At 45.2% G+C, this 115,980-nt stretch overlaps 2 protein-coding genes and 1 non-coding gene across 3 annotated transcripts; all 3 read left to right on the top strand.

Moving 5' to 3' along the window:
• The first annotated feature begins 65,100 nt into the window (after positions 1–65,100).
• On the top strand, positions 65,101–89,245 carry CLMP (CXADR like cell adhesion molecule). The gene is made up of 7 exons (XM_024740755.1): positions 65,101–65,185; positions 70,596–70,753; positions 85,361–85,562; positions 86,251–86,418; positions 86,887–87,009; positions 87,564–87,705; positions 88,289–89,245. Exons 1-7 carry the CDS (start codon positions 65,101–65,103, stop codon positions 88,587–88,589), a joined length of 1,179 nt encoding a protein of 392 aa, XP_024596523.1. The 3' UTR covers positions 88,590–89,245.
• A 5,270-nt stretch (positions 89,246–94,515) lies between these two features.
• On the top strand, positions 94,516–99,247 carry HSPA8 (heat shock protein family A (Hsp70) member 8). The gene is made up of 10 exons (XM_024740733.1): positions 94,516–94,641; positions 95,355–95,564; positions 95,830–96,035; positions 96,233–96,385; positions 96,474–97,029; positions 97,245–97,447; positions 97,696–97,894; positions 98,236–98,468; positions 98,775–98,865; positions 98,914–99,247. The coding sequence occupies exons 2-10, from the start codon at positions 95,360–95,362 to the stop codon at positions 99,018–99,020; spliced, it is 1,953 nt and encodes a 650-aa protein (XP_024596501.1). The 5' UTR covers positions 94,516–94,641; positions 95,355–95,359; the 3' UTR covers positions 99,021–99,247.
• Positions 97,504–97,589, top strand: LOC112396884 (small nucleolar RNA SNORD14). The gene has a single exon (XR_003002667.1). It is a non-coding gene; the product is annotated as a small nucleolar RNA SNORD14 (small nucleolar RNA).
• Positions 99,248–115,980: the final 16,733 nt, after the last annotated feature.

Here is a 115,980-nt window from a genome sequence, read left to right as displayed (position 1 = left end):
GGCCCGACCCCCGCGGCTGCCCGGCCGGCGCCCTGCGCGCCCCGAGCGCTGGGAGGGAGGGAGCAGCGAGCGAGCGAGCAAGGGAGGGAGGGAGGGGCTGCCGGTGGGAGGCAACCATGTGGTTCCAGCTCACTCTATTTTTCCCCCCCTCTCTTTCTTCACTCCTTTTTCTTTCCAAACAGGGAAAAGTGTTCCACGAAGCGGTAGGGTCTTTCTGCCTCGCCTTTTCCTCGCTGACCCGGGTCCCCGCTCCCGTCCGAGTGCCAGCTGGCAGGGCGAGCGCTGGAAGCCCTTCTGCGCCCGTTGCGGGGATCCCGGAGCGGGGCGCGAGGCGTGGGGCCGCTCCCGCGCCGGCACATGGCTGCAGCCGCCCCGCGCACACCCCGAGGCGCCGCGCCCAGCTTGCCCGAGGTCCGTCGGCTGAGCCCGCCCGCCCCGGAGCCAAGCAGCGACTGAGCGGGGAGGAGCCCGCGCCCGGGCATCGGGATGATCCTCCTCGTCCTGCTCGGGCTAGGTGAGTGCCTGGGGAGGGCGGGTGGCCCCGGGCACACACTGTCCCGCACCCGGGCCGCGATACGGGCTCCGAACGGTTGTCCCCGCGGCCCCCGGAGTGAGCCGGACGCCAGTGTCCCTGCCTCCCGGCCAGGGAGGAACACATCTGGCAGCGGAGGGCCGCCCAGTCGGCCATCGAAAACGTCTCGCACATCTGGGCCCTGGAGCAGCCTTGGGCGTTGGGGTGTTTCCTGGTTGAGTTTGGCCGAGAACTGTCTGGTGTGGCGGGTGCTTTTGGGGGTGGTGTTTAGTTTCAGGCGTATCTGGGGAAACTGGAGAGTTGGGAGAGGGAAGGTATTATTCAGGAATTTTTGTGCCAGGTTCCTGAGGGTGGGGGGAGCTTTTTCGTTTCAAACAGGCGCCTGGAGGGCGCAGATTAGAAACAGATGTGTTGGAGGGTAAGCGAAAGGGAGTGGGAGAAGAGAGGGGGAGAGGAAAGCAGGAGAGGGGAAAGGGCAGAGCCCCAGGAGGACCAGGAAGGTGCAGACAGACTGGGAGGGACGAAGAGGGGAAGGGAAAGGGATGGGAGGGAGAGAGGAAAGACGAGAGATGTGAGGCAGAACAGCAAGCCTGAGAGAGACTGATCAAGACAGAGAAAAATGGAGCGGAGGAGAGAATAGAGGGAAACAGGCTCTGGGGCCAAGAGAAGTGCTGCCCCGCGTGTCCCTTCTGGGGACTCCTGAGGCCTCAGAGGCCCTAAGGCATAGGCTCACCCGGGCTAGAAGCAGGCAAGTTTACAGGACAGGGCAGGACAGTGCCCATCAAGGATGTGTGGGCAAGAGCTGACAGGAGGGAGATGCACCAGGGCAGGGAAGGCCGACTGGGGAGCTGAAGAAAAGTCATGATAGGCACCAGGGAAGCGTGGGCTACACCTAGAGCCAGGACCAAATGTGAGCCTGAGTTCAGAAAACCAAAGAGCCAGCAGGTGTGGTAAAGTGAGCGCTGCCCTGGAGACGAGGCCAGGTGAGAACTGGTCCCGGTTTCGAACTGACTCGCTGGGTGACCTTGGACCACTTACCCACTACCAGGCCTTCAGCTCCCTTCGCTCCCAAACAAGCAAATGAGATGGTTCCTAAGTCCCTTCTGGCTCTGACAGCCTTAAACACCAGGAGTTTGTCAGGGACCTAATGGATGGAAAAGCCCCCAAACAAAAGTGAAGAGGCACTAAAAACTCCCTCTGAATTAGATGTCTAGAGCTCTCTGTCTCTCTTTTTGAAACCTTACAAACCAACTAGGCTATATGCATGCCTGCCTAGGCCAGCCTCAGGCCAACAATAACTCTTCACCCAGGTTAGAGGAATAAAAGAGGTGGATTAACCTAAACTATTGCTGAAGTAGGGCAGGTGAGGTGCCACGATTTTCTAAGCTCTTGTAAATACCAACCAAGTATTGCAGTGCCGCTCCTGAGCACAGCTGGCATATCTGGATGGCACCTCTGCTGGCCTCTACCCCTAAGCCACCAACCACCCGATGTCAGTAGGCTCAAACGTCAGAGCAGCCTTATTAAAAGCAGCTGGAACTCATTGAGTACTTATTATGCTGAGCATGTTATATGGGTTATCTTGTTGACTCATTTATTCTTCACGCCAACCCTATTGGCCACCCGCTATTATTACCCCGATTTTACAGGTGAAGAAAACAAGATGTAAAGAGGTCAGGTAACTTGCTCAAAGCTGTAGGCTCCTAGTTGGCAGAGATAGGATTTGAATGCAGGTTGTTTGCTTGCTAAACCGCCATGTTATAGTCTTCCGGTACCACAAAAGGACTCTTAAAGATGTTCTCTGCATTGAGATCCAGTTCAGTCCTATTCATGGAGCAGGAGATGTCAGCAAGATCCTGCCCCATGGGAGGAGCCTGGGAAAGGGAAACAAAGCTAAGAGTGTTTGAGCACCTGCTCTACACCAGCCCCATTTGGGCACAGTTTCTGGTGGAAAGTGACTTTGGCCCGCATGGTCAGTTGAAATCAGCTGGCTTTGATGATGGTCAACATCTTAGTTCATGAGAAAGAGGAACAGACCAAGACATGGATCAAAAGATGTCATTGGTTCCTTAGCCATTTTTTATTGAGTGCCTACTATGTGTATCATTCCTCTGGTGAGAATATCATCTGTTGGGTTGATGTCTTTCTCATAGAAGTTGTCTCTCATGATATCTTTTTGGGGAGGGTTCTGTCTTTATAAAATTGTTACAAACCAAATGCCATGTAGAAGAGAAAAAGTGGACCACTGACTTTGAAATTCTCCATAACTGGATGTTCATCTACTATTCACCTAATAATAGGATGTTCACCTACTATTAAGCTTTTGCCACATCAATGCCCTTGTCATGACATATGACATCCCGGCTCTGAATTGAATAAACTGTTCAAGTAAGGAGTCACAGAGGAGATGAAGGGTCAGGACAAGGGACAGGGCAGAAAACCTGAGATGAGGTTGGAGAGCCAGAGACCAGCATTTGAGGGGAGCTACACTGAAGGAACTGAAATCCCTGCATGGGTCAGCAGCCCCTGGGGAACCACTCCTGTGGGCTGGATTAGCCTTATTTGCAAAGTGGTTTTGAGCCCTGGGATGCCTGGACGGGCACTCTTTAGGAAAGCCAGAAAGAAAGCCCTCAGTGTTGCCTGAATCCTAAAATCATCTCCTGCTCCCTGAAAGGAACAGATCCCGCGTGGCTTCTGGCCACTGCTAGCGTGATTTCTGGCCTCTTTTTTCTAGAGAAAGCACAGTATTGAAGGGGAATCAGGAGGGCTAAGAGTTCATAGTCTGAACAAGGATGAGCCAGTTGACTCCTTGCTTTCTGGACCCGCCAGTGAGTGAAATCAAATGTCCTGCCTTTTTGATGTGAATGAAAAGGAATGCTCTGAGCCCCGCGGAGGAGAAACACGGGGGACTTCATGGGTTCCCCCAGCCCCTCCTCTGACCACCACCTCTCCCCTTCCCCTGTTGCTCAGGTCTCATTATCCTACCTGAACTTCTTCCTGGACTTCTGTAATAGCTGCCACGTGGTCTCCTGCCCAAGCTCTCTCTTCCCTTCCTACATACTGCTACCCGAGTAACCTCGTGAAACAGCTGGTATAAGGCAAAGAATTTGGATTAGGAATCTGGCAAGCTCTCTGGGTTCCTTGACTGCAGAATGGGGGTGGAGGGATTTTGAATTCGCATTCTCTCTGATTCCATGATCTTACTCTGCTCTTCCATAAACTTTTAGTAGTCTCCATTGCCTATAATGTCAAGTATAAACACTTCATTCTCATATTAAAGATTTTACACAATATCATTCACAACTCACCCCCCAACAACTCTCCAAGAAACCTGGATTACTTCCTGTACTCAAACCATGCCCCATGCTTCTTTCTGGCTCTATGCTTTTGTTTATGATAATCCCTCCACCAAAAATGCCCTCTTACTCTCCACCCTTACGGATTGTTGACCCTCCAGATCAAAATCATGTTCACTCTCCAAGTCTCACCTCAAATACCACTTCCTCCATACACCTGTCCATGATTTCACCAACGGAATATACTTTTTTCCTTCCTTTGAATCCCAGTAGCCGTTCTATTATGCTACTTTGTATTACAGCGATCTGAATACTTACCCAACACTCCAGTTAGAGTGTAAGGTCCATGCCTCGTTCATCTGGGTACCACTTTTAGTACCTAGCAGAAACTAAAAGCTTGTGAAGTATCTGTTAAAATAATTGGATATTGGAAACATTTGGAACATTTAAGGTCAAGAGAGGTGAAAGATCTGGAGTATTATTACTCTTTGACTGTGGAACAACACAATTGCGAGGAGCCCAGTTTTAACTGTTTGCTTTTGTGCTGCCTTGTCCATTCATGCAAACAATGAGTACTGTTTTTAAAAAAATTATACATAGAACATTACATGGACAAAGACCAGATAATACCTTTGTTATACAAACTTAATGTATCAAGTACGTTAGTACCAGACATTAACAATAGAATTCATGGAAACTTTTGCCAGGATGGGGAAGGAGCTTTGTTTCCAAAAAAATGGGTTTGAGGAGTGCTTGAATGCTTGGTCCACTGGCCTGTAGTTTAATGACGGGTCTCAGCAGGACTCCACGTCCTTCCCTCGTCTTCCCACATTAATGGTGATGGTTATAATATAGATACATTCCCGGTAGGCTCATATCTTGTCTCATTCCATTTTTATCTTTTGCTCAGCTGGGCAAAGTATGCATGAGTATATTTCATAAATGTACCTAATGATGATGAACTAGACAGACATTTTTAAAAGGTAGAATCAAAGATTAGCAGACATGGGGAAAAGCTAAGACACTATCTAAATCAGTGGTTCTTAAAATTTTGAATCCCAGACCCCTCTGAGAACCCAGTGAAAACCCTGAATCCACTTCTTAGAAAAAGACACATATACATCAGATTTTCCTATAGCTTCTAGGGGTTCATTGACCTCCTGATACCGTTCCTTGGAACCCAATTAAATCCTTGATCTAAACCTACCCCTTCTTTTATGATGAGGAAAGAACCAAATTTCAGGGAGATTTGGCTAAAGTTAAACAGGTAGCTTAGTAGAAGGGCCAAGACAAGACCCCCTAACTCCATAATCTGTCCTATCACACATTCTCGAAGTGGAAAATCTCTCTCCCTCCTTTTCAGCTCATGTAGTTCAGCTCTTCAGATGCTTCAGTTAAATGTAGTCAGTGCTGAATAATTGCCGTTGGTTTTATGTTGAGAAATTGTCTGAAAAATAGGGCCGATGTCATAACATTTCAGTTTAGCCGTCGTAACTAGAAATCCTGGAAACTTCTGCAGTGCCTTGTATAATGTCTGGTATATTCAGGAAAAAGGGATTATACCCAAAGTCCTAAAGATGTAGGTGTGCCTACAAGGAATAGAATGGGAAATCAATAGCTCTAGCTCCTTCATAATTTTGCTGGGTTATTCTGGGCAAGTCATTATTCTGAGCCTCAATTTCTTTCTCTGTGAAATGAGATTACTAGACTCAGGTTATCTCTTTGTTTCCTTATACCATTGACATTCTCTGGTTTTTTTTTTTTATAATTCTGAGAATTTTCCGGCTGGTCCTGATGTGGCTGTGATCAGAACACACGGGTGTTACCATGCTTATCTGATTTTTTTCAGGCACTGAGCCCTCATGGCAATAGGTAGCATATGATTATGAATCCAGAACGGCTGGCTGCCTAATGTGAAGAGAGCAGTAGTGACCCCATCCTGGGTCTGCACTGGGGCACTGTTAGCCAGGCAGCATCGTTCAAGGTCAGGGTAGATGGCCAGAGACCTCTGCCCTAGAAGTTTAGTACCTGAAATACTCACCAAAAGGACCTCATCCTGAGCAGAGTTACCTACAGAACAACCCCAAGCCTGGGCACCCAGGGTAGACTTCTGGGTAGAGGGTCTGTTGTATGAAACTGTTTGCAGGCGTTAGCATTTCCTTCAGTTATTCAAATTAAGGCATAATTTACATACAACAAAGTGCACCCACTAAGTGTGTAGCTTAATGATTTCCCTGCGTGGATTTGAACTTGTGGTTGGGTTTTGAAATGTGAATTGTGTATTATTAGCTCACTCGTAGTGCCTGAGAGAGAACTATGTGGGTAGGATTATTACGGCAGTAGAATTTATTGCTAACGTTTGTACAAAGTTTCACAGTTTACAAAATATATTAACATACCTTATCTCATTCTCAAATCACTCTTTGAGAGTAAATGTCATTATTATGCCACTTTACAGGTAAATAAACTGAGGCCTAGAGAAATAAAGTGAGTTTCCCAAGATTACCCTCTCAGTAAATAGCTGAGCCAGGACACCGACCCAACATTTTGGATTCCGAAAACTATTTGCTTTCCAATTATCAGGAGGCACATAGTTATTCTGAAATCAAGGCTTCTGTTACCAAGAAGAGAGGGTCAGGCTGAAGCAAGGCTTCGTTTACAGGATTCCAAGCGATAAATCCCACAGTGGAAAGTCCGGTTAGAACGTTTATCACTCCCTACCCCCCCCATTCAAATTGTTAAGAAATGGTTCGTTTGGGTTAATGTCTATTGTTTATAACCCAGAATTACTATGTATGTCGTACATGGGTTACTAGTTCCTTCTAACGAATCAGAAGACTGTCATAGTTGTGGAGACCTCGCCTTGCTTTGGGGTTGGTTGCGTGAACTCCTTACTAGTCCTGAGGCTATGGATGGTGAGTGTATTGGCTACAGCTCACCCTATATGTTGCCTTTTGTAGTTAAATTCCTCTTTTCAGCAGTTTTGACTTCTTCCCAAAGAAGAATGCTTTCGGTACCAAAAAAAAAATCTGGTTATCTGAGCTTCCTAACTGTCTAGAGTCTGGGAAAATAAGTTTATTTCCTTTGGCACCACATAGACCAGAATGGGGAAGAATGCTGAAGTCAGACAACCTTTATTTTGTTAGTGACAGTGGTTGGATCACTGTGTGTGGAGCCTCGGCCAGAGTCTGCTGGTGATAAGACTGAAGGCTACTTTGTTTCCACGGGACACAGGGGAGAAAGCCGCTGCCTTTGTGACCACACTGAGAAGGGAACATGGACAGCTGTCTTCCGAGGTCGGTGTGGAATATGGGAGGTTTTTCTGAAGCGAGGCAGCAAGGGGATCTGGAGAGTTGAGGTCACGAAAGGCGACAGGGGAGAAGAAAGAGGAGCGGGAGGAAGAGAGGAAGACACAGAAACAGAGAGCGAGGACGCAAAAGCGAAAAGCTCGGCCCTGCTGGCATTTACAGAGCAGCTTCTCTGAGCTCTTTCTATTTCACGGAGAGCGGCAGCAGCTTTCAGGAGCTTCCAGGGACTCTCATGTGTGTCCCATAACATTTTCGACGTCATTCATGCACCCTCACTCACAAAACAACTAGAGAAGGGGGGCTCCTTCTGTAGTTCAGGCCCTGTGCTAGGCTCTCAGGTGCCACTGATATGGAACACAGTTTCCACCATCTAAGAACTCAGGCCAGTGGGGCGACATAGTCATAAACAGGGAATTGCAGATATATGAGAGCGCTGTCATCAAGGAAAAGTACCAGGGCTTTTAGGAGTCCTGGGGAGGTAGCAGCTCACTTCTGTGCCGTCTTACGGAGATGGGCTGTGTCTTCCCATGTGCATCTTCAGGACGGTGGCTGATGTTCCCCCGTCATCCACACCACTTGCACATTAGTGGGGCTGGTGCTAAATAAACAGCCGGTGGCTTGATGGATCACCCCCATCATCATCAGAAGGGACGGATTCAGTGCTGTGTGTCCTTGGCATTCAGCCAGGTGCTTTCTGGAAGGATCGGACCTCCCTACATCCTTGCCTATTGAAAGTTATGGTTCGTTCTCCCCCACAACCTGCCAGTTACATAGCTGCCTCTGGTTCCTCGTCCCTCATGGGATGTTTAAAAAAAGAAAAGAAAAGAAAAAGAGGAAGAAATACATCAGTGAATTTGGATCTCTTAATTAAGAACGGTGGTCTGGTCACCTGAGGTTTTAGTAATATTTGTCCATGTGGAAAGTGAATAGGATCAAGCCGAAAAGGAATTTTTTGCTCCAGAAGAAATCTGGTGTATTGAACAGACTCAGCCCCTGACATAACCTTACTTCTTTTCTTGTTGGGAGGGTTGGGGGTGAGGGGGTGTCAAATCCTGGAGAGGGAAAGTGCTTTGCGACTTCACTGTTTAAATTTAGGCTTGGGTTTGTAGGGATCATTTTGACTTGGAGCAATAAGCCTTCCAACCCAGCCTCTGTCACTTCTCATTACTTCCAGTGACAGTTCCACTTATTTCCAATCACTCTTCAAGGGAAGAGTGGGGGAAGGCACATAGGCGGCCATGTGGATGTGCCGCGTAGCCGCTTCTGTAAGAGCTAAGCCCCGGGCTCCCGGCTGGGCCACTTTATAACCGTGTGACCTTGGGCACCTCACCTTCCTGACCTTAGTTTTCTCACCAGTACTCACATCTATTAACAATTCATAGGTTTGTTGTGAGAATTAAATGAGGCAATGCATACAAAGAATTTTAGCATCCTGCTTGGTACATAATAAGCTAATAAATGGCTGTCCCGATTCCCATGACTGTCCTTGCTGGGAGAGGCTCAGCCCAGAGGTATTTGGAGGGTCTGCTTGAAGCCAGCAGACACCAGGCCAGCAGGGCCAGCCTTCAGGGCTCCGGTCACCACTGCCCCTCCATCCTGCAGATGAGTTCCCAGATGTCCTTCGGGGAATGTCACCCTGCTCCAGGATCCCAAGAGGTGCATAAACCCTGTCTGTGCCCCAGTTGTCTGTAACTGCTCTAGGAGGGTAACTTTTTGTGTTATTCAGCTCCAGGCAAGAGGCGCCCTTCCTTATGCTGCCCTGCATACTGTCTGCAGGTTGCTGAAGCTGAATCACAGGGGGCCAGACTTATGTTCCCCACTCTGCCCTCTCCATCACACGCTCCCCAAGGCTTGTGCCCGCTTGGGCTGTCCAGCCTGGGCAAACACAGGCTGGTTAATTTCTGCTCTCGCTGTCAGGTAATGTTTTATTGAGCACCTATTATGTAGCAGGCATCATGCTAGGGACTTTCATACCAGAAATTTCTGGTATCCTCACAACAGTCTGTGAGGCCGGTATTATTTTTTTTTAATATTTATTTTATTTAATTTATGTATTTGGTTGCACTGGTCTTAGTTGCGGCTCTTTAGTTGTGGCTCGCCGGCTCCCCAGTTGTGGCATGCAAACTCTTAGTTGTGGCATGCATATGGGATCTAGTTACCTGACCAGGGATCGAACCCGGGCCCCCTGCATTGGGAACGCGGAGTCTTAACCACTGCGCCACCAGGGAAGTCCACTGCAAGGCCAGTATTATCGTCATCCCTATTTTGGGTCAGAAAAGTTAGACTGAAGAGGTCTGGTGTTCTGTCGTAGGCTGTACAGCTGTACAGACTGGAGCTGAGTTTGCTTTCTGCTTCAGTAATGATCTGGGGAAGCCAGGAGTGGAGAGACAGATGGATGACATACCTATGGGGACACATGGATGGGAGGCCACCATGTGGTCTTTGAGGATTTGGCCTAAGATGGAGCTGCAAGGCTCTGCATCCTCTACTTTTGTCCTGACCAAAATTAGATCCAGTGAGCCCAATACCCACATTCAAGACATGTTGAATTGTATTTCCTGTTTCAATATGGGAGGAAAGGCAAACCTCAAGGTGGGAAGAAAAATGTCTGATTTTTTCCACTGACCTGAACAACAAAGAGTGTGGGCTAAACTGGGTGTCCCAGATTTCCGCAGACCTAGAATTCCCACTTAGAATGGATTCCTGGCCCAGGCGGGTAGAGTCTGGGTTTCTAGCCGAGGCCTGGTCTCCATCTGCTTTCCTTGGCTGGAGGTCCATCCCCCATCCCTCCAGCCAATAGCAAAGTTCAGGCTCCCGCCTTGCAGCCTCTCCATCCTCAGAGGAGGAGAGCCGGAAATGGGGCCACCTCTCCGTAGCCACCGTCTCTGCTCCACTGCCTCTCCCTCCCTGTTCCCGGAGTCCTGTAGCTTCCCAAGCCCTGAGGAATCCAGGTGACCGTCCTCATATGCCTGGCACCTGAGCCTGACCTTCCCCTTGCTCTTCCCCTCTCTCTCTCTGGACCCAGTGTGGCTGCTCTCGGATCTGGTACTTAATGAGAGAGAGACAGAGAAGCAGAGAGAGAGAGAGAGAGAGAGATAAGAGAGCAAGACAGAGAGAGACAGAAAAAACAGAGAAAGAGACAGAAAGAGACAAAGAAAGACAGAGAAACAGACATGCACACACAGAGACAAAGACACACAGAGACAAAGACACACAGAGATAGAGACAGAGAGAGAAAAACAGAGAGAGAGGGACAGAGTGAGACAGACAGACACACACACACACACACACACACACGCAGCACAGGCAAGTGTGAACTCTGTACATCTCGTCTTTCCTGTGTTGCCCGGCACGTGGAGTCAAAGGTCCTCTTCCTCCCTCTTTCTCCTTTGTCTTGGTGGATTCACCCTGCACATCACTAACTCCACTAGGGTATCCGAGGTAGGGCAAACAGAGGAAACACAAGTCAATGATTACAGAAAGTGTTGGTGGGATTCAAAAAATATTATTTCCCAGCTCAGTGCTTATGTGTATGTTAGCGCATTTAATCTTCACGACAGCTTTGTGAGACAGGTATTGTCAGCCTCCATTTTATCGAAAAGGATCAGAGAGGTTAAGACATTTTCCTGGTGTTATACAGCTAATTAGTAGCAGAATCAAAAGGAGAAGTCAGGCCTTCTGGCTCCCAAACCATTGCTCATCCCCTTCCTCCACTGGACCATGAGCCTCCCTATGCATGGCAGCAACACCCCACAGCAGGACTCCTCACTGGCTCTCATCCTCCAGTGTCTCATTACCAGCTCATGGAGGGGGCAATGCATAAGCTTTGTCGCCAGATATGGCTGCCTTCAACTCTGGGAAGGCTTGAGATTTGTCTCGAGTGATCAACCGTTCTGATCTGCCCAGGACTGGGAGGTTTCTCAGGACGTGGAACTCAGGATTTTCAATGATAAAACAAGGACAGTCCTGAGAAAACCATCTGGTTGGTCACCCAAGTAGTAGACCACTCAAAGTGTGATCCTCAGACGAGCGGCAGGGGTAGCACAGGGAGCTTGCTAGAAATGTAGCATCTCAGGTCCCACCCAGACCCACTGAACCAGGATCTGCAAGCTCCCTGCAGAACATAAGAAACATCTGAGAAGCTCCAGAGCAGGACCTCGGGCACCTTTGGCAGGAGTTGGGGAAATGGAAGATGTGCACCTGAGTTCCCTGACCTGGCACCATCACCTGCTGTAACCTCAGGTGATGTCCATTGACACTCAAGACTTAGGCTTATAGGCTGAGAGGAAAAGAGTTGAAAGTCCCAGACTTGAGCACATGGGGGTGAGAAGGCTGGAGGGTGTCTTGGTGCTGTGTGGGCATGAGTGATGCGTGGTTAAGCTTTTCTGTCTGTCCTTGGAATGATGACGTTATAAAGGTTCTGAAGTTTCCTGGATTCTCCTTTCATTTTACTGGGGCGAGGCTGGAGCGGGCAGTGGCCGACAGCAAATTACCCAGGGTCTGCCTGGGGCCAGCAGCGGCCTATGCCCCTGGGGCCTGGAGACACGGGAAATGAGAGCACAGAGGGCAAAGCACCTAATTGAGCCATGCTCGCCGAAGAGCAGACTCTCCAATTAGTTATGGAAGGAATAGTAGGCTATTCAAGCAGCGCTCCACACCTACAGGGTTTCCTGTGCAACGCCTGGCTCCTCGTCGCAGGATCCTAACCTAGCTTTGCAAGCAAGCCGGCAGCGGCTACCTGGCCCTTCCTTCCCCATGGCGAGCACTTCACTGGGACGTAAATAGAAGTTATCACTGAACCTGTGCTCCAGCGAGGAGGTGGTTGGCCAACTCCTCACACGCTTCACGGGCTCCTCTAGGCCTTGGCTTATCTTAGAGTAAACCTGGGTCAAAGCAGGTGTTCCGTCCTTTGAGTGATGGTGGTGGTGTGTCATATTCTGTTAGTTTCTTTGCTCTCAAACCTGACTGTCACATGTGAAAACCACAGGTACCAGGCAAGGTAGGAAAAGACATTTGTAAGGCTGGGGTGGCGGAGCAGCCTCATACTAAATGAAGCATAACCCACATTGGTCCGCTTTCTCTCTGTTCTAAGTCACGTACTCAGTAGGGACTCTGAAAGAAGGGCAGCTCAAGGGCGGGGATGACAGGCAGGCCTGGAGATGGATGTGTCCATCTGCTCAGTTAGAGCCGTTTCAGACAAAGCCGATTTCTGCTGTGATTTTTTTTTTGTGTGTGGTACACGGGCCTCTCACCGCTGTGGCCTCTCCCGTTGCGGAGCACAGGCTCCGGACGCGCAGGCTCAGTGGCCATGGCTCACGGGCCCAGCCGCTCCATGGCATGTGGGATCCTCCCGGACCGGGGCACGAATCCGTGTGCCCTGCATCGGCAGGCGGGCTCTCAGCCACTGCGTCACCAGGGAAGCCCTCTGCTGTGATTTTAATCCCACCCTGACACCGAGAAATCAAACCATCGCTTTTCTCATAATAGGGAGAGATGCCTCTGACCTAGGTTGGTTTTGTAACAGTTTCGACTGTGCATGTTGTTTTCCCTGGGAGCTCCGAGGGCTTGGCTGTGGGTGGATTTTATCAGAAGATACAGATTTCCATTGTGAAGCAACTCCTGTGTGGTGTGCTGGATACTTGCTCATCCAAGTCCTATCAGGGGACCAGACTGACAGAGGAAAAAGGAAATGGTGAACGATGTCAGACGGAATGTAGTTAAGGACCAGCATGTTTGGTACAGACAGGAAGTGAAATGCGGGGTTTGGAAAAGGAGAGTCATTAAGGTGTAAGAGCTTCAGCAAACAGTGGAGCAAGAGTACGTGTCACGTGAGATGAAGATATTGTGTCAGGGGGTGGGTGAGGGTTCAGGAGCCTGGAGACGCGCAGCTGGGGGCATAGAGGGGGCAGGGAGGACACGGCGGGGGGTGGGAGTAGTTGTGAAACAGTTATTCAGCCTCACTCTGGAAATAACACACAGTCATAGTTTACAGGCCAGTTTGGGGACCTACCTCAGGCAGTGTGGAGAAGGACCTTGGGCAACTCCCTCTCTGGGTCTCAGTTGTCACCGTGAACCAGGAGAGATCAGAGGGGAGAATTTCTAGGTCCTTCCCACTCTGCAGCAGGAGGACTCAGCTGTACTCCTTAGCGGGAGGCTTCAGACCCCAACGATCCGTCACCATCCTCCCCGTGCAGGCATTGTGAGCTGATGCTTCACCTGTGCCCCCACCAGGTCTCCCTGCTCCCCCAGCTCCCTGGCTCTGCCCCCAGTGCTTTCCCTGGCACTAGAATAGACCCACATACAGTCTGACCTGCCCAGGCCTCTGCCTCTGAAAATGCTCACATCCCAGGGCTTTTGCACATCTGTCCCTCGCCTGGAGCGCTCTCTTCCTGGCCTTTGCAAGGCTGGCTCTTACCTTACAGGTTTCAGTGCAAATATTTCTTCCGTGAGACCCTCCCTGAGCTCCACTCAGCCTCCCCACTAACCAGAGCCTTGGCCTGATCACCTCACATTACCCTGCTCTATTTTGCCCCTAACATTTATCACGGTCTGAAGTCTTCTTCTTACCTCTGCTCATGCACTTGTCTCTTGTCTGTTTCTACAAGAGTCTGGACTTTGTATCACTGACTTTTGTATCCCCACAGTGCTTGACACAGAGATAGGTACTCAGTAAAGAGACGATAAATAAACATCTGCTTTTTTTCTCTATGGTGTGCATAGCAACCGAGACATTTTATAAATGAAAAAAGTTATTTAATGAGCCCTTCTTTGTGCAGAGCTCTTTGTATATGTTATCTCATTTAATCCTCTTAACAACTCTACCATGTAGATACTATTAGGATCCCCTTTTACAGAGGAGGTGAAGTCCTTGCCAAAGTTACACAGCTAGTGAGCTGTGAAGTCTGGGTTTGAACCCAGGCAGTCTGACTGCAGAGCTGGTGCCGTAAGTTCATGTGCTATTCAGGTCACCTAAGCCAGCGCTTCTCAGACTTTAAGGTGCTTATGAATCAGCTGGGGACCTTCTTAAAATGCGAGATCTGATTTAGTAGGTCTGGGGTGGAGCCTGAGATTCCATGTTTCCAACAAGTTTCCAGCTATGGCTGCTGGTCCATGGAAAATACCTCTCAGGAGGGAAGGGAGAGACGGAGGGAGAGAAACTGGCCTCAGACAGGCCAGGTGGCTTTCCTTAGATCATGTAGCTAGTTCATGGCCAGCCTGGTGTCCTGGCTCCTAGCCTAAAGCTCTTTCAATGGCTCAGCAACCCCAAGGATTTTAAAGCATGTACACATCTTCAAAGACCGTTTGCAGGAATACAGCCACCTGAATTAGAGATTGCAAAGGGGCCCAAGATGCTGGCCCGTGCCCCCTATTCATCATGACCAGGATACCTGGTTGCTGCTGGGCTTCTTTCCGTCCCCGAGGCAGAGGGCATGGGAGGGGGTACGCGGAGATCACACACCCTGGCGGCTGAGTGTGTGTGCTTGGAGGAGGTCTGGAAATTCTGGGGAACCATTCATGTCTCTCAAAGCAAAAACTGTCATGCCCAGGACAGAACGTGCCATTATCTCCAGTTTACCAAGCTCCCGCTGGCTGCTCTAAGGTTTGCGCATATGTCAATAGTATTTATTACAGGAAGCATCAGCTCATTTGAGCCGCCTCCACCCTTCCCCAGCCTTCCCAGTTCCTGCCTTCCTGACACAGAAGATTCAATTTATGAACACTTTTACACATTGGTCTGTTCCCCCTCCCACCCAGCAGAAGTCCCTCTGGAAGATGACTGTCCATCCTCCAGTGGAACACACCGCAGGGTACTCAGAAACTGCAGAGCCCCATCCGCTCCAGGACAGCTCTTACCCTGGGAGGGACTTTCCGCTCTCAGTTGGAGATGCTTGAAACTGCCACCTCCCAAGGCTACAAAGATTAGGACTGCCATAATCTTACAAGTAAAGGGCCCTCCAATTTGTAAAGTGATGTGTTAAGAGCATTTATCTGTGATGGGTACTGTGCTAGACATTTTCATATACACATCACCTCATGTAATACTACAAGCACACCCTGAAGTATGTAGTGATCAATCCCCCTTTGACATATGGACACTGAGGGAGGGATTCAGTGACTCGCCTCAAGACAGACGGCTGATGTCATTTCTACTGCATCATGGCTGCCCATCCTCCTTATAAATAGTTGAAGAACGTTCTTTCATGTTTGTCTCCTATCCTGCTCTCTCCTTTTACAAACTAAACACTCCTGTTTCCTTTAACCTTTCTCCCCAGTTATTACACCCATCATTAACTGAAGCCATGCTATGAACCAGGGACCCAGTATGTAGACTGAATCTATCTCCACAAGAACCTTAAGACATCTCCATTTTGTAGATGAGCAAAGTGCTGAAACTCAGAAAAGTAATTTGTCCAATGTCACTTAATTAATAAGTGACAGAAAGCGAGGATTTGATCCTGGGCCTCGTAGGCTGTGAAAATGAGAAGAATGTTGGGTGAAGGGATGGAATGAGGACAGTGGGATTCGGGTGAGAAATGATGCAAACTTGGACATTCTTCCATCATAACTGTCTTTATTGTGTTGGCAGGCATGGCCTCCCTTACAGAATAGCCATGTACTAAATTGGGCCTTCAGGGGAGCCGAATATGTGCAGGGTGAGAGTTATTGAGGGCTTTGTTATTGAGAAGGTTATTTCACAGCAATTCTAAGTACTTCAAAAAAAAACCCAACAGCTTTATTGAGATGTACAATAAACTGCATATATTTAAAGTATATAATTTGTCAGGTTTTGGCATATATATATATATACACCCATGAAACCATCACCACCATCAAGATATTTTAAATATACGTCATAAATCCAAAAGGATGGCATGCCTACTTATGAATTTGGGGGGTTCTGATCTTCATGGAGGGTCTAGTATAAGGACCCAGGAAGAACGCAAACCACCTCCAATCCCTGGAAAGCCTTGTGGAAGGTTTAAACCTGAGGTCAGCGGTAGTCCAGATCTGCAGGACCCTCCAGCTCCCTTTGCTTCTAGATGTTCATACTACTTTGCAGTTTTCTGACTTATTTTGACCTTGAGGCCAGAGCCCACATCTCCAGCCCTGTTTGGCTTCTCTGGATTCCCGTGAACCTTTCAGGAATAAGTTAACTATCAGGTTCTTGGGGTTGAAAAATTAAGTAAAATGGAACCCAATGGGGCTGGTCCTCCAGTTCAGGGGCCCGTCTTTTCAGGGTTCTGGATTCAGTAAGGATGAGATGGCCCATCCGAGTCTCCAGGAGATAGGAGGCACCGGGTCAATGTCCAATTCCTATCTCCCTGCTGCCCCTCTTACCTCACCCTTGCCTCCTGAAACCCTGTCCCCAAATACACACTGCATTAAAGGGAGCAAAGACACCCTAAGTCCTTCCAGGGAAGGACTCTGAATGCAAAGACAGAGGCTTGCTCTGGGATAGCTCAATGGCCTAAATACCCTCTTCGCTCTAAGACTGTCCTCATTTCCCTCAGTTGACGTAATCTTTGTCTGCTCTAAACTCCCAAAACTATCATTATGTCACCAATCACCTTCTACCCTTAGAAATATAATTATTCACTTTCTGGACTGTATACTTTCTTAGGCATGATCCTGGTTTGATCCATCTTTGCATCCCCGGCAGTGTCTAACACATAGTACACATGGTACTCGTTGAACAAATGAATGAATGACCCACCTTGTCCTAAACCTCAGGGGAGAGCCGTGTCGCTTTGCCTAGGCAGGACTCAGAGCTGAGCCTAGCATTATCCCAGTGTCTCGCACATCAGATGTCACACATGGAGTGGTGGTATATTACACCCAAAATGTGATTCTCACTCGGGTGATATAAATAGAGCCAGAAAGATGCATGCACCTTTGCACACAAAATGTGATTCTCACTTGGGTGACATAAATAGAGCCAGAAAGATGCATCCACCATCTTTGCACACACTGTTAATTCTCAGCAAAGGTGAGGCTTAGCTTGCTAGGCTTGGCTCACAGAAGGAAACGGGCTGCTGATAACTGGTCAGCCTGCCGCCGCTGGTGAGGCCATCGCCGAGGGAGACGTGGCTCCCGCCTCCAGTGCTTCCAGCTGGTACTGATGAGCCAGGGGAAGGCAGGTGGTTGAAGTGGGAGAGAGTAGTTCTGAGCAAGGCGGGGTGGGGGATTCAGCAACTAGGGTCCCATTTGGAAAGAAGTCTACAGCGTCCTGGTACCTGTGGGCTGCCAGTCCAATTCCCCGTCCAGAGACAGCCATTCCTTGTGGACAGACGGGGCAAGGCCCAAGTGATTAGATGCCTTAGGTCACTGGGAAAGGAATCCATTCATGTTTTAGACAAAATTTGATTCGAAGTATAGGTGCGCCTAGATTACCGTTTCTCAGACTTAGATTTCAGAGACCAGTGAAAGTTCAAAAATAAATTTGGATACGAAATCAGGTGCCCACTTTTTAAATATTGCTGACTATGGATGTTAGACAAAAATGTAAACTACCATCCTGTTACAATTATTCCTAAAGAGAAATGGCATTTCAGCAACAAAAATAATAATAGAAACAATAAATAATAATAGAATGGCATAGAATAATAATAGAATGGCATTTCAGCAACAATAAATAATAATAGAAAAATAATAATAGAAACAAATAATAGAAACAAAAAGGCAGTTGACGACCGTACACAGACAGCTGTCTGTCTCAGCTAACATTTACTGAGTGCTAACAGTATGCGAGGCGCCATTCTAAATATTTTACTTTTATCATCTTACTCCATACATATTATATCATCTACATTTTTCCTTCCCTGTGAAACCATGAAAATTTCATCATGGACCAATGGTACCAGTCTATACCCGAGAGTTAGGGAATCACTAGCTGAGAGAATTTTTAGAGGTAACTCACAGCCCTAGGAATCAAACTCCCATGAACCTTAAAGTTTCCGCCCGATGCAGAGGCCAGGACGTGACCCTTCAGGGTGAGTGCTTGATGCGGGATCCAGATGACAAAGATCTTCCTCTGAAGTTTTCTTTGAGATGTGGGACCCAACAAGTTCTGTTCCCAGTTGCAACGGAGACTCTCAAGCTTGCAGCTTTTATCTACAAATGCAATGATCCAAGTAAATCACAATCCAGCCAAAGATAAAATGCTTCCAACTACATTTTTGGGTCATGAGAGATGAAGGAAAAGCTACCACTTTTGCAACACAGAGCCTTTTTCCCCTTTCCTTGCCTGTACTTTGAAAAACTTAATATCCCGCTATCATGTTTCACAATGAATACAAACCAGATGGCTTAAGCCAAGGGAAAAAATGCTAGGTTGAGTAACAGGGTATGAATTAAATAACCCTTAAACAACCATGTAAAAAAAAATTCCTAAGTGTTTCCTAATTTCTGGATTAAGGAAATTCATGGAGGCCTGAAATAGAAAGAGAATACAAAGGCCCTTAAGATGCTGCCTCTAGACTTAAGGGCCTTCTTCAGAAGATGGGCAGGCCAGCAAGGTCATCCATTGCTAAGTCTCCCCAGAGACCAGACACATCTTCAAAAGGAGGAAGCAAGTGGGAGGCACTGTTATTTATTTTTCCAGTGCTTAACAAATCAGCTCAAGGAGACCCGGTGTCAGACCTAGATGTGAAATATTACATTTCCGGAGACAGTGCTTTAATATCCAGATGGAAAGGGAGCCAGATTCAGGATAGAAAGTGGTTTAAGTCCAGACGATCTTTGCTTGTTTCATCCCTTCCCCTTAACCATCTTGCTTCCCAATAAGAAAGAAAGACGCAGTTGGAACTTCCTATTATAGATAGAACGCAACAAAAAATTTTCAAGCTACTTCTTATTCCCGAAGAACTAGATTTGGAGGGAAACGTGAGGAAGCATAATGTAGTAGAAAGGACATTTAAGTAAGTGTAAGAAGAACTTAATCTGAAGGGCGAGTCCTAGCCTCCATGTCATGGAAGTTTAGACTCATAGGGCTGGAATTTTAAAAATCTGGTGGGAGCTGGGGATAGCCCTGGATAGTGATAGCTCCATTTTCTATCAGCTCTGTGACCTTAGGTAAGTCACTTACCCCTGAGCCTCAGTTTCCTTATCTGCAGAATGAGGATACGCATTCCCATCTCACAAAGGAGGAAGGTAGGTAAGGATCTTAGAGATTCATGAACTTGGCCAAAGTCACAGCCCGGTAGGTATCTTATTGCGAAACCTGTGCTCTTTTCCCTAACCACACCAAGATGATGAGATCATAGGCACTGAAATGTTTGCAATGAGCCAGGTACTGTGCAATCATCCCTGGTGGCTATTAGGCACAGACTTCCACCTGGCATGTGCAAACAGACGTGTCAGCCCACTTCTACGTGTGTCCACGAAGACATTCATGTCAGACTGTGCTTTACAAACGGAAGCAATTTTGTGCTCTGACCAGCATGAGTATGCTTTAAGAATAAATGGACAAACCCAGGGACTGTCCCCGAAATCCAGGCTTGGCGGTAGCTCCAGCCACAGGAAAAGCGATCCTGGGTCACAGACGATTGTTCATGCTCTAATGCCAGTTCTGGTCTTCCCAGCATGAGTGACACTCCCCTCGCTCCGGGATGAGCCTAGTCCCACCTCAGAAATGAGCTCTTTCTAAGAGGTTAAAGCAAACACCATATCTGCTCTGACCACTCTTCTGGGGAAGTCTGGGAAAAAGAGTGTGGACTTTGAGGAAATGCTAAGGAGGGAGTGAACTCCTGGTCTGCACCCAAGGGTGCAATGCTCATGCATAATTAGTGGGGTGCTAATAACACAAACCATTTTAAAAGTCTGCTTCAGGAATTTTAAAGCCATTCATAGCCTTGGACCAATACTTCCATTGTTAGGAACCTATGCTAAAGAGAGAATTGAATAGAATGTGCAAAAATTTATGTATTAAAATGTTTACTGCAGTAGAAACACTGGCACAAACTAAATGTCCCAGAATAGGAAAATGACTAAGTAAATTACAATTCATGAATCCATACAATTGAATATAATGCTGTTAGTGAAACAGGTAACAAAGAACTTTCATGACTTGTATGAATGTTCATGATATAAAAAGCAATAAGAAGACCTCAGAACTCTGTGTATAGTAAAATCTGTACTCTGTGTGTGTGTGTGTGTGTGTGTATGTATGTATATATGCATAGAAAAAAGACTGGAAGGAAATTTTACAGGTGTTTGTTATTTTCTGTGTTATTTTTGTCCCTGTTTTCCAATTTTTGTATAATAAGTACACATAACTTCTATTTTTTTTAATGTTATTTTTAGAATTGCTGAAATCTCTAAGTGCTGTCCTTAAGTGGCTTTCTCTTTTGCTTGAATAAGTATGGCAGCCTCCCAACCGCCACCCCTTCCTCCCATCCTACCCGCTTCCCAGCCCAGCCTGTACTGTCTCCAGGGTCGTCTTCTGTGACTCCAAGCTGATCAGGTTTAATACCGTTGGTCTAATACAGACTCTGACTACCTGTTGCCTTTAGACTAGAAGGCAGGGTTCAAACTCCTTTGTGTGATTTGCTGTTCAACCACACAGACCAGACTCTCAGATCTTCTGGCCTCATGCATGCTCTTCCCTCTGCTTAGAACACCCTTTTCCTTCCTTCTCCACCCGGGAAAGTCTTCCTTGCCACGAAGGCCAAGCTCAGAGGTGAGCCCCTCTACGAAATCTTACCCATCAGTCCCAAGCAGAGCTGGTTGCTATTGGCTCTGTCCCCAAAGACTTTGCCTATGCTCTGTGTTAGCAAATATAATTTATCATAATAAATGTATTTTAATATATCCTGCTCCCCCTCAACTTCCTCCCTATGTAAGACCATATGATTGTGAGGGTCAGTTTTGAGACTCATTCATCTTGCTGTGCCCGGTGACTGGCACAGAGTCCAGGGATGGATAGGTAAGAAAACCGGTGACTGAGCTGGACCAGAGGAGGCAGCAGGGGGTTCTAAAGCCAAGGAGGTCATCTGTGTAATATGGCGGTGAACTGACCTTCATTCCACTGCAGCCAAACAGATTTAAGTTAGCTAAAAAAGTTGCACAGTTTGCCATCACTGGAATAGATGAATGTTTGGGGTAAGGAGATGCCTTCAGAAGAGGGTAGAAACCTCCCCGTGTAAGAGGGGTTGTGATTGCAAGGTGGACAAGGGGACTTCAGCCAGACCCAGGCTTCAGCGAATTGTCCGAAGAAGCTGGGTGGGAGGCTCCCCGCTTCTCCCCAGCCCGCTGTGATTCTGCTCTAAGCCCCGGGCAGGTTTCCATGTCAGCTGTACTTCCAAACCCAGATCTGCAATTTGAACCTAAAGGCCCGCAGACAAAGAAGACTGCTAAGAGTGAAGCCAGTTGCTCACAGAGCCCAGCAGGGCCCTTGGCTCCACACCACTCATTAGCATCTTAAGTTCACATAAATATATATGAGGCCTGTGGATTCACCCAGGAGTCCCAGAGGCCCTCACAGCCAAAGTAACATCTCTCCCCCTTCGCACCTCCTCCTGGGCTTTCTGAGCCCAGTTGCCTCCGGGGAGCCCAGTGTTGTGCGGCTATTCCCTGGCCCAGGGGCCCAACAGCTCATTTTCGGGGTGCAAAAGTAGACACTTGGCCCTTTGGGAGACCAGCTCTGTTCTGCCCCACCCCCCCTTGTGGTGGTCCAAGGTCTCTGAAGACCAGGGGTTTCCCTGCTGTCCGTCTCACAGCCCGGATCCTGGACACTAGAAGGCAAAGTGAACCCACAGCGTGGATGCAGCACAGCCCCGGGCAGAGCCCTGACTTGGTGCTGTAAAATGCAGAGCTGAGGGAGTAAGGACACTCTGGGCTTTTTGTGCTTAAACAACCCCCAGTCTAATGGAATATACAAAACAGAGAAGGAAAATCAAAAAGTAGAAACCTGAGACATAGTACCAGCCGCAGGGAGATGTAAATGAGAAGGTAATCAGCAGTGTGTGAAGCCTGTAAATTCCCAGGAGGGGGCAGGGCAGGAAGGAAGTCTGGCTCCATCCAACCTCAGAGCTTCTTGGAGGAGGTGAATTTTGACAGGAAAAGGATGGAGTTGGGAAGGGTACTGACTACTGGGCAGGGACAGCTGATCAGCTGCCCTTCACCCACCCAGGGGTGCGGAAGGGCAATCGGAATGGCAGAGAGACAGCAGCTCCGGAGGTTCGCAGACTCCCCAAAACAGCCCCGTCTCATTCCAAAGTAACTAGCCCAACTACCTCAATTGTTTCCAAGTCTGGAAGGAAAGAAAAGCTTGCAGAGAAAAGCCATGAAATGAAGCCAGTGGAATCCCGATATGTATGGGAGAGCCCGGTGTGGGTGGCTGTGCCTCGGTGTTTTCTGGCCCCAGCTGTGGGATGTGGTGTCACAGCTCTGCCCTGGCCAGATACATGACTCTCCCTCTACAGCTTGCTCTGCAAAGAAAACACATGTATCCCTTAGAGGACTAGAAGAGGGCAGTGGATGAAGTGGAAGGAGGAAATTATGGTGGCAGATTTCCAACCTCTGACAGCATTTTTAGCTCAGATTCTTTGGACAAGGTTTCTCCAGTCCCACTTCCTTTGCTGACCTGGTGTCCCTCAGTGAGGCTAAGAACAAGCATCCTGCTTTCTGAAGCATCCTTCACCCTAGTTTTCTCTCCATCTTTCTTCCTTGGGCCTAAAAGAGCCCAGGCTCTGCATCTGCTTCTCATGGACCGCAGTCACCCTTCCCATCACTGCAGCCTCTCTTGGATGGGGAAGGAGACAGACTTCTCAGCTAGGGAGGAGTTCCCCTGCCCCTGAGATCTTCAACTTGAAGTCACAGCAGGTAACACGGGAAGGATCCTTAGGGGTCATTAATTTCAACTCATACGTCAAGCCCAGAGTGAGGAGGTGACTTCTTCAGAGCTGGAGTATAATACGTGGTCGTCTTGTCCCCACGGTGAGAAGTGACACAGAACAGAGGCTACAGTACCATGTCTGGCTTTACACCCTGACCTGAATGCGATGAAACCAGGAATAAGTTATTGAATGTCTCTGAGGGTCTGTTTCCTCAGCTGCCAAAAAACAAAAGAGAAAAAAAAGAAAAAAGGGTAATAATGAATAACAATATGTCTTTGTAGGATGATCTATAAGATTATTGATTATTGATAGTAAGAGCTCTCACTTACTGACTACTTACTGTATACCATATGTGCCGTGCTGAGCACTGGACAGGCATCACCACAGCCCCGCCCCACCCCGCCCCGAGCCCGGCGCCGTAATTGTTACCACACGCAGACCCCAGCCATCGGCACTGGTCACGGACATGCCTCACCTTTGATTCTGAGATGATGGAGTTCCTATGGTCTCCAGTTTATACGAGTCAGAGGACCTAAAGGCAGGAGAGCAGTTCGCCTTAAAGTCTGAGCCCTGACTCGCTGACCTGCCCTCTGGTGCTGGGGGAAGGTCCCTGGTCTTCTGGTCCAGACACAGCCTGCTCTCATCTTGTTTAAATAAAGCCAGGGAGGCAGGCAGGAGGCCTGTGGCTGGGGAGGAAGAAACAAGGGCTGTTTGGGATTCCATGTAGACTCTGGGCTATTGAAGCTGTCAGGCTGATACACAAGTTCTGTCAGGCTTGTAGCTCTTGGCATACCGGCCTCTTCCCCCTGATGACCATTTATAGTCAATCCCTCTGAAGCGAATGTAGCCCTGGGCTTGGGCGAAAATGATGAAGCTGGAGGAGAGGCACCTGGCCGTGGGGAGGCTGGGGGTCACTACAAACACCTCCCTGCCTCCACATGCTACACGTTTCCCAGAACCCGTGCTCTGCTGTTCCTTCTTCAGGCCTAAGATGTAAGAGCAGGCCAGTGCCGAAGGGAGGTCGGACGGTGGAAGGGATCGAAGGAGCGTGGCCACACGAGTTTTAATGCAGGACAAGCCCGTATGGTTTTGTGGCAGGGAATCCAGTCCGTGTGCCCCTTGAAGTTTTCTTTGATTTTTCCCTTAAATGTAATTCAAGACCCTTTTACTGGAAGTAGCACACCTTTAACGAAGCTTGGGAAAGGGAAAGACGGCTTGACAGCATCCACAGTTCAGTCTGGACAGTGAGCTGTGGCTGCTATTACTGTGATTTCCGTGGCATCAGCTTCGGGGACAGCACTAGATTACATGGGTCCTAGGTAGACCCTGCGCTCTCTTGGTGCCTGTGATGATGAAAGATTAAGAGGTGTGTTTAGAAACAGTCCTGCGGAGTCAGGGTTGGGTAAAAAGGACACTGTCCTCAAAGCCAGCTGGGTGAATTGCTAGCAAGACGGGAAACTCCAAGTAATGGTGATAAAAGGGGAAGGCTAACTGGGGGCTGAGGCCACAGGAAAACAGTACTTTGAGGTGGTCACCACGGGCCTGCGTGCATGTGTAGGAATGCAAAATAGTAATAATGTCCTTGTTCACCATGATAGGGATATGGGGGGAGCTGGGGTGAGGGATGGGCAGAGGCAGGGGATGGACAGGAGCATTGATATTATTGTCCTAGGTACCAGATACTGGGTAGGGCGCTTTACATACACTAACTGATTTTTTAATGTTCATTCTCTTGAGAGGTCAGTTTCAATCTGTTTTACAGATGAAGAAACTAAGTCTCATAGAGGCCAAGTAAATTGCTCAAGGTTTCAGACTTAGCCTGTGATGGAGCTGGGATTCCAACTTCTTTCTACTCTGTCAGGCCTTTTCAGCAGCTGAAGGTTAGTTACTTGTTCAGGACACTCCCATAGGGGGAGTGGGAGTTACACGTGCTCAGGAGGCCAGAGGACAGACCACAAGTTGCTGTAGTGGATACGAGGATCCTTCCATCAGGCTGAAGGAGCTGAGACACTGTCTCCAGTCTGAAGAGGTGTCTGTCTTTATCAGAACAGTCTGTCCCCTGCACAGTGTGGAAGGACACTGTCACAATCTCATTTTTCTGGTTCATTTTTCTAGAACTTTGTAAAGATCATGACCTTCCTCTGATGACATCCTTTCTTCCTTGGCTAAATGAAAACCTACTTGGTTATGCTACAGCATTCTTTGGTTAGTTTCAGATCCGAGGATTCTGAGGTCCTGTTTTTATTAACTTTAGGGGTTTGTTGTCACATGTTAAAAACCTTTTAGTGCCAACTACAAATTCACTCATTCGTCCAGATTTATCGAGTACTTGCTCTGTGCCTGACAGTGGTTCGATACTGGGTGCAGGAGAATGACTAAGTTTGTCTCTTCCTGTATGAGGCAGATGCATTATCAAACACAATGTAATGTGTGACTAAACGTCAAGGTGTTTAGAGCATCGTACACATAGCTAGTCTCACTCGACTGGTTTTTCATTCATTAAAAAACCCCAGTGAGTTCACTGTAAGGCACTATATTAAGTACTAGAAAAACTAAGAAGAGTTGAATGGGGGAGACAGACGAATAAATAGATAAATAGATAAATTATATGGTGCAAAGGAGGTAAAAATCTATAACAATCAAGGGCAACATTTGGTAGGCATATTACTGTTGATTTGCGTAGTAGTAAATGATTTAGTATTTTCCCTGGAACAGAGCAAGCACTTAATAAATGGTAGTATATGTTGCTGTTATTACCATCACTATTATTGTTGTCAGCAAATATTTGGCGAATTAATGTGGACCTTTTCCTACATAATTTATAGAAGCTGGACGATATTGTTATTTCTCCATTTTACAGAGAAAATTTTACAAAATATGATTCAGGTGGCTCCACCATACAGTGATTTGGAGTAAACAAATTAAGCAAATACTCTGGCTCCCGACACATGCCTCCAGCTACAGGCCCTTGAACCCACAAGCTGGTCAGTAGTCTGGTCCTCTCAGCCTCAAGTCAAACTTACTCTGACTCGACCCCCAACCCCTTATGGTCCAGTCCTCAAAACATCTGATGGGGCTTCCCTGGTGGCGCAGTGGTTGAGAGTCCGCCTGCCGATGCAGGGGACACGGGTTCGTGACCCGGTCCGGGAAGATCGCACGTGCCGTGGAGCGGCTGGGCCCGTGAGCCATGGCCGCTGAGCCTGCGCGTCCGGAGCCTGTGCTCCGCAACGGGAGAGGCCACAACAGTGAGAGGCCCGCGTACCGCACAAAAAAAAAAAGGAAAAAAAATCTGACGATATCTTCGAATCTTCTCCTTCCCCTACCTACTTCCTGCATTAAGAAACTTGCCTGGTCCTGGTAACCCTTGCTTCTCTAATATTGCTGTGCATACAGATCACCTGGGACTCTTGTTAAAATGCAAATTCTGACTCAGTAGAGGTTGGGCGAGGGGCCTAAGGTCGCATTTCTAACAAGCTCCCTGGTGATGCTGGTACTGCAAGTCCCAGGAGTAGCGAGCTGTCCATTATAACTCCAAAGCCTCTCTTTCAACGACCTGCCTTTCTCTTGCTGCTGCCACCCCCAGCTCAGGCCATCCTCCCTCCTCTAGGTTAGACCCAGCCTCCTCAGTGGTCTCCCCACCTATACATTCTACTTCCACTCCATCCTACATAAGTGCCCCCAGGTTGCTCCCCTCTAAAACGCCTTCCACGACTCCGCACTAACTAGGACACGGGACACAGATTTCTCCGGCTGCAGTTAAGACCTTCTCGAATTTAGCCTCAGCCTCTTCAGTGTGAGAAATCTCATGATTCCCATTGATTTACCCTATTCTTTCTCTCTGGCACTTCTTTGCCTCAGGGACTTTGTGGATTCTCTTCCTCCCACTGATGCCCCGTCCCGCTTCCAACTGTGGCCCTAATCTCAGCACCCAAATCCTCTCCCTCCTTCAAGGCACAGACACCCACTTCCCCAGCTCAGAATGATCTCGAAGGTGCCACAGCTCTTGGCTAAAATATGGTCATTTATGTGCACTTTCATCTTCCCTGGTGGGGTCCTTCATCTCTCTCAGCAAACCCCATAGCACCTCTCACAGGGCTTTGCTCCCAGCCAGCCCTCGATGAATACATCCTAGTGCCTGAAAGATCTGTTTCCCAGTTCCTTTTAATGGGACTCTGTTCCATTTGCATTTATTTATGTTCCTGTGTTAGATGTGTTTTAACATTGTAAACCACCTCAAATCCTGTTTGGAAATTGGCGAGCTAGGGATAGTAAATAATCAGCCGTAAGAGTAGACATTCAGGAAATGTTTGTAAAATGAATAAATGGATGCTTGCTTCAGGGCCGAGTAAAGAGCAGGTTGCTGTCCGCCCTTCCCACTCCTTCCTGCCTCTGGACCTTTTGCTCATCTGTCCCTCTAAAAGGTCCCCCTGCAGCTCTTTGGAATCCTGTTCAACTTTAAGGTGCAGGGTGAGCTCCAGCTCCTCCAGGAATTCCCCCCGACCCAAGGTGGAGCTGTTCCGTGGCCTCTAGTAGCATCTAGTTTAATACCGTCCACTGAACTGTGAGCTCCTTCACATCAGGGGCCGTGCTCTCAGCATCCCTGTGTCTCTCATATCACCAGCCCAGTGGTTCCCAATCCTGGCCTCACATCAGTATCTCTGTGCAGCTTTGGAAATATTCAGGAGCCCAGAGGCCCCCATCCCACACCAAGCCTATTGAATCAGATGGTTCTCAGATGTGCGTGTGTGTATGTGTGTGTGTCATAAGCACCTGGAGGGCTTGTTAAAACGTCGATGGCTGGGCCCTACCCTGGAGACTGTGGGATGGGACCAAGAATTTGCATTTGTAACAAGTCCCCAGATGACTGATGCTGCTCTGAAAATGACTCTTGGACCACTGCTCTGGGGGTGAGGCCCAGCCATTCTGTATCTAAAGAAAAGAAACCGCGGGGACTTCCCTGGCGGTCCAGAGGTTAAGATGCGCTTCCACTGCAGGGGGTGCGGGTTCGATCCCTGGTCAGGGAGCTAAGATCCTGCAAAAGAAAAAAAAAAAAGAAAGAAAGAAAAGAAGCCACAGAGCTTTTCATGGGCTGGCTGTGATGGGCTTACCACATGGTAGGGACTTCATAACTATTTAATGGATCAAATTCTTTGCTCCATCTACCTTAGTCCTACCTCCCCAAATTGATTATATAAGTAACTTGCAGTTAGAGACCAAGTCTTCAACTACTTCTCTTGCAAATTCCATCAGGCAGAGCCCAGGGCTAGGCCCCAAGTTTGCACTCAATACATACCTTTGAATGAATAGCAGCCTTTCCTGTTCCTTTTCAGTATTGCTGTCACAGGAAAGCCAAGGAAACCTCAAATTCCCCATTTCAATCAAGGAATAGGAGGAGGGCTAGTCCCTTGTCAACTTCTTTGAAGCACCCTTGCCTAAGATGTTTACAGGGGAGGAGGTTTCTAAACAAGAGAACTACAGCAGGCCCACGCATTCTATGCATCTGAGGAAATCAGCACATCAGAGGCATGTCTCTAACCCAAACCATCTCAACTAATTCAGCACGATTCAGCCCCTCTTCCAATGGTTGCGGTGCTGCATATCTGCTTTCTGATTTTCCTTAAAATAAACAGTGTTCATGTGAGCCAGCATTTAGGAAATCATTAAAACACGTAGAGAAGCCACTCAGGAAAACATGCTTCTAAGGACTGTCCTTCCTAAAATGTCAGTATTTATTTACCTCCTCAGGAAAAAAATTAAGTTCATGAGGGTATACCTGGATTGTTGAGACAAATTCTTATCACCAGGGTCTGTTTTGTGGTTCTCAGAACATGTAATAACTTGTTATAAAATCACCATCATCACCATTAGGCAGGAGGTGTTAATAACAAACAAACGTGGCAAATTTAAGCAAAAAATGGATGAATTCCTCATTTTTTCCCTTTAGGGCTAGAAATTTAAAATAATTTTTTAGAACAGCAATTCTTAATCCAGAGGATTTGCGGAGAACTATGGATACACCTCCTCGGAGACTCGGGGCAGGCATCCCAGCTGTCCTCTGGGGTCCGCACGCTGTGGCCCCCTACCTTGTGCCCCCAGCACAGCCCAGCCTCTTGCCACCATGATAGCACTTACCTCACTGCCTCGTCATGTCAGCTGACCAGCCCCTATTCTGTTATGCTTGAGACAGTTATCTCAAGATTGAAGCAGTAGAGAAGCTAATGTAAATTAAAATTGATGCAGCCCACAGATTTTCAGCATCTGTTTCAGCACCCAGCATGCTCCACGTTCTCATGTTCTCATCCAGATGCAACACACACTCAGGTGATCCCCATATCATCTGTTGCCTGCGGAGTGGGGACCCAAAGGAGACACCAGGGACACCATTTACCCGTCTCACCACTGGGTCTTGGTGTCGCCCTGCACCTCCCTCTCCTGCCCAGGCTCGCCCCATGGGGGGCCACGCGGCTCTGTTTGCACAGTGGCCCATGGGGAATCTGATAGGAGCACTTTCTGGAAGGTTCATAGCCTGATACGTATCTTCTCATTCAAAGCAGAGGTTAAATGGTTCCCTGGAGAGACTGGGTTTTTGCTGGGCTTTCCAGACACTGTTGGAATCATTTTTTTAAACAACACACACCCATCCATGTTTAAGCACATTCATTTTCTTAATGCTTTGACAGATCTTTGGGCTTTCCACATTTTCCAAATGTCTTAGAACCAGGCATGCAAGGCAACTACTTCATGAACTTCTTGAGGGAACGACTATCTTTTTGATTTGAATCCCCAGTGATTAGTATAATTCCTGGCACGTAAAGGAGCTCAGAGAATTAGACACAGAATAGCAAGAGTCATAGCTAATACTCACTGAGCATTTTCTCGGTGCTACACTGTGAAGACCTTTATGTGATGATCTTAGTGTGACCCTCACAACCACCTGGTGGGCTGTGGATTACTAGCCCCACACGTGGTAGAAGGAAACAGCATGGGGCTCAGAGAGGGGAAGTAACTTGCCCAAGTCCAACAGCCAGGAAGTGGTAAAGCCAATTTTGAATCCATGTCTGTCTATTTCCAAAGCCCGTGTGTTTGATACCGCACAACATGAGGACTAGAGTTGAACTGACTCTGATTTTAGGGACTGAAATATTCAACTACGCTACTGGTTTTGTGATTTATTGCAAAGCTAGAATCATATACGCGATGGCATAACATGTATGAGAAAATAATGAGCAGTGCCTTTTCAAGGGGGAGACGACAAGGCCCAGCTAGGTGCCTGGGTCCGTCCAAAGCAGGCAGGCTGAGGCAGCACTGTCCCTGGGTTCCCCGAGGCTGATTCCTAGCAGAGGAGACTGGCACTTGCAGCTTCCACAATGTCTGAATTCTCTACCTTTGTTCTCTCTCTTAGTCTTCTCCAGGAGAGAGGCATTTCATCGAGACTGCAGCATTCCATTATGTAGGCACGCTGAGAGCTAGCTAGCTCATTAAAAAGGATGGCTCTCTCTGATTGATGGAGCGGCGGGCTATAATTGGAAGGGCACTTCAAGGCTGAGAAGCAGTACGTGACTTGCCTAAGATTCCAGGGCCGATCTTTGGTGGCCGATCGATATTGGAGCCCCAGTCCCTCACCCTGCCGTCCGGGGCACGTTCCCTTCCCCCTACCTTCCTACCTGACAAAGGCTTGCTGGCTATCAGAGTGCTAGCAGAGCAGCAGAGGGCACTTTCAGGTAGGCTGAGTGATCTATATGCGGAAACCTGCGAGAGCAGACCTGGGGGGTTTGTGTAGAAGGGATCACGCAGGAAGGAGCAGGAAAAAAAATCATCTAATGAGGAAATAGCTGCAGGGAGGGAAGTGGTCAAGATCCCCCTTAGAAGAAGCAGTAGTTTGGCGCTCTCCTCCCAACCCTGCGACAGAGCAGCCTGCACTAAAATCCGAAGGCCAGAGCTCCAGGCTCTGCTCCATCATTTACACGCACATCACGTACGCTTGGGCAAGTGATTCAGCTGCTGGGCCTTCATTTCTCCTTTATCGTGAAATAGAGAGCTTATCTTGGGTGATTTTTAAGATATTTTAGCTCTGAAATTCTCAGATTCTCCTGAACTGGGATGATTTAAGGTTAGGCCTGATGTCCTAAACCTTCTCAGAATATTCCGCCACCGTGACCTCCTCTCCCAGTTCCTCTGAATTTTATTTTGGAATACAGAGCCAGCTGCTAATTTGTTCCCAGGTATTTACCATCCATGATTCCAACGTTCTCCTGGAAGTACTGTAACTGTATCCCTCAGTGTGTCTGCCCCTAAGACTCTTAAACATTAATCTGGTCATAAGCTTCAGCATTCAATAGAAATATTAACCGAAATAATTTGTTAGCAAAATAAAAGGCAGTGTCCAGGAAAGAGAGTGTCCGAGTAGTAACATTTGGGGAGATTTTCCCTGGCGCTGTATGCACTGCTGCTGGGGATGCTTAGCAAATATTTCTGAGAGGAAGGAAGCATCATTTGGGAGATGTTATTTGTGGGGTGGTGCATAGCTGGCCATCTCTCTCCCACACCTCTCCACCGCTTTGCATAGCTACAGGAGGAAGCATCGTCTGAGACTTTGCCTGTGGGACAAAGCATAGCTGGGCTCTGTCCCACAGGTAAAGTCTCACAAATGATGCTTCCTTCCTTGGCTATACAAAATGCCCTACGGGTACTGCCTTGCCATCAACAGCCCTCTCCCTCACTTTTGCGTCAGTTGTCTATTGCTGCATACAAAATTATCCCGCCCTCCAGTTAAGTGGCTTAAGACAAGAAACATTTATTATTTCACAGTTTCTGTGGGTTAGGAATTCCGAAGAGGCTTGGCCAGGTGGTTCTGGCTTGGGATCCTGAGTTTGCAGTCACGTTGGGGCTACAGTCATCTGAAGGCTTGGCTGAGACCGAAGGATCTGTTTCTTTGGTATTAGTGTACCCGGGCTAATGAGATAGCAAAGTGTCGCAGACTGGGGGTGGCTTAAGAAACAGACGTGTGTTTTTTCCGCAGTTCTGGAGGCTGGAAATTCATGATCAAGGTGCCAGCAAATTGGTTGCTTCTGAGGGCTCTCCTCCTGGCTTGCAGGTGGCACCTCCTTACTATGACCTCATGGCCTTTCTTTGGTACATGGGTACAGGGAGAGGGAGGGAGGGAGAGGGAGAGAGAGGGAGAGAGATGGTGTGAGTGCTCTGGTGCCTTTTCTATAAGGACACTGCTTGTGTCAGATCAGGGCCCTACCTGTATGACCTCACTTAACCTTAATTACTTCCTGAGAGGTTTCATCTCCAAGTATGGCCAGCAGACCTGGAGCCAAAGTCAAATCCCAGCTCCACCACCTGAGGGCTATGCTAACACTAAAGCTCTCTGAGCCTGTTTCTCCACCATCCTTTCCTCATAGGATGGTTGTCTTAAAGGAGAGAATAGATGTGCTGAGTCACAAACTGTGGTTATCAAGTAAATACTCTTTCCCTCCCCAACCTTCTCTTGTCTCTCACCACCTTGCTCTTCCCACTTCCAGCGCTTGCCCAGGCTTCACATACTTTTCCTGTACAATGGCAATACAGACAAGAATTCTAGATTGTCAGAGTTAGAAGGACTTCTGTATAGTCTAATAATCCCAACTTTTTTAACTGCCAAGGTTGTATTTTTTTTCTCCCAGTGAGACCCATAGTTTGAAATACTTTTGATCCCCAAATTACATTAACTACACATTTCATTTCCCATTAAATGCATCAAAGGCATGTATAACTGCCCATCAGAACTTCTGATCAGTGAGAGACCGTCAGTGTTTCCACACTGAGTTGTGATAATTTCAGTAAAAAGCAAAGCAATTATCATCTTAGAGGCCCAGAGAGATGAAAGGTCATTTGTATTAGTTAATGATATAACTAGGACTCAAACCTGGACCTCCTAATTCCAGACCAGTGATCGTCCCCTAATTCTAAGTTGTCACCTTATTTATTTGATGTGCTGTGCTATAGTTCATTATATCGGACATGATAAGAGATCTATGGTGTTTTTCAGTCTAACATAAAAATCCAGGATAAAAAAACCTTCTTGGGGCTCAGGTTGAATGAAGAGCACAAATGAACAAGACCTCCAAACCTACCATTGTGGGCCCGTAAATACCCCGGAACAGGCTCCTGCCTGTGTGGCCTCCATGGAAGGCGGCCTCACCAGCCAACATGCCTGTAAGTTCTCAGGCTCTTTAATCAGAGCTTTTGGATCGGGAGCTAGTTTTGTGTCTTCAAGTTTTCTGATACGCTCCAATCACAAAGAGAAGCTAGGTTCTCACTGACAAATAGAAGTCAAGTCAGGGAGACTCTCCTGGTGGTCCAATGGTAAAGAATCCTCCTTCCAGTGCAGAGGACGCGGGTTCGATTCCCTGGTCGGGGAACTAAGATCCCACATGCTGCGGGGCAACTAAGCCCGTGCCCCTCAACTAGAAAGCCTGCGTGCTGCAAGCTGTAGAGCCCACGTGTTCTGGAGCCCACGCACCACAACTAGAGAGAGAAAACCTGCACACCACAACTAGAGAGAAGCCCCCGCACCGCAGCGAAGAGCCCACACGCCGCAGCTAAGACCCCGCGCAGACAAATATAAATAAATAAAATATTTTTAAAAAAGAAGTCAAGTCAGGATGGGGCAATCACGTCATCCCTGACAATACCCGCATGGAGGAGGCAGTGGGAGGGCGCGGTTCTGCATGCCCCCTGTCTTGCTGTGGTGAATGAGAGCTGAGAAGTGGAGCGTTCTGCATTCATCTGGGGTGGGCCTGCGACCCACTACAACACCACGCGGCCTTCAGGATCTTAATTCCCCGACCAGGGATGGAACCCGGACCCTCGGCAGTGGAAGCGTGGAGTTGTAACCACTGGACCGCCAGGGAATTCCTGCGACCCACTTTTTGACCAGCAGGTCAGTATATGACAACTGTTTAATTCCAGTACCTTCTCTGAAAGGGAAAAGAAAAGAACCAAAGGAAGAAAAGCCAAAGAATTACAGAGGAATTTCCTCAGCCTAGAGGTGGAAAGAATAATGCCTATGAGCATGTTAAGTGGGCCAATTATTTAAAAACAAATACTTCATCAATGTTGTTATGCTCATATGTACACGTATGTTATTGCATGTATGTATTACATATAAACACATATGTTCACTCCCCTGTTAGTTCCCAGTAAAGTTCCTTTTGAATGTTCCTGCCTGCCTCCGCTTTATTAGTGGACATGAAGAGAGAAGATGTTCTATTTTCCACACTTGGGCCAAAATTTTAAGCGGGAGAGGTAAATCTCTGGGGACAGATGTGGTCATGGCAATAGGACTCAAAGGAGAAAAGCTGGCAGGAGAAAAAAGGAACTTCAGAGAAAAAGATCAGATAAAAGTTTTCAGTTGTGCCTTCCTCCATAAAGAGAAAATAGCTGAAGCTCTTATTTGCTCAAACCCTGGAGGCTGCTCTGTGCCTGGGGAGAGGAGAGGAGTTCAGTGTTCCAGACGATGGGCAAGCTTGAATGTCAGTGCTTCCTGCAACACGAGCCCTGAAACCTTGGGAGCCCCATCAACATCGGTCCAGGGAGATGCTTTAATGTCAATTACGGTTAATGTCATTGCTCTGGACTCTCTCAGCCAGATGCGTTTCAAGGCAAGAGATTTCGTTTCCTAGAGAAAACCTTTAGAAAAAAGAACAAATGTCCTCAATCAACTTCCTTTGAGGGCAGTCTGTATCAGCCCAGTGGTGAAATACTTTTAACATGCTTCCCCTTCAGGTATTTCTTACAAAACCTCTGTGCTCCAAGTCCCTTATTGGGCCTTACTGAGTATGTACAATAAAAGACATGGCCCCGAGCTTTCGGAATGTACAGTCTGGTTGGGACATATATGATATACAACATGCAAGGATACAGAGGGAAAGATGGAGTCAAAGGAAAATGACAAGGTACTTGGCAAATATTTCCCTAATTTGAGCTTTGGAGAAAAGCAAAAGTGGCTGCCCTTCAGGGGCTCCTTCATGGGAGTACTAGTGTGCTAGGGCTGTCGTAACAAAGTACCACAGACTGGGTGATGGAAACAACAGGAATTGATTTTCTCACAGTTCTGGATAACTAGAAGCCCAGGATTCAGGTGTCAGCAGGGTTGGTTTCTTCTGAAGCATCTCTCCTTAACTTATAGATGGCTGTCTTCTCCCTGTGTCCTCACATGGTCCTCCCTCTGTGCCTGTCTGGGTCCTAACCTCCTCTTCTTGTAAAGACTTCAGTCATATTGGATTAAGGCCCATCCTAATGACCTCGTTGTAACTCAGTTACCTCTGTAAAGACCCTCTCTCCAAATACCTTCACATTCTGAGGTACTGAGGGTTAGGGCCTCAACATATGAATTGGGTGGGACAGAATTCAGTCCATAACAAGGGATGTGTAGGTTAGAGGAGGAAACAACTCGTAACCATGTGAAAAGTTATGTTAATCTGTCAATTAGGTGGCGGTGCTACCTGCCAGGTGTGTGCTACTACGAAGGAGGTCGGGAGATGGAGGAATTGCCATGAGCCTGAGTGGTTTGAGGAGGTCTTTATTTTTATTTTTTTTAACTTTTTATTTTATATTGGAGCATAGGTGATTAACAATGTTGTATCAGTTTCAGGTGTACAGTAAAGTGATTCAGTTATACATATACATGTAGCTATTCTTTTTCAAATTCTTTTCCCATTTAGGTTGTTAAATAACATTGAGCAGAGTTCCCTGTGCTATACAGTAGGTCCTTGTTGGTTATCCATTTTAAACATTTAAACATAGCAGTGTGTGCATGTCAGTCCCAACCTCCCTAACCATCCCTCCCCCGAACCCGTCCCCCACCCCTGCCCCGGTAACCATAAGTTTGTTCTCTATGTGAGTCCGCTTCTGTTTTGTGAATAAGTTCATTTGTATCCTTTTTTTTAGATTCCTCATATAAGCAACATCATATGGTATTTAACTTCATTCAGTATGAGAGTCTCCAGGTCCATCCATGTTGCTGCAAATGGCATTATTTCATTCTTTTTAATGGCTGAGTAATATTCCATTGTGTGTGCGTGTGTGTGTGTGTGTGTGTATGCCACATCTTTTTTATCCATTCGTGTGTCGATGGGACTGAACTAGCTAGAGAGGAAAGTAAGGCTTGGATGAGAGTGGAGGAAGGGAGTTGGATGGAGGAGAGCGCATTCCAGGTGGAATAGCCTGGGAAGTGGTCTAGGTGGGGCTCTAAGAAGACGTGCTCAGAGGATGTTGACTACACTGGTCCTGTAAGATTGGAGCGTCCATTTTATAGGAAAGGAGAGGAGAAGAGCTTGAGGACATAAGCTGAAACTCAAGCGTGGAGGGCTAGGCTGCAGAGAGACTGTTTCCCACTGAGGGCTTTTAAACTGGTAGTAAAATGAGACCAATAATAACACATGTGAACAGCCTCTTACAATTATTAAGATTTTTCATATACATTATCCCATTTCCTCGCCACAGATATTTAACGAAATCAGCAGGGCACCATTACAACCATCCTATAAATGAGGAGATTGAGGTGGCGAGAGCTTAAGTTGCTTGACCAGCAGATGTAAGGGCTACGATCAGAACTGTGCTGTCGGCAGATTAATCTGACAGGCTGTGAAGAAGGCTTTGGGGTGCGAAGAGGCAGGGGCAGGGAGCTGTTAGAAATCAGAACAGGAGTCAAGTGATGAAAGCCTGAATTAGGGGAATTCTGGTACCAGAAGTGGGATAATTTAAACAGACATACTATGTTGGTTCTGATTAATAAACATGCTAAGAACGAAGCTGCTACGAGATTAGCAAAAATGCCCCTGGGAAGGGTAACGCATTTGGTTTTCATCAGGCTTCTGTTTCCCAGCATGAATTAGTTGATCAGATTCCTCCCTGACTGGTGAGCAGGGGCAGGGAGGACGCCAGTGCAGCTGTGCTCCTGTGTGTCTCTTACAGGCACTTAGTGTATTGCAGTGTAATTGTATCCATATGTCTGCTCCCTCACCGGCCCACGAGTTCCTCTAGGAAAGTGACAGTATTTTATTCATCTTTGCGTACCCAGTACCTAGTAAAACATTTCCGTAGTTAGAAGCTCGATGAACACTGTTTGAATGAATGAATGAGAGTGAGCGGGTGGACACCGACACAGAGGAGGGAAAGAGCATAAAAAGCAGAGGCAGAGGACCTTGAGGGCAAGTGTCAGTAACTTCACAAGGGTCCCCAGGACAGCCTCCTCTGCAGGCAGGTAATGGGCCTAACAGACATCTCTCTTAAGACCGAGAAACTTCAACGAAGTGGTTTTGCCCACCAGCTCACTGCAGGCAGCACACTTTTTCACATATGGACTTTATTGTACAGAATTGCTAGGGAGATGGCACCAATGATGTGAAATAACTTATTTCAAAGAACAGATTTATGGGCAGAAGCCAGTGGTTTCCTCTCTGTGGCCTCAGCCCGTCAGTGCTCCAGGGTCCTTCCCCGCAAGCTCCCGGCTGACCTCCTGTCCTCCCTGCTGCTGCCACCCCTGCTGCGTATCAGCGGGGGCCCCCAAAACACCTGCTGAATGAACGAGTCCACCTGTAAAAGAAAGGCGGTGAGAGGTACAAACCTTCAGTTACATACTAAATAAGCCACAGGGACGTAATATGCAGTGTAAGGGATAGGGTCAGTAATATTGTAATAACTTCGTGTGGGGACAGATGGTTACTAGACTTGTGATCATTTCATAAGGTATGCAAATGTCAAATCACTATGTAGCAACCTGACACTAATAATATCGTATGTCAACTACATTTCAGTAAAAAAAAAAAAAAAGAAGGATGAAAAACAAAAAGGTGGGGCGATAAGACGGAAGGAACCAAATACATCAGCGTGACTTTTTCTCCTTTCAACGTCTATCGAGAGGTCCCAGGTGGGTTGGAATCACATGACCTTCCTTCTTATATTCCCCTGGGGTATAACTTTAATCTAAATCAGGAGTGGAATTGCTAGATCATGTGGTAGTACTATTTTTAGTTTTTTGAGGAGCCTCCATACTGTTTTCCACAGTGGCTGCACCAGTTTCCATTCCTACCAGGTACATCGTCTTCATTTATTTCTTCAGCAGCCACTTCCTGAGTGCCACCTCTGTCCAGCTCTGCACAAGGTGTTGAAGATGCAGTGAGGAAGGATACAGCCCTGACCCTCCAGGCGCTGACAGTCCAGAGGGGGAGATGTCGTAACTCAGCGGGCTGGGTCAGAGGTGTGCAGACAGCACTAGGGGAACACAGGGGAGGAGCAATCAAGAGAGGAAGATGTGACCCCTAAGTCTCAAGGGACCAGTAGAAGGTAGACCACGAGGCCACAGGCAGGACAGAAAGGTAGGGAAGGCCCCCTAGATGGAGGAAGCAGTGACAAAGGTGTAACAAAGACCCAGGTATAACAGTTCACATGCAGAATAGGAAGCAGTCTGCTGTGGCTGGAACGTCGCATGGGGGTGGACCGGTTACAAGGGAGGACGTTGGAGAGCAAAGTCAGATCTCCAAGGGTTTTTTACCGTACTGAATTTGAGGTTGAACCTGAGAGAAAAAATAGCATTTCAGAAAACAATAATGAATGAATTGGAAAGTATAAAACTGCAAGCAAGGGGTTCATTTTGGAGGTAACTCAAATGAAGATCCTGGGCAGCTGCACTACAGCAGGGCAGCGAGGATGGAGAGGGGTCAGAGTCAAAGGCGTCAGGAGGCAGAATCCACAGGACGGGCGTGGGGTGAACGTCAAGTAAAGGAGGAGCGAGGGGTCAGCGTGACTCCCGGTTCTGGCTCTGGAAGTAAGGGGCCATTCAATCAAATAAGGAAAATGGGAGGCACAGCGCTGAGGAGTTTGGGACCCTCCCTCTGAGTTCAAGGAGCCTGTGAGACATGCAAGGAGAGCTCTTTTCCCTGCATCTGCAGGCCCTGGGGAAGAGGTCTGGGTGGTAGGGCTGGATAGGAAGTTAAGTCATCAGCACTTAGGTGCGTGGAAGCCCCGGAAGACCAGGGGAGTGCACAGGGAGAGACGAAAGAGAGCTGAAGGAGGGGCCTTGGGGCAGCGCCTGCATCCATGGGACATCCCCAAGAGGAAGACCCAATGATGGGACAAGGAAGGAGGAAACCCAGAGACGGCATGTCACACAAGCTAAAGGCAGAGTTCTAGAAATGAGGACACGTCACCCACGAGGGGTGGGCCGACTTCTTCTTATTTACACATCACCTACGCACCAAGGCTGTGACCTGAGAACAGGGTTGGGCCTGATTCATCTCTGTTTCCCCAAAATAGCAAGCACTTAATACAAGAGGAGTAAGGAAGTGAGAAGAGCCAGCACTTTGTGTGTACACATGTGCCAAGCACTAAACACTTTGCGTGGATAATCTGATTTAATCCTCACATCCGTGCTGTTAGGTACATGCTCTTCTCTCCCGCTCTCTCTCCCTCTCTCTCTCTCTCTCTCTCTCTCTCTTACTATGGGATATTATTCAGCCTTAAAAAGGAAGGAAATTCTGCAATGTGAGACAACATGGGCAAACCTTGAGGACATTATACTAAGTGAAATAAGCCAGTCACAGAAGGACAAACACTGCATGATTCCACTTCCATGAGGGTCTCAAATGGTCGGATTCATAGAATCCAAGAGTGCGACGGTGGTTGCCAGGATCTGGGGGTGGGGGAGATGGGAGTTGCTAATCGACAGTCATCATTTCAGTCATGCAAGATGAATAAATCCTGGTGACCTGCTGTATGACGTTGCACCAGTTGTTGAGGACCTTATTGTACGTTTTATTGTATTTTCATTGAAGCCTAGTTGATTTACAGCATTGTGTTAGTTTCTGGTGTACAGCAAAGTGACTCATTTATATATATGTATACATATATGTAACTGAATATATATATGTAACTGAATATATGTATATTCTTTTTCATTATGATCTGTTACAGGATAATGAATATCCTGTATACAGGTCCCTGAATTATACAGGGACCTGTATAGCACAGGTCCCTGTGCTATACAGTAGGACCTTGTTTTTTAACATTTTAAAATTTAAAAGGGTAGATCTCATGTTAAGTGTTCTTACCACAATAAAAAAAAAAGGTACATTACCTTCTTATCTGCATTTATAGGTGAGAAAAGTGAAGCACAGAGAAGTTAAGAAACATGTTCAAAGTCACACAGCTATTAAGCAGTGGGGCTTGATTTCAAGCCCAGGCAGTCTAACTCCAGTGTCCCTGCTTTTAACCACTATGTGATGCTGCCCATCGACAAAAGCTGAACCCATTACCCCTCCCAGGGAAAAAGAAATCTTTAAACCTTTAAGAATGGCTAGCATTATAAGCCTCACTATTAGAACTGAGAGGAAATAATGCTGGGGGTTTGCCCGAGAGCCTCCCCTAGGCGTGGTAAGCGTGCGTTTAAAGAGTGGGAGAAACTAAGGCAGCTGGGAGCTCCCTGCGCTTGGCCCAGAACCGGGCTTGCTGGGGCCGTGAATCTTCTCCCCCTGGGAGGGCTATAGGTGTGAGCTGACGGGCGGGAGGGGATATGCCAAGTAACGAGGGCGATGCAGTAGCTGCTGCTTCTCAGTGCATTCATCAGGCTCACTAGGGCTCGGAGGCGGAAACGCCGTGTCGTCCCTGCATTACCCGGTCGGGAGCACAGCTCACTCAGCACATTCACACCATTAGCGGAGCTGAACCCACTCCCAGAGCAGCGCGAGGTGCACAAGGGAAAGGGTGTCCTCTAACTTGGGTTTCCCTGGCCCAGACCTAAGACAGCCCTTACCTTGGGCAGCAGCTCTCCACCAGCCAGTCTAGATCAAAGCACAAAGTTAACCTTTAATGTTACCCTAGAGCAGCAGTACCCAACCTTTTTTGGCACCAGGGACCGGTTTCGCAGAAGACAGTTTTTCCACGGATGGGGCGGCAGTGGGGGGGGGTGGTTTCGGGATGATTCAAGCGCATTACATTTACTGTACACTTTATTTCTATTATTATTACATTGTAATATATACTGAAATCATTGTACAACTCACCATAATGCTGACGGGAGGCGGAGCTCAGGCGGTAACGGGAGGCTGTAAATACAGATGAAGCTTCCCACGCTGGCCCGCCTCTCACCTCCCGCTGTGCAGCCCAGTTCCTAACAGGCCATGGACCGCTTCTGGGCCGTGGCCCTGGGGTTGGGGACCCCTGCTCTAGAGCATCGCTGCCCAATAAAAAATTCAGAAATAAAACGCAAACCCACTTGTAATTTAACATTTTCTAGTAGTCAGGTCAAAAAGAAGCAATGAGAAATAGGTGAAATTAATTTTAATGATATATTCTATTTAGCCCTAAATATAGAGAATATGATTATTTCAGCTTGTAATCAATATACAAAATTACTAGCAAGATATTTCCCACTCTTTTTATTTGCACTAAGTTTTCAAAATCTGTGTGTATTCTATACAAAGGCGCCTCTCAATTCCAATTAGCCACATTTCAAGTGCCCAGTGTGGTTGGGTGGCTGGCACAGCTCTAGAGCCTTGTAAGTGTGAGGGGCTGGGACAGCAGAGACGGTCAGGGTCCCTCCAGGCTCCAGTCAGGCAGTGGAATGGGGACAGACCCCACACAGCCAGAGAGATGGGGTAGAGGGGGACCCACCAGCTGGTAACCTCAGGGCCATGTGCAGTCAGCCCGTAAATCTGCAAGGTGGAGGACTCCCTGCCCTGAAAAAAACTGTCTGTTGCTCTGTACGACTTCTTTTCTGTCGTGATGCTCACCTTGGTTTCCATTTTAATGTCATCATGCACAAATAGTTACTGCAAGTACAGTGTGCCTGAAACGTGCTAGATATTGGATCCAGTAAAGCCTTATGCACGTACAGTGCCCAGCAGATGACAAAGCTCTTCACACACAAACCCAAGGGAGAGGTATATTTATTATCTATTGCTATGTAACAAATTAGCATAAACTCAGCTGCTTACAGGAACACACATTTATTACCTCATAATTTCTGCAGGTCAGGAGGCCAGACACAGCTTAGCTGGACCCTCTGCTTAGTCTCTCAAGGCTGCAGTCAAGGTGTCAACCAGGGCTAGGTTTTCATCTGAAGGCTCACCTGGGGAAGGATGTATGTACCTGTTCCCATGGTTGTTGGCAGCATGCAGTTTATTGGTGGTTGGAGGACTGAGAGTTTCCATTTTTTACTGGCTGTGGGTCAGAGACAACCCCCAGGTCCCTATCATGGGCCGTTCTCCATAGGCAGCTTACGACATGGCAGCTTGTTCTTCAAGGCCAGCAGGAGTGCTTCTAACTCCAGTCCACTAGGAGGGAGTTCTTTGTAATTTAACATAATCATGAGTGACAGCCCATCATCACCTTGGCCATGTTTATTGGTTAGAAGAAAGTCACAGGTCTCACTTACACTCAAGGGCTGGTGATTACACAAAAACATGAACACCAGGAGGTGGGGGCATGCGGGCCACCTTCAGGTCTGTCACTACAGTGGTGTTATCCCCATTTCACAGAGGTGGGCAGTGAGGGTTGGGGAGAATGACTAGGTTGTAGGGAACTAAGGTCCACGTGTTGTGATTCCATGGCCAGTATCCCTTCTTCCACATAGGTACAGTGAGACATGGGTCCTGCCCTTTTGTTACTGGAAGGGGGATCCCTTCCAGGACCCCAGAGTGGGCTCTTGTCTAACACTCAGAAATGAATTGTCCGAGGAGACACATACTGACAAAGCAAAAGACTTTATTGGGAAGGGGTGCCCGGGGGGAGAACAGCAGGGTAAGGGAACCCAGGAGAACTCCTCAGCTGTGTGGCTCTCAGTCTCAGGCTTTATGGTAATGGGGTTAGCTTTCTGGGTTGTCTCTGGCCAGTCATCTTGCCTGTGCCCATATTTGGTCCGATTCCTGGTGGCGTGCGCATCTCTCAGTCAAGATGGTTTCCACTGTAAGGGTTTCTGGGAGGTTGGCAGGGCATATTATGGGCTGGCATCTCCTGCCTCCTTTTGGCCCCTCCCGAATTCTTCCGGCTTGTCAGGGACCTCCTGTTGTGAGATAACTTATGCAAGTCGTTACTATATTATCCTGCCTGGCCGTGGCAGGCAGTTTCCGTCAATGGTTCCCTAACATTTAGGCAGCTTGCAAAAATATTGGGGAGTAGGAGCTAGAAATAAGACCACCTAGAACTCAGCCGTGCTCCCACACAGGAAATAGGTTGCCAGGAGCCTCTACTGGCTTCTCGACATGCCCCTTCCTGGATCTATGGAGACCCCAAAGGTGAAATGTGGGACTTCAACCTGGAAAGAAGAAATCTAGAATATTCATAAAATTAGTAATATATATATATTTTTTGCCCGCGCCGCATGGCATGCAGGATCTTAGTTCCCCAACCAGGCCTCGAACCTGCTGTGCCCCATGCAGTGGAAGCATGGAGCCTTAACCACTGGACCGCCAGGGAATTCCCAAAGTAATAGCTTTTATGAATTACCTGGGGGAGAGGAGGAGAATTAAAAAGAATGGGTTGGGGGAAGCCTTGAAGTGTTTCCTTTTTTTTTTTTTTATAGTGAGACTACAGTTATGTATTAGTCTTAGAACTTCATAAAGTTTTAAACTTTAAAAATGTTATTGTGGGAGAGGCCACAACAGTGAGAGGCCCACACACCACAAAAAAAAAAAAAAAAAGGTTACTGTGTATCTTATGCTATTTTGATAAATATGCCTCACCACCCCCTCCCACATCATCAACAACAACAGAAACAAAAACCCACCCCTCCTTGCTGGTTTATGCGAGGGAATTGAGGTCTCCTGTAGGTAGGGAAATCTAGGAGAGTGCTTCGAGGCAGAGGCCCATGGGTCCCTGGGGGTTTCTAGTCATTTGGGGATGGGGAAGGGGGTGGAATTACATTACGTTCATTACATTTAAAAAAAAAAAAGAAAAAGAGGAAGCAACTTACTGCTCTTTCTGCTGCGATACTGGGGGTCTAGAGCCCTTAGAGCATCTGACTGTGGAAACAGAGAGAAGGAGGCCGCAGGCTCCCCGGCATTTGGGCCGGGGCGCGAAAACCTGCAGCCCACGTGGCTTCAATCACAGAGCAGAAGCCCGGCAGCTCCAGCTCCGTGCGCCCATCTGACTTCTTTGTTTGCTAGGAGCTGGACCCCGCGAGGGTGGCTGCCCTCAGAGCCGTCTTGGGGCTCGGCCTTCCCCCTTCTGTAAAATTCCGGAAATCGCAGGGCAGCCTCAAGCAACAGGCTGCAGGCTCAGGCAGCTGCTCAGGGAGCCGGGCTGCTAGGTTGGGGCCACTCGGGATCTCTGGGGACCACTAACCCTGAGACCTCTTGGCCGGCTCTGTCCAAAGCAAACAGCCAGCAGATGTCCCCAGCACAGCCTCTGGTGAAACAGTTTATTCTTAGGAGATGGCCATCTCCCCTCTGGGACCCTGCAGGCTCGGCCAGCCTTCCTCCTCTCTCACTTCCTCCCCCTCCCTCCCTCTGAGATGCTTTCCTCTGAATTTGATACCACTCGGTGAACTTTAAAACAGAGGACTGCAAGGAAAATTCAACATTCCAACATGGGAAGTTAATTTGGTTCTCTAGTAAAGAAGAGTTGCTGGAAACTTCTCTGGGGCTCAGGCAACTGAGCACCGGAGGTCTGCTTACCTGGAATGAGGATAAACCCTGTCAGTCTGTGTTGGCAGCCTGTAACACCTAAAACCAGAGGCTGTTAGCCAGCCAGCCCATAAGTAAGATTCCACTTATGGCAAGTTATTAAAGTTACATTTCGGGCCTACATTTCAGATGTATTGTTTGAAAGTAATAAGCTAGGTTCCAGCCATGAACTGTTACATTGGAAATGAAAACCTAGGTAATCATCTTGCTTCAAACAATTCAATACCCATCCCACATTCCTGAAAAATATCTATGACAGACACCTCATTCAGGTTTTTTGTTTTTTTTTTTTCACTGTTCTTCCCTCTTGGGACATTAACTTTCAGTCCTTAGCCTTGACCTTACATGCATGTAGTTTACAGATATTATAAGTCAGGATTGCCATTTTCATAGAAATACTTTACTTTGGAGAATGTCAGTACAAACATTACAAGGATGTTTGACAAGTTTCTCAGGTATTCTGTTGTCCTCAAGGCGAATAAGGAGAAAGGAAAATTTTCACAAGGTCAAAAGCTGTTAATTTATTTATTGCTGCTCATGGATTTATGGCACCCAGCCTCCATGAACCAAGCCCTCCCCTTGCAGGGTCCATTTGTCACACAGGTAAACAGAGTTCTCATGCTACAGTATAAATTTAGCATGAAACACTCCTGCTTAAAAACTCTTATGGCTTCCTATTACCTATGCATCAAGGATAATACTCCAGTCTTCTTAGTATGTCAGGCAACGTTTTCCTGGCCTGGCCCTATCCTGCTTTTGCAGCTCATATCCAGTCATTAGGTCCCGTCAACTGTATGCTGAAGTTCCTGGAAATTTCTCATCTTACCCTGAACATATTTCCAGGTCATCCCAACAACTCTGGAATTCCTTAGTCCGCAATTATAACCTGAGAGCCCACAGAGAAATAGGAAATATTGGAGAAGCTGTTATTTAGGAAATAGCCTTCTCCACAGCAACGCTCCAAAAAGCTTTCCCTATCCCACAAATAAGTGGGATCGTGATGTATTTGTCTTCGACAATTCCCCAGAGTAATCATTCCTTTGCTGAGTCCCTTAATAAGAGCTGCTGCCCACTCACCAGCCATGTGCCCTGGCATCAGAACAAATCAGCCCACAGAAAGATATAAATCGTCTTTCTGCCATTTGCTCAAAAAAGGTGCTGTTTGTCCTAGCAGAGGCCCTGCCTCAGTACCTAGGGTCAATTTTGCTCCTTCCTCAGAAGTTTCTTACATATATGTCCTCCCTCTCCCTAGAATGACTACTTTCTTTCCACTTTTGTACTATTTATAATAGCAGCGAAGACATATTTCATATTTCATATTTTAAAGCATTCATGTGCTTTAAAACAAGCGTTCCTTTGTTTAATCCTTACAAAAGCCCTGTGGAAAAGGGACTACTACTATATAAAAGCCCTGTGGAAAAGGGACTACTACTATATAATTTACAGATAATAAAATCAGGTCTAGACAAGTTTAAGGATCTTAAGGCCACATAGTGTTGGCCAGTGAAAGGCAGGATCAGGACTCAGCCTGACCCAAGCCCGCTTGGGTGACCACTCTCCACGCTGTGTTTAAAATTACTATTTTAAGACTTTGGAGGAAGTAAGTGGGGGCTTGTTTTATTGTTACTGTCCTTTGTTTGTTTTGTTTTGCTTCTAATCTTAAATACATAAAATTAAACTAAGAGGAGTTAAGAATTACCTCCAAGACTCAAAATATTCTTTTCCATATTTATTTTCTAACCTCTGTGGCTACCAGGAAATATTTCTTAATGCAACCGATGGGGCAATTGAAATTTCTATCCCTTTATGTTTTTTTTAAAATGATATTTTATTTATTTATTTTTGGCTGTGTTGGGTCTTCATTTCTTTGCGCGGACTTTTTCTAGTTGCGGCGAGCGGGGGCTTCTCTTGTTGCAGAGCATGGGGCTCTAGGCACGGGGGCTCAGTAGTTGTGGCTCGTGGGCTCTAGAGCGCAGACTCAGTAGTTGTGGCGCACGGACTCAGTTGCTCCACAGCGTGTGGGATCTTCCCAGACCAGGACTCGAACCCGTGTCCCCTGCATTAGCAGACGGATACTTAACCACTGCGCTACCAGGGAAGCCCCTATTCCTTTGCATTTGAGGAAGGAGAACAAGGAACAAAAACTAAATGATCAAACTATTTTGGGGGAAGGAAGAACAATCTCGTCCATCCATCCTACTTTGGAATGATGTACATTAGTTTTGAAATCCACCTGGGGAAGAATAACAAAGATTTTGCAGATCTTAGGCACACTTTTTCTGCTCCGAGTAAAGATCATATGCACATGTGTACCATGATGTGTTTAGAAACAACTTTCAACCAAGTTTTAGATTTGTGAATATTTTCTGACTCCTGAACTACTTTTTTTTTCTGCAACCATTTTCTTTTCTTTCTTTTTTTCAATATTAACAGCATTTAATATTAAAAAATCATACAATAAAGAAAATGTAATCAGAATTAATTGCATGGCTCAGTTGTGAGTAGTATTTGCACAGTCACAATAATATATATGCGAATACACATATTGAAATGTGATATAACTCCACTGTGATCATTGCTGGAGGGGAAGTGTGTATTTGAGAGGCAAGGAGTGGGAAGGAAACGAGAGTATAAACTTTCATCTTCCGTAGGAGAAAGTCAGCAGATAATATCTAACTTTTTTTTTTTTAATAAAGGGATATGACAGAGAAATAGCTAGAATAATTCAGAGTGATTGCCCCTGGGGAACAAAAATTGGGAAGTAAAGTGTGGAGGGGGAGATCACTGTTTTTATGAGCATTATAGATACACTATTATTTTGTTAAAAAATAAAAAGTATTTTAACAAAAGTAAAAATAAAATTCTGGATGAATTCGGTGGTTGTCTCTGGATGATATAAGAAATGGGTGGTTTTTACTTCCTTCGTTCTAATTTCCTCTATTTTGAAAATATGCTATAATTTGGAAACAAATCTGCAACCGTTTTCAACAGCTCAGTGCTCATCCTTCAAAATGCTTGCTCCACATTCCTCCATGTAGTGCGGGACACAGGAATGATGCTGCTCACGATGGGTGGCGCCAGACAGGGAAGGTGGGCTCCTTTCTGTCCGGATGAGAGCACCATTTAGGGAACTTCAGCCCATCTAAAAGGAAGGATGCTGACAATTGTTCTTCTCCCTCCTGACCTGTTTCAACACCATCCAGCCCATACCATTTCTCTTCTTAATTCACATTTCTTGAACTGCAAAGAAGTTTTCTTTCTTTTTATCTTTGCCAAACCTTTCCAGAGGGCAGAGCAAAGCTCCAGAGCCTTGATGCCCTTGGGACCACTTCCCAGCACCTCTCAGGTGGTTCTAAGGAGTCCTGGGGGCTGTGAGTAGGAAGATGGGAACTGATCTTTGTCACAGAAGGGCCAGTTTGAGGTCTCCTGGGGCACTTACACCGTCTGCATTCCTCTGTTCTTGGGGCGGGGGTGGGGGGCAGAGTTTCAAATCTCTGAGAGATGAAAACCATGAGCATTCTCTACCCTCACCCCTAACTTTCTTTACCTCCTTTTCCCTTTAATACATTTCCTTTCTCACCATCTGCATTCCTATGAAGGGAGGATTCCTCTCAATCCTGCTTTAAGTTGCTCTTTTCTGACCGTGGGCAGAGTCTTCTATGTGGCTTAGTGGTTTTGAATGCTAAACAAAGCAGGAGATGAAATGCAATTCTTGGCTCTCTAAATTATATTTATTTCTCTAGTATTTTGGGCCTGGAGCTTCCAAGGAGGAATAACGTGTGTTTTATTGAAAAGGAGGGAGTGGGAGGATTAGATGTGAAAGTAACACTTAGTGCCCCTGGAGTCAGAAGGCCTGGGTTCTAGTCCTAAATTTGCCAGTAACCTGCATCAGTGTGACCCAACACTCAGTTGCTTAGTTTATAAGGTAAAGTGGCTAAATGAGTACTGACCACGAATGCCAAATGACAGACCCATGGTTCAAATACTGGCTGTGCCATTTACTAGTTGCATTTCCTTAGGCACTTTATTTGATATCTCCAAGCCTCAGTTTCATCATCTGTAAAATGGGAATAAAAATTGAAACTATTTTATAGAGTGGTTTTAAGGATTAAATAAGATAATGTTCGTAGGGTTCTTAGGAAGTGATCAATAAAATGAGTTATTAGTGGGAACTCCCTGGGGGTCCAGTGGCTAGGACTCTGCGCTTTCACTACTGAGGGTTCAATCCCTGGTAGGGGAAATAAGATCCCACGTGGCGTAGTGCCATTAAAAAAAAAAAAAAAGAGCTATTAGCATAGAAGTTCCACAAGGTTCCTCTCACCTCTACATTTTATGACTTAATTTGCAAAAAAGGTCATTGAAGATTAAATTTTTAAGTAATGTTCACTTTTTTACTTGTAGTTCTATTTTTTAAAAAAACAACCGAAATTTATTTCTAACAATTCTGAAGGCTGAAAGTCTGATATCAGGGTGCCAGCATGGTCAGGTGAGGACCCTCTTTTGGGCTGCAGACTTCCCACTGTAGTTCTATTTTGTTTTTGTTTTTTTGTTAAGACGTTCCCTTTTTCCTGGTTAGCCAATAATTTTTTTCTTTTATCATAAGTGGGTGTTGAACTTGTTAAATTCTTTTTCTTCATCTACTGAAATGCCATTTCTTTTCTCCTCTTCTATAAATATGGGAGATTACTATGATTTTTTTTTTTTTTTCTTGCGTTACGTGGGCCTCTCACTGTTGTAGCCTCTCCCATTGCGGAGCACAGGCTCCGGACGCGCAGGCTCAGCGGGCATGGCTCACGGGCCTAGCCGCTCCGCAGCATGTGGGATCTTCCCGGACAGGGACATGAACCCGTGTCCCCTGCATCGACAGGCAAACTCTCAACCACTGTGCCACCAGGGAAGCCCACTATGATTGATTTTTTAATGTTAAATCAATCTTACATTCTGAGGATAAAACCCACTTGATCTGATGCATTATTCTCTGTATATATTGCATGATCTGATTTTGTTAAGAGCTGACTGCATCAATGTTCATGAGGGATATTGGTCTGATTTTCTTTTGCATGTGTATAATATCTTTATCTGGTTTTCCAGACCAGAGTAATACTGATAACATGTTTTGGGAAGTGTTCCCTCCTTCTCTGTTTTCTAAAGGAGTTTGTGTAGAATTACTATCACTCCTCCTCTCCAGGAAGGTTTAGCTCTGATTTTTAAATGTTCCTCTCAACCCTCCCCTTCCCTACACAAGAGTCTTATTTACCAAAATGGAAGAGAAGTCATTATCTCAAGGGGTAGAACAGTCTATAAATACAGTTCAAAAAGTGCTTGAACAAATTAAGGAAAGGTTTTAAAAGGAAGAAGAATTCTACTATAATCCAAACAATATAATTGTGTGGAATATTAAGAACTCAAAGTATATTTCAAAATGGAATTATAGGGTTTCCCTGGTGGTGCAGTGGTTGAGAGTCCGCCTGCTGATGTAGGGGACGCGGGTTGCTCCGCAACAGGAGAGGCCACAACGGTGAGAGGCCTGCGTACTGCAAAAAAAAAAAAAAGGAATTATATATGTTCATAGCTTCCTGTACTTTTCCTTTGAAACATTTTTTACTTTTACAGATTTTATTTAATTCTATTTAATTGATCACGTTTAATATAACTTAATACTTATGATTAAGTATTTTTCTTTTATTCCTGTGAGTCTTTATCACACAAATATAAGCTTCATGAGGGAAGAGACTAATTCTGTTTTCCTTACTATTATCGTCATAAACCTGGCTCAGTTGTAGAAAGCTGCAAGTATTTAATTAATGAACGGAGAGATGATGAATAAATTAATGCTTTCAGATGAGCTTCCCAGAGAACTTGCATGTCCCTCTGAAAAATTAGCTCCGTTTCACTGAAGGCCTGTTTTGTGGCAAGCACTGTGTAACCACAAAGATGGGCACAAAGCTGCCCCTGCCTGGGAAGCCTAATGTCTAGTGGGAGAAGAGACGGACAAATACTCAGGCACAACGAAATACAAAGACTCTAATAGGTGTCTGTTGAGTACTATGGGAAAGGGGATAAGAGAAAGCCATGTTGTTTAGGCAAAGCCACCTACCTGGGCTGTTTCCATGAGAGAGGGAGAGAGATTTTCCAGGCAGGGAAGGTGAGGCAATAGAGAGTGAGCAACTTCTTGTGGGTCATGGAAAGGGGTGGGTTTTGTCATGTTCAGACCCCCAGATATCCTAAAAACGATATGGGCAGATGCCTGCTAGGTTATTTCAGAGGCACGATCCAGAAAAGTGGGGATTGGACAGTTCAGGCCTCTGCTGCCAGATAGGCCTGTGGTGCTGAATGAAATATATCTAAATTCCTTTCTATCTCGATTTACTCACCTGTGACACTACAGCCCAGCAAAAGCCTGGAGATTTAAGAGGGGTTTGCGGGGTGGAGAGCGGGCAAAATTAAGTCTCCATCTGCTTCTGGATTAGAGAACAGTAAACCAGGTCAGGCGGGAAAACTGTTGCTAAAACCTGAGACTACTGTTAAACTAAAAACAATCAAAAGAAAAATTAGAGCTGTTCTCTGAGGGCCAGTTTAAGTAGTATTTCTCTAGAAGCTTCCGTATCCTGAATCTCGCCGCACATGACTTGTGCCCTCCTCTTGTCTTTCCCTTGCAACTCAACCTTGAGTGATCATGTCACTCCCACCCAAACAACCAGCACTACTCTACTCCCAACTGTCTACCTGGCAAAGTTCCCCTGTACCTGTCACCCGTCCTACCTACTGAAATGCTGCGATCCTTCAGACCACAGGGGTTACTTCCTCTACTGATTGTCACCATCCCTAGGTTACTCTTTCCTCTGAGCTCCTGAGACTTTACAGGATTTGCCCATTTGGGGGGTTTTGTTTGTTTCGTTTTTTGGTTTTTCTTTTTGGCCTCGCCGCACGGCTTGTGGGATCCTAGTTCCCCAACCAGGGATTGAACCTGGGCCCTCAGCAATGAGAATGTGGAGTCCTAACCACTGGACTGCCAGGGAATTCCCAGGATTTGCCGATTTTGTACTGTCTCATGGTATTCTGATTCTTGCACACCACTTACAACTATATTGGATGCTCCTTGAGAGCAGGAATCAGGAATCCTGTGTTAATCCTACTCTCGTATCTCTCATAAAATCCCCGTGCACAGTGGGGACGTCATACATGCTCTCGCTGTTGGTTCCCTGGTTGACACAGGAGCTAGTGGTCAAGGAAATCTGCTTGCATGTCCCAAGCAGCTCCTTGCAGGGCTCGCCACCAATTTCTCCTGAACAAAAATCTTCAGATCTCTGCTAGAGTTCTGTAGAGTTCATGCCCCTAGAAAGGTCACAGATGGAGACCAGTGTGATATGCCCAGAAAAGCTGATTCCGGGACTAAGAACCACAGTGGCTTTTAAAGACCACAGAGAAAATGAGAACTTTAAACAAATATTTTTCCTAGGAGGGCCTCGGCCTCTCATAGGGTTTCTAAGCTGCAAACGCAGCAAAAGAGGTGAGGGCGGAGGAAGGAGGGTGCTGGGCAGAACAGGGCTGCTTTTATGTTGGGCAGGATGGCTTTATCCCCAGGGTTTCTGTACTGCTTCAATGTGTTCTGAAAACCTTGATTCATTTTTCCCCACTCTGAACCAAAATAGTTGAAATACAACATGCCTGGTGAACAGGAAGGAGGGAAGGAAGGTAGGAAGGGAGGAAGAGAGGGAGGGAGGGAGGAGAGAAAAAACAAGATAAGACTTGCTTTCACATTGTTCTGGTACCCTGCTCTTCCGGCAAGGTCCAATGGAGAAGACAGAAGCGTCCTTTCTCCTTTCCTATCAGGCTGAACAAAGGAGGTTGCAGCAGAAATACTTTCCAGCAGGGGTGTGACCATCCTGTCGCCAACACCAACGTGAGCAGCCTGAGGAAAAGGACGCGCAGCTCTGTTCCCAAAGGACTGTCCCATCGGGCACAGGGTTAGATAGCAGTGTCACAGTCAAGGGACACACCCTGCAAAGATGACTATCTGTTGAACAGGAGAAGTGGGAGGATAAAAAGCCACAGGTGTTATCAAGTTGTTAGTTGGTCTCAAACATGGAGCAGAGAAAATGTCTAGGGCAAGACAATGCTTGCTCCCCGCCCCCAATCCCCTATTGGGTTAAACACAGGTGTTTTTCTCTGTTTCCTCCCCAAATCCCATTAAGATGAAAGTAAAGGAATAAAACGGCTGTAAATCCACCAAGGTCAAGAGAATAGGGGAGGAAATTGAGGGGAAAGAGAAATGTCGACAAACATTTGGATGAAGGGAAGAACTGACTCACCAGGTCCCCGTGGCCGAAACCTGCTGCTTGTAGAGGGCAGCCGGCTCGTGGAGCAAAAAGATGAGCTAAGGCATGTTCTTAACGCTGGGGGATCAGGTGACAGTCTGTTTAAAAAGATCTAAGTTTCTCCTTCCGCACCCTCCACAGAGAAGCCCCAACTCCTCCCCCACCCTACAGGAGAAGGGAGTTTGGAGAAACAGAGACATCAGACACAGCAAAGAGCAAAGGGCCAAACTGTAAACATGGGGCTTCCCAAAGTCAAGGTCTGGAGGCCTTTTCTCTGAGGCTGTTGGATTTGCATTCTGAACAGGACTATCCCTCCGACCCCCTGGCCACCCAGCTCAGAGATCACTGGCAGCCATTACTCACCTCCCACTGACAGATGGGTGACTTGAGAATTCTCTGGAGAAAGAGAACAGCTTCAAAGAAAAAGCCTCTGGATGCTGACATTTGGGAATCCCGCAGTGAAAAAGCCTACAGAGCAATCCGTGGCACAAAAAGCCCTGTTGGCTCACAGCACTTCCAAAGAGCTTTTTGATGTCTCTCTCCCTAACATGAGACATTTGAGAAAAGTAAGAGGAAAACGAATAGAAACAGAGACTGTGCAAGGAGCCCTATGATCAAAATCCTAAGGGACATAAGGGAAGAAATTGTAGAATGTTATGCAAAAGGAACAGATTAATAATAATAATGACAATATTTATTGAACATTTACTATGTACCAGGCATGTATTTAAACTAACGTAATCCTCATTACATGCTTTAATCCTCATTTTTTTAATTTAAAATTTAAAAAAATTTTTATACAATTTTAAAGGTTACTTTCCATTTACAGTTATTACAAAATAATGGCTATACTCCCCATGTGGTACAGTACATCCTTGAGCCTATCTTCTACCCAACAGTTTGTACCTCCCACTCCCCCACCTCTATAATGCCCTTCCCCCGCCACTGGTAACCACTGATTTGTTCTCCATATCTGTCAGTCTGCTTCTTTTATGTTATATTCACTAGTTTGTTGTATTTTTTAGATTCCATTTATGAGCAGTATCATATAGTATTTATCTTTCTCTGATTTATTTCACATAGCATAATGCTCTCCAAGTCCATCCATGTTGCTGCAGATGGCAAAATTTCATTCTTTTTTATGGTTTTTTTTTATAGTTAGGGAGTAGTATTCCATTGTGTATATATATATATATATACAATATCTTTTTTAAAAAAAATTTATTGGAGTATAGTTGATTTACAATGTTGTGTTACTTTCGGGTGTACAGCAAAGTGAATCAGTTATACATATACATATATCTATTCTTCTTAGATTCTTTTCCCATATAGGCCATTACAGAATATTGAGTGGAGTTCCCTGTGCTATACAGTAGGTTCTTATTAGTTATCTATCTTATATATAGTAGTGTGTATAAATCAACAATCCTCATTAAATGCCCATGAGTTGGGTACAATTATTTCCCCCATTTTATAGATGAGAAAACTGAGGCACAGAGAAGGTAAGGAACTTGTCAGGTTATATAACCAGAAAGGAGTATGTACTAAATGTATTTGAGTTGCTGATTTTAATGACCTCTAAGAGATCCTTTGAAAAGAACTCTCGGAACAACTCAAACAACATGAGAAAAAGGTAAGAAAATGAGGGGATCAACCCAGGAGGTCCAACATCTAACACATATGTATACAAAGAGGAAGAAGTGAAAATAGAAGGAATTATCTTTAAATAGTATAATAACATTGCCTTACATTTAAATGAGCTTTCAGATTACTAACAATAAATGAATGGGGAAAAAAAAAAAAGACGTACAATCCAAAACCCATCTTAGCAAAATTTGACAACTCCAAGGATGAAGATAAAACCCTAAAAACTTTCAGAGAGAAAAAAGAAGTCACTTATGAAAGATTGGAATTAAAACTGGCATCAGACTTCTTAACAGAGACTCTGGAAGCCAGAAGTGAATGGAGCAGTGCCTTTCAGAATTGAGAAAACTGTATCCAACCTGGAGCAATGCCTTTCGGAATTGAGAAAACTGTATCCAACCTAATATTCCATAGCAACCAAGCCAGGAGTCAAGTGTGAGACACTGAATGCACAGGAACTGGTAACAAGTGTTACCTGTAGGAGGGAAACTGAGGGCTAGGTGTGGGCAACAGACTTACCTTTCACTGTGGACCATTTTGTTCTGTTTGAATGTTTACCATATGCTTATCACATTATTCCAAAAAGTTTAGAATCAAGAAATCACTTTTAAGTGATGCCAATAGTTAATTAAATTTGGAAGCCACCAAAAGCCCTTGGATGATTACCGGGTCTCCACCCCTCTCTTGTAAGCATGGAGTAGGCAGGGAGAAAGGGAGGTCAGCCAGAACCTGTTTGCTGCACTGGTGAAAATGCAAAGATCCTCTGGAAGTCAATCCTCTGGCGAGCCAAAGCCAAGACTCATCATTAGGTCATTTGAATAAATACAGGAGTGAATGAAAGGATAAGTGAGCGTGAAGCAGCCATTTGAGTCATTTGGGTGTGGGTGAGTGAGAGGAAGGAAGTAAAGCTAGGGGAAATTGTTTGGCACTGTAAATCCTCCCTTGCTGAGACCTGACATTTTCTGCAGGGATGTATATTGGGTGTAGGGAGCCAGACTGCAACGCTAGGTCTCTTCTTGCCACCTCAACATGAGAAGTTGAAGTCTGGGTTAGCCGATTTAGCTGTATACCATCATTACGTAGCACACAGATCAAGGTCCAGATTTTTATTGCCATTCTCTGTCTCTGGGAGAAGAGAAGCTCTGAGATGTTTCTTGTGAAGCATGAGCTAAGCCTGATTGTAGTTCTGCTCACATACTTGATGTAGGAAGCATATGAAAGCTTATTGCAGTCCTTAAGAACTTATCTAATTCAGTAGTGATTTATAAGCCCTTTTAAAAGAGTCTGTGTTACACATATAGGGAATGGACTTGAGGACACGGGGAGGGGGAAGGGTAAGCTGGGACAAAGTGAGAGAGTGGCATGGACTTATATATACTACCAAATGTAAAATAGATAGCTAGTGGGAAGCAGCCGCATAGCACAGGGAGATCAGCTCGGTGCTTTGTGACCACCTAGAGGGGTGGGATAGGGAGGGTGGGAGGCAAACACAAGAGGGAGGAGATATGGGGATATATGTATATGTATAGCTGATTCACTTTGTTATAAAGCAGAAACTAACACACCATTGTAAAGCAATTATATGCCAATAAAGATGTTAAAAAAAAAACCACTAAGCCATGTAAGAAAAAAAATAAATAAGAATCTGTGTTAAATGGTAATGAATGGTCACCTTTTCATGAGCATATTAGTAAGAATATATTCCAGCACTTTAGCCAAATGATAATAGGTCAGTAGCATCAGCCTCTTGGAGAAAGACCATATCCTTTTTTTTTAAATTAATTAATTTTATTTTTGGCTGCGTTGGGTCTTTGTTGCTGCGCTCGGGTTTTTCTCTAGTTGTGGCGAGCAGAGGCTACTCTTTGTTGCGGTGCATGGGCTTCTCATTGTGGTGGCTTCTCTTGTTGTGAAGCACGGGCCTTAGGCGCGTGGGCTCAGTAGTTGTGGTGCATGGGCTCAGTAGATGTGACACACGGGTTTAGTTGCTCTGCAGCATGCAGGCTTTTCCCGGATCAGGGATCAAGCCCATGTCCCCTGCATTGGCAGGAGGATTATATTCTTGAATCTTGGATACAAATGCCATTTGGGGGAATTACTGTCTTCCACATTCTACCTGCCATAATCTTTGAAGATGATTTCTTTTTGCCCCCATGATATTAGGATGGCACAGCTTCTGTAAACATTTCCCCGTGACATATTCCAGGAAAATGTGTTACCGGAATGATGTGAAGAGTATAGTTTATATCATTTTGTAGAGCATGGGAGGTCTGAAGTCAGACTGAGTTGAAATTATTAACTTTGAGATCTTAGCAAATTACTTAACCTCTCTGAGTCTTAGGTTTTGCTCTGTAAGATGAGGTAAACCGTGCTTCATAGGGTTAAGTGATTAAATGAATTTATATATATATAATGTATATATATGTATGTATTCCTCAGCATACGGTAACTGGCATATAATAAGCACTCAATGAATGTTAGATATTGTTAATATTATAAAGCATTTTTATGATTGCAGAGTACTTTCAGATAAACTAACACTAAACTACAATTCCCACCTACTCTGCATAACAAAACTCAAAATATATATGGGAAAGAACTGTGAAATCTAAAAAGTGCTATGCAGACATAAAAGTGGTAATATCAAGCTTATCATTACATTTTTATAAAACAGAATGAAGAATTCATGTCATAACCTACTCCTAGGGCTGTTGTGGTTACCAGAAAACTTGTGAATAGTTAAAGCATTTTTAATTCTATGAGACGGTGATTATCATTGTCAATGGGGAGGTAGAGGAAGCTAATGCATAATTTTTTAAATATTTATGAAAGGATGTGGTAGGCAGCCTCTAAGATTGTCTCCAGAATTCCTCCCTCCTAGTATTCCTTCTGCCTGATTGTGGGCAGGAATAATGTAATCACTTATAACAAATATCAAAAGAATATGGCAACAGGTGTCTCCTCTGAGTTTCCATCTTCGACACTTTCTTGTGCTTTCTTTTGGGTCACTTACCCTGGGAGAAGCCAGCTGCCATGGGATGAGGCAGCCCTTTGGAGAGGCCCATGTAGTGAGGGATTGAGACCTTCCAACAGCCACGTGTGTAAGCTTAGAAATGGAGTCTCCCTACCTCAGTCAAACCTCCAGATGAGACCACAGCCCCAGCCAACAGTTTTACTGCACCTCATGGGAGACCCTAAGCCAAAGCTACCCAGCTGAGCTGTGCCCAGATTCCTGACCCACAGAAACTATGAAATATGTTTGTTGTTTTAAGCTGCTAAATTTTGGAATGAGTTTGAAACTCTTAACTGCCAAGTTTTGGAATAAGTTTGATTTATTATGTAGAAAGAGGTAAAATTAGTAAAGAAGTATAAGATACATACCTAAAATGCACAAACGAACACTCCCAAGTTAACAAGCACCCAAATCTAGAAATAGAACTTAGTCAGCCCCTTGGATGGCTCCCCATGTTCCCATCAACCCATTCCTCCTTCTTCAAAGGGTAACCACCATCTGGACTTCTAACAGAATAGATGAATTTTCTGTTCCTGTACCTTGTATAAACAGAAGCACGTAGCATGTACTCTTTTGTGTCTACCTTCTTTGGGTCAGCAGTACATTCCTCTTGTCTAGTTTTTAAAGGCCTGCTCTAAAATGCCATTGTTTAATTACAGTATTTAATCTATTCCAAATAGTAGTAAAGAAGAGTGTGAGTTGATATATATGTAAAAATGGGAGCATACTAGAGAAAGATTGAGAAGCATCTCTGTATATGACCAAGAGTAGAAAAGAAGATGATGAGAAGGTCTGCAGGAATTCACAAGAATCCCAGCAGAACTCTAGAGCAATAAAATGTTTGTTAAATATATATATACTGACAGGCAGTATAATACACCGTCAAGAGTATGGGTGTTACAGATAACATGCCTGGATTAGAATCATGGCTCTACTCCTTACTAACTGTGTGATCTGGGCAAATTAATCTCTCTGTGCCTCAGTATCTTTGTCTATAGAATGAGAATAATACTAGTGCTTACCTCACAGGATTGTTGAGAAGTTTAAAAATGGAAATAAATATAAACTGAGGGCTTCCCTGGTGGCGCAGTGGTTAAGAATCCGCCTGCCAATGTAGGGAACACGGGTTCAAGCCCTGGTCCAGGAAGATCCCACATGCCACGGAGCAACTAAGCCCATGCACCACAGCTACTGAGCCTGCACTCTAGAGCCCGTGAGCCACAACTACTGAGCCCACGTGCCACAACTACTGAGCCCACGTGCCACAACTACTGAAGCCCGTGCACCTAGAGCCTGTGCTCCACAACAAGGGAAGCCACCGCAATGAGAAGCCCGTGCCGTGCACTGCAATGAAGACTCAACGGAGCCAAAATTTTTTTTAAATTAAAAATAAATATAAATAGAGTAGTGCAATGCTTTGCACAAAATGAGCATTCAAAAATTGTTAGCTGTTATTGATAAATGTTCCATAGGGAGTTTTTTGGGTTTTTTGTTTGTTTGTTTTGCGGTACGCGGGCCTCTCACTGCTGTGGCCTCTCCCGTTGCGGAGCACAGGCTCCGGACGCGCAGGCTCAGCAGCCATGGCTCACGGGCCCAGCCGCTCCGCGGCACGTGGGATCCTCCCGGACCAGGGCACGAACCCGTGTACCCTGCATTGGCAGGTGGACTTTCAACCACTGTGCCACCAGGGAAGCCCTCCATCGGGAGTTTTTAGAAAATATATTGGGTGACCAATTTGTACTGTCATTTTGTTTCTTGGCTCTTCTGTCTGTCCCTAGAGTGGGTGATGGAGAGGGAAACAGATGAAGTTCAGACTGGGCATCTTCTCTTTGTAATTGGCTTTGATGGGAAGGTGGAGGAGGAAGGATAAAGTTAAAGGCTGAAATGAGGCTTTAACTTATCAATAGATTTTAATTATAAGCATAATCTCAAGTCTCCATTGCTGTGAATCCCTAAAAATTGACTACTGCTTTCTCAGTAGCCAGTCTGTGTCTATTTTTAATTTCCTCCCTCTGGTCAAATCTCTGCTGAAGGTAATAAAAGATTTAGATTTAGAAAGCGACTTAGCATTTGGAATGAGATAGAGGCTATAAATAGGCATGTCAATGAAACAGGTTAGCTCTTGGAATCTCAGCATCAAAGGCATACATTCTTGTCTGATCTGCATACTGACACGGGCATGCTTGTAGGGGTCTCTGGACAGGTGTGTGTGTGTGTGCGTGTGTGTGGTGCTGCACATGTGGACGTGAATACATGCTCGGGACATGTACAATTATACTCCTGAGAACAGAATTCTGAGGGGTAACTGGTATATTTTTTAGTAGCAGAGTGACCCCTGTAGACTAGATTGGTAGCCTTACCCTGACAATTAGTACTGGAGAAATCAGGGTACACCATTGCTCCCAGATGGCCAACCCCAAGGTGTAGGACAGTGGCAGGTAGAGCTTACATGCTGATTTTGTAATACTACAGACCAGTCTGTGAGACCTCACCAGGATCAGGGTCCACAGTGATGTTCTAATCTGCCAAACACCGAGGTCAGCTTGACAACTCGTTTCCTAAGCAGTCCTAAGCCGCCGTTCCCAGTCTTTGGGATGTCATCACCTATGAATTAGAGCTGCTACAAGTCCAACCTATTCTTCAGGCCCAGGTTAAATACTTCCTTTTGTATGAAGCCATCCCTGATCGCCTTGGTGATCTCCCTCTTGTAAATCCTAGAGCATGTTCTGACCCTCACATTCATATTTATCACACACGCTGCCTTGAACTGGATTTGTTGGGTGCCTCTTTTGTTTCTCTATTATTGGGACGTCTTCGTAGACAAAAGACAATGTCATTCACCTCTGTAGCCCGGCACCATCTAGGGTGGTAACAGGAGTGCTACTCACATTGCTTGAACAACTGTGCACTCCTGGTTACCCAGCTCTGGCTGCCAACTATTTTGTCAATGTTCCCGTTAGTTTGTGGCACCCAGAGTCTGAAGCATGGTGGATACGACGTTTAAGGAAATGCTATAGAAATCAGTATTCCTGAGTATCTTATGATATACAATAATAAACAATTTGATACTAACAGACCTGTCAAGAACTTATAAAAGTTTTCCCGTGATTTCAGATTCTCAGTGATAATGAGAGACTATGAACAACTTCATATGTTTTAGCAGATTAGTTTTAAATGCGAAATTGACCTGAAGGCAGGATAATGACCAAGATGACCTTCTGGGCCTTCCCAAGCTTGAGATTCTAGATTACAGAGAACCAGAGCATTCTAGGGTTTTGTAATTCAGTAAATTACCAACCTAAAACAAAGGCTAAACATCAAGATTTAAAGGACCCTGAGGGTTCTTCTGCTTATTTCTCCCCTCTAAGCCACCTGGGATGGATTTTTGTTCCTTCCCTCACCGCCTCTCTGAAGATGATACGTCACAGTACCCGAGTAATTGATTTGTTTCATAAAAGTTCTGCAGTGAAAGTAAGTTTTTTTGGTCTTAGACAAAGTAAACACCTATTTCAGTTGGAAAAAGTTAAACCAGTGACCTTAAGTTATTTTTTTAAAGTGTGTGTTTCTATTTCTTTAATGACGTTATTCTCAGATGCCTGATCGTATTTTCTAAGATTTCCGTTTTTTCCATGGCCCTCGGAAACTAAATGCCTACAGTGTGAAATTTAGCATATAACCACAAATGGCAACAAAGTGCTTTTCAAGCTTAAATCCAAGGTCGTCTATAATTCTTTGTCAATTTTAATCCTTTTTACTATTATAAAAACATAAGGTGAGGCTCGGCTAATCTCGCTAAGCAAATTCTGCCCCCTTGTGGATTAAAATATCCACAGCTAGGAAAGAAATGCTACAGTTGCATGGGGCCAGTTCCTTTTAGTTCTATCAAAGAGCCCGTCAGTGATCTTGAAAAGTAATGTTACAATGGAACAAAACTAGACTCTTTGTGTAAATTGTGTAAGAGCTGATAGGTGATGACAAAATACATTGACAGCTAATAGTATACATCTGTATCTCACACTTTGTATGCGAGGACCATGCCTTGACTATATCAAGCGTTGGAAAAATATTTCATAGAATGTTAGGAAGGACATGAGATATTGAGTTTAACATCCACACATAAGGATCCCTTTCACAGCCCCTGACATACCCACACTTGAGTGACTCCTGGAATGGAAAATTCACTAAATGATTCAGTGCATTCTCTGATCAGGCAGGGACTAACTGTTAGGAAGTCTATCGACATATTAAGCCCAGATGTGGATAAACGACAAGGTCCTACTGTATAGCACAGGGCACTGCATTCAATATCCTGTGATAAACCATAATGGAAAAGAATTTGAAAAAGAATATATATATGTATAACTGAGTCGCTTTGCTATACAGCAATAATTAACACAACATTGTAATTCAACTATAATTCAGTTAAAAAAGATATTAAGCCCAAATGGAATAGATCCTTTGTAAGAGAATCATATCATTTCAGAACTGGAAAGAGGTGTTGGAGATCTCCCAGTTTATCCTTTTATGATTGAACCTATTACACCATCTGGACCTAATTCTACTCTCTGGAACAACACTCAATAAGCCTATTACTTGTTTTGTAGGCTTTTAAATGTTGGAAAGGAACTACCATGTTGCCCCTTAGTCTTCCGTCTTGCTACCTTTTCACCAATAATTGTGTCAACTATTCCTCATATGATATGTTTTTAGATCCCATCATCTCCCAGTTACAACCCTGGATACCAACTTTTTTGTCAATGTCCCTCTCATGTGCAGCTTCTAGAACTGAACACAGATGTTCTGGGTGTGCTCATTTGTCTAGGATAGAGGACAATGAAGCAGTTATTCCTCAAAGCGGTTTTGCAACCCAAACTCCACGGGCTTTTTCAGCAGTTATATCATACTACTGGTCAGTGCAAATCTTGTAGCCCCCCAGGTCCTCCAGGTCTTTCCCACCCTGTACTTGTGCCTAGCTATAACTTCTAACAATTGTCTCTGTTAAATTTCATCTAGCCTTTGGCTCAGAATCCCAGCTAGCAAGATAATTATGTATCTTAAATGTGTTCACTCAGATTAGCTAAGCTACCTAGCTCTCTGCCACCCATATTTAATAAACATGACCTCCGTGTTTCCAACCAATTTCAAGGCAAAGGCAATGACCTCTGGTGTGGGAAAGAGATTAGCATAAACACTGGAGGTGGGCCCATGTCCCCGCAGTCCCAACCATCAGCCGTGTGGCCTCAGCTGTGAGGTCCTCTGTTTTCTCTTCTCTGAAACAGAGGTGATAACAGCTCATCGTGTGCTCATAGGGCCACGTGAGATGATGCATTTGAATAGGCTGAGTTAATTGTTAATTGCTAAATAAATGTATAGTATTATTAATCATTAGCTTTCAAATGGTCTGAGGAGGGAGGAGAAACTGTTATCTTATGTGTTCCCTTTATACCTGATAGGTGAAGAGCTCCGTACAATTTTTTAATGTGGATAAATACACACAAAGTACATATTGAGACAGTTTTTCACAGAGGGGAAGGAAGGTGAGTTGATAATTTTTTAAAATTAATTTATTTACTTGTGGCTGCATTAGGTCTTTGTTGCTGTACGCGGGCTTTCTCTAGCTGCGGTGAGCGGAGGCTACTCTTCCTTGCAGTGAGCCATCGACCAGAGATTGAACCCGCATCCCCTGCATTGGAAGATGGATTCTTAACCACTGGACCACCAGGGAAGTCCCGAGTTGATAATTTTTAATCAGCCTGTGTTTAGTCTGGAAACTTCTTCAACTATCTTCTATCAGCATAAGGCTCTCCCTTTTCCCCTCTCCTCTCCCCCCTACATCTAGCCCTGCTCCTTCCCTCCCTCCCTCCCTCCTCCTTTACTCCATCTTCCTCCCCACTTCCTTCTGCCTTCCTTCTCCTCCTCTGAAACCAACCCCCAGGCTGGGAAGCCAGAGGAAGCTCTATACACTCCCACCTCCCACCCCGCCACTGAAGCCCAAGGCTGCCATCTTGGTCCTTGCACCCACATTAATTTTAGGATTACAGGAACAAATGCTCACCTTCTGGGGGAAAAAAACAAGGCACCACACTGATTCCCAGATGCCTGAAATTCCACTGATAACAGCTGCGTTCCTTCAGCTCCAGGCTTTCTCTAAATATCAATTATACGTTTGTCTCTGAGAAGACATTGAGATGAATCTAGCAGCTCAGAGTGAATTGGTTTTCCTTTTCCGAACACCTCATAAAGGCAGCTGGCTGGAGAGATGCTGGGTTTGGACTGGGAAAGCAAAATAGAGAGAAGAGAAACTTGCCTGGTTCACAGCAAGGGCGCCTGAGAGGCTGACGAGAGGAGAGAGGCTGCCTCTGCTCAAACTGCTTCTCCACCAGGAATGTTCTCTGCCTTCCCTGGGGTCTGTGCAGGAAAAGCCTGTCGTCTCCAGAACCAGCTTAATCCCACTTACTCTTTGGCGTCTTCCTTAACCACTCTTGTCAGAAATGATTGATCTTCCATACAATATGATCACTTTTCCTAGGTGTAATCAAGATGTTGAAACATAGCAGCAAAAATATGCAGCAAAATATACATGTATACATACATATATGTATGTATATATACATATACACATGCAGACATATATATACAGATACATATATATATATATATGGAGAGAGAGAGCAAATATGGCCAAATATTAAGAGTTATCTAGCAAAATGACTTTCAGACTCCTCACAATTCTTCACTTCCTCAGCATGTTTTTCTGGTTTTCCTTGTCTTTCAAAGCATGGCGTGTACAACTATTAATAATAACAATGAACACATGTTGAGTATGTACTGTATACCACGTGCCAGTGCCAGACACTTTACATACGTCAAATGTAACCCTTAAAATCACCTTTCATGGTTGATGTTTTTATGCTCATTTTACAGAGAAGGAAAAAAGAGCAGTCAGGGAATTAATTGGTCTTAGAGCCAATTACGTCCACATCTGTCTGACTCCAAACTCATGCTCTTTCTATTGCATCCTGCCGTACCTTGAATTGTACACACTGTTCCATACAGTCTGGAAGGTACACGCCTTCACACACACACACACACACACACACACACACACACACACACACACACACACACACACACACACACCTACAGAATTTATATGTATATATAATATATATATATTAGTCTTAGAAATCAGGAGGAATTCGGGTGAGTCACTTCTCTCTAAGCCTCGATTTCTTGATCTATAAATTAAGAGAAGTCTATTTTTAAATTTCCAAAATCCTTTTAATTTTGCTAAATGACGTTCGATGATTTTGATTTTCTTGAGGCTTTCTCAAATATTCCATGTAAAGCAAAACACAAGAAAATTCTCCTCCTCTTCAGGTAAGAGAACAGGTCCATTGAAAAGAGTGTAATCACCGAGTGGAAGCGGGTGCTTGCACCCCTCCATAGCCTGTTAGCAGGTGCCCTGCTGTACACTAAATAGTGCGCATGACCTGTGTTGATGAGGGCAGCATAGAGGATCCATTCTTTGGAGAGAGTAGCAAGCAGACCCTGGGCAACTTGTACCCCGTAGGCATTCAGTAAGTATTTGAGAAGTAGAAAATTTCTCTGTTAGGGAAAAAAAAGAGAAATAGATATTTTATATGCAGCATCCTGGTTTCTATTAAAATTTACCCCTGGCCATTTGTCTTTTTGCATCCGTGAAAGCAAGATGGGTCACTGGCAGCCCTAGGGGAGCCATCTGAGAAAATTCAGCCAGGGTTCTCACTCCTGCCACATCTCTCGAACCCATACAGTCTGATCCAGAAATAGGGCCTCAGTATATGAGGGAAACAGTGTTTTTGTCAGGGCTTGAAGACTATAGGCTTCACTTACTTGGCCTAAGTGAGCTTCCTTGAAAGGGTTGTCCAAGGCGTCTACCTGACCACTGAAACAATGCCAGCTCTTCATATATAACATTTTTAGAAAGGCGATTTGAGAGTGAATGTTTTATGTGAGTAGAATAGTCAACTATGAGTGTTTTAATGTGAATAGTCAATTGGTTATAGAAATCGCCTTTTAAAAACTGACTCATCGGGCTTCCCTGGTGGCGCAGTGGTTGAGAGTCTGCCTGCTAATGCAGGGGACATGGGTTCGAGCCCTGGTCTGGGAGGATCCCACATGCCGCGGAGCAACTGGGCCCGTGAGCCACAAGTACTGAGCCTGCGCATCTGGAGCCTGTGCTCCCCAACAAGAGAGGCCGCGATAGTAAGAGGCCCGCGCACCGCGATGAAGACTAGCCCCCACTTGCCACTACTAGAGAAAGCCCTCGCACAGAAACGAAGACCCAACACAGCAAAAATAAATTAATTAATTAATAAAAATGGACTCATCTCCTCAGTTGGGTCCAGCCGCTCCACGGCATGTGAGATCTTCCCGGACCGGGGCACGAACCCGCGTCCCCTGCATCGGCAGGCAGACTCTCAACCACTGCGCCACCAGGGAAGCCCCTGCCCCTTCTCTTTGAAGGAGGTCTTGAAGGTTCAAACGAATCTTTAATAAATGTAAATGCCCTTTAGAGAATAAAACCTTAAACTAATCTTAACGAATGTAGGCAGCAGTCATCTGAGGAGAAGCTCCTTTCTGTACTAGAGAAGAACATTTTAGGGGGAGACCCCTGTGTGCCATCACCAGGTGCTTTACCTCAGCGTCTAGCTTAATTCCCATTTTGCAGATGAGAACACTAAGGCTCAGAGAGGGTAATTCTCCCAAGCTCACAGGGGTCCTTTGTTAAGTGCTGGAGCTGTAGGCAAAGGCTTCAGCTTAGGGAGCGGCCGCAGCATCCATGACTGCATTTGCACATGGAGGGGGTCCTTACCACTGCCGCCTTCCAGCACCTGTCCCCGCTGTCAAACGCCACAAGTCCCAGTCACACGATAGAGATAATTCCCTTACTTGCAGTTATGCCACCAACCAGCTTTGTGACTTGACGCTTCAGTTCTCCAAGCTGCAGTTAAATTTTGATGATCCCTAAGGTCTTTCTCAATGAAGACAAACCATTCAGTGTCCAGGGAACCCAAGGCTGGCCCCGGGGTGTTGGGATTGCTCCTTCCTGCTCACCGGCCAGGCGGCAGACGTGCTCGGCATCCCCCATGAGCACTGCCGAGCCTGGGGGTGGTAATCAGAGCCCAGGCCCCTGTCCGTGTAGACTGTAGAACATGAGTGTGGGTTAAAAAGCACAGAAGGACCTGAGAAATCTTCAGGGGGGTCCTGGGGAACTGAGGTTCAGGGAAAACTAAAGGTGCGTGCACCCTGATCTTGAGGCCCCCTGCCTTGGTAAAGCCGTTTGTATTCACTGAGTGGCCAGTCCCTGCACTGCTGTGTTTAATTCTGGGTGTGGTATAAATAGAACTTGGGGCTCTGGCAAAGCACACCGCCCACCACTACGTTCCTTTCCTTGTGGGACAGCAACCAAATCTGAGCCTTTGATTCCCTCTAGTGGCTAAAATCGGCAACTTACATAGCTGATTCTTTGCAACTTATTCAATGTATAGAGTGCCTGCTGTATGCACCAAATTGGTACCGGGTTCTCTAGCTTTGCCAGGAGTGCTTCACTTGAACGTGGCCGTGTCCAGTGGAATGATCAGGGGTGGAAGCCAGAGCTCCTTCTTACAGGCTTAGCTTAGCACAGTGCAAACCGCCTCTGCTTTATGGGGACTGAGGGAGCATGGGTTTTATATGGGTTATTTCTGCCACTAAATGAGTTGTCGTGTTGCAGGAAGGGGAACCCCTTCCAGGGCCCGAGAGTGGGCTGTTGTCTAACACTAGGAAATGAATTGGCTGAGGAGACACACGTGCTGACAAAGCAAGAGACTTTATGGGGAAGGGGTCCCCGGGTGGGGGGGAGCAGCAGGGTAAGGGAACCCAGAGAACGGCTCTGCCACGTGGCTCACAGTCTCAGGTTTTAGTTTCCGGGTTGTCTCTGGCCAATCATTCTGACTCAGGGTCCTTCCTGGTGACATGTGCATCGCTCAGCCAAGATGGATTCCAGCGAGAAGGATTCTGGGAGGTTGGTAGGACATACGGACTGGCATCTCCTCTCTCCTTTTGACCTTTCCTGAATTCTTCCGACTGGTGGTAGCTTGTCAGTTCCGAGTTCCTTACCAGGACCTCCTGTTGTAAGATAACTCATGCAAGTGGTTACTGTCGTGCCTGACCAGGAAGGGCACTTTTGGTCAGTGGTTCCCCTAACAGTAGGACCTTGGGCCGACTCCTTTATTCCCAGACCTCAGGTTGCTCATTGGTAAAATCATTGTGTGGGTTAGATTCAAATCCATCCAACACGTATTTATTGAGCACCTGCCGTGTGTGAGACCCAGGCTGAGTGCTCTGGGCATGCAGTGGTGAACAGAACTTGATCTCAAGGAGCTTAGAGGCTAACGAGAGAACCAGACATCCAGGAAGCCACATAAAACAAAGGGCACGAGATCACACTGTTACTACAACATGGCAGAGGTAACTGAGAAACCACAGGAGCCTAACTCGGATTCAGAGATCAGCTCCAGGACTATGAAAGTGAGAAGGTACGGAAGATAGTCGTGAAGGTAAGATCAACCCTTTGGCAGAGTGTGGAAAAATGTAAGAAAGGGAAGAAGTCAATGATACTAGTCTTCTACCACCAGCAGAATAAAAAAAAAAGAGTGAAAATCAGACAGAGGAGGATGAAGAAGCCCTGGAGAGTTCTTCCCCCAGTTCATCAAGTACTGCCCTGTGTCTGCCAGGTAACTGAGACCTTGCTGTCTCTGTCGTCTCTCCAGAAAAAGCACTGGAGAAATGGTCATTTGTGTAGAGATTAAACACAAATGGTCACCTGTGTAGAGACCCAATAAAGCACTCAGATGTTGATGATTAAAATACCAACAAGCTGTAAAAAAAAAACAAAAACAAAAAACAAAGGGCCCGTGCAGCATAGCATGGTTGTCAGTGTGGGCTTCGCAGTGAGACATCTGGGTGGAGCCCAGCACTGCCACACTGCACTAGCTGTATGACACTGGGCGAGTTGCTAACCCCCTCTTTACATTTCCTCAGTGATTCTGGATAATAACCCTTTCTTTATAGAGTGGCTGCTCAGTGTAGAGCCACACCATTGGAAGTGCTCACTACGTGGCAGCCACGCCCACTGCAGTGTCAAGTTCTAAACATAACAGAAAGCCTCTTGAGAATGTCAGTTAGACCCCGCAAGGGGCTTGTCTTTTGGTCCTGAGGCCCCTTCTCGTGCTCAGCAGATTTCTCTAGTCTCCTTTCTTGGCCATGGAGCTTGGGAATCCACCTGCTGCTTCTCTTGGGGTCTACCTCCGAGGGCCCCTGCATTTCAGCCCGTCAGCCCCCCGAGCGAGAACCACAGTCTCCTCTGCTCCCTTCTTCCTTGTTTCACTTCCCTGCAGGCAAGAAGACAGGCCCTTCTCCTTCCTACAGATTTGCTCCTAATCAGTTTGGGGAAATGAACGGGGAATAAGAGAGGTAGTTTATATGCTTCCGTTGGTCACGACTCTTGGTCTTCAGTGCTCAACACCCTTCTAAAGTGACAGAGTGAGTTCTCTGCCAGCGAGAGGGCTTCACACAAGCCCTGACACTTGGGGCTGTTCCATCTTAGAGGTTGTGTGATTCTGTTCCATTGTGAATGGCTTGAAAGGGATCATTTTTGACACTGAGCTTCTTTATCACTGTGTAAGGAGATAAAGGAGGATCAGAGCTAAAGCACACCTTGAATGCCAGACACATACCTAGAATCAGGTGAGGTTTCATCATATCAATTTATCGGTCATCAATACTGTAGATTTAATAGTCATGTCCTAAGAGACACTTCCCTGGAGGTCCAGCGGTTAAGACTCCGAGCTTCCACTGCAGGGGGGCACAGGTTCAATCCCTGGTTGGGGAACTAAGATCCCACATGCCATGTGGTGCAACCAAAAAGTAAAAAAAAAAAAGAAAAAGAAAAACTCAGGTACTAAGAGATGAATAGGAAGGAGAGAAGGTGAACTTGGGATGTAAAGTTGCTGACACCATAGCATTCCTGGAAAAAGATGACAGTTAAAGAAAGCAAAAGTGGAACTGAATTCCTGTTGGCCAAAGGAATATTGGATGGATGAAGGGACAGGATCCAAATGTGGTAACTTGGAATTCTGCTTTGGATAGAAAGTGCTGCTTGATATTTTGAAGCCATATGATACGAAACTACAGAGAAAATAAAAGGGTAGGGGACTAAGAGGTATAAACCATCATGTATAAAATAAACTACAAGGATATACTGTACAACGTGGGGAATATAGCCAATATTTTATAATAACTATAAATGAAGTATAACATTTAAAAACTGTGAACCACTATATTGAACACCTGTAACTTATATAGAATATTATATCAATTATAACTCAATTTAAAAAAAGAAAGAAACTACAGAGAATGAAAGAGAGAAGTTGGCGGGGGTGGCAAGGTAGGAGAATGTGTGTCCATGAAGGAAGCAGGGACTGCCTGTAAGAGCCCACTTGTTCCCAGAGGCAATGCTGCACTTACTCAGAGTTCTGTGAGGGCAGCCTGACTTTAAGAAGATTCTCAGGAGTGAACCAGTATCTGGAGCCTGTTCTGGGAGGAGGCCAACCCTGCCTTCCCTTTTAAGTTCCGTTCTTTTGGAGGCCTTTGCTAGTAGAGGAGAGAAAGGTCAAAAGACAAAGCTGTTGTTGACCTGAGTTATTTCATTGTTCCTAAAAACCCAGTAAGGTAGGAAAGGTGGGCATTAGTTGGACTGTAATTTGGGGGGTTAAGGAAGATATGATGAATTCAATTAATATGGAGGAGCCAGTGTGAGACCCGGGACTTCCATTACTTCTGGTCCAGGACTCGCCCCTTGCCCACAGAAACATCCAATAACTATTAGTTGTAATATTTGCTTCCTGCACGTTGCCATCCAGTTTCTGCGTGATTCATCAGAGGTTTTCCTCTTCCAGTTTCCTACTATGTTGGAACCTTGGGGACTCACACTGAGATCAAGAGAGTGGCAGAGGAAAAGGTCACTTTGCCCTGTCACCATCAACTGGGGCTCCCAGAAAAAGACACCCTGGATATCGAATGGCTGCTCACCGATCATGAAGGGAACCAAAAAGTGGTGAGTGTGCGCCGGCTAGAGCCCCGCCTCCTCTCCCCCATCCTCCCTGGCCTTTCTCCTTGTGTCAGAAAGGGCTAGAACTGCTTTTCTAACTAGAAAAAGGCTAGAGTCTTCCAGATGCAAAACTATAAACAAGAAAGCGTACTGGGTTGTGAGGATAAGAGATTCTATGTTTCCTGGGCAAGCAAGAACTACAAGAAAGCCATCTATCATTTGCCGAAGGAGGGAATCTGCCCTAGTTGGGTCTTTCCTAGGAAAGGGGCTAGGATGAAGTAGCTTGATTGCCTGGTCGATGGGCCAGAGCCACACCTGCACTGGGAATCTTGCTCCTCTTTCTCCGCTGAAACCGTCCCCACCTGCCGATGCTTAAGCTTTGCGCACTCATGCCTTCTGAACTCTAAGATTGTGTAATATGATAAACAATATAGGATACAGAGGAACAAGTACAGGACACAAATGGAAATGTTTAACACATGTATAACTGGTTAGCAAAAGAACTGATACTGGTTCTAGAGTTGGAAAACAAAGGAGCTGGCCCCGGGTCTGCAGTGCTCAGGTTCTGTAGGACCACCAGGGTGGTCCATTGGTTTCTACAAACTTCTGGCGGTGTGAACAGAACTTGTCACTCTCTGCTCCTGGTGACCCCCTGGTCTGGTCTTCATTAGAGAACGAGAAGTAGGTATCCCGTTGTTACCATCCTTTCTGCCTTGGCTGCACTCAGCCACTGTACCTTGCCTCAACCTAGGTTTTCTAGCATAACTATTCTTACTCCCTTTACCCATTGACTTATTTTCAAAAATCTTTTTGTTGAAAGTCTTGTGATTTTAAAAAAACAAACAGACAAACAAAAAACTATAACCTAGGAAGCTGACTTTAGACTTTGCTTCGTTTTCAGAACTTTACTTCTGTCCCTACAAAAATGCAAAGTTGTCCTTTCCTCTCCTCTGTCTATACTACTAATTTCATTAGGTGGTTTATGCAGGGAGAAGCAAAGGTTTTCACTGAAAATAAAATCCAGGATCACGGTTGGAGTTTAACTTGCTTACAGAGCTGCCTACATCACCTTGTTATTTTGATACTGCTTGTCATTTTGTTCTCACAGTACATCATCCCAAGACTCACTCTGTTCTCTCGAGAGCAAGGTCACCTTAACCTGTGCATGTTTATTCCAACAATTTCATAATCAACCCTAGACATGATACTCTCAGTTCTGAAGGAAGTAAATAAGAGGCCATGTTCCTCTAATAAAAATCCAAGGGCTTCCCTGGTGGTGCAGTGGTTGAGAGTCCGCCTGCTGATGCAGGGGACATGGGTTCGTGCCCCGGTCTAGGAAGATCCCACATGCCGCAGAGCGGCTGGGCCCATGAGCCATGGCCGCTGAGCCTGCGCGTCTGGAGACTGTGCTCCGCAGTGGAAGAGGCCACAACAGTGAGAGGCCCGTGTACCGCAAAAAAACAAAACAAACAAAAAAAATCCAAGAATGACGCCACTCATCTAACTTTCACCCAAGGGGTTTCATTTAAACTAAAGAAAAAAAGAGTTGCTTGGTTATGTAGCCAGGTGAACATAAGGGTTGATTAAAGAAGGCCACTGATACGGCTTCTGTTATCACTCTGATAAGCAGGCACAGTTCCCTACTTGTCTTCAGTGAATGCTCTGAAGTAAGGATTGCCATTTATTCAGTCATTCACATGGCATGAATTTATCTTGCACTTACTGTATGCTACGGTAGGCACTGGGGTACAATAGTGAAGAAGATAGCAGCATCCCTGCCTTGGAGCTTAAAGCGAAATGTCATTCAATAATTTAAAAAAATTTTTTTGAATTTTATTTTATTTTTTTATAGAGCAGGTTCTTACTGGTTATCTATTTTATACATGTTAGTGTATATATGTCAAGCCCAATCTCCCCCAAGAAATTTTTTTTAAAGACAGAGCAACAAATATTAGCTACGTGCCAGGCACAGATCTGTTTAGCACATATTATCTCACTTAACTTAATCCTCATAACCAGGATTATTGGTGCCATTTCACAAATGAGGAACTAAGGCACGTGCACATACACACACAAAGTGAGAAAATTGCTTAAAGTCACCCATTTTTGAAATTGGGCATGCTGACATCGGTACCTGGGCTATTAACCACTAGCTATGTCACCTTCATAAATAATTTGAAATTAGCAAATGTGCTGCTATATAGGAAATAAGGAGAATATGGGGAGAAAATTATTCCAGACAGAATTAATTATGCAGAGACTCTGTTGCTGGAAAAAGCTGAGCACTATTGGAAGTTCTGAAATATCAAAAATCAGTTTGGTTAAATATAATAAATATTGGATTCCCACTAAACACACATACCCTCTCTCAGAAAGGAGCTACTTGAAGAGATACATAATATGATGGAGCTAAGCAGAGTGTTCTAGAGGAAAACAAAGGAGGAGCCGCTGGCTGAGAGCCTTTGAAGGTGGGGAGAGGTCAAGGTGTGTTTCTCAAGGAGTGCAAGTGTGAGCCTGTGGGGTTGCAGGACCAGAAACTGAAAGGTCTTGCCTCTCATACCAGGGAGCTGAGAATTTTCCCTACAAGGTCATGGCGTTCTTGAAGGCTTGTAAGAGTGAAAAGGAAAAAAAAAAAAGAGTGAAAAGGGCATCTTTGCATTTTAGAGTATGCATTCTGGCTCTGTGAGGCTGATCTAAGCGGGACTCCAGTAGAAACAAGGTCAGTTGAACAGTTTCCAGCTATACGATAAGGGCTTAAACTACAGTCGTGGGGAGTTGGGATACCAAGCAGTGGGTGCCGTTGCCAGAGCTGGTTAATTGCCAGGGGGTTGGGAGTGAGAGTAAGGGGGACCGAGGAAGAAAATAAAATACAGGAAGGGTTGGAACAGACGCAGTGTTTCTTTTTCTTTTTTTTTTTTTGACCGCGCTGCATGGCTTGCAGGATCTTAGTTCCCCAACCAGGGATTGAACCGGTGCCCCCTGCAGTGGAAGTTCAGAGACCTAACCACTGGACCACCAGGGAATTCCCAGATGTGAGGCTAACCAATGACCTATATCCCAAGCTTAGCTTTGCCTTTCAACCTGAGCAGAAACACTTTCATCCCTCTTGTCTAGGATGCTCAGATATGCAGGGAACATTTAGGAATATTTGAATTTCAACCTAGAGAGCATGGCCACTAGAAATCTGGAGCTTTCCTCCTGGTTCTAGGATGGAAACACGGTAGAATTTCCAAAGTAAGAGTGCTCACCTCCCCCAAGGTCAGTCAGGAACTCACAACATTTCCCCTCTATTTTTCAGTTGGAGAAATCAGGACAGAAGTGTTCCAATTCCCAGGCCAACCCTCTTGGCCACTCTTTCACCCTTTCCCCTTTCTCTTTGGCTTTAAGCAAGAAAAATCCTGATCTAAAACATAGAGAGAGTGGCCTACGTCCATCTCCTCAAGGCAGTTTCACAACTGCTACGTAGGGACTGGCACAGCAGAGCAGCCGCCAGAAAGTTGTGCTGTTCCACTGGAGTCCTAACAAATTGTCCTGCCTTCTTTCCCTGAAAATGCATCCGGAGCAGGTCCACCAGGAATGTCATAAGACAAACAGCCCTACAACAGCTGCGATTCATATATTTAATTTGTTTGTTTGCAAAAGGATTAAATTTATTCACTGTTCCCCCATCACACCCCTATTGATCCATGGCTTAGTCTCAGCACTACATCCCCTAGAATTAAAAAACAAAATAAAACAGAGAGGCACACAAGCATCTGAGATTCAGTGTGTGTCTGAACAAAAAAAAAGAGTCAAATTGCAAGGCTGTAACTGAGCCCCAACCCATGTCAGAAGTGTTGTGAAATTCTCATATTAAATAAGGGTTATTTAATTATATTAAGATTATTTTTTTAATAAATTTATTTATTTTTGGCTGCGTTGGGTCTTCCTTGCTGCACGTGGGCTTTCTCTGGCTGCGGCGAGTGGGCGCTACGCTTCGTTGCGGTGCGTGGGCTTCTCATTGCTGTGGCTTCTCTTATTGCGGAGCACGGGCTCTAGGCACGCGGGCTTCCGTAGTTGTGGCACACGGGCTTGGCACACGGGCTTAGTAGTTGTGACTCGCGGGCTCTAGAACACAGGCTCAGTAGTTGTGGCTCATGGGTTTAGTTGCTCTGCTGCATGTGGGATCTTCCCGGACCAGGCAGGCATTGGCAGGCAGATTCTTAACCACTGAGCCACCGGGGAAGTCCCTATTAATATTATTTGGGGGGAATTCCCTGGCTGTGCAGTGGTTAGGACTCTGCGCTTTCACTGCTGAGGAAACGGTTCGATCCCAGATCTGGGAACTAAGATCCTGCAAGCTGGGTGGTGTGGCCAAAAAAAAAAATTATTTTGAAGTTGCATAATCTCTGCTTCCCAAAGATGTTAAATACTTACCTGTAGTTATCTCTTTTTTCTTCATTTAATATTAGGACAGGATTTGGGGGAAAGGGAGGGAAAAGCAATATACCGGGAAAGGCTGTATACATAGAAGGTGACCCTCAAGCTTGATCCTGAGACCTGTGTAGGTGTTTAGGTAAAAATAAAAGGAGAGGCATTTCAGAAGGAGAAGACTGTATGATTCAAGACAAAGACACAACAGAGGACGTTGTTCGGAATCAGGGGACTCAAGTTTGGGGACTAGGCTATTCAGAGATGTGAGGGCAGGGGTCAAAGCTGAGGTGTGGTCCAGGCTGCACTGGCCTTAGGGGCCACATTCTGAGGGTCAAACTGTAGACCACAGCATGCACAGGTGATGGGAAACAATGGAGGCTTTTAGCCAGGAGAGCTTCACTATAGAAATGAATGGAATGAATGGGCTGAACAGTTTGGAAACCTTAGGGGCTTCCTTGAACCCAGAATCTGCCTAATAAAAGTGATCATGAATGCTTACTATCTCATCCCACAAAAGTCCTATGAAGTAGCTTGTCCCTGTGTGACAGTTGAGGACCTTAAGGTTTAGAAAAGTTCATTAGTTGAGCCCAGGCACACAGCTGTAGGTGGAGGAACTCTCATTTGAATAGAGGACTACCGACTTCCCAGCCAGTAGCGTTTCTCAAAATCAGGACTCAGTAGTGGATCCCAAGCAACCAGACATTTTGTTTTGACATAGACTAGAAAGTATCAGGGCATGTGGCACATACACTGTTTCATGAAACTTATGTTTCAGTTATATATGTGTATGCTCTGTGTGTGCTGGGTCAGGAAGAAAAATGTACTTCTTAGTGTGCGCCTGTTCAAAACGTTACAAAGCTCCTACGGTAGTGAACTTCTGACAGTCCAAAGCAGTCAGATTCAACTCTGGACCACACCTCCTAAGGCTCTCCGAAGTCAAAAGTACCTTTTGAGACAAATGTATCTCCTGATATTAGTCCAGATACTAAAATGAACAAGGAAGAAATTCCCTAGACCACAAAGGGTCACCAACCTCCCACAGCCCACAAAACCCAAAAGTCCCTAAAAATCTCCCAGCTCTGTACTGATTTCTAGGTTTAGAGTCTCTTTGTTCTTCTTAGGAAGCACGTAGGTGACGTGCACCTACATAAATGTACACAAATATGAAAAAGTCAGAAAGAGAGAAAATAACATTGAGTGCCTAGTAAGTGTTCCACGCTTACTTGTTCTATCTCCAAACAGCAGCCCCCCTTACTCCCTCTTAGAGAGGAGGTGAGCTCTAAAGCTTCCAGTTTTTTCCTGTTGCTAATGTATTTCATCCTCTCCCCATTGTCCCACTGGTTTGGCATTTCTATGGCAGCTCCTCTACCCTGTAAGAAACCTATTCTTCCCATAGAGTGCAACAGGAGGTGGGGCAAGAAAACTCTGCAAACATTTAAAACGAACAAGTACCATATCGGGAGGATGTGGTCCTAGCTCCTCCTGGTCTGAGTCTAAAGCACAGGGCTCTAAGTTGAACACCAGGAACCCTAAGGAATTATCTGCAAAATAAGATGTCATGTACATTTTTCTGGGTCAGAGTTCGTAGGTTTTATCTGATTGGGAGAAAAACAAAAAGCAGTGAGGTGGGATGAAGAAATTATTCAGAAATGTTGCTAGCCACCTCCTGGCACATGAGGCTGGTTGCCTTTTAAGGGATAAGAATAGGATAGAAACCTCTCCCTGGTCCTAAGAACTCCTCCCTGGGATGCCCAGCCTCAGTGGGAAATGCAGTTATTAATTAGCAACTACAGGAGGGCCCAAAAGAACTACCCCATTCTAGCAGGATTCAACTGCAGGGCCCCAGTTTCAGGTTAAAGATATATGTACCCACCCCATGGAAGGCACACTACAGATATTTATTAAACAAAAGAAAGGCCTTAAATCTTAGCAGTGTACTGGAGAGCCTACTTCCTTAATCTCCTTCATCTTGTCTTAAGCTTTTCATTGTATGATGCTGCCTTTTTTTTTTTTCTTGAATGCAAGGAGTTAATATTTGTTAAGTGTTTAGAACAGTGCCCAGCACAAAATAAATACCACATACGTGTTTGTTAAATAAAAACAAAAAACCCTGAGTGGGTGTATCGTATTGTGTTGGTGGATTTTCATGTCTACATCTAATTCACATGCTTGATCCCAGAGCCAAGCACTGTGCTGGCAGAGGAGTTGCTAAATGGTTATCGAGGGAAGGAATTGTGCCCATTCTCAAACGTCGTCTCTTAAATTTTTTTTTTTTTTTTTTTTTTTTGTCCACACCACATGGCTTGTGGGATCTCAGTTCCCCGACTAGAGATTGAACCTGGGCCATGGCAGTGAAAGCCCAGAATCCTAACCACTCGGCTACCAGGGAGCTCCCATCTTAAATTTAATTCTTCCTATAAGCCTGTGAAGTCGGTAGGGTAAGGATTGTTACAGTAGTTTTCTTTTAATACGTGAGGAACATGAGACCTTACTTCATCTCCAGAAAACTTGGACTCTAAACCTTTCGGACTTGCAAACATGAAGGACTTGCCCCATAGATTTCAGGGCTCGGATCTGAACCCAAGATTCCTAGCGTTAAAGCCCTCTGCCCCTCCCCATGCATTTCCTGTACTTTCTGGAATGTTCCTCAGCTTGAAGACGGTGTTCAGGAGGCACCTCCCTAGAGGGTAAGTTGTGCAGGTGGCAGTTTTCAGGCTGGAGTAGGGAGAGAGCCTCTACTGGTATGACAGTGAGGAGAATTAGCTCTCCAGTTGGCTATTTCCCCGCCCCCATGCCTCCAAGGCCTCCTCCTGGTCTGTGGTCTCACTGAGACTTCACCAGTGACTCAGAGAGCCTCTAGGAAGAGAGGGTGGGAGGAAGACGAGCTGTCATCCAGAGGTGAGGCGGGACTTGTATATTAAGCAATCCAAGATGACAGTCATTTGTTTTACTCTGAGGTTGTTGGTATTTTACTGGAGTTCTCGTTCTTGTGTTTCCATATCCACTATATGAATAGCTTCATTCTCCCTTCTGTGTTCCTGGTCTCTTATTCATGCTTTCAGCGATCCTACCCAGTCTCCTGGCTTTAAACACCAACCACATGCTTGTAATTCCTAAATGCCTATTTCCAGTCCAGGCCTCACCCCGGCACAGAAGACTCACAAGTATGCAGTTGGCTTACTCCACGCCTCCTTTGGGTGTCCAGCAGGTACCTCAAATGGAGTAAGTCCAAAACTAAACTCCTGACCCCTCCCCACTCCTCATGCTCTGACCCCAAACCTGCTCTGTGCAGTCTTACCCCTCTTGGTCGAGGGCAGTTCTCTCCCTGCATGGACTCATGCCAAAAACCTGGGAGTAGCCCTGGACTCCTCTTTCTCTTGTCTTGTCGACGAAAAATGAATCAGTCAATCTAAGAAAGAATTGGAACATTTTATTTGAGCGCAGTTTGAGGATTGTAACCCGGGAAGAGCATCTCAGAAAGCTCCGAGAACTGTTCTGCCCTTTAGAAGTCAAGACACATTTTATAATGTTTTTTATGTATTTATTTATTTTATTTTTATTTATTTTTTGTCTGCGTTGGGTCTTCGTTGCTGCACACGGGCTTCCTCTAGTCGCGGCGAGCGGAGGCTACTCTTCCTTGCGGTGCACGGGCTTCTCGTTGCGGTGGCTTCTCTTGTTGCGGAGCACGGGCTCTAGGCACGTGGGCTTCAGTAGTTGTGGCACACGGGCTCAGTAGTTGTGGCTCGCGGGCTCTAGAGCACAGGCTCAGTAGTTGTGGCGCACGGGCTTAGTTGCTCCGCAGCATGTGGGATCCTCCCGGACCAGGGCTCGAACCAGCGTCCCCTGCATTGGCAGGCGGATTCTTAACCACTGTGCCACCAGGGAAGCCCTATATATGTTTTTTGAGCCAGAGGGCTGTACATTAAATGACATATGATCGACAGGTTACATAATTCAGATTTAAGCACCATCGTGGTGGGTCATGTGACCCTTTATAAGATCAAGAAGGAATATTATCTCTAAGGAGCGGTCTTGCTGAGGCTAGGAGAATTGCTCTTTACAGCTGAGCAGGCATTCCTGCTGACGGGGCTGTGGTCGATGCAAAATGCAGACACACGATGCGGAGCGCAGCTGGGTGTGGGGTGGGGGTAAAGGGCAAAGAAGAATCTTTATGTTTAAATCGTTCTTGTCTTGCCATAAATACGAATTTTAGTTCACACTCTCATGCCACAAACATTTCAATAAGTTGCTCAGTCAGTCTATTGGGAAATCTAGTAGGTTCTATCTCAAAGTCCATTCAGAATCTGATGACTTATCACTTCCATTGCTTCCCTTCCAGGCAGCGTATCTCTTGCCTGGATCTTCACTACAATAGCCTCCTGACTGGTTTTCCTGTATCCACCCTTGGCCTCCTACAGCCTATTCTCAAAACATTAATCGGTCTTGATACTCCTCTGCTCAGAGCCCTCTAGTGGCCCCCCATTTCCCTCAGAGTAAAAGCCATCTTTACAGTGGCCCATGAGGCCCTACATGACGAGGCCCCAGTGCCTGACTTCATCTACTGTCCTCCAGCTACCTGGCCTCCCTGCTGTTCCTCAAACATGCCAGGCGCCCTCCCACCTGAGGGCCTTTGCACTGGCTCTTTCCTCTGCCTAGACCTCTCTGCCCCGAGATAACTCCAAGGCTAAGTCTGTGTCTCCTTCAAGTGTGTGCTCTAATTTCACCTTCCAGTGAGGTCTACCTTGATGACCTTATTTAAATTGCAGTCTGTCTCCCTGGCCCACAACCCCCCTCCCCCGCTCTGTATTTTCATAGTATTTCACGCTGTCAGGTCTCCCATGTAATGTTCTTCTATGTCTGTTTTCCATCACTAGAATATATGCTTCTCAAGGGCTGGATTTTTACATGTTGAGTTCCCTGATATTTCCCCAGTGCCTAAAAAGGTGCTGGCACATAGTGGAGGCTCAAAATGTGTTGAATGAATGACTGTCATCTTGGATCTCTTCAGCTTAAGACTCAAGTCCTGCCTTTGGTCACATGTCCAGCCTTACCTATGGATGACTCTCCCTCCTACCCTCTCTTCGCTCTCCTAAATATTCTCTAACTGGACATGCTTGCCAACTTGTTTTATTTTTTTGGCCGTGCCACGTGGCACGTGGGATCTTAGTTCCCTGTCCAGGGATCAAACCCGTGCCCCCTGCAGTGAAGCACAGAGTCCTAACCACTGGACCACGTGGTTAGGGGACTCCCCCAATTTGCTTTAAGATGTCTTTGAAGAGTTCACCTTAGTCCTAGGGAGCAGCCTGATGGTGCTGTCCTAGCGAAGCTGCCCCAATTCCCCCTCCACCCTCATCCCAGTAAGAAGGAGACACCCCCATAGTGCTGTTCCCAGTAACCTTTCAGGTTCTCTAATGTAAAGACTCAGCGAGTTGAACCTGGAGACCACACCCTAAGGGAGGCGGGAACACACGGGAAACAGCCTTCAAGGGATCTAATTCCCCTCATTGTCATACCAAAGTGGCTTTCTCCATACCAGAGCCTGAAGACTTGGCCCTTCCCTGCAATACACCATAGGGAGGTGCCTCCTGAACATCAACTTTATGCTTAGAGTCCAAGTTTTCTGGAGATGAATTAGGGTCTAATTTTCCTCACGTATTAACTTCTGCAGAAATGGAAGTTAACTTGGGGAATGCTGATGGTGATGCCAAGCTTCCTATCCATAGGATGGAAATGGTTCCTGTCCATAGAGATGCAAATGAATTTTTGTCCAAAGGAGAATATAAACTCTTTAGTCCAATTCTCCTGTGAACCTGTTGTAACAGCTTTCTGGTTCCATCATTAATTAACGAGTTAAGTAAAATCTTTGATACGTGTTTATTTTCTACGTATATGAGAGTCGCGATTTCACCTTTTTTTTAAAAAAAAGTTGTTCTTTAAAACTGTAAGGGAGGAAAAAAATATATTTTTTCCTCTACCCTCCTAGGTGTTCAGGCTGGGGCACTGTCAGTTAGATTGACAAAAGACAGGTTAATAAGAAAAAAAGCAAACATTTTATTAACCCATGCGTTGTGTAAGTAACACCTGGGAGTACCCAGCAATGAGTAACTCAAAGAGGTGGTTAGAGTATACCTAATTTAGTGTGGGAAGGGAGGGGTGGAAAGGGCACCTATGGTAAAGCAGATGACCTTTTGGAAAGATAAACGGGCCCTTAGAAGGATAGATGGGAGATGTGGTAGTTTGTGACAATGTCTGGGTGTGATGCCCACCTCTGATCTCCCAGAAGGGAAGGTTAGAGTTGCCCTGGGAATGGGGATTTATGGACACAAATTCTTTGGGGAGGCTCTGCTTTTGGGCAGAGAAGGGATTTCAGGAGCTCAAGTGACTTCTGCTGAAACTTATCCTTATGCATATGCAAAGTGGCATGTTTGGGGGTGGCATGTCCTGGTCCCTGACAACACTTATAAAATTCGTTTCCCTGTATTGTTATCATCTCTAGAACAGTGCCAAGTGTAGAGTATGTTTTCAATTAGTGTTTATTAAATAAACGATTGCCAGGTTGCAAAATTGCCTAGCCAAAGACAGTTGATGGCAACAGACATACATAAAATCACAGTGGCCTGAAGGATCTCCCAGACAATGCCCAGAATTATAGAAAGAGGATCCAGCAACCTGTTTGCCCAATGTCTTGTCTTTCACACTTTCTTCTCACATAAAAATGCTGCCATGGGGGCTTCCCTGGTGGCGCAGTGGTTGAGAGTCCGCCTGCCGATGCAGGGGACGCGGGTTCGTGCCCCGGTCCGGGAGGATCCCACATGCCGCGGAGCGGCTGGGCCCCTGAGCCATGGCTGCTGGGACTGCGCATCCGGAGCCTGTGCTCCCAAAAAAAAAAAAAAAAAAAAATGTTGCCAAGACATGCTATGGATGACAGCATTCTTAGTCTGGGTGTCCTATCAGGGAAGCTTTCATAAGGAATTAACATTGATTTGGGGTTTAAAAGAATGAATAGGGATTCTTTATGTGGAGAGATGGAGAAAGGGGAGTTTCTAAGTGGAAAAATGCAGTGGGCAAAGGCATGTGAGCATAAAGAAAGCGCACCTCACATGAAAGCAAGGGAAATGTACCATGACTACACTCAAGAATGTGAGGGGGACTAAATAGGAAACGAGGTTGGGAAGGTAATGCAGAGATCATTTTGATGTCCCTGGTCTGAATCTGGTCATCATTCAGAGGTGGCACAGAGCCATGAAAGGCTTTTGATCTGGGAAAGAGCTAGCATGAGTTTTACATTAATATTAACTTACATTATTATGTAAGGTAGACTGGAGAAGACAGACATCTATAGGGGCCAGGTAGCTGGAAATATAAAACTGGAGCTCAAAAATATGTTGGCGATAGTGACAAAGATGTCAGAATTATCACAACTGTGGTGTTGGTTGAAGTGAGGGGACAAAATTGAATACTGAAAACGTTTTAAGTGTATTATCGATTACAGTGTTTACCTTAATTTTCTTACTTGCTGCTCCCCCATTTTTTTCCCCCACAAAACTGTGAGGCCCCAGGGTAGAAACTGTGTCTTATTCCTGCTTGTTTTCCAGTGCCCAGCAAAGCACCCGGCAGATGTGTTCAATAAACATTTGCTGAAGAAAAAGAACATGCAGAAAAAAGAGAAAGCACTTTTTTTCAGAGAGGTGGTAAGGGCAAAATGGATGATACTGAAAAGTTTTGATATAATGGTGAGAGCATTTATGGCCATTTTACTGGATGGCTTCATATCTTTTCAGGAAAGCATTTCCTGTGCTGCAGAGCATCACGTGATTGACAGTAGGGTTAAGGGCTTAACGTAGAGTGAAACAATTTGGAACAGCTGCAGCCAGAAATGTGCTTGGGGGATTCCCATATGCTTGCTGCCTTTTTTTAGTGCTGTTCTGTGTATCTGGCATGACCCCTCCAGCAAGCTTCTCCCTGCCTCTCTAATATCTTATTTAGTGTACTCATCTTTCAAAGCCTAACTCAAATGCCACCAACTCTTCTGGGATATTGTCTCTTGATACTCTTTCAAGTTAATCATTCCTTTTTCTATGTTTACATTTCTCTCCTTGTTAATCCTGCTAGATTATAAATTACTTGATGATAAGAAGGGGGTTTTACTTCATCTGTATAGCCTCCTCCGGACCTGATGGGGAGCAGTCATTCCATAAATGTTTGCTGATGTTTAAATCAAGTGATTTTAGGAATATGATTGCTAAGTGGTGGGGAGGACAGAACTGAAGTTATATGGCTTGAGGTCTTGGTAGACAAGATCAGCATGGATTTTGTGATTACCAGGAGGTGATGGACTAAGAGAACCAGGAAAAGGTTCAAGAACTAGAGGTGGTGTTGCAGGCAGATGAAAATCCAGTAAAAATCATGATTGTTTTTTCCTGTTGGGGAAATCTGAAGTTTGGTCTCCCTACCAGGGAAAACAAAGACATGAAGCTCACGTGTATTTTATGGAAGGAAAGGACACAATGTTTTCCCACCTAACTTACTACTTCACAGCGAAGCCAGACAAAGAAGGAAAGCCAACAATGAATCCCTCAGTATCAAACCTAGATTTTAACCATAAACTTCTACTCCTTAACTTCAGCTGGGCTCGAAACTTTTGTAAAAACACATTTTTTCATTTCACATTTTCTCCTTCATTTCCAAACTTTCTGGAACAGCAGTTTCTGAGCAGTGAAATGAGTGCAGGTGGGACAAGGAGAGGTAACTGTGGTAAGCAAAACAATGAACTGGATGGCTTTAGACTGCCGTGTTCAAATCCTTGTTCTGCTATGTGCCTGTGAAATGGGGATAGATAACGCCTACCTGGAAAAACTGTGAGAAATAAACTAGATGTAAAAGCACTTAACACAAGGAGTGTGTGTACTTTGACCAGATCATGTGCAAGTGGTAGGAAATGCAAAAGTGAGGAAGGTATGCAGGCGAAAGGTAAGTCTTCTCCCCTTCTTAGCCTCCATTCTCTCAATTCCCCTCAGAGTCAACTCTGGGGACCGTTCTGTGAATTTACTTCTTTCCTGGACTCAGCTGTGAGAACTTGAGTCTGTAACTCAAATTTAAAAGTCCTTATAACACAGGGAACTATACTCTATTTTGTAATAACCTATAAGGGAAGAGAATCTGAAAAAGATTATATATATATATGTATATATATATGTGTGTATATATGTGTATATGTGTGTATATGTATGTTCATATATGTATGTGTGTATATGTGTGCATGCATGTATATATCTATATGTGTATATGTGTGTATATGTGTATGTGTATATATATGTATGTATATATCTATATGTGTGTATATGTGTATATATGCGTATATGTATATATGTGCATATATGCGTATATGCATGTATTATGTATGTGTGTATATACGTATATATATGCATATGTGTATGTGTGTGTATATATGTGTGTATATGTATATACGTATATATATGCATATGTGTATGTGTGTGTATATATGTGTGTATGTGTATATATACACACATATGTATATATTGTGTATATATACACACATATGTATATATGCATATGTGTATGTGTGTGTATGTGTATATACACACACATATATGTATATATGTGTATATATGTGTGTATATATATACACATACACACACACATATATATACATATATATATCACTGAATTGCCGTGCTGTGCACCTGAAACTAACATGATATTCTAAATCAACTATACTTCAATAAAAAAATACACATATAAAAAATTTTTAAATAAAAATAAAATTTCTTACCTGTAAAATAGAAAAGTTCTGAGCATTTAATGTAACAATTACTACTTTATAGTTTAAATGCTACACAAATATGAGGTGTTCGTATTCTTAGAAAAAGGAAGGCCTAGACAAACATAGTGTATATAGGTTTGTTTAGAACAGAGATCTCTTGGACTCTTAGAATCACCCCCAGGCTCGACTGCTTTGTTGCATTTCCTTTCCTTTCCTCGTCTTTTTTTTTTTTTGGCCGCACCGCATGGCTGCATGCAGGATCTTAGTTCCCCAATGAACCTGCGCCCCCTGCAGTGGAAGCACAGAGCCCCAACCACTGGACCACCAGGAATTCCCATCCTTTCTTCATCTTGACCTCAGCTAGAGGGCAAGGCTGAGAGCCACACAACTTGAGTCTGCCTCCATCTGTCCCACAGGTGATCACTTACTCCAGTCGTCATGTTTACAATAACTTGACTGAGGAACAGAAGGGCCGAGTGGCCTTTGCTTCCAATTTCCTGGCAGGAGATGCTTCCCTGCAGATTGAGCCTCTGAAGCCCAGCGATGAGGGCCGGTACACCTGCAAGGTGAAGAATTCAGGGCGCTACGTGTGGAGCCACGTCATCTTAAAAGTCTTAGGTAAGACAGAGTGCCCTCGTAAATGCCTACATCTTATTAATAAGGTCTTGGTGAGGGATAGGCAAATGTGTCACACTGGTACAAAACTTCTTGTTCAATCCTTCGTATTATACAGACGTCACCTAGTCCAGTTCCCTGGGAAGAAGTGTGTATGTTTTGTATTTTAGTCGTAATGAAAGAAGAAAAAATAATCACAGTTTTCCACGGTAGCCCATTACAAAATTTAAATATCCTCTAATGTTTAAATAGTATCCTCATACTTAACAAATCTCTCAGATCTGCTTCAAGTCCATTTCTCTGTTTTGTGATAGCAAGAACTACTAAGTTCTTAATTGCTTACAAGTTAATGAACTTCTATCCCTGTTTCAGTATTAGTAAAATCACACTCAACTTTCCTAAAATTTCCAATTATAAACGTTTCTCTTCTTTGAGAAGTGATGAGAGAGTTTCTGAGGCAGCCTCTAAAAATTACAACAGCACCACTGGAAACAGCTGGAATTGGGTGTATATGTATGCAGGGGATGGAAATGGGTATATTTTGCAGAGTGGTGTAAAGCATGGCAAGGTAACAAAGTACTATTGAATCCACACTCAAAAGTTGACCATATGGGTGGAAAAACAAGTCAACAGGATGTAGTTCTTCCACTGAATCGGGTGTTTGGGGATCTTTTTTTTTTTTTTTTGCCAGTGAGACCATCAAAACCCAAGTGTGAATTGGAAGGAGAGCTGACAGAAGGAAGTGACCTGACTTTACAGTGTGAGTCGTCCTCTGGCACAAAGCCCATTGTGTATTACTGGCAGCGAATCCGGGAGAAGGAGGGAGAGGATGAACGTTTGCCTCCCAAATCTAGGATTGGTAAGTCATCTTTCTACTGGTCTGTTGAGATAGCAGGACAGTACTCTCTCCATGAATTCTAAATCTGGTTTTGTCAGCAACTCACAAGGTGACTTTGAACACACTGCTGGCCCTCTTTGAACTTCCATTTTTCATCCCTAAACAGGGACAGAAAAATCTGTCTTTTCTTTGCTCAAATGGCAAAAGTAAAAGTGGTAAGGAGATTAGGAATAAATGTACTCTATAAATTCATTCCAATTATTGTGTTTAGAGTCCCTTAAATGTTCAGAATCTTTTGTAACTTTTGAGGATGCACTGCAGTTTAAAGGAATGTTCACCTTTCTTCCCACATTCCAAAAAGGGATCGATTCTCTCACCTCATCCTTACCAAACCGTATTATATTGATAGAATCTTAGGTCAGTGACACAATAAACGATAAATACAGACCTTGTCACTAGGGGATTACAGTCATCTTTCTGCTTGTGTAGACTACAGCCACCCTGGACGCGTCCTGCTGCAGAATCTCACCATGGCCTCCTCTGGGCTCTACCAGTGCACAGCGGGCAATGAGGCCGGGAAGGAGAGCTGTGTGGTGCGAGTGACTGTTCAGTGTAAGTACGCAAAGGGTTGGTTTGGTTTTGTCTCTGCAGTGGTTCAGCGTAAAATGTTTTTAATCACAAGTAAGAGTAAGGTCAACATCTTTATCTACAGAAGAACATGGCTATCACTGAAATAAATGCAGTAGTTACCAAGGACTGTTCAACAGTTGTAGCTAATTCTGTATTTATAGTATGTGTGAATTTTCCAGCCCCCTAAAGAAATTTATTATATCCAGGAGGGGACCAAAACCAAATGGAGGTTTCCTTTATACCCTTACAAAGGGTAACTTCTACTCTGTTTTCAGAGCTTCTCTTGTGTCTGCTGTTTCTCAAAAATAATCAGCTAAAAATAATCCTAATGTCAACGAGGCATATTTTGGGGTGTCGTATTCTGCTCCCCTTCAATATCAAGAGGGACAGTCATACACCAAGAAAGGGTATATGGGGAACTCAGGAAGATAGATACAAAGATCTGGAAATACTCATCTTGTCCAGAGCTTATGTTTTTTAAGTCTGTGTGTTGCTTATGTTTGGTTTTACTTTTGCTTTTGTTTCTGAGAAAACAGATGTACAAAGCATCGGCATGATTGCAGGAGCGGTGACAGGTATGGTGGCTGGAGCCCTGCTGATTTTCCTCCTGGTGTGGCTGCTAATCCGACGGAAAGACAAAGAGAGATACGAGGAGGAAGAGAGACCGAATGAAATCCGGTAAACCTCCCGCAAAATCCCCTTCCTCACCTAGGCTGCCTTTCTACCGCCAGCTCCCCAGCTCCCTAGTGACAACAAAAATGTCCCATTTCCTCGTAACCTTAAATCTGTTAAAAGGATTATTCTGGTGGGTAAGGAGCTCCAGCCTAGGGGCAGGAGGACTGGTTTACCTTGACTTTCTTGTGAAACTATCCACAACAGGGACTTAATAGCTAAACTCTGCGTTCCTTCTCATTGCCTTCCACTTGTAAAGGCCATGCAATAGAGAATGGGCCTAGCCTACGGGCCATTAAAGGGCTTCTGCAGACAAACTCCCAGTCAAGGGGATTGCTGTCTAGACATCCAGTAGGGAGTGCCCATTCCCCCAGAGTAACAGGGTGGACCTCCCGGCCAAGGGGCCGCACACCCGCCCAAGCCCGCCGGAAGGGCTCAGGACGCTGGGGTAGTCCCTGTTTCCCTACGTGGTAGCTCGAGGTTTCCACCTTGAGGAGTTGATCGGGCAACCTCAGAAAGCAGCAGCCGCAGCGGAAGCTTTCACAGTCCTGTGGCCCTAAAATCTATCTTTGCTGTTTTTCCTCTTCAGAGAAGATGCCGAAGCCCCGAAAGCCCGCCTTGTGAAACCCAGCTCCTCCTCCTCGGGCTCTCGGAGCTCACGCTCGGGCTCCTCCTCCACGCGCTCCACGGCTAACAGCGGCTCCCGCAGCCAGCGGACACCGTCCTCGGAAGCGGCGCCCCGGCCAGGGCTGGCTACCCACACCTACGGTCCCATGGGGCCGGAGGCAAGAGGGTCTGAACCAAAGAAAGTCCACCACGCTACCCTGACCAAAGCAGAGAGCACTCCTGGCACGATCCCCAGCCAGAGCAGAGCCTTCCAAACTGTCTGAGTTTGGGTGGACTTGACTCCCATCCTTTCCCAGGAGTCAGGACTCTTCTCGTCATTGACGCCCAGTCACCAGCCACACAACCGCCTCGGACCAAACGAGAGGTCATTTAAGTTGCAGTGACCATTGCATGGGAGAGATTCAAATGAACACTTTCCTCGTATGACACCAAACAAGGAAAAGGATGTAAGCTGATGGTCTCCAAAAAGGCATCTCACTGTGCCATTAGACCAGAGTGGGGGCCAAATCTGTGCATTTGGGGACCAGGACCTCTGGTGAGAAAGGCTGGGGAGAGGGGAAGTGAACACACTTAGAATTCCTCACTTGGGCTGTTTTGTGTCAACACTTTGACTCACCACTGTTAAGAAATGAGGTGTTGTTCATAAATTTTCTATGCATTTCTGCAAACCTACTGGATTGCTATGATTATTCAGAGTCAAGCAGAACCCACAGCCTTATATCACACCTATCTGCACCATGAAAAACTCCAAAAAAGGAAACAAGTCTCTTCCATCCTGACCTGACTTTATTTACCAGAAAGTTTGGATATTAATTTCAAGAGGAGTTGAGAAATAGTGGGAGACGGAGAATGACTGAGATTTTCCCACTCTGTTCACTACTAATCTTCCTACTTATATTGAACTAAAAAAAAAGGGAGTCCAAAATGTGTAACAAGGGACTGTGAAAAGCTTTCCATCTTGATGTTCAGAGGGCCACTGACAAACATCAGAAATATAATGCTGGAGTAATTGTGGATTTTCCCTCAAATTGGATGTCTCTAAGGACTTCCCTGCTGGATATCTCTGGAGCAAGAAAACAATCTTTAGGTGTCATTTAACAATCTCCTTAGAAAGAAGTCTTCTAGAGAAAGAGATCTTTTCAGAATGCTGGAAGATCATCCAACCACAGTCTCTTCTTTCAGTGAACATATGAAATCAGGATTTCAAGACTGACTAGACTAAAAAGGGAGATTAGATCAGCTTTCTCTTAATATGTCAAGGAGTGGCATCAGGAATTCAGCATTGCACCAAACTTGGAGCTTCCTCCATTTCTTTCATTTTCAGAGAAAGATGTGAACCTGGGACTTTTGTTGATTCTAGGCCTTAAATTATCAAAAAGTTCAGGGACTGACAACCTTTCCTGATGGCACTGCATGGACATCAGACCATTCCCTCCTGAGAGGTTGAGACAGAGAGGAAGTCAGTATTTTCCCAGTTTAGCCTCTCAGGAAGCCTAGCTCTGGGCTGGAAGGATAGGACATTAACATTTAGGGAAGAGATGGTGAGGATAACTAGTGGATGGCAGGAGGGATCTAGGTTAGTGCCTGTTAAATACTGTTGGCATCTTAGAAAGAATTAGCAGAAATGATTTACCAGGATAGCTCTCAGAAGAGCTGACACATGGGAGAAGACAGGTGTCTGAGAAACAAAAAGAAAGCAGCCTCCAATACAACTTGCCTTTTTAATAGTTTTGATGACTCTGCTAGTCAAATTCATCCTATGGCAAGAATGCTAAACCTGAAATAGCCCTTCAAAGACTCTGAAGCAAGTGTCAACAGATCACCAGTGGTAGAGCAAAATATTTTTTATTATTAAAAGGACACGGAATTCCCTGGCAGGCCAGTGGTTAGGACTCTGCGCTTTCACTGCCGAGGGTGAGGGTTCAAGCCCTGGTCAGGGAACTAAGGCCCTGCAAAAGTAAAAATAAACAAATAAATAGATAAATAAAATAAAGTCTTAAAAAAAAAAGGCAGCAGGCTATAGGGAAGCAAAAGTAGTGCTGAGTGTGGTGCTGAAAGCCCTGTTCCTAAAATGGGAATCAGGCGCTTAAAGGGAAAAAGTTGATCTGGCATTTTGTCCTATTTCTGATTTTCATTTTTACATCTAATTCTCACATAGTACGAATGCATTTCCTTCCAAAGTCCTTTAAGAAATAGGGTTTTATCCTCGAGTGAAAGTTTCATCTTCAGTTTTGTCTTCCTCTAAAAAAAATTGGGGGTAATTCCCTGTTAGTCCAGTGGTTAGGACATCATGCTTTCACTGCTGAGGGCATGGGTTCAATCTCTGGTCAAGAAACTAAGATCCTGCAAGCCACGTGGCATGGCCCCCGGCCCCCCCCACCAAAAAAAAAAAAAAGTTGGGACATAAGAGACTTTGAGGAAGTAATGTAAAAAATGCCTGCCATTAGTTTAAGAGGGCTAGCACATTTGGAATGCTTCTTATACTAACACTGTCTCATTTTAAGACATAAACTCCTTACTCCACTTCCTTATTCTTCTGGTAGTGTGGTGTCCAGGCAACATAACACATCTGCTCTGTAATTCTGAGAATTCTCATTCCTAGAGTACCTGAGCCAAATGAGTATGCTGTGGCAGCTGCAGCTCTACCATCACTAGACATTTGCTCTTATTATCTATTACCTTATACCTAAGGTTTCCTGTTTATGCCTCTGCAAGCAGGAATCAGTCCCCTTTGCGTGAAAAGGTTTTGATTATTTAAACAGGTTAGTTATTAGAAGACTAAAATACCAGTTGAATATCCATATTATTTTGGAAGTCCATTCATACTGGATATCTACCAAAAATGTCACAAAACAAATTATTACCTGAAATCTGAGAAATTCTAGGAATGGAAGATTCGGAGAGAGAAGGTGCTGAAGTCAGTGATAGTGTGCTGCTCTTTCAGTCAGGCTTTTGGGTTCAGATATGACAGGCTCTGGGTTCAAGATAAAGTGTGAGCCACTACTGGTTTCAAACCATATTCCATTAACCTTGCAAGTCAAACAAATTTGATTCTTTAATATAAAACAAAAAAGGATAAAATAGATGGTGGAAGAAAAAGTGTAGGAAGAAGATACTGATGGAATGATGTGGATGTTTAGAAAATAACCGTTTCAATAAAATGCACACACATTTAGAACTGTAAAAGAATGAAGTGATGCCTTTGTTGTTACCCTGTATAAGAACAATTTCAAAACTGCCGTTGCGAAAAAGACATACATAATTCTGCTTCATTTCTCGTGTTAAGCTGTTTATGTTTCAATTTTAACTTCTAAGTTGCCTTGTAAATGGGACTGTGTTTGATCACAAAAACCAAGTATTTATTACAGGTGCATCTGTGTCGGCAATTTAAAAATAAATAAGTAAAGGTGATACTGGAGGAGAGGCTGAAGCTCATATAACCTGCCTTGGAAATTTATTTATTAGCTTGCAGCCAACTGAAGAACAGAAGAACTCAGACTGAATATGATCTATTATTTATTGATTCCAGTCACAAATATACCAAGCACTTTTTTCTCACAAGGCGAGATACTAAGTAGTCCTGGACAAACCAAGTGACGACAAAGTTCATGACAGTTTCCGACCTTAAGGACTTTATCAAAATAACAAATAATATTTACTAAGCCAGTACTTCATATCAAGGTGAAGTGCCAGTAAAAAAAGTACACACTAAGGGGTTCAAAGAAATCTGAAAAGTAAACACTATGAGATTTAAATAAATCTGAAAAAAATTTCACAGAATTAAATGAGGTAATATATGCAAAGCACTTAGAACAGTGCTTGGCCTGTGACAAGCACTCAAAAAATGTTAATCATGACCCTCTTCCCTAGTCAGAAACTCTAGGCCTCAGACTGGAGCCCCAGGCACCCAAACTTTAACTTTAGATCCTGAGTGGGTTTGAAACCCTGTGCATTTAAAGAGGTGGAGACAGGACATTTATCATTATCTGAACTTTATACATAACACATAAACTCTCATTCTAGTCGATAAGAAGATAGTTCAAATCCTAGAACGCGTTTTGAAAGTGACCAGAAGGGAAGGTTATCTGTTCAGCTTTCTGTAATCACTACTACTAGGTGGGATACCCCAAACCCGTGGATTTAGGCACCCGTTCTATTTTCCACCGGTTCAAATCTTGTAGGTAGTTCAGAGGTTAGTTTAAAAAGCTGCAAAATGTAGGGTGTGGTTCAGAGATTGTACTCGATAAATTGGGTGGGGAGAGAAGTCTGCAGATGCTAAAGAAAACTGCAAGTATACATCTTTCTCGGCAGTTCGAGTTACACGTGTTTTCAGGAAGGAAATTACTAATAAAAAAAGACCCAAGATTCTGGAATCAAGAGCTAGGTTCTACTGTAGCTCAGCCAGATGTTTAACTTCCCACAAATAACATCTCTGAACCTCATTTCTCTCCTAACACAGGAATGAATGATCTCTCTCTCAGAGAATCGTTTTGATGATTAAATGAAATAACAAATGAAAGCACTTTGTACCCTGTGAAAGCATCATATAAAACGAACTCCTTGGGAAGTGGGAAGAAGTTAGGTACATACCTCCAAGGACTCAAGCTCACATTTTCCCCCAGAAGGCAAATACAGAAAGGACATCCTTTGATCCAATATTCGAATCTGTCTCTAGGCTTTACTGGCTTGGACAAGGACAAGGTATCTCTCGTCTGACGGCCCTTCTCGAAGTCTGGAGACCTTTCTAATTCCAGCCACGCCACTAAAAGTTCTGCTAGGTGGTCTTAAAAAAAATCTTTTAACCTATTTGTGCCCACTCATCTACTAAATAGGAATACTACCTGCCCAGCCTGTTTGAAAGCGCTCACTAGAAAGCATTCAACGTGCTGAGAAAGGCTTAGAATGACAAGGCCCCAAACACCGCATCATGCCCGCAACTGGAAATTCTAGGTACACTGTTCTGTGCACTCCACTCGTTCAGTAATATTCTCAAGGCGCTTCTGCCTGGTTTCTCGCTTAGTTTTTGCCGAAAGTCAAGGCAGTAAAGATATTACCTCGAATTACTGAAAGTAAGAGGCTCAGGAAGTCTCAATCAAGGACACAGGGCTACCGGAACCCAGGTTCCTTACGCCTGGTTCACTTACAAGGAAAGAGCTCCCTAGCTTTTCTTTTTTTTTAAGCAACTGAGAAGTGAGGGGGCCCGGGCGGGTGGAGAAGGGGCCGAGCCAAGAAGCCGAGTCTGTTCTCGGTGGGCGCTGGGGGGTGACGGAGGCATCCGGGCTCCAAGAAGCGAGTTTAGCCATCCATTTCGCTAAGGATCCAGACACAGCATCGGACCCTGGAGATTGAGAAGTTGGGCCTCTCCGCACTCTGCGTCGGGGTCAGCCGGCCTCCAGCTACCACAATGAACAGAGGGTCCCGGGGGCCTGCCCGGCTAACCTGTCGTATCCCGCGCAGAGGCGAGACACCGCGGCGGCCGGCCGGCTCCTTCCATCCCCAGATCTGGGTGCCACTGGGCAAGTTACTCTCGCAGCGCCCTGGGGTCAGAAACTTCGGCCCCGTCGTTCGGGGTCAGTCCTAGGACAGAGCCACGCTGGCTATGTGGGTGTGTGGAATCCCGGAGGGCCTAGAAGACCACCTACAAGGCCGGGGTGGGAGTAGGGGAAAGAGGATGGTGGGGGAGGGGCGCAACCACCTTCGCGGCCATCTTGTCCTCGCTCCACTTCCGCCTTCTCTCCAGGGCTGCCGGCGCCGGACCCCTCCCTGCAGGCCCTGCGCTCTAGCTCCGGGGGTTCCGCAGGAGCCAGATCGCCGATCGCGCTGCTGTCATTGGTTGGTTCCAAGTTGGCCCGCCCCTCTTCCCCCCCTCCTTCGTCCCTCCCGCCTGCGATTTCTGGGGCGCATGCGCAGAGGCAGACGAGCCCTTCCCCCGCGCCTGAGGTGACTGAGGACTCCCGCGCGCGGGCTCCGTCGGCCCCACCCTCCCTTTCCCCTGGGCCTTTCGGACAGCGGGGGCGAGAATGAAAGTTCCAGAACGCTGCGGTGAGTGCGTCATCGCTAGGCGGGGCGGGCTGGGGCGGGAGAGGGGAGGCCCGAAAGGTAGAGCCGGGTTCGTCATTGGGGCTTGCGGAGGTGGCCGCGCGCCCATTGGCCGAGAGAGCCGTGATGGGCACTGACAGGGGCGGGCCCCTTCTGGAAGGTTCTGAGGCAGGGTATAAGAGGCGGGGCGGAGGACGGAAACCGGTCTCGTTGAACGCGTCGGCAGCTCTGTAGGCTTCTGTTTTCTTCTCCAGTGGACCCGGGCCTGCGCTCCAGGTAAGTTAAGATCTTTGTCTTCCAAGGCTTTTGGCGGCCCTTCGGGAGCCTACCGCCCGGCTCAGGCTGCAGGGGTTTGCAGCGGCCGGAGGCCTTCTGAGTGTGTCAGGCAGGGTGCGTGCGGCGATTCCTTTGCCCGGCTGGGGATCTTTGTTTCCGAGGGGAGGCAGCCTCCTTGGGGTGCACTCGGGATGGAGGAGTGGGCTGCGGAGGTCGGGCCGCCCGGAGGGGGAAGAGGCCGCGCCCGTTTGCGGGGCGTGGAACTGGCGCCTTAGAGCTTGCTGTGCCCTGTTTCCTTGTTTCAGGACCCATTCTTCTTAAAGGAGGAAGTCACAATTGGCACGCGCCCAAAGTGGGGGAGGGGGCTTCGGACCCTTGCAGGCCTTGCTGTGTTGAGCACGGCGCGGGGAGGGGAGGGGAGGGCTAAGGTTCAGCCCGGGACATGGGACCACGTGTTCAGGTGTGGCGCAGACCCTCTTGGCAGGTGCGTGCTTCCGTCTGCGGCGGGCTCTGCGGTTCGGACGGCAACCTTACTGCAGCACGCCATGCCTGCTCTGACCTTCCCGCGTGGTTATTTCTGACGAGCGCTGTTTCTGGGGCGAGGTTCTGAGCATAATTTGCGGAGTGGTCGTATCTGGTAGCGTTGACTTGGTAAACGTTTAAGTGCTTGAACCGCTTTTCAAACCACGGACTTTTTTTTTCCCTCCTTCCAGCAACCATGTCTAAGGGACCTGCAGTTGGCATTGATCTTGGCACCACCTATTCTTGTGTGGGTGTCTTCCAGCACGGAAAGGTGGAAATAATTGCCACTGATCAGGGGAACCGAACTACCCCAAGCTATGTCGCCTTTACTGATACCGAACGATTGATCGGTGATGCTGCAAAGAACCAAGTTGCAATGAATCCCACCAACACGGTTTTTGGTAAGCCAGTAAATCTTCATGGTATGAATTTAAGTGATTTCGGCGGTGTGTAATCTGAGAAGCTGTTGCAGAAGGTTGTTAAATGTGAGGCGAAAGCCCTAAGGATAGGAAGAGTTTTCTGTAGGGAACTTCAGTGATTATCCTTTTAAGGCTTAAGGTTTGCGGCATCTTGGTCATTCAGAACTTGAATCCATAGGCATCTGGTCTTGGAACGGATGTAGTGTAATGAAATTCAAGGTAACGTTTGTATTGATACCTTTTGCAGATGCCAAACGCCTCATTGGACGAAGATTTGATGATGCTGTTGTCCAGTCTGATATGAAGCATTGGCCCTTCATGGTCGTGAATGATGCAGGCAGGCCTAAGGTTCAAGTAGAATACAAGGGAGAGACAAAAAGTTTTTATCCAGAGGAGGTGTCCTCCATGGTTTTGACAAAGATGAAGGAAATAGCAGAAGCCTACCTTGGGAAGGTGAGTAGTGCACAGTGCTGCAGGGGAGGATATAGATGGGGATTACCAGGTGTCCTGATAATTAATGGTGGCGTAAGAGTGAGCAGTAGATAAATCTATCAGAATGGGTGGTAAAACCAGAGCGTTATTTGAGGATGTATCCTTACGTGTCCAAGTAGATGATGTAGTGGTTAAGTTTTAATCTCTTTTTTTCCTAGACCGTTACTAATGCTGTTGTCACAGTACCCGCTTACTTTAATGATTCTCAGCGTCAGGCTACCAAAGATGCTGGAACTATTGCTGGGCTCAATGTACTTAGAATTATCAATGAGCCAACTGCTGCTGCTATTGCCTATGGCTTAGACAAAAAGGTAAGTACCATGTTTTATGTGTGCGTCACTCAAGATTAGTCTGAGTCACCACAAACAGATATGAGAATAATTTGTGCTGTAATTGCAGGTTGGAGCAGAAAGAAACGTGCTGATCTTTGATTTAGGTGGTGGCACTTTTGATGTGTCAATCCTCACTATTGAGGATGGAATCTTTGAGGTCAAATCTACAGCTGGAGATACCCACTTAGGTGGAGAAGACTTTGACAACCGGATGGTCAACCATTTTATTGCAGAATTCAAGCGCAAGCACAAGAAGGACATCAGTGAGAACAAGAGGGCTGTCCGTCGCCTTCGCACTGCTTGTGAGCGTGCTAAGCGCACACTCTCTTCCAGCACCCAGGCCAGTATTGAGATTGATTCCCTCTATGAAGGAATCGACTTCTATACCTCAATTACCCGTGCCCGATTTGAAGAACTGAATGCTGACCTGTTCCGTGGCACACTAGACCCTGTGGAGAAAGCCCTTCGGGATGCCAAGCTAGACAAGTCTCAAATTCATGATATTGTCCTGGTGGGTGGTTCAACCCGCATCCCCAAGATTCAGAAACTTCTCCAGGACTTCTTCAACGGGAAAGAACTGAATAAGAGCATCAACCCTGATGAGGCTGTTGCTTATGGTGCAGGTAATCTTTCTATTCTAGTTAAACAGTTTAACAGGCAGCCTGTTAGGAGGCCTTAGCTAACTGATGAATGATTTTTAAACATTTGTGGTTTCCACCAAAAGCTGTAGGTAATGATGGCAAAACTTTGTTGGATGTCTGAGCGATTGAGAATGGTTAGTTACATAATGAGTTATTGTAGTACTGTGCTTTATTTAAATTTTATTTTAATCATATAGCTGTCCAGGCAGCCATTTTATCTGGAGACAAATCTGAAAATGTTCAAGACTTGCTGCTGTTGGATGTCACTCCTCTTTCCTTTGGAATTGAAACTGCTGGTGGAGTCATGACTGTCCTCATCAAGCGCAACACCACCATTCCCACCAAGCAGACGCAGACCTTCACAACCTACTCGGACAACCAGCCCGGTGTACTCATTCAGGTACGTTTCTCTGTGGCCTAGGTTACTTGAGGTCCTATAAAACGGGAAGACTTGTTCCGCTGTGATGATGGATTCCAAAACCATTCGTAGTTTCCACCAGAAATCCTGTGTTGGCCAATTCCTTCCTTGGATGTCTGAGCGATCAGTCTTTCCTAATCAAGCTAATACAAATCTGAAGTAGCACAGATATTTGTGATTTTTCTTGTTTCTGTGTTTTTATTGTAATTTTGAATTTGTTTCATGCCAAGGTTTATGAAGGTGAGCGTGCCATGACCAAGGATAACAACCTGCTGGGCAAGTTTGAACTCACAGGCATACCTCCTGCCCCCCGTGGTGTTCCTCAGATTGAAGTCACTTTTGATATTGATGCCAATGGCATCCTCAATGTCTCTGCTGTGGATAAGAGCACAGGAAAAGAGAACAAGATTACGATCACTAATGACAAGGGTAAGTTTGGGCAGTATTTTGTAAGTGTGCACTTTTGAGCACCCAGGCCAGTATTGAGATTGACTCCTTCGTAGAGGGAATCAATTTCTGTATCTGTCATCCATACCTGATTTGAAGAATCAAATGCTGACTTGTTCCGTGGCACCCTGGACCCTGTGGCACTCTTACCTGCTTTTTTTAGAGGCAGAATTTGGTTCATAATGGTTTTATTTTCCAAATGTTTCTACTCTTACTCCAAGGGCATTTAGCGGAGATCATACTTAGCTGCTAAATGGAGTTGCAGGGTGATGGTGCAGAACTGCAGGTGATTGTCTTGCCTAAAAGGTTGGTTAATTTTACAGGCCGTTTGAGCAAGGAAGACATTGAACGCATGGTTCAGGAAGCAGAGAAGTATAAAGCTGAAGATGAGAAGCAGCGGGATAAGGTGTCTTCGAAGAATTCTCTTGAATCCTATGCTTTCAACATGAAAGCTACTGTTGAGGATGAGAAACTTCAAGGCAAGATTAATGATGAGGACAAACAGAAGATTCTTGATAAGTGTAATGAAATAATCAACTGGCTTGATAAGAACCAGGTTTGTAATTTCTATTGCCAAAGATTTGAGGGTGTGGGGTTGGGTGTAAAGGGTTTTAGCAAAAGCTTAGATGGGTGGGTGGGTTTTTACAAATTTGTAGGGTCACGATGATGAATGGTTCAAAACATTCGCGGTTTCCACCAGAACTACAGATGTTGGCAACTTCCTTCCTTGGATGTCTGAGTGACCCAAGATCTTAAACGTAACTTCATGTGCTGTTGTGTGTCTAGTGTGTCAGATTGATTACATCAGGCTTAGGGTCTTCTATTCGAAGAACTTGTAATAAAATATTTTTATTTTCCTCAGACTGCAGAGAAGGAAGAATTTGAACATCAGCAGAAGGAGCTGGAAAAAGTCTGCAACCCCATCATTACCAAGCTGTACCAGAGCGCAGGAGGCATGCCAGGAGGAATGCCAGGAGGAATGCCAGGAGGAATGCCAGGAGGAATGCCAGGAGGAATGCCAGGAGGAATGCCCGGGGGCTTCCCTGGTGGTGGAGCTCCCCCATCTGGTGGTGCCTCCTCTGGGCCCACCATTGAAGAGGTTGATTAAGCCAGCCTAGCCTAGGTTTAGCATTGTTCCACACAACATTGAAGGACCCAAATTTGTAGCAAATTCCATGGCAGTTTTAAAGTTGAGCTGCTGTAGTAAACTGGACATTCTTGATACCTGAACATGGAACATGTGCACAGGGAAAGGAAATAACATTGCACTTTACAAGCACTGTATTGTAAACGGAAAATGCAATGTCTTAAATAAAACTGTATTTAAAATGGGCACCATACAATTGTTCTGACTTTGTTTACAAGGGCAGTAAGGGAGTGTTCGGTTTTGGGGGTTGAACAACTTTCTGGCCTAATAAGTATTACAACAATATCTGGGTTGTCAATGACAAATTAAGTCTAGGCAACTGCCTGAACCTTTTAAATTAAGGTGTAAAAAATGGGAAAATGTGTAGACCTTTTGCTAGCTAGGCTCATTTAGTACTAAGTCTACATAAGTGTTAGTGTAGTTTGAACTGCGGGTCATCGTGCTTTCCAGTGTTTGTGTTAGGCTAGAAAGGGGCATCCCAGATATTTTTGAGTATTCCATGTGGTTTACTTGAAACCATCTGAGGGTTCAAAAGAGGATAAATTTGAGGCCAAAATTAGGACAAGGAAGTATCCTGTCAGAAGTAACAACATGTGGTATACACAGGTGACTTCAGGTAGAGTGTCAATCTGAAATCCTTTAATACGTGGGCAGAGGCTTTTCTGTTTTCTCACCTGAGTATTAAGGGCTGGGAATTAATGGAGCTAGCTGTAAGGTTGGCATAGTTAGGTCCCTTGACCCCTTTGAAATAGACTTTAAGGAAATTGTCTAATTCTGATCTCATCTTAAATCATAGCCAACCGTAACTCAGCAACTTCAGGCAGAACAATTGTGTTTACCAAGCCTAATTACACTGGACTGTCTTTAGGTAAGCTTGCTTAGGAGCACAGGCCTTCTTGTTGGTCCTTTGTTCATTGGGCCATTGGTATGTTAGCTTGAGTTAACAGGCCAGAAGGTATTGCACCTGAGAGTGAATCCTGTAAAGTCATGTTTGTGTGAGATGGGCCTGCTTAGTGCCAACCAGCCACCTAGTGGTCACTTAGGAAGAATCTCAGTTTTGGTATGGTGGGATGTCTTGGGTCACGGTTCATTCTCAGCAGAATGACCCAATCTGTTTCTGCTTTAGCTCTCCTTCACCTTTCTGTAGCTGTTCATGGATGACCCGACTAGCATAAGCATAATACAGATGACAGTTGAGCTTCAGAAGAGTTTCCCCAATAACTACCTAGCGTTGACCCTCCCTGGTTCAGGTTAGTGGGTATAGCTAAAGGCTATCATTTGTAAAACAGCTGATGTTTCTTCTAAAAATACATCAAATTGACTAAGTTTAGTGCCTTAGGTGTGTGTTAATGTTTGGCAACTCTCCAGGAATTTATAGCACTGCCCCCAATTTGGTTTCTCCAAGGGCTACAAATGAAAGCATAGTTGATGTACTTTTTTTTCCACCTGTTTTCAAGTGAGTGGGAATCTGACTTGTGTTTTAGTATTTACTGCATTGTTTGTGAACCTGGAGCAAACCATGTGTGGTGGTTTTTTTGAGACCACTCTCAAGGAAGTAACATGTCTCGTGCATGAACCATGGGATCTTGGTAAGAAAATTGAAGATCAAGTGTGATGGTGAAAATTAGCACAAGGCCTAGTGGAAGGTTATCAGTAGTAGCCATTACTGGAAGTTGTTGAATTTCAACAGTTACATAAGTTGTAAGTTTCATCAGTGAAATAAAACTTTCCTTTACACAGGTGGGAGAAGCAATGCGTTGCTGGGCCTGTGTAGTAGAAAATAAGTGGGGTCAGGGAGGAGCTACGGATTAGATTAACAATTTGCTAGGTTTAATTATACAGTGGAGGGGGGAGCCAGCCAGGCATTCGAATTTGGGGTAGACTTATTCCAAGACCTGTATGCTTCCTCCTGCATCCCAGCGTAGTGAATTACGAAGTACTGGCTCATCTCAGTGCAGAGCCTGGGGTTCATGTGTACTGGAAAGGATTTCTTTAAACCAAGGGAATTTGTAATCTTGCTTCTGAAAACACTTGCAATTACGTGCTTAAGGGCTTGGTCCCAGTGTCCTTCAGATAATTCCGTTTGTCTTTTTCTCCCCCCGTCAGTCATTTGGGTGTTCAAACTTGGAGACTTACCTTTTGCAAGAAGTCTAAGCAGTCTGGGGATTTGAACCCAATGACTCAAGTCAATTTTTGTCTTTCACTTTGCCTTATTTTTTTAGTTTCCTGCTGTGGGCTAAGCCCTGACTGCAGGAGTAGATGCAGAAGCTGGAGAAGATGTGTTCCAGCCTTATAGGAGAGACTGACATTCACGAGATGAAGACAATTAAGAAATGGCACCCTTTTTGCGGGGAAACACTGGCAGTAAGTGTAAGTTAGATTGTTTATTACAGCCTAGAAGAAGATGTGGAGAAGGTGGCCGTAAGAACAGCATTTACAGTTTTCCAGTCTAGATAGTTTAATGGTTTTCGCTTGTCTTACTCTATTTGATTATTTTAACAACCTTAAGAGTGATGGTTGGATCGTCTGGCTGTGCATGTGTAAGTCTGTATAGGGTGATGACAAAAGCAATTTCACTTTTGAGTGGATTATTATAATGAATTGTTATAAATCTAAGGTCATGGCCCTCGGATGCCTGGCATTTACATTTTGCACAGGGCACCATTGGATTGGAAAGTGAGAGCAAAAAAGTTCAGTGGCCCTCAGTCTCCATGTCCGATTTTAACAGTTACATGCTGGTTTCAGCTGGACTTAGCAATAACATGGTTATGTTTAAAAATGTATTTTTATGGAGTAACAGTAATTGGAATTTTTAAACTATTATGGGAATAATTTTCATCTTAGAAGCCACAGCAGTACATTTACTCCCAATAATATTACTGCAGTTATTTATGTACTTAAAAGGTACTGTAAAGAAAACGATGCCTGCAAACAATTCTTTGCTGAAACAATATTGAGTACCTACAATATACTTTCTTAGGAAAAATAGCCTTTTGGGTTCTGTTAAGGTGAAATGGGGTGATTGGTGGGACATAAATAGGAAAGGCTGAGGATTTTCTTTTCTTTGGTCTATATGGCTGTAAGGACATCTTTATCCACTAGATGGCAGTAAGCTATTGAGAAAACTACTTGGGTCGCTGAGAGAGGCTGCTGGAACATTTTCAGTAAGGTTTGTGCTTTTTGTTTCACAAGTTGCCTAACTAGAAGCACCGTAAATGCTGAGGAAAGAAAGCTCCGAATGTTCACGTTCCAGGCAAATCATTCCCGGCTGAATAAGTTGAGCAAGTGCCCTGACTGTGGGGTATGGGTTTGAGTAGAGATTTTTAGGGTACTTGGGACAGGCAGGTTAAATACAGACAGAGCTTTGAAATATGCAGGAAAAAAAGATGAGTCTCCCCAGGAAGAGAAGACAGTCTTTCCTGATCCGCTCTTTCTAGTTTAAAACTGTGTTATTTCCCTCATCACCCTTGACTCCGACTCCTGAGACTCATGACTTGTATGAAATGTTTGAATTCCTCACCAAACTGAAACTCATGAGTGCAAGAATATCCACACACTCTTACAGTTCCAGCCAGTGTCTGGCCCATTGTACACATATAATGTCAAGTGAATGAATGAAAAGGGATGGAGCAGGCACCCCAGAAGTTAGTGATAGAATGTGTTCCCTTTGGGCTTTATGATGCTATGGTCATGGCTCTTGGAGTGGTGAGAGGCTGGCTGAGTTGAGGCTCCCTGCAGATCTCCGCTACAGTTCCTCCTTGCAGAGTGGGGGAGCCAACATTAGAGCTGCATGAGATGAGGAAACGATCAAGCCCAGAGCAGCTCTAGCCAAATGAAAGTTGGCAGTAACAGAACTGTCCAAGTCTTTGACCTAAAGGACCACCTGCAGTCTTCAGATTGCCCCTGAGATCTGGGCAGTATGTGGCGTGAGTGGGATGAGCAGAAGTAGTATACATAGTCTCTGCAATATGAGAGGACAGTCAGGGCCTGCCAGGAGAACTGAAGCCTAAAGCTGGGCCACAGAACACTCAGGATGCAGCCAGCCCCAGGACCCTAAGAAAAAGGCTGCCAATCTTGACCTTGCATTAGACACCAAAAACACAAGCAGCAAAAGAAAACATTGGGCTTCATAAAAATTAAAAATGGGCTTCAAAGGATACCATCAAGAAAGTGAAGAAAGACAACCTACAGAATTGGGGAAGATATTTGCATGTCAGAGATCTAACAAAGTACTATCCAGCATGTATTACAAAAACTCTTAAAACTCAAAAAAGAGAAACCAATGTTTATAATGGACAAAAGAAGATACAGAAATAGCTAATAATCATATGGAAAGAAGCTCAACATCAATAGCCATCAGAGAAATGCAAATCAAATCCACAGTGAGGCAGAACTTGATATCCACTAGGATGCCTAGACAAGAACAAGTTGGCAAGGATGTGCAGGAATTGGAACCCTCATACACTGCTGGTGCGCATGTAAAATGGTGCAGCCGGTTTGGAAAACAGTCTGCAGTTCCTCAAAAGTTAGAATTAACGTGTGACCCAAGCATTCTACTCATAGTTATGTACCCAAGAGAAATTATAGAGAAACATAAATCCACGCAAACATTTATACACAAATGTTCACAGCAGGATTATAATAACCGGAAAGTGGCAATAACCCAAATGTCCATCAGCAAATGGATGAATAAAACATGGCATGTCCCTACAATGGAATAGTATTCAGCAGTAAAGGGCAATGAAGTACTGATACATGCTACAACATGGATGATCCTTGAAAACGGCAGTGACAACAGCCCACATATTGTATGATTATGTGGGATGTTCAGAGGAGGCACATCCTTTGAGATAGAGGTGGTTTCCTAGGGCTGGGGGAAAGGACAGTTGGGGGGAAGTGCAGTTATTGCAAACAGGTATGGGGTTTTGTTTTGGGTTGGTGAAATCATTCTAAATTGGTTGTGGCAATGGTTGCATAGTTCTGTGAATATACTAAAAATATTGAATTGCATACTTTAAATAGATGAATTATTGAATAGTGTGGTATATGAATAGTATTTCAACAAAGCACTTAAAAATCTTTTTTGAGTTAGAAAAGAAGGAGGCTGCAGAGCTGGCTTCCCCAAAGTGGGGGGAGAGAGAATGTATGTGAATATGAAACCATATTCTTACTCTCAAGGAACTAAGTAATAACATTGGCTGTGCGGTGGTTTTCCGTTTTATCCCCTAGCTTTATTGACGTAATTGTCATATAACATGGTATAAGTTTAAGGTGTACAAAGTGTTGATTTGATACATGTTGTGAAGTGATTACAACAATAAGGTTAGTTTTTCTGAATTAACAAATATCGTATATTAACACATATATATGGAATCTAGAAAAAATGGTGCAGATGAACCTATTTCCAGGGCAGGAATAAAGATGCAGACATAGAGAAACGGACATGTGGACACAGTGAGGCAAAGGGAGGGTGGGATGAATTGGGAGATTAGGATTGACATATATACACTACCATATAAAAAATAGATAGCTAGTGGGAACCTGCTGTATAGCACAGGGAGCTCAGCTCCGTGCTCTGTGATCTAGATGGGTGGGATGGGGTGGGGGAGTGGGAGGGAGATCCAAAAGGGAGGGGATATATGTATACATATAGCTGATTCACTTCCTGTTGCACAGCAGAAAGTAACATAGCATTGTAAAGCAATTATACTCCAATTAAAAAAACAATGAGGTTAATTAGTATCTCCATCATCTCACATAATTACTGTTTCATTTTTGTGGTGAGAACATTTAAAATCTACTCTCTCAGCAACTTCCAAGTATATATAATACAGTGTTGTTAAATATAGTCACCAGGCTGTACATTATTAGATGCCCCAAACTTACCTTGTGACTGGAGGTGTGTACCCTTTCACCAAATCCTCCCATTTCTCCACTGCCCTATGCTATTGCCTTCTAATGTCTACACATCCCTTTGAGACTGTGGACTCTCAAACCAAGCTGATACAGCTTCCAAACCCAAGAGTTGAAAAAATTAGATTGGGCTGAAAAGAAAGCAGGCTGCAGGCAAGTAACCACTTGAAAATACATTGAACGGACTTCCCTGGTGGCACAGTGATTAAGAATCCGCCCGCCAACACAAGGGACACGGGTTCAAGCCCTGGTCTGGGAAGATCCCACATGCCGCAGAGCAACTAAGCCCGTGCGCCACAACTACTGAGCATGTGTACCACAACTACTGAAGCCTGTGCACCTAGAGCCCGTGCTCCACAACAAGAGAAGCCAACGCAATGAGAAGCCCGCGCACCGAAAGGAAGAGTAGGCCCCGCTCACCGCAACTAGAGAAAGCCCGCGCACAGCAATGAAGACCCAACGCAAACAAAAATAACTAAATTTAAAAAAAAATTAGATCAAGCCACATTAAAAAAAACAAAAAAGACATTGGAAATATTCATCAGAAACCTTATTTATTTGTTGATTTAGTGTTTCTCGTGTGTCTGGGACCCGCTGTGTCGTTTACTACCTGTGTGACCTTCAGTGAATTATTCTTTCTGAAGCTGATTATCTTTACCTATGAAATGGGGATTATAATAATCAGCCATTAGGTGTGTTATGAGGATTAAGTGAGCCAGGGTATGTGGAGAGTTTAGCTCTGTGCCTGACGCATAGAGTACGTGCTAGTAAGGGTTATTAACTATTAATTAAATGAATTAAGTGATAATATTAACATTTCCTAAGGCTGCCATAACAAGGTTCCAAAAATTTAAACAACAGAAGTGTATCGTGTTGTGGTTCTGGAGGCCAGCAGCCGGAAATCACGGTGTTGGCAGAGCCATGCTCCCTGCATGCTCAGGGAGGGAGCTGTCCTGTGCCTCCCTTCTGGCTTCGGGTGGCCTCCTGTGTCCTTGGGCTTAAGGATGCAGCACTCCAGTCACATGACTGTCTTCTCCCTGTGTGTCTTCACATTTTCTTCTCTCTGTGCACGTCTGTGTCCAAATTTCCTTTTTTTATGAGGACACCAGTCGTACTAGGTTAGGGCCCACGCTAGTGACCTCATTTTAACTAGATTACCCTGTAAAGACTGTTTGCAAATAAGGTTACATTCTGAGGTTGTGGGGATGAAGACTTTAACTTTTTTTTTTTAATGGGGGGGTACGTAGTTCAACCCATAACAATCACATTCCCTGTTATCAAGAAGAGGAATCTCCCCAGCTTTTGCACAAGAATAGAAAGCAAACGAGACGAAATCGAAATACCTGTTCTTTTGTGGGACCGATAAAAAGGCCTTTTCATTCAGTCTCTTTCCCTGAACCGCAGGTCACCAGCTGTGGGCAGTGTTCCTCTCTATCCCTTTACCAGCCCTTGGTCCCTCTGGATTTTCCAACAATGCCTCATTCTGTTATTTCCAGTGATTTCCCTGTGGGCAGCAGTTATTTCTGTCATCAAGTCTCTGATGAAATCTTTAGCCATGAAATATTTAGTCCAATCCCAACAAATCGTGTATGGTGTTAATATGTCACAAGCTGCCCGCGGCCTGCATTATGTGGTAATTTGGAAGCAAGAGAAGTGATAATATGGGGCCGGGCTTCTTTTGTGAGCTCGCATTAATGCTGGAGCTGGTGTTGTCAATTGACAGCCCATCGATTTGGGCTATTAGTGTGTGGAGGGGGCAGAATTGGGACGAGGTAGGGAATAAAGGATATTGACGGCCAGTCGCCAGGATCCTGGCAGCTTTTAATCTATTATTGCCCTCTTTTAATGCAACTTCCGTGTCAACTGCATTTACTTCCACCAGCTCTGCCTGCTGTGCTGAACTGTGAAGCCAGTGGGATGCCACCCCCAGAGTGGCCCAAAGTTCCCCGGTATTGATTCTTTGATGCTCTGGGGTGTGAATTATAATTATTTAATTAAGCCCTTTAATGGGTATCAACTATGAACCTTCGCCAGCCCAGGCTGGTGTGGGTGGCCAGGGCGAGGTCCTCGTCATTAATCTGTGTTCATCTCGTTGCCACCAATTGTCCTAACCTCGACCCTCTTTTTTTCCTCCTATTATCGCATCTATGGTTTTAGTGGGAAGCAGGTCGATCTACTCTCAGAGAGGAGCTGGGAAGGGGAGTTGCTGATTTGGGGAGACTGGAGGGGAGGCCATGGTTGAGCAGATTGCAGTGTCAGCTGTTCACACTGAGGGAGCTAGTCACTCTTGTCAGATCTGCTCTGCCCAGTTCTAGTTTGCCTATGCAGGGAGGTGATGCAAGAAATCTCACAGCCACTTCCTTGTGTATCTTTGAGTCCTATTTTAGATCAGGAATATTCCACACCCTCACTTAAGTCATTCATCAGCCTTCCCAGAGTACAAAGTACTGCCTTGTGCCCTCAGGGAACTTCGACTCTAGTAAGCGGTAGAGGGATCAATAAGTAAATAAGTAGCCACAAGCCACTAATGAGCCTTGAGAAGGGGCAAAGTATAGGAAGTTAAGGCACCCCATGGGAGGGGCCTTGACCCAGGCTTGGGGGTCAAGGAGGGCTTCCTGGAGGGACAAATTCCTAAACTGAACCTGAAGAATGAGTAGGAGGTAGTCATAGGAAAGAGGAAGGGCATGCTAGTCAGTGGAACAGCATGTTGGAAAGGCCTGGCAATGAAAGAGAAGGCCCAAGAAATTTGGAGACCTCATCTAGTTGAGGCCAATACTTGGTATGAGGTGGGGACAGGTCCCTCTCCCAACCTGGGTTCTTGTCTTCTACCTGCCTGTCATGCTGATACTTCAGGAAGCTCAAAAAGTCCCGGATGGTATTTCCCATCATTTTGTCAGATGCTTTTGTGTTTCTACCATACTTTCTTCTAGGCCAAGAGTGATTTTTACTTCACTTGTTTAGTTCATGTGGTGATTTTAAAACATGTCTGCAATTTTTTTGAGCACTCCTGTCATCAAGGAATGGAGTCTAATTCCTCTCCCCATGAATATGGGCTGGCCTCAGGGACTGACTTCTAATGGATAGAAGGTGGAACAGGCAACTCTGGGTAACTTCCAAGTCTAGATTATTAAATTCCTACTGCTTCCACCTGGTTCTCTGGACGTTCACTGTAGAGTCTTCAGCTGCCCTGTAGGAAGTTTGGTCCCCTGAGTCCCCCATGTGGAAAGACCACATAGAAAGAGATGCTTGAGGAACCTCATTGTTGAGTGGTCCTAGTCTGGGTACCAGACACATGAGTGAAGCAACCTTGGAGTTGACTCCAGCCCCAGCCATCAACTGACTACATCTTCATTCAGAGAGCCCCTCAGTGAGAATTGGTCAGCTGAGCCCAGTCAACCTCCAGATTTATGGGCAAAATAAATGATTGTTATTGTTTTAAGCTACTGTTTTAGGGTGATCTGTTACACAGTGACAGGTAATTGGAACAGTTAAGTTTGGTAAAGTTTGTGTTTGATTAAGTTTGATTACCATAGCTTGATAGTAAGTCTTCAAATCAGGCAGTCATAGTCCCCCAATTTTGTTTTTCTTTTTCAAATTTGTTTTGACTCTTAGATCTTTTTCTTTTCCATGTAAATTTAAAAAATCAACTCATTTCTTTGGTTTTTTAAAAAATTTTTAAATTAATTTATTTATGGCTGTGTTGGGTCTTCGTTTCTGTGGGAGGGCTTTCTCTAGTTGTGGAAAGCGTGGGCCACTCTTCATCGCGGTGCGCGGGCCTCTCACTATCACGGCCTCTCTTGTTGCAGAGCACAGGCTCCAGACGCGCAGGCTCAGTAATTGTGGCTCACGGGCCCAGTTGCTCCGCGGCATGTGGGATCTTCCCAGACCAGGGCTCGAACCCATGTCCCCTGCATTGGCAGGCAGATTCTCAACCACTGCGCCACCAGGGAAGCCCAAAAAATCAACTCATTTCTTCTAAAAAAATTTCCTTCTTGAATTATAATTGGAATTTTAATGACTATAGATTAAATTGGGTAAAGCTGATACCTTAACAATATTGAATACCAATCCATGAACGTGGCATAGCTTGCCGTTTTTTTAGGTCTTCTTTAATTTCTGTCAGCAATGTTTTGTAGTTTAGAATGAAGAAAGCTTCTGCCTTTTGTTAAATCGGTTTTCATTTACATTTTTTAATGCTATTGTAAATAGAACTGTTTTCAAATTTTCATTTTCCAATTACTTGCTCTTACTTTGTAAGAATACAGTGGAACTTAAATGTTGACCATGTATTGTGTGATCTTGCTAAATTCACTTATTAATTCCAGTTTTGAAGAGTTTCTTAAGATTTTTTCCATAAGCAATCATGTTATCTGCAAGGAAAGATGATTTATTTCTTCCTTTCCAATATGTACATATTTTACTTATTTTTTTTCCTTATTGCTTTGGCTGAGACCATCAGTAAAATGTTGAATAGAATGGTGAGAGTGGACATCCTTTGCCTTGTTTTTGATCTTAGGAGGAGAGCATTTAATATTTCACCATTAAGTATGATATTAACTTTGGGTTTTTCATAGATATTCTTTAACAAATTGGGTTTTGGTATCGTGCTTGTATTAAGGGTAAATTTGAGCATGGCAGCCTGTCCATGATAAAACTGCCAGCAAAGACCAGGATGGAGGAAGGAGAACTAACGCAAGAAATGTAGGTGCTCACAATTTAAAGACAATGACTGAAAACGGGAAGTGTTGCAAAATGTGGTTTTCAGAGACAGCCTGGGAAGAATGGACATAGGTGGGGCCAAGAGAGAATAAAATCCTCAAGATGGGACTTGTGGGCTTAGAATGGCTTCCTTCTTCCTCTCCACCTGCTGATCTATTCTTTTTTTTAAAAATAAATTTATTTTATTTTATTTATTTTTGTCTGTGTTGGGTCTTCGTTGCTGCATGCGGGCTTTCTCTAGTTGTGGCAAGTGGGGGCTACTCTTCGTTGCCATGGATGGGCTTCTCATTGCGGTGGCTTCTCCTGTTGCGGAGCACGGGCACTAGGTGCGTGGGCTTTAGTAGTTGTGGCTCGCGGGCTCTAGAGCGCAGGCTCAACAGTTGTGGCACGCGGGCTTAATTGCTCCGCGGCATGTGGGATCTTCCTGGACAAGGGCTCGAACCTGTGTCCCCTGCATTGGCAGGTGGATTCTTAACCACTGCGCCACCAGGGTAGTCCCAATCTATTCATTTTTCAAAAGCTGAAATAGTCCCTCTCGGGATTCTCCTGGGCAACGTGGGTGACGCCCCCATTCATTGTTCCCTATACATTTGATACCTTTAGTAGAGCACTTTTCACACATTTTGGAGCTGTCTGTGTGGCTGGCTCTCTCCCCCTGGACAGTGAGATCCTTTGAGGTAGGGACTGAGGCTTCTTCATTTTCATATTCCCCCTACCCCTCCCTGGGAATCACGGAGCAGAATCAGAGCTCTGGGGTCTGCGTAGCATGTTCCTCCAGCTGTGCAAACCTCAACAAGTTTTCCCTCTGAAAATGCTTTTCTTTAAAATATGATTTCCTTCTAAGAAGTTGTACCTAAGTTGTTTCTTACTTGTGGGAGATTCTGTTTTCTCATTTATAAAGAAAGGAATAATAATACCTATCTTAGAGGTAGTTGCTACCTGCTCTATTTTGGGTGTAGGCACTTAGTGCATAAGTGTTGAATCAAGGGACACAGTTTCTTTTACTGGAACAGAGGTGTGGCTTAGAGATGAACAAACGGACAATCTTGCATGGTCCCAGACACAGGGTGAGTGGAAACTTAATTAGTTAAATTAGTTAAATCCTACCAGGCTTTAGAAAGTGTATACTGTAATGCAGTGGAGTTCCCAATCCAATCAGAACTTGAATTTCTTTTTTATAACAAATATTTTATAATATCTCTTTACTATTCTGGAATGAAATTCATAGGTAATCAAAACATTGCATTTAATGTTCTAATTATAAATCTGAAAAAGAGTGAAAGAAAATGTTTGCAATAAAATGACGTGTGTTTCAATAGACGCTCAAGTTCAGTTAAACTGGAAGACATAACTAGTGGGATGCTCACCCCTTCTGCAGAATCCTTGTGAAAGCAGAATTCAGGCCATTGTTTTGGTAGCTTAGACATCAGTGGCACTGCTGTCAAGATACACTCTTCTGAAATGCTGACCAAATCTTTGTATTGTCCCAAATGAAGCAAGGACATTCATTTCTTATTTTACATGGTATTCACCTTCTGGAAAAATTCAGTGTATTTTTCAGTTGTGCAAAAAAGACTTCATGTTATTTTTATACAACATTATTTATAGAAAGCTTTTTTTTTTTTTTGCGGTACGCGGGCCTCTCACTGCTGTGGCCTCTCCCGTTGCGGAGCACAGACTCCGGACGCGCAGGCTCAGCGGCCATGGCTCATGGGCCCAGCCGCTCCACGGCATGTGGGATCTTCCTGGACCGGGGCACGAACGAACCTGTATCCCCTGCATCGGCAGGCGGACTCTCAACCACTGCACCACCACGGAAGCCCTAGAAAGCTTTTTCATCTACATGAATATCTGGAAGACATTCAGAAATCTCTCTGGGTTCAAAAACCCTGGCACTGCCTCTTTTTGTCTATGTGGCCACTTCACATTCAGTGTCTTCATCTGTAAAAGGTGGGCGATATACCCAGTCACAAGGCACGCAAAGGTTTAAATGACAGGGTAGCAAATGACACTCTGTACAGTATCAAGTATCCAGTGCTAATATATATTGAGCGTTTATTATATGTCATGAATAGTAACAACGCTCTGAGTTCAGTGCCATCATTGACTCTAATTTTCAGTTGAGTAAGTGAGGCCCAAGTTTCTTGCCCAAGTTCACATAAGAAGGAACACAGCAGAAATATGAACACAGGTGACTCCCAAGCCTTTTTGGTTCCCCTCCACGCTGTACTGAGCCTACCATGAGCAGTGCCAGGCAAGACTATCCCTGAAATTGGCCAAAATTGATCCCTCCTGAAAGCCCACCACTCTTACAAAGGATCTCCACTGGCTAATGCTCTAGAGTGCTTGCATGATCTGAGGAGGAGAGGGCAGCTAGGCCAAGTGACAGAGGAAGGTGCAAAGGGCACGCAGAGAGTTCTCATCTGGGGAGTCCTGAACTGTAATCATGCCAGGGTCTTAAGTGGGTGAGGTGGTGTCCTGAATTGAATAGGCCACTTGCTTTGAGGACAGGCTGATTTGGGCTGAGTATAAAGACTAATTTCCCAACATTTAGAGCCATCTGACAATTCACATCAACGCTGAGAAAGCACCTGGTGTGTTCGTAGTGTTATGCTGACTCCAGAGGGGCAAAGAAATGAGTCCCAGAGACTCTGTCTTAGGAGCCCACAGTGGAGAAATCAGCATAAGTCTCTGTTAGGCTGGAAAAGGAAAGCCTGGGGCAGCTGAGCTACCTACTCTTTTTTTTTAATTAAATTTATTTTTAATTTTTATTTAATTTATTGATTATTTATTAGTTTTTGGTCATGCCATGCGGCATGCGGGATCTTAGTTCCCCAACCAGGGATAAAACCTGTGTCTCCTGCAGTGGAAGCGTGGAGTCCTAACCACTGGGCTGCCAGGGAAGTCCCAAATTTTTTATTTTTTTAAATTTTTTATTTTATATTGGACTATAGTTGATTTACAGTGCTGTGTTAGTTTCAGGTGTACAGCAGAGTGAATCAGTTATACATATACATATATCTATTCTTTTTCAGATTCTATTCCCATTTAGGGAAAAGAATAACAGAATATTATTACAGAATATTGAGCAGAGTTCCCTGTGCTCTACAATAGGTTCTTTCTGTTTATCTGTTTTAAATATAGTAGTGTGTATATGTCAATCCCAAACTCCCAATTTATCCCTCTCCACCCTTTCCCCTTTAGGTAACCATAAGTTTGTTTTCTAAGTCTCTGAGTCTATTTCTATTTTGTAAATAAGTTCATTTGTATCACTTTTTTTAGATTCCACATATAAGTGATGTCATATGATATTTGTCTTTCTCTTTCTGACTTCACTTAGTATGATAATCTCCAGGTCCATCCATGTTGCTGCAAATGGCATTATTTCATTCCTTTTAATGGCTGAGTAATAGTCCATTGTATATATGTACCACATCTTCTTTATCCATTCATCTGTCAATGGACATTTAGATTGCTTCCATATCTTGGCTTCAGGAAACAACGCTGCAATGGACATTGGAGTGCATGTATCCTTTCGAACCATGTTATTCACTGGATATATGCCCAGGAGTGGGATTGCTGGATCATATGGTAGCTCTATTTTTAGTTTTTTAAGGAACCTCCATACTGTTCTCCATAATGACTATACCAGTTTACATTCTCACCAACAGTGCAAGAGGGTTTCCTTTTCTCCACACCCTCTCCAGCATTTATTATTTGTAGACTTTTTGATGATGGCCATTCTGACTGGTGTGAGGTGATACCTCATTGCAGTTTTGATTTGCATTTCTCTAATAACTAGCCATGTCGAGCATCTTTTCATGTGCCTCTTGGCTATCTGTATGTCTTCTTTGGAGAAATATCTAGGTCTTCTGCACATTTTTTTTTAACTTTTTATTTTATATTGGAGTGTAGCTGACTAACAATGTTGTGATATTTTCAGGTGCACAACAGAGGGACTCAACCATACATGTACATGTATCCATTCTCCCCCAGACACCCCTCCCATCCAGGCTGCCCATTTTTTGATTGGTTTTTTTTTTGTTTTTTTGATATTGAGCTGTATGAGCTGTTTGTAAATTTTGGAGATTAATCCCTTGTTGGTCACATCATTTGCAAATATTTTCTCCCATTCTGTGGGTTGCCTTTTTGTTTTGTTTATGGTTTCTTTTGCTGTGCAAAAGCTTTTGAGTTTAATTAGGTCCCATTTGTTTATTTTTGCTTTTATTTCCATTACTCTAAGAGACGGATTGAAAAAGATATTGCTGCGATTTATGTCTAAGAATGTTCTGCCTATGTTTTCCTCTAAGAGTTTTATAATATCTGGTCTTACATTAAGGTCTTTAATCCATTTTGAATTTATTTTTGTGTACGGTGTTAGGGAGCCTTCTAGTTTCATTCTTTTTTTTTTTACATCTTTATTGCAGTATAATTGCTTTACAATGGTGTGTTAGTTTCTGCTTTATAACAAAGTGAATCAGTTATACATATACATATGTTCCCATATCTCTTCTGTCTTGCGGCTCCCTCCCTCCCACCCTCCCTATCTCACCCCTCCAGGCGGTCACAAATATCAAGTTGATTGTGGAGCTTTAATCCGCTGCTTCTGAGGCTGCTGGGAGAGATTTCCCTTTCTCTTCTTTGTTCTCACAGCTCCCAGGAGCTCAGCTTTGGATTTGGCCCCGCCTCTGCATGTAGGTCGCCAGAGGGCGTCTGTTCTTCAGTCAGACAGGCAGGGGTTAAAGGAGCTGCTGATTCTGCGGCTCTGGTTCACTCAGGCCGTGGGGGAGGGAGGGGCACGGATTGCAGGGCGAGCCAGCGGAGGCAGAGGCCGGCGGGACGTTGCACCAGCCTGAGGCACGCCATGCGTTCTCCCAGGAAAGTTGTCCCTGGATCCCAGGACCCTGGCAGTGGCGGGCTGCACAGGCTCCCCGGAAGGGGGGTGTGGATAGTGACCTGTGCTTGCACACAGGCTTCTTAGTGGTGGCAGCAGCAGCCTTAGCATCTCATGCCCGTCTTTGAGGTCCGTGATTTTAGCCGCGGCTCGCGCCCATCTCTGGAGCTCTTTTAAGCAGCGCTCTTAATCCCCTCTCTTCGTGCACCAGAAACAAAATGGGAAGAAAAAGTCTCTTGCCTCTTAGGCCGGTCCAGACTTTTCCCTGGACTCCCTCCCGGCTAGCCGTGGTGCACTAACCCCCTGCAGGCTGTGTTCAGGCCACCAACCCCAGCCCTCTCCCTGCGCTCCGACCGAAGCCCGAGCCTCAGCTCCCAGCCCCGCCTGCCCCGGTGGGTGAGCAGACAAGCCTCTCGGGCTGGTGAGGGCCGGTCGGCACCGATCCTCTGTGCGGGAATCTCTCCACTTTGCCCTCCGCACCTCTGTTGCTGTGCTCTCCTCCGCGGCTCCAAAGCTTTCCCCCTCCGCCACCCGCAGTCTCCGCCCGCGAAGGGGCTTCCTAGTGTGTGGAAACCTTTCCTCCTTAATAGCTCCCTCCCACTGGTGCAGGTCCCGTCCCTATCCTTTTGTCTCTGTTTATTCTTATTTCTTTTGCCCTACCCAGGTACGTGGGGAGTTTCTTGCCTTTTGGGAGGTCTGAGGTCTTCTGCCAGCATTCAGTAGGTGTTCTGTAGGAGTTGTTCCATGTGTAGATGTATTTCTGGTGTATCTATGGGGAGGAAGGTGATCTCCGTGTCTTACTCTTCCACCATCTTCCCCTCGTCCCCCTAGTTTCATTCTTTTACATGTAGCTGTCCAGTTTTCCCAGCACCACTTATTGAAGAGACTGTGCTTTATCTATTGTATATTCTTGCCTCCTTTTTCATAGATTAATTGACCAAAGGTGCGTGGGTTTATTTCTGGGCATTCTGTCCTGTTCCATTGATCTATATGTCTGTTTTTGTGCCAATACCATACCGTTTTGATGACTGTAGCTTTGTAGTATAGTCTGAAATCAGGGAGCCTGAGTCCTCCAGCTCCATTTTTCTTTCTCAAGATTGCTTTGTCTATTTGGGATCTTTTTGTGTTTCCATACAAATTAAAAATTTTTTTTGTTCTAGTTCTGTGGAAAATGCATTGGTAATTTGATAGGGATTGCATTGAATCTGTGGGCTACCTACTCTTGATAGTTGAAGAGTGTGAATATATCAGGGTTACTCTGGAGGTCAGAACCGGCATGTGTGGCTGAGTTGAAGTAACAGGAAGCAATTTGGGGGCTGTCAGTTATGAAGTTATTTTCTCTAGTGCCAAACCAATTCTTTTAGACTCTGCTTTTTTTTTTTTTTTTTTTTTTTG

This window comes from Neophocaena asiaeorientalis, unplaced genomic scaffold, assembly GCF_003031525.2.
Source record: "Neophocaena asiaeorientalis asiaeorientalis breed wild unplaced genomic scaffold, Neophocaena_asiaeorientalis_V1.1 scaffold308, whole genome shotgun sequence".
NCBI lineage: Eukaryota > Metazoa > Chordata > Mammalia > Artiodactyla > Phocoenidae > Neophocaena > Neophocaena asiaeorientalis.
The sequence above is the reverse complement of the archived record's forward strand: the minus strand, read 5'-3'. Positions and strand labels throughout refer to the sequence as shown.

Coding starts and splice junctions, on each gene's coding strand:
- CLMP (XM_024740755.1), top strand. CDS start 65,101: ATGACCTGTGTTGATGAGGGCAGCATAGAGGATCCATTCTTTGGAGAG. Junction 65,186..70,595: donor GGGCAACTTGTACCCCGTAG/GCATTCAGTAAG, acceptor TTCCTCTTCCAG/TTTCCTACTATGTTGGAACC. Junction 87,706..88,288: donor GAGAGACCGAATGAAATCCG/GTAAACCTCCCG, acceptor TTTCCTCTTCAG/AGAAGATGCCGAAGCCCCGA.
- HSPA8 (XM_024740733.1), top strand. CDS start 95,360: ATGTCTAAGGGACCTGCAGTTGGCATTGATCTTGGCACCACCTATTCT. Junction 96,036..96,232: donor CAGAAGCCTACCTTGGGAAG/GTGAGTAGTGCA, acceptor TTTTTTTCCTAG/ACCGTTACTAATGCTGTTGT. Junction 97,895..98,235: donor TACGATCACTAATGACAAGG/GTAAGTTTGGGC, acceptor TTAATTTTACAG/GCCGTTTGAGCAAGGAAGAC.